General features: G+C 49.8%; 5 protein-coding genes and 1 non-coding gene across 6 annotated transcripts; 4 read left to right on the top strand and 2 right to left on the bottom strand.

Moving 5' to 3' along the window:
- The first annotated feature begins 7171 nt into the window (after window positions 1-7171).
- Window positions 7172-22599, top strand: LOC130474299 (guanylyl cyclase-activating protein 1-like). Its single transcript, XM_056845852.1, has 4 exons — window positions 7172-7369; window positions 17282-17431; window positions 18863-18953; window positions 22469-22599. Exons 1-4 carry the CDS (start codon window positions 7172-7174, stop codon window positions 22597-22599), a joined length of 570 nt encoding a protein of 189 aa, XP_056701830.1.
- Window positions 22600-28749: 6150 nt separating this feature from the next.
- On the top strand, window positions 28750-37556 carry MIOX (myo-inositol oxygenase). Its single transcript, XM_056845851.1, has 10 exons — window positions 28750-28795; window positions 29593-29673; window positions 30771-30851; window positions 31995-32157; window positions 32917-32984; window positions 33729-33838; window positions 34689-34756; window positions 35228-35277; window positions 36009-36121; window positions 37448-37556. Exons 1-10 carry the CDS (start codon window positions 28778-28780, stop codon window positions 37554-37556), a joined length of 861 nt encoding a protein of 286 aa, XP_056701829.1. The 5' UTR covers window positions 28750-28777.
- Window positions 37557-39957: 2401 nt separating this feature from the next.
- LMF2 (lipase maturation factor 2) lies at window positions 39958-66326 on the bottom strand. Its single transcript, XM_056846649.1, has 14 exons — window positions 66231-66326; window positions 60322-60575; window positions 54863-54891; window positions 52609-52805; window positions 50396-50574; window positions 48931-49069; window positions 48093-48227; window positions 47260-47365; window positions 46991-47087; window positions 46081-46263; window positions 43840-44008; window positions 42971-43082; window positions 41759-41867; window positions 39958-40308 (listed from the first exon to the last, which is right to left on the bottom strand). The coding sequence occupies exons 1-14, from the start codon at window positions 66319-66321 to the stop codon at window positions 39958-39960; spliced, it is 2151 nt and encodes a 716-aa protein (XP_056702627.1). The 5' UTR covers window positions 66322-66326.
- A 498-nt stretch (window positions 66327-66824) lies between these two features.
- Window positions 66825-99943, top strand: NCAPH2 (non-SMC condensin II complex subunit H2). The gene is made up of 20 exons (XM_056846648.1): window positions 66825-66945; window positions 70807-70908; window positions 72465-72520; window positions 74771-74852; window positions 77227-77298; window positions 78052-78131; window positions 79066-79220; window positions 81221-81316; window positions 82096-82220; window positions 82329-82400; window positions 84296-84362; window positions 84647-84754; window positions 85445-85495; window positions 86566-86636; window positions 92252-92372; window positions 93699-93770; window positions 94601-94656; window positions 96020-96121; window positions 97412-97561; window positions 99806-99943. The coding sequence occupies exons 1-20, from the start codon at window positions 66838-66840 to the stop codon at window positions 99941-99943; spliced, it is 1884 nt and encodes a 627-aa protein (XP_056702626.1). The 5' UTR covers window positions 66825-66837.
- On the top strand, window positions 80304-80376 carry TRNAK-UUU (transfer RNA lysine (anticodon UUU)). The gene has a single exon. It is a non-coding gene; the product is annotated as a tRNA-Lys (tRNA).
- Window positions 99944-104452: 4509 nt separating the features above from the next.
- Window positions 104453-105436, bottom strand: LOC130474291 (protein SCO2 homolog, mitochondrial-like). The gene has a single exon (XM_056845842.1). It carries the CDS (start codon window positions 105434-105436, stop codon window positions 104453-104455), a length of 984 nt encoding a protein of 327 aa, XP_056701820.1.
- Window positions 105437-126410: the final 20974 nt, after the last annotated feature.

Below are 126410 nucleotides of genomic sequence, written 5' to 3'. Positions count from 1 at the left end.
GCCAAGGAAAACTCAAACAGCTGATAAGCGTTTCCTGTTTGAAGTCCTGGAGGCTGGGTGGGGCAGCCAGGCACAAAGACAACAGCCCTTTGCCTGGGGCTGTTACATAAGAACGGCCATGCTGGATCAGGCTGCAGCAGAATTTTCCCGCCTGTGTTCCATGGCACCTAATAGGCATGCTCCTCTGTTCCTGGAGAGAACAGGGATGCATCATGACTAACATATATTTTGACTAGTAGCGATGAATAGCCCTCTCCTCCATTAACATGTTCACTCCCCTCTTAGAGCCTTCCAAGTTGGCAGCCATCACCACATCCTGGGGCAGGGAGTTCCACAATTTAACTATGCATTGTGTGAAAAAGTACTTTTATCTGTTTTGAATCTCTCACCCTCCAGCTTCAGCAGAGGATCCCTCGTTCTGGTATTATGAGGGAGAAAACTTCTCCCTGTCCACTCTCCACACCATGCATAATTTTTAAGACCTCTATCATGTCTCCCCTTAACCACCTTCTTTCCAAGCTAAACAGCCCTAAGCGTTTTAACCGCTCCTCCTAGGGCAGGCAGTTGCTCTACCCCCCTCATCATTTTGGTTGCTCTTTTCTGCACCTTCTCAAGCTCTGCAGTATCCTTTTTTAGGTGTGGTGACCAGAACTGTACACAGTATTCCAAGTGTGGACTCACCATAGATTTGAACAAGGGCAGTATAATAGCAGCAGTTTTATTCTCTTATTCCTCGTCTAATTTTGGCCAGCATAAAATTTGCCATGTTAATTCTGATCCAAAGAGATTTCCTGGACATGGCAGAAGGTGAAGCATAGCAAGCCAGGAGACAGAGGGACAAACTGAGAAGCTTCCTATTTAAGGGAGGGGCTGTGGCCCAGTGGGAAAAGGCTCTTGCTTGGCATACAGAAGGTGCCGGGTTCAATCCCCGGCATCTCCATTGCAAAAGAGCAGGCAATGTGGAAGATCTCAGACTGAGACCCTGGAGAGCTGCTGCCTACCTGTGCAGACAATACAGTCAGTGACAGACCAATGGTCTGAATCAGCAGAAGGCAGCTTCCTGTGCGTTCAAGTATCCAAATCAAATCTTCAATTAATGCGCTCACTGGCTTTTGGTTCTCCTGCTTGGGTCTGTCTGCCACGTGAGGGGTAATGAGATTGACCCCACTTAGCATTACAACAGGATAGCGCATATGAAGCACTTGAAAATTCTGAAGTCCTGGATAAATAACTTTAAAAATTAATTATATGAAGTATTGATGAAGTCAAACATCACACTGTGACTTTTTTTCTTTTTGCTATCAAGTCGCAGCTGACTTACGGCGACTCCTCAAGAGGTTTTCATGACAAAAAAGCCGACCAGAGGTGGTTTGCAATTGCCTGCCTCTGCATAGGGACCCTGGTATTCTACCAGCTGGAATTAGGGAGATAGGCATAACTAGAAACATTTCAGAGTCTAACTCGCAAGCACCAGGGTTTGTTTTTTTGTTTTTTGAGGGGGGTTGGTGTTTTTTTTAACAACATTAGGTTTTTAGGAGCAAGCCTCACACATACCTGGGTAAAATTTCCAGATCCCAGTATGATGAGGCAGCTAAAAAATTTCCAGTCCTACTGGGGGGCAATATGTCCATCAAAATTACTAGCCCACAATTATTTTCCCTGGCCTGCCTTCCCTTGCAAATTATTTATGTTCTTATGGACAACCTAGAAGAACAAAGGAAGGGGGGAGGGAAATTTCTGTCCTACTTTAGAAAAGATTCCCTGGTTGATCATCTAGAACAGGGGTGGGGAACCATTTTTCTGCCAAGGGCCATTTGGATATTTATAACATCATTTGAGGGCCGTACAAAATTATCAACTTAAAAATTAGCCTACTATATTTGGTCAAACATTTAGCCAAGAGCCATGGCCAGAGACGGCTCCAAGTGTCTGCCACACAGAGCAACTCACTTTTGAGCTCTGCTGTCCCTAGCTGGGCCCAAGAGATTCAGGCAGGGCAGCATCCTTTTGAGATAGAGATCTGCCAGGACTCATGAAGGGCCAGATCAGATGATTTCGCGGGCCGTATACGGCCCCCGGGCCTGACGTTCCCCACCCCTGATCTAGAAGCAATCCTTACCTGCCAACTACAAAACGTTTGGTGGGAGCATGGGCAGAATATACTGCTGAGTCTACCTTGTGACTACAGATCCACTTTTGGATCAACAGAAGTCAGTTTTTGAATCCCAGCCAATCTATGATCTTCCAGTATAGATGTTATTTCAGTGTAGGAAAGCCACACAGTATGTTGTAACACAGAGACCGTTTTGCCTCTCACATTTAACAGCAGGCAGATGGTCTTCCTGAAGAGTGAATTGGCAAAGCTGCCCTACAGTAAGGTAAGCCATTTGGACGGGGCGGGGGGAGAACTATCAAGAATGCTGGGCTGCAAAACCCGAGGGCTGGCTTATGAACACTCAGCTGCAGCAAACTCAGCAAGAGATCTGTTCTTAATTCCCAGGCAATCTGCTGTCACTTCACCAAAATATTTTGGTCACCACCTTCCTGGCTTGCAGCATCAGTGTGGCACAACTGCTAGCCTGCTGAACTGGAGTTAGGAGCCATTTGCCTTATCAAAGGAGGATTACCAGCTAACAAATATTAAAGCACCCAATTAAAGAAATCCCAGTTGATTCTATCTAAAAGTTTCAGCTGATTAACTGATGGTTTAAAGCCGCATAAACGTGCATTCTTCCTTTCTTTCCTTGATGAATCACAAGCGTGCCTGATGAAAAGGAGGGTGGACTGACCACTTCTTGTTTACATACAACATGGACATGCTACAGTTTTCCAAAATAGAGATATGTTAAAACATAGTTCAAGAAGGCACTTTTATAAAAAAAGGACAGGACCGTGAACTATATTGTATGTATTATATTATCCGGCTCCCACTGCATTGTTTTTTACTTATGTAATATCACTTTTTCTGTTAACATTTCACGTTGAATACTTTATGTTTTGTTTCAGGCTACTGTCCTCCGGCAACTGAACCTTCTGCAATGCCAAGTAGATGCGCTGCCCCGACCATGGACTCTCCTCACTGTGACCCGTCTGTCTGTCTTTTTTCCTGCTCCAAGATCTTATCGGACTAAAAATACTTTCAGGAAAAGCCTCTGCGCAGCAAAGATAAGCAAGAGTTTTGTGACACCTTAAACACGAGCAACATTTTATTTCAGCAAAAAGCTTTTGTGGACCAGAACCCACTTTTCATCTGAGGGTCTCTAGCTTTTGCCGAAAGGAAATACTGCTCACCTTTAAGATGACACAGGACTCCAGTTCCCGAAGGGAAGCTGTATTAGCCATGAGCAGTAAAAAAGAACTGGAACTCGGTGGCACCTGAAAAACATCTGATTAAAGAGTCAAGAATCCCATGAAAGCTTCCACTGGAATAACGTTCCATTCATCTGTCTCTGTCTGTGCGTGAATGTTTATCCCCCAAGAAGCCCAGGGAAACGTGCGTGATTCTCCCCTTCGCCATTCAATCCTCACACAACAACCCTGCAAGTAGGACTGCAATCTCCAGGATTCATCTGTATCTGTCTGTGCGTCAATGTTTATCCCTGCAAGAAACCCAGGGAAGCATACATGATTCCCCATGCAATCCTCACACATCAACCCTGCAAGTAGGGCGGCCAACTCAACTCCTCTGGTGATTTGGGGGCAGAGGAGGGTAGAGCTTGGGGAACGAGCTCAGTGGGGATGGAATGCCAGAGCGCCCACCCTCCAGAGCAGCCTTTTTCTGCACAGCAACTGCCCTCTGCATTCTGGAGATCAACTGTAATTCCAGGAAACGTCATTTATTTGCTTTACTTACACCCACCCTTCACCCCAGCGGAGTAAGACCCAAAGGGGCTTACATCTCTCTCCTCTGTTTTACCGTCACAACAACCCTGCGAGGTAGGTTAGGCCAAGAACGGCCCCAGGTCACCCACCCAGCCAGCCTCCAAGGCAGAGTGGGGATTCGAACCTGGTTCGCTACTTTAGCCCCTCCGCCACGCTGGCTGCCCAGGCCCCACCTGGAGGTCGGCAGCCACCCCTGCAAGGTAGGCTGGGCCGAGAGGGGGCGATTGAGCGAGGCCCCACCTGGAGGTTGGCGGCCACCCCTGCAAGGTAGGCTGAGCTTCACCGGTGGTCCTTCCGCCTGCGCCCTGCAGTCCCGCCAGGACTCGCCCGCCTCGCCCGGCCGCACGACTCCGGAACCGGGTTCCGGCCACATCAGCACCGGAAGTCCCCATTCACCTTTTCCGGTGGGCTTCCTTCCAGCTCCCGCCTACTGCACTAACCCCTGGACCAATCACAAAGCGCGCTTCGCCGTGACGGGCAGGCCCTTCCGTCCAACCGCCGTGCGCGGCTTGGGTCGTTGCCGTGGTTACACGCCGGCGGACGTGGCAGCGGCGTGCGGCGTGCTCGCCCGCCAATCGGCGCGTCCCGGCCGAGGAGTGGGACAAAAACAAACCAAGGGGGCCAATTAGAAGAAAGTGGGCGGTCTTTAGCGATCGCAACCAATCCTCCTCTGGGAAGACTGGACGGCGGGCTCATCGGCCAATCAGGGAGGGCGGGGGGGAAGGACGTCACCCTGAGAACCTCCTCCGTGTTAAGATTGACAGGGAGCGAACAGGGAAGAGTTTTGCACGTGGGAATGGGTTCATCTCCCTGCCTCTTCATTCTGTATGCAGAGCGAATCATCAGGAAAGCTGGCTCGGATTTGGATGGAGGTGGAGTGGAAGTTGTGGGGAGGAACATTACAGTACTGGCAGAAAATAGGGAAGATATGAAACGACTACTGGGTGAAAATTAAAGCAGAAAGCTAAACATGAGCAGCCAGTGTGGTGCAGCAGCAGCAAAAAAGGCCAATGCGGACTTGGGCAGCATCAACAGAGGCATCACATGTCACAATTCCACTGTACACTTTTTATTGGCTTTTTGTAACGAATGGTGTGTTATTCAGTCATGTATTTTTCTACAGAATTGTGCACGGAAGGACTAAGAGCTTGAAAAAGTTTCACACGAAATGGAATTATACCAGATTTCCATTGCACCACGTCTTGTTTCCGTTGCCTGATTGTTGCAATTTATATGCATGGACTTGAAACGAACTGAGCATTTTGCCCATACTTACTATTTGGTAACGCTTCTTGCGTCGTTATATTGGGTCTGTTTTAGACCAACTGCAAATTTCCTGTTTGCTCAACTGAGGTGGTGTTTGTGAGATTTTCATTCTCAATATATTTTTCTAAACAGCAATATTGTACTGTAGTAACCTTATTGTGGGTTTACTTTTGCTTGTGCTTTCACTTTGAATTCACAAACCTCCAGGTACCAGCTGGAGATCTCCTGCTATTACAACTGATCTCCAGCAGATAGAGATCAGTTCCCCTGGAGAAAATGGCCGCTTGGGCAATGGGATTCTATGGCATTGAAATCCCTCCCCAAACCCTCCCCTCCTCAGGCTCCGCCCCCAAAACCTCCCACCGAAGGCGAAGAGGGACCTGGCAATCCCATGTACACCGCGTTGGTCAGGCTGCACCTGGAGGCCTCACTTCAAAATGGACATGGACAGAATTGAGCGGGTGCAGAGGAGAGCGACAAGGAGGATCAGGGGCCTGGAGACCAAGAAGCCCTGCGAGGAAAGGCTGAGGGAGTGGAAAATGTTCCGTCTGGATAAGAGGAGGTTGAGGGGGGACATGATTGCTCTCCATAAGAACTTGCAGAGCTCACACTTAGGAGAGCAGGGAGCTGTTCCCATTGGCAGCAGAGGATAAGACTCGCAATAATGCAGTATACAGGGTATACCCTGTTAATCTTGTTGGTTTTTTAGTTGCTACTGGACTTGAATCTTGTTTATGTGCAGAAGTTGTGCCCCATGCTGAGCCTGGCCTATAAGCTGACTTTCTTTGGCTAGCTCAGTGTCATATCCGATAAATGCAGATGTACTTTAATTAATTAAGCAATTAACTAACATCTCATTGAAGTCAGACCTTTCATTGTAAAAAGCCTGGGTTGCAAACTCAAATCTCAGCGGTCACAATAGCTGAGAAAGAATCAGGATGATGCCTTTGCTTGTCTTGATTCTCAGAACATAAGAAAGGCCCTGCTGGATCAGACCCAGGAGGCCCCTCAAGCCCAGCAGTCTGTTCACACAGTGGCCAACCAGGGGCCTCTAGGAAGCCCAGAAACAAGACGACTGCAGCAGCATCCTCCTGCCTGTGTTCCACAGCATTTATAATAGGCCTGCTCCTCTGATACTGGAGAGAATAGGTATGCCTCATGACTTGGGCTACTGGTGTTAAAATATAACTGGAATATAAATGTAGGGTAACTTATCACGTCCGTTTGGCATTCAACATCTTCCATCCTTTGTCTTATAATTAATCTTATCCAACTGAAGGAGGGCTAGGGGAGATTAAAGGATGCATATTTCCCCCTCTTATGGGGAGCCCAGTTTCAGTTAGCAAAGCCACGAGGGGTCAGAGGGTTAGCTCCCCTGTCCCCTCCTGATGTCACACTGATCCAAAGTGTGGCTGCATGTGTGTGCAATCTACTTGCAGATGAGCAGAGATCTAGGACCTTTGTCACATCAGTTTGTGCCAAAGCCCTATTATTCCAGTACTCCTGAGTTTTGCTTTTGCTCCGTGTTTCCTATCCTGAGTGTGCACAGCAGCTTCTAAAGAAACACTAGGTTATTCTGGGATGTGAGTGGAGACACCTACAGACACTGGCCAGAGGCTGTTGCCATCTTTGAAGTTGAGATGGCAGTGATAATCCTGGCAATCATGCTGGATGTCGTGTAAAGAAAAACAACTTCCCTGTGAAGGAGGCCAGGCCATGGGTCAGGGTTTGATTAATCTTCCTGTCCTTTCTGAGCCGGCTCCCAAAATAGCAGCGTTTTCCTGGATTACCCTTTCCCCCTTCTTCCCTGGCGGCTGTTTATAGCGTTGAAGCCTTAAAGCTTCTAAATTGGTCTCCGATCAGATTAGGCTATTGTAATTGGCTTGAGCCAGGTCTGCCCCACCCCCCTCCTCTCTGGGATGCTGATGCCCATCTAGGGAGAGCAGAAGGAAGCCAGACCCCGGTCCTGTAACATCTACCCGCGGGAGACCGTGAGCGCCCAGGGCTCCCGCCACCCCGCAACATGGGCGGCAACAACAACTCTACCCTGGATGACTTGCAGACGGTGGAGATCCACCACTGGTACAAGAAGTTCATGACGGAGTGTCCCTCGGGGCAACTGACAGAACATGAATTCAAGCAGTTCTTTGGGCTCCGGGGCCTAGATCGAGAGGCTAATAGGTACATAGAGCAGATGTTTCGCACCTTTGATATGAACAAGGTAAGGCTGAGGTCTTCTCAGGGAGGGGCTTTGGATCGGGGGTAGAACATCCCTGGGTTCAATCCCCGGTATCTCCAGTTTAAAAGGACCAGGGAGTAAATGACATGAAAGACCCTTTTCCTGAGATCCTGAAGAGCTGTTGCCAGTCAGAACAGGCAATACTGACTTTCATAGATTAATGGCCTGATTCAGCATGAGGCAGCTTCATGTGTGTGGAGGGAACCATGGCTCAGTGGTAGAGCATCTGCTTGGCTTTAAGAGGGGAGTGAACATCTTCATGGAGGAGGAGGCTGTTCACGGCTACTAGAAAAAATGGATACTAGTCATGATGCATACCTATTCTCTCCAGTATCAGATAATGCTGCTGCGGTCGTCTTGTTTGTGGGCTTCCGAGAGGCACCTGGTTGGCTACTGTGTGAACAGACTGCTGGACTTGATGGACCTTGGTCCAGTCCAGCAGGGCTATTCATATGTTCTTGTGTTCATGCCTATTCTCTCCAGGATCAGAGGAGCATGCCTATTATATTAGGTGCTTTGGAACACAGGCAGGATGGTGCTGCTGCAGTTGTCCTGTTTGGGGGCTTCCTAGAGGCACCTGGTTGGCCACTGTGTGAACAAACTGGTGGACTTGATGGGCCTTGGTCTGATCCAGCAGGGCTTTTCTTATGTTCATGCATAATATCCCAGATTCAGTCCCCGGCATCTCCAGTTAAATAGACCAGCCAGTAAGAGATGTGAAAGACCTCTGCATGAGACCTTGGAGAGCCGCTGCCATTCTGAGTAGACAAGAGTGACCATGATGGACTGATGGTCTGACTCAGTATGAGGCAGTTTCATGTGTTCAGCTAAAATCAGTTAAAGAAGCGTCCACACAAGGATGGGTCACCAAAGGATGCATGGAGATGTATGTAATATTTTCAGAGATGCCAAGGGAGCTTGGTGGTGCCTCTACTGCTCTATAAAATGTACATTTTTCTGTCTTGAGAAAAGAGTTGGAATTATGCAGGCTTTGGGGATGGTTCTGCCAGAATGGAGAAAAATTAACTATGGAGGGGGCTTATTGGCTAGCTCAAGTGATGTCATCAACTCTCTACCACTGCCAGAGCAGTTTCAACATATAAAAACTATGACCGTGCATAAGGGCCTGGGGGCTGGATGGGGCCCCTTGAGAGCTCTTATCTGGCTCGCAAGGCAGCGACCCCTAGCATTGCCAACCTCCATGGGAGGGCAGGAGATCTGGTATTGCAACTGATCTCCAGACTACACAAATCACTTATTTGTTTATTTAAGACATTTATTCCAAGTCTCTTGGAGAAAATGGCTGCTGTGGAAGGTGGACTGTGTAGCATTATACCCATCGAAGTCCCTCCCCTCCCTAAACCCCACTCTCCCAGGGTCCACCCTCAAATCTCCTGGTATTTCTGAGCCCGGAGTTAGCAACCCTAGCTATCCCCCCCTCCTGCACCCACAATCTGGGCTGGCAAGCAATAGGGCTGTGCTCTGATTCAGTGAATTACACTTTAAAGTCTCAGTGAGCGGGAAAGACTTGGGTCTCCATTTCAAAGAGGCTCGCACAGAAGATCTTTCTGATGGATTGTGCCCTATCACAGAATCCTAGAGTTGGAAGGGACCACCAGGGTCATCTAGTCCAACCCCTTTGCACAATGCAGGAAATTCACAACTACCACCCCCACACCCTCCCAAGTGACCCATACTCCATGCCCAGAAGATGCCCAAGATGCTCTCCCTCTCATGATCTGCCTAAGGTCATAGAATCAGCATTGGCGATAGCATTGCTATCGGGTTATGTATAGATGGACTGAATGAACAGTAAAACAACAACATCAACAAATCTCATTCATCGTAATGGACAGAAGGCAGGTTTAAGAGAACCCAGTTCTTCCTGGCTCTATTTGCCAATATACATTCTCACCCAAGGCTATAGTCAACTGTAGCACTCAATTGGCATCATTACACTCTTCTCTGAGGGCATGCTACAATGCGCCCCTGTTTAACTATATTGTTCAGTCTATGGTTGGAGAAGAACTGACGAAGTATGACCACCACCACCCCGTGTAGGTGTGTGAAACAGCCGCATTGAGCTAGCTACGCTGTTTTGCTTTCTCCAAGCCATCTCAGAGCTGCTGTCTGCATATCTCTCAGCGCTGATTCCTCAAGTCAGCCAAAAAACAGAAAACTTTCACAAATCAAGCAACAGACTGCTACAGACTACAGCCTGTTATACGTTCCTTTTTCTGTAACTGAAGTGCAACTGCTAATTGAGAGGATATAGCTTTAATAAGCTGTATGAACTCGTTTATTGAATTTCTTATGCATTGCTTATGCAGTGCTTCCATGAGGATGTATATTGGCAAATAGAGCCAAGTTGTTCAATTAGCTGTCACGTTGTTGTTTCCTTATTGCTTTGTTCAACGTGAAGGTATATTGTTTTTTTACTACACCCAGTTCTTCCCTGGGCGATGTGTTTATCATTCATTCTGCAAAAAGCTTTGCAGATTTTATTTTTTTGAGTATTTAAAAAAGGCAGCAGCCAGCGGTTTCGATGGCTGAATAGGAAAGCCTCACCCAATCAAAACGTTACATAAAAAGTTGGCGCATCTCCCAATCGGCTCCCTGCGGAGCAAGCCGTGCATCCCAGAAGCAGAGCATCAGGGCAGATATTAGAAACATAGAGCTGGAAGGGACCCCAAGGGTCATCAAGTCCAACCCTACACACAATGCAGGAAATTCACAGCTACCTCCCCCTGCCACTCCCCCAGTGACCCCAGAGTAAGGCAAAAAATCCTCCAGGATCCCATGTCCAATCTAGCCTGGAGGAAAATTATTGAATATTCGTGAGCTGCTATTCTGCAGTGTAAATCAAGCAAGCAACAAGGAAGGGCAAATGAAAGCAGCAAAGAAAATCAGGGTCTCTCACCAGTGTGACCCAAGGCATGCAAAATCATAATAATAATAATAGTCACTCAAAGCTAGCAAACCTTGAGATAGGTTTGCCAACCTCCAGGTACTAGCTGGAGATCTGCTATTACAACTGACCTCCAGCCAATAGTGATCATTTTACCTGGAGAAAATGGCCACTTTGGAAGGTGGACAGACTCTATGGCATTGAAGTCCCTCCACAAACCCCGCCCTCCTCAGGATCTGCCCCAAAAACCTCCCACCGGTAGGTAGCAAAGACCTGGCAACCCTACCTTGAGATGATGCTAGGGTTGCCAAACTCCAGATGAGGCCAGGAGATCTCCCAAAATTACAACTGACCTCCAGCCTACAGAGAGCAGTTCCCCTGGAGAAAATGGCTGTTTTGGAGGGTGGACTCTGCAGCATTATACCCTGCTGAGGTCGTTCCCCTCCCCAAACTCTGTCCTCCTCAGGCTCTATCCCCATAATGTCCAAGAATTTCCCAACCTAGAGTTGGTAACCTTATCACCAGAACATGGAGTACCAGTTCCCTTGGAGAAAAATGACAGTTTCAGAGGGTGGATTCTATGGCATTATAGCCTGTGAAGGGGCCTCCCCTTCCCAAACCCCACCCTTCCCAAGCTCCACCCACAAATCTCCAGGAATTTCTCAACCCAAAGTTGGCAACCCTAGAACCCCAACTCTGCAGGAATACGGAATGCAGGATCAGATTCCGTGGGTGAGCTAGGGTTGCCAACCTCCAGGTACTAGCTGGAGATCTCCTGCTATTACAACTGACCTCCAGCCGATAGAGATCAGTTCCCCTGGAGAAAATGGCCGCTTTGGCCGTTGGACTCTATGGCATTGAAGTCCCTCCCCTCCCCAAACCCCACCCTCCTCAGGCTCTGCCCTAAAAACCTCCCACAGGTGGCGAAGAGGGACCTGGCAACCCTAGGGTGAGCCCTTGATGTCAGCAGCCACAACTGATGCTCCAGAGCAGAATTAATGGCGAAAGCCATGAAGGGCTGGCTGAGATCCTATCTGAGACTTGAATCCTGGGATAGGCACAAGAGGGCACTTTTGGAAGTCTTAAAATTGTTTTGAGCTTTTGTTGGCTGTCAGCTGTTCTTTACGCTTGTTTATTGTAACGCAAATATTGCATCTTTGTACTGTCCTTGCTTAGTGACTTTGGCTCCTTTGGAGCATTGTTTGAATATATTGCACTTATTTAAGAATTTATTCTTACTGAGTACCCATAAGTACTGAGCCTACTACTGTTCCTTATTTCCAGCCAACCTTACAGTTTTTGTGAGTCTTTCTTACCTACCTACCACCTGGAGGTTGGCAAGCCTTAGTTTTGCCTTGCATGATCATCTGTGGTCCTTGCATTTGTGGTGCTCTGGGGTCTGGATCACATGGACTGCTTTGTGGGGTGTTTGTTCTGCTTTGGAGCAAGGGTTTGGACTAAGGTTGCCAATCTCCAGGTGGTGGCTGGAGATCTCCCTCTATTTCAGTTTATTGCCATGCGACAGATCAGTTCACCTGGAGAAAATGGCCACTTTGGAAGGTATACTCTATAGCATTATACCCCCGTTGAAGCCGTTCCCATTCCCAAATCCCACACTCCTCAGACTCCACCCCCAAAAAAATCTCCAGGTATTTCCTAACCTGGAACTGGCAACCCTAGATTGGACAGAATTTGGAAAGGAAGTTGCATTATGATGGGGCCGACCCAAAGCCCTGAATCTGTCTCATGCCAGCTTGCTGATTCTGTAGGCATCTCTGCACTCCAAGTAGGGTTGCCAGTTGGGTTTCCAGGTCCCTCTTTGCCACCAGTGGTAGGTTTTTGGGGTGGATCCTGAGGAGTGTGGGGTTTGGGGAGGGGAGGGACTTCAATGCCATAGAGTCCAATTCCTAAAGCGGCCATTTTCTCCAGAGGAACTGATCTCTATTGGGTGGAGATCAGTTGTAATAGCAGGAGATCTCCAGCTAGTACCTGGAGGTTGGCAACAAAAAGAGAAACAGCACAGTGGCCAAGGTATGATGAATACAATGCAATTAAAATCCTGCCACAAACATAGTGTACAAAGGATCACAAGGATCCACCAAGTAGATAATAAATGATCTTGTATGGGACATATATGTGGCAAGCAAAGAAACACATGTTATACAAATTGTGTGTGTGTGTGTGTTAAGTGCCGTCAAGTCGCTTCCGACAAGTGGCAACCCTATGAAAGAAAGTCCTCCAAAATGTCCTATCTTTGACAGCCTTGCTCAGATCTTGCAAGTTGATGGCTGTGGCTTCCTTTATTGAGTCAATCCATCTTTTGTTGGGTCTTCCTCTTTTCCTGCTGCCCTCTATACAATTTGTATAGATTGAAAGCCTCAATCTATTCCCCTGAATTAAAGTCCTCCAAAATGTCGTATCTTTGACAGCTTTGCTCAGATCTTGCAAACTGAAGGCTGTGGCTTCCTTTATTGAGTCAATCCTATCTTTGACAGCTTTGCTCAGATCTTGCAAATTGAAGGCTGTGGCTTCCTTTATTGAGTCAATCCATCTCTTGTTGGGTCTTCCTCTTTTCCTGCTGCCCACTATACAAATTGCTTATAGTCAATTACTTTGACATTGCATACATGCAAGGGCATTTCCCATGTACAAAACACTTATAACAACACACTTATGGTGATAAGAATGTCCTAATAACAAATTGCCACTAAAAAGTCCACTTAGTTGCCAGGTCCCTCTTCACCACCGGCAGGAGGTTTTGGGGGTAGAGTCTGAGGAGGGCATGGTTTGGAGCAGAGAGGGACTTCAATACAATAGAATCTAATTGCCAAAGTGGCCATTTTCTCCAGGGGAACGAATCTCTATCAGCTGGAGATCAGTTGTAATAGCGGGAGATCTCCAGCTAGTACCTGGAGGCTGGCAGCCCTAACTCCAAGCCATAGTGAAGGAATTGGCCTGCAGCTGGGATGCTGCAACTCCCAGCACACTGAGTAGATCCCCGTCTCACAGTTATTTGAATCTCTCTGCTCTGTGGAATATTGAGTAATATACCAACCCAGGCAGCAAGGGACATTCATAGGGTTGCCAACCTCCAGGTGGTGGCTGGAAATTTCCTGCTGTTAAAAGGCTTTAAGAGGGGAGTGGACGTGTTCATGGAGGAGAGGGCTGTTCATGGCTATTAGTAAAAATGGATGCCAGTCGTGATGCATCCCTATTCTCTCCAGGATCAGAGGAGCATGCACATTATATGAGGGGCTGTGGAACTCAGGCAGGATAATGCTGCCGCTAGGGTTGCCAACTGCCAGGTAGTAGCAGATCTCTTGCTAATTCAACTGATCTCCAGCCGATAGAGATCAGATCGCCTGGAGAAAAATGGCCGCTTTGGCGATTGAACTCTATGGCATTGAAGCACCTCCCCTCCCCAAACCCCGCCCTCCTCAGGCTGCGCCCCAAAAATCTCCCGCCGGTGGCAAAGAGGGACCTGGCAACCCTAGCTACAGTCGTCTTGCTTGTGGGCTTCCTAGAGGCACCTGGTTGGCCACTGTGTGAGCAGACAGTTGGATTTGATGGGCCTGGGTCTGACACAACATGGCCTTTCTTATGTTCTTAACTGATCTCCAGGTGACAGAGATCTGTTCACCTGGAGAAAATAGCCACTTTGGCAATTGAACTCTATGGCATTATACCCCATTGAAGTCCTTCCCCTCCACAAACCCCGCCCTCTTCAGGCTCCACCCCCAAAATCTCCAGGTTTTTCCCAACCCGGAGCTGGCAACCCCAGGCGTTCACCCTAGACAAAGAGGGAAACGTGCCAACATTTGAACTGTTATTTCAGGCTCCTTTTTGCTTTTGCTGCAACAAAGTAAGGTTGCAAAGGTCCAAGCAGGGCCTGGAGATCTCCTGGGATTACAACTGATCTCCAGATGACAGAGATCAGTTCCACCTGGGGGAAATGGCTACTTTGAAGGGTGGACTCTACGGCATTATAACCCAATGAGGTCTCTCCCCTTCCCACGCTCCACCCTTAAAATCTCCAGGAATTTCCTGACCTGGAGTTGGCAACCCCACAGCCTTATTCTTTGACACTGAACCCATTGCGATGTCAGCATGGAACGTCTGGCAGGATGGGAATGGTCGACACAGCAAGCTGGAGACGCTGCCGTGGCGTTTATTTGTGTGCCTGGTTCTGAACCACAAAGGCACCTTTGCTAACCCTTCTTCCAAAAAATCCAGCAGTAATTGACCACTCAGTAGGGTTGCCAACTCGAGGTGGGGAAATTCCTGGAGATTTGGGTGGGGGGTGTGTGTAAAGCCTGGGAAAGGCAGGCTTTGGGGAGGGGAGGGACATCAGCAGGGTATAATGACATCGAGTCCACCCTCCAAAGCAGGGGAACTGCCATCCAGAGATTGGGCGTAATTGCAGGAGATCTCCAGGCCTTACCTGGACGTTGGCAACCCTACCACTCGCTGTGAACTTCAGCACACAATCCGCTGCTCTTCTGCACGTGAGGAGTCCGACATGGGCGCGAGAGCCAAATTAGATAAACGCCCCTCCTGGGCAGGATTAGCTTTGGAGCGCCGGAAGGCCAGCTCCTCACCCCAGTTTAAGGCGCTCTGAGCTCTGCTCACAGGTCAAGAAAGGGCTTTGACTTCGGCCAGCTTTTCGTTGGGCTGGCCGCCGAGGGAGGGAGGCGGGCAACCCTCTGGCTCCATCCAGGCCAGCCCCCCCACCTGCTCCCCACCCCCCCCGCGGTGCTGCAGAAGGCCAGTCATGCTGAAGCCGAAGGAACTGGTTGTGTTTAACCCGGAGAAAAGAAGATTAACAGGGCAGCTCTAGCGGAGGAGAGGCTGTGGTTCGGAGCAGGGGTGCTCCCGAGTGGCCTGTGCGCCGCATGCGGCTCTTCGATGTGCCGCTGGGGGCCCTTCTGGGCACTGTTCCCCACTGTGGCACCTGCCTAGGCTTCACCTAGAGAGCCAGCGTGGTGTAGGAGAGACAGCGTGGTATAGTGGTTAAGAGTGATGGTTTGGAGCGGTGCAGTCTAATCTGGAGAACCGGGTTTGACTCCCCACTCCTCCACATGAGCTGCAGAGGCTAATCTGGTGAACTGGATCCCCCCCCCACTCCTATGCATGAAGCCAGCTGTGTGACCTTGGGCAAGACACATGCTCTCAGCCCCACCTACCTCAAAGGGTGTCTGTTGTGGGGAGGGGAAGGGAAAGTGATTGGAAGCCAGTTTGAGTCTCCCTTAAGTGGCAGAGAAAGTTGGCATATAAAAACTTCTTCCTTCTTCCTCTTCTTCCTCCTCCTCCCTATTTCTCAAGGGAGTGGGGCTTGTAGTTGGCTGGTGTTTCCTGCCTGAAAACCGTGGCTACCAGAGAAGCAGGGAAGCGTTTATAAAAATGCAGTTCTTTGCCAGGTAACACAAAGGAAGTATGGCAGAATCAGGCAATGTTGTCCTGCTGCTACAGGAGATCAAACCGCCTTGTTAGTCGGGCGACAGAATGCACATTCGCCAGGCCACCATGGATCCCGTGTCGTGTTCAGGCTGTTTGTCTTCCTGGCTGGTCTTCTGCTCTCCGTCACTTCGGGGCTCAGCATTCAGAGAACCAGCCAACCGCGGGTAAAAGCCAGCCAGTGAAGTGGCCTGTTGTTTACAAGACGATCCATCGCATCAGAAAGGCCCCACCCTCAAAATCTCCAGGAATTTCCCAGCCTGGAGTTGCCAACCCACCAGGGTCCGCATGCATCACGATGAGGGAGCATGGCTTTCCATGGCGTTGCCAAGAAGGAGCAGAGCTCTGTTAACAACTTCAGTATGGTCCAACGTCCATGAGAATCTTCTGATGAAGATGTTCAGTTGGAACAGGATAAACTCTACCGGAGACCTGTTAAGGAATATGAAGAGAATATTATGCATGGGCATGTACTTTTGATATGTTAAATAACTGGATACTTACCTGACACCGCATGGAATTGAATTACCTCTGCGGTGACATGCCCTGAGTAGATGCATATGGAAACAATTGTACTGTTGTGTCACATGTGACTTTGTTGTCAAATTTATGTCCTTGGTATTATTATATTATTATTATTATTATTATTATTATTATTATTATATAGTATTATGGTTGTTTAATTCTAATGAAACTCTACACGTGGTTGAATTTGCCTGGGTTGCTTTGTTTTTGATAGTATTGTATATTAAGCAGCTGAACATCCGCTCCCTTGTGTGACTGCCACCCACCAGTAACGGCATATGTGGTTCTCCACGAGCTGTAGAGTGGGTGCCGCTGGTTTGTGGGGAACAGCAAAAGACACCCCTTGGTCTAGGGTTGCCAACCTCCAGGTGGTGGCTCGTGATCTCATAGAATTGGAAGGGGCCATACAGGCCATCTGGTACAACCCCCTGCTCAATGCAGGATTTGCTGGGATTACAACTGATCTCCGGATGGCAGAGATCAATTCACCTGGAAAAAAAATGGCTGTTTTGGAAGGGGGGGGACTCCGTGGCATTATACCCCATTGAAGTCCCTCTCCTCCCCAAACTCCGCCCTTCTCATAGAATCATAGAGTCATAGAGTTGGAAGGGACCACCAGGATCATCTGGTCCAACCCCCTGCACAATGCAGGAAACCCACAACTACCTCCCCCACCACACCCCCAGTGACCCCTACTCCATGCCCAGAAGATGGCCAAGGTGCCCTTCCTCTCATCATCTGCCCAAGAGCATAGAAGCAGCATTGCTGAGAGATGGCCATCTAGCCTCTGCTTAAAAACCTCCAGGGAAGGAGCACTTACCACCTCCCAAGGAAGCCTGTTCCACTGAGGAACCGCTCTGTTAGAAAATTCTCAAGCTCCACCCCAAAATCTCCAGGTTTTTCCTCACCAAGAGTTGGCAACCTTACCCCAGTCCCCACCATCTAGAGTTCTTGGCCCCGACCTCATAACTCTTTGGCTCTCCTTACCCATTCTCCCCCCACCCCAGGACGGCTACATCGATTTCATGGAGTACGTCGCCGCGCTCAGCCTCGTCTTGCGGGGAAAGATGGAGCAGAAGTTACGCTGGTATTTCAAGCTCTACGACCAGGACGGCAACGGCTGCATCGACCGGCAAGAACTGCTCAACATCATTAAGGTGACGGGCAACTCAGTGATGTGGTTCCCCCATAGGATTCCCACAGGGGTGAGGCGGGAGTCTTAAGCGTGTCTGCGTTGCCCACAACATCTGCTGACCTGGCGCCCCTCCCCGACAGCCCAGACAGATGGGGTGGCAATGGAAATGATATGTCTGTATTAGTGTATTCCATTCCATTTATTTACTAGCTCCTTTGACCAAAGGTCTTGAGCTTAACGTATTAGTGTATTAATTCCCAATAATAACACAGTAGGAGGTTGAGAGTTTAAAGCATCTTGTTTATTAGGCCTGATATACATACTGGGTGAGAACTGCCCCAAATGCGCAGGACAATTCACACACCAGAACAAAGGATTGCAACGACGTTTATCACTTCTGGTCAGGGGTGTTACCATTATGTCGATTTACTGCACATTGGTTGCCTACTTCACTCTAATTAGCATAGTGTATTAGATATTGGCCGAAGCTGTCTTTAAGCAAGCACTAGGTCTAGAAACACATTCCTAAGGGTGTAGGTAAGATGCTGTTTTTCTCTACTGGTGAACGGCCGTACCAGGCAAGCAATGTAGTCTTTCAATCTGGCAGCTTATAATGGCATCTGCCCAACTCATACTAACTTAAATGATTACACATTAGGACATCTGTTTCAAGGATCAATACTTTACCCCTTATACCTGGGGCTGCATGTCAATTACATACATGGTCTCTCACATGGTATTGTGCTAGATGCTAACCCTTATATCCTGGGCTTAGCATCTTTATAAGTGCGAGTATGCGGACTGAGCATAAAGCATACATTTCCAATACATTTCCTATAGCATGTAATGATTTCAGGCATTACAGAAACACACTCTGTATGTGCGCAGAGGCACGCAGAGGTTAAAACGTTCCATTGAAAAAGGGGAACCATGCCCCCAGAGGGTAGGGGGTTTACAAGGTTGGTGTGGGGCAGGGAGTGTGGGGCAAGGAGTGTCTGCAAGAGACAGGAGGGTGACAGAAGAGTTTGGGTGAGAAGTAGGATTGCCAGCTCTGAATTGGGGAATACCTGGAGGTTTTGGGGGTGGAGCCTGAGGAGGGCGGGATTTGGGGAGGGGTATTACGCCATGGAGCCCGCCTTCCAAAGCGGCCATTTTCTCCAGGGGAACTGATCTCTGTTGCCTGGAGGTCAGTTGTAATAGCGGGAGATCTCCAGACACCACCTGGAGGCTGGCAACCCTAGACTGGGGAGTGTCTTTTGCTGTTCCCGGCGGGATAGAGTCCGAATACAAAAGCGGCCTCCAGCTGAACTGATCTCTGTCGGCTGGAGATCAGTTGTCATAGTGAGCGATCTCCAGCTAGTACCTGGAGGTTGGCAACCCTAACTGCCGACCAACACAGCCCCCCTCCGGAATTAACCTGAATAAGTGAGTGATAAAAAATATTCCCTTGCAGGCGATCCGCGCCATCAATGGCGGCAGCCACGAGACGAGCGCTCAGGAATTCACCAACCGTGTATTCGATGCGATCGACGTCAATGGGGACGGTGAGACCGCCGGAGCCTCTCCCCTGTGGCCCCTCCCCACCTGGGGGTCTCTACATCCCATCTGCTTCCTCCTTTGCCGTAGCTCGGGGACTGTGGTTCTCACCCTCCTGTTTGCCCCCGCCTGGGTTCCACATTCAAGAGCTGAAAACTTGTTCCATCTCCAAAACGAAAACCATCTTCCCCCATGCATCCCTGAACAGCACCTTGGGCCCTTCTTTGCATTATTTGCGCTGGGTGCAAATGTTGCACAAGTCACCCAGAAAGTGGAGAAGAGCCATTTCTAAAATTATCTACCTGAAGCAGGTTTGAGAATGGAGAAGATCTTCTGGGGAAAGGGCTAAGCGCACTAAGTATAGCTCCCCGCTAGCTGTTCAGTCTGGAAATGCCATGGCCCATTCATACAACTTTAACAGAGAATCCAGATGACGTTGTCTGCCTGTTGAGAGCCAGTGTTTTCCCTGTTGTTCTTCTGTCTTTTTTTTTCCAAACCAGATTCATGGCAGAATTTAAAAAATGAAATAAAATGCAGTTTTATGCCTGCAAAATGAAATGAAGTACAATTCCTACACATTATTAGGATTTGTCCCATGGGGGTTGGCTTTGCTGGATTTTCATGGGGAATATACCCTTATCTAAGTCCTATTTTGGTCACATTATGAGAAGACAGGAGTCACTGGAAATGACAGCCATGCTAGGAAAAGTTGAAGGCAGCAGGAAATGAGGAAGACCCAACAAGAGATGGACGGACTCAATAAAGGAAGCCACAGCCTTCAATTTGCAAAATCTGAATAAGGCTGTCAAAGATAGGACACTTTGGAGGACATTGATTCATAGGGTCGCCATGAGTCAGAAGCGACTTGACGGCACTTAACACACACACAAGTCCTATGTCAAGTCCTGGCCTGGATGGTTCAGGCTAGTCCCATCTCATCAGATCTCGAAAGCTAAGCAGGGTCAGCCCTGGTTAGTACGTGGATGGCAGACCACCAAGAAAGTTCAGGGTCGCTACACAGAGGCAGGCAAATGGCAAAACTCCTTTGTATGTCTCTCGCCTTGAAAACCCCTTGAGGAGTCACCATAAATCAGCTGTGGCTTGTCAGCAAAAACAAAATGTCCTAATTGGAGCCCCAGTCTCAGTTCCTTTTGCAACCAGAGTAGAATAGAGTCATAGAATCATAGAGATGGAAGGGACCACCAGGGTCATCTAGTCCAGCCCCCATGCACAATGTAGGAAATTCACCACTACCTCCCCCCCCCCACACCCCTAGTGACCCCTACTCCATGCCCAGAAGATGGCCATGATGCCCTCCCTCCCTCATGGTCTGCCTAAGGTGGTAGCATCAGCATGGCTGACAGATGGCCATCTTGCCTCTGCTTAAAAACCTCTAGGGAAGGAGAGCTCACCACCTCCCGAGGAAGCCTGTTCCACTGAGGAACCGCTACAACTGTCAGAAAATTCTTCCTAATGTCTAGACGGAAACTCTTTTGATTTAATTTCAACCTGTTGGTTCTGGTCCGACCTTCTGGGGCAACAGAAAACAACTCGGCACCCTCCTCTGTGTGACAGCCCTTCAAGTCCTTGAAGATGGTTATCATATCCCCACTCAGTCTTCTCCTCTGCAGGCTAAACATACCCACCCACAGCTCCTTCAACCTTTCCTCATAGGACCTGGTCTCCAGGAGACCAAGGGCGAAAATGCATGGTCGCTTTAGCCTCCTTTAGTCCCTGTTTCAGCCAGGATCGAATGCACGTTTGGTGAAAACGTATGCGTTCGATCCTGGCTGAAACAGGGAATAAAGGAGGCTGTAAGACAGAGCTATTCCACCAGGCCTATGGTTGAGGCGGCCGCAGGTGAGATTAAGTAAGATCTGTGCTGGCCTCCCTACCCCACACCCTCAGTTTATGACCTATTTGAGGGTGGATAGCCGAACCAATTACATACTATGGTTGGCCTTACCTGCTACAGTATGCACTTATATACTGCGACCATCTTTTAAATTAATTGGGTTGTTCTGTGGTTTTATATATTTTATTGTTATTAGTATATTGGAAATTTTGATGTTGTAACCCGCGGGCTAGAAATACAAAAATAAATAAATTAAATAAATAAAGCGACCCTGCGTTTTCGCCCTCGGCCTCCTGCCGATTGCAGGGGACGTATCCTTCATCCATGCAAAACAATCCTCGTGCAAAGATTTCCCCACAGTTACAGCTGACTGCTTTTCTGTTCTAAATTTTCCCTTCCTGGAATTTCCCCCTCCTTTTTTAAAAAAAGAAAAGGAAACCGATGTGGTGCTTGCAACTGCTGGGCCGTATCTTAATCAGTGACCCACATTTCTAAATAAGCAAAATTCCCCCTTCTCTGGGTTCACTTCTGGTTAAAGTCCAGCTAACGGGGTGGAAGTGGCAGGGGAGGGAGAGTTCAGTCACTATCCGGATGGAGCAGGAGGACAGGAATGAGCAGGAGTGGCCAAGAACGGGCCAGTTTTTCACACTGTCAGGTTTCTGAGTCCTGCAGCTTTGTGAGACTCTCAGGACTCATTTGCACAAGGCAGGAGCTCTTTGTAGACTCTATGGATGCATGGGGGGTGGTTAGGATTGTACCCCTTCCGCGGCTCCTCCGCATGTCGATCTGGTCCGAACAGTCCTGATCTTCCCACACGATGTGCCGGGCGGTGGGGTGGGATGTGTGCTGTAGGGCGTGCTCACATCATCTATGTGTGCGCCTTCAGACCTGCCCCAGGACCTTCTGCCATGCTCCGGGGGTCCACGGAAAAAACTCAGGGGTAGGGTTGCCAATAGGGTTGCCAACCTCCAGGTACTAGCAATTCAAAATAAAAGCACCAGCTAATATTATGCAATTAAGATGACAACAATGCTATTGCTATTAGAAGAATTTATATTCAAAAGTAGTTCTAATCAGCACAACCCAAGTTGAGCAGAACACCACAACAATAATTTCAAATGGTCTGAAAAAGACCCAATGTGAAGACGCAAAAGCGTTACAAATAAGTAAATATCAGGCACAGTTGCTCAGTTTTTTAAGAGTCCATAAAGTGCAAATGCAATAATTTAGGCAGCAAAGACCGGACGTAGTGCGATGGAAATCCGGTATAATTCCATTTCATGCAATACTTTCTCAAGCTTCATAAGTCCTTCAGTGCTGTGAAGAAAAATTAGCACTTGTAGCCGTCTTTGACTACAACCTCCAGGTACTGGCTGGAGATCTCCTGCTATTACAGCTGATCTCCAGTCAATAGAGATTTGTTCACCTGGAGAAAATGGTCGCTTGGGCAATTGGACTCTATGGCATTGAAGTCCCCTCCCCAAACCCTGCTGTCTTCAGACTCCACCCCCAAAACCTCCCACCAGTTGAGAAGAGGGACCTGGCAACCCTAAAAGGAAAGTCACTTGTTCTGGAGTGGGGGCTAGATTGGCATTGGGGCTATCTTCATGCCTTTGACTCTTCTCTCTCTCTCTCCCCCCCCCCCATTTTTTTTTACATCCTCCACAGGTGAACTCTCGCTGGAGGAGTTTGTGGGAGGGGCAAAAAAAGACAAGGAATTCATGGAGGTGATGATGAAGAGCCTGGATCTGACCCACATTGTGACCATGATCAACGCCCGGCGGCGCAGCAGCGTCTAACGCCTGGGGTGGGGTGGGGGGAGGTTTTGCAGAAGAAACGGCGGACGCTGCAGGGAAGGGAGTGTGCGAATAAGTAATCAAGACCCCGAATGAGAGCGAGAGGCAGCCTTGGCAGGGGGCGGGGGGAAACACTTCCACGCTTCTTGTGTATGTCTATGCAGTCCACAGATGCTTTTCTTCAGAGCCCTTTTCTCTTGAACGTAAGAGCATCAGAAGAGCCCTGCTGGACCAGACCGGTGGTCCACCTAGTCCAGCATCCTGTCTCACAGTGGCTGACCGGTTCCTCTGGAGGTCCAACAGCAGGAGGTCCAACATGGCACTGCCTCCACATGATGCACTGTGACCTGGCCAACATAGATAAACTTGAGAGAAGCGGGTGGATAGTTTTGTCCTGTCTCACGGCTGGGGGGTGGACTAGATGACCTCTGGGTACATCCTGATTCTATGAAATCCACTCATAGTGAGATTTACTGTGCATGGAAGTGCAGCTTTTAGATTCTGCTAGCAAGACAGAGGGGCCGGCAGGGATACTTTCCTTGCCCATGCTGTCCCCTTACTTTCGGACTCTTGTGTTTAGATCAGTAGTTACTGGAGCATGTTAAGGTATTGTTTTTTATACCCACAGTGTACCAAGCCCCCTCTAAGGAGGGGGCGGGAAAATGCATCTGCGACTGTGTGCATTTACTTTGTTAAGGACAACCTCTGCACTTCTCCCAGGCAGTGTTCCAGAACGATGCAGGACCTGGTGGCTGCCTTGACCATGAGGGAAGGCAAGACGGGGGCCACAGGAAGCAGACTTTGGGTGCCATTGAGGGTGGCTGAGTGGATTTGTTTCCCCGCTCCTGCACACGAAGCCAGCTGGGTGACCTTGGGCTAGTCACACTCTCTCAACCCCACCTACCTCACAGGGTGTCTGTTGTGGGGAAGGGAAGGCGATTGCAAGCCGGTTTGATTCTTCCTTAAGAGAGCCAGTGTGGTGTAGTGGTTAAGAGTGGTGGTTTGGAATGGCAGACTCTGAACTGGAGAACCGGGTTTGATTCCCCACTCCTCCACATGAGCAGCGGAGGCTAATCTGGTGAACTGGATTTGTTTCCCCAGTCCTGCACATGAAGGCAGCTGGGTGACGTTGGGCTAGTCACAGTTCTCTCAGAGCTCTCTCAGCCCCACCTACCTCACAGGGTGTCTCTTGAGGGGAGGGGAAGGGAAGGCGATTGTAAGTCAGTTTGATTCTTCCTTAAGTGGGAGAGAAAGTCGGCATATAAAAACCAGCTCTTTTTCTCCTTCTCCTCCTCCTCCTCAGACCCAGGGTGGAATTGCTCTTTCTCACAGTACCCCTATCAGAAAGCAGTTCAGTTGGAGACTGGAAGTGCCAAGAAGGGTCACCTTGGGGCTGGGCCCCTTTGGCCTCCACCTCCCCAGAGCATGCTCTCTCTTGCCCCAAAGACAACCATGTCCTCTGCTGATGCCAGCCAGAGCCAGCCGTCAACAGGGTCTTGTTCTTCCCCTTACCTTACATTACATCATTAATGGGCAAAGTCTTGCCACAGACTGGACATGTGCATTAGTGGGATGGAGTTTTCACACACCTGGCACGTCCCAAGAGCAGCGGATTGGGGCTGCGTCCAGTTGTGACACGCAAACAGCAGCCGCTCGAGGGTGTGTTGCTCTTGCAGGGCCAGTCTGGCTTCCTCCCTTCTGCTTTGCAGGATAGATCTACAGGCCACTGGTCCCAGGGTCAATTCTGACCTCAGTCTTCTTGTCCCTTTCTCCAAACTTCACTCCTTCTGTTAAATTTCTTTTCCAAAGCATCGCTTGTATTTAAACGTTCATTTCTTGCCTTTTTTAATAAAAAAAAAAGTAAAATCCATTTTAGAAGTCTTGCAATGTTGCTGTAAGGATTGGAGGGGGGGTACGTTCATGACTACACCAGCGCTAGCCAATGTGGTGTGGCGGTCAGAGTGTCAGACAAGGACCCCGGGAGGCCCAGGATCATGAAGCTCGCTGAATGACTTCAGGTCAGTCTCAGCTGAACCTACCTCGCTGGGTCGTACAGAGGAGAGGAGGGGCATGGGAGCCACCTTGAGCTAAGTGGAGAAACGGCAAGATAGGGTCAGACTAGAAGGCCGGACCAGAACCAACAGGTTGAAATTAAATCCAAAGAGTTGCCAGCTAAACATTAGGAAGAACGTTCTGATAGAGCGGTTCCTCAGTGGAACAGGCTTCCTCAGGAGGTGGTGAGCTCTCCTTCCCTGGAGGTTTTGAAGCAGAGGCTAGATGGCCATCTGTCAGCAATGCTGATTCTATGACCTTAGGCAGATCATGAGAAGGAGGACAGGGAGGGTTGTGTCAGTGTTTGGATCGCATGGCCCTTTCTTACATGCCTAGGGTAATACCGATCACCACTTTAGGGTCAGGAAGCAATTTTCTTTCAGGCCAGATTGGCCAGGGATCCTGGAGGGTTTTTGTTGCCATCTTCTGAGCATGGAGTAGGGGTCACTGATGGTGTGTGGGGGAGGTAGTTGTTAAATTCCTGCATAGTGCAGGTGGTTGGACTAGACGACCCTGGTGTCCCCTTCCAACTCTAGGATTCCATGATAAGAATCAAAGGAATAACCAGCCACTCAGCCCTCTGTGGCTGCAGATGCCCAGATCCAGTTTTCATGGACCTTGATCCTGAAGAGAAACTGGTGTCTTCGGCATGCGGGATCATTGTGGCCCCTGCTGCCAAAGCCAGTGTAGATGGCAGGCAGACTGGGAAAGGGGTGCGTGGTGGGCTGGCATTGTGGTCAAGGGGGGGAATAGGCGATACTTGCATGCACACACACTCACACATCCCAGTTGTCAAGGGCTGCCAGGGCAGGCAGTGGTGTGCTATCATTTATGGGGAAAGTGCCTTATATAGAAAAGACTTTTAGAGGGTAGCCATGTTGGTCACTGAGAGCCAATGTGGTGTGGTGGTTAAGAGCATTGGTTTGGAGCAGTGGTCTCTAATCTGGAGAACCAGGTTTGATTCCCCCACTCCTCCACATGAGTGGCAGACACTAATCTGGTGAATCGGATTGGTTTCTCCACTCCTCCACACGAAGCCAGCTGGGTGACCTTGGGCTAGTCACAGCTCTCTCAGCTCCACCTACCTCACAGGGTGTCTGTTGTGGGGAGGGGGAGGGGATTGTAAACCAGTTTGAATCTTCCTTAAATGGAAGAGATAGTTGGCATATAAAACCAACTCTTCTTCTTCTTCATTGGTCATTTATGCACGGGTATTTTCACTCACATTCGCTACCCCTCCCCCAGTCTGTCTCGGTTGTTCCTTGGAGTTCTGCATGAGTTTTCCATCCATTAGTTCTGCATGAGTTTTCCGTCCATTAGAGATGACCTCGCTGCCAACCCTCACAAATCCCAACATTTCCTGTTACTCTATTAACCCGATTCTTCCATTTCCCATGAGCTCAGCCTGGGTGAAATCCCCGTGCATAAGGCAAAGCGCGGGATACGGAAGCTTGAGGGAAGGACGTTTCTCTCACCGAAAGCACCACAGCCAATTACAAAGCAGTGTGTCAAAGGGCAGGCATTAAAATGCTTCCTGCTTCCTTGGAGTTCTTTCTGAGCAGAAGAAAGGATTTTATAAACAAGGCTTGGGTTCTCCTCCCCCACCCCATTCCTTATATAGAGCTCCATTTTTTTAAATGCGGCAATTAGGTTTCGGGGACGACGACGACACTTTTCTCTCACAGTAGGCACTCCAGCCATTTACAAAGCAGCATGTCAAGGGGTAGGGACTCAAATGCTTCCTGATCTAAGCTTGGAGTCTGCTGTTGCATAGATTCCCAACAGGAAAGTGTGGGTCCAGCGAGCAATGAACCTCAGGTCAAACTCCCATTCATAAATGACCTAGTAGAACCGCTGGATTCAAGTCCAGGAGGGAGCTTTGACTCTCCGAGACTGATACCCTGAAAACTTTGTTGGTCTCTGAGGTGCTACTGGACTCGCGTCTAGTTGTTTTACATAGAAAAGATACCCCTTTCCCAAGGAGTTTACTGTTCAAATCTGGGGGAGGGGGAGGAAAAGGGAGGCTTCACCCACGGCCAAGTTGGACGAAACAGTGACCTGCATTGTGTGCCTGGAGCATCCAGCATTTTAAAAACAGTCCGGTTCATGGGCTGGCATGCAGGACAAAACTCATGTCCTGATCCTGGCCGGCGCTGAACGTCCTCCCCTTTCTCTGAGCGTCACACCGAAACATATGGCATCAGGTCGGTGGGTTTCGTGCCAAATGGAAGGAGGAGGCGACTCCGATGCTCAAGATGCTTCTGCATGCACGGGGAGGGAAGGGGAGCGGAAGACAGTAAAACAGGACCAAGCCAACCTCAGCAGAGAACACCTTGCTCTTTAGGGCAGGAGGTCATCCGTGGAGAAGGGCTGGATTGTGGAATCCCTGAACACACCAAAGAAGGGGGGAGAGATTGAACTGCAAAGAGAGAAAAGTGAACGGGGTCCACAGTCCCTCCCCCTTTGAGGTCTCTGCCTCTGGGCCCAGAGAAGGCGAAATAAAGCCAGAGTGCAGCGGGAACAGCGGCACTTTAAAGATTAACAAAACGTCTTCCAGCAGACGTTTCCATGAGTCAGAGCTCACGGCCTGAGATGCGTGAAGCGAACTTCCTTTAGGCAGATGCTGCAGACAACAACAACTCCCACAAAAAGTGAAGCCGCATTATATTAAATCAGACCCTCGGGCCATCAAAGTCAGTCTTGTCTACTCGGACTGGCAGCTGCTCTCCGGGGTCTCAGGTGGAGAAAGTTCTTTTGCATCACCGACTACCTGGCCTTGGTCGTTTATGCATGGGAGTTTTATCTGGGGTTTGACGCTCGCTCATCCCACACTTTCTGTAAAAAAGCTATGCACCAGCACAATCACCATGCTCAAGTCAGGAAGCGTGAGTCCCCGCCCCTTGAAAACGCTGCTTCGTAACTAGCTGTAGTGCTTGCTGTGAGAAAAACATCCAGTTCCCCTCTTCCCCCCTCCTGCAGAAACCCAAGTGCCATGTTAAAAAGCATTTCACGAAGGAGGTCTTTTAAAGGAACAGACTGGGGGGGGGGAACTCAAGTGTCATTTTAAAACCTATTTTATTGTGACAAATCTACTCAGAAAGAACTCCAGGTGGGAGACAAAAATCAGGAAGCATTTGAGTCCCCGCTCCTTGAAACACTGCTTTGTAATTGGCTGTAGTGCTTACTTTAAGAAAAACGTCCGTCCCCCCCACCCCACACAGCATCCCTGTCCCACACTTTGGCTTATGCATGGAGAGGAGGATGATTTGACCCGGGAGAGATTGACGAATCAGGTTTTAACAGAAACGGGAAGACCTGGGATTTGCAAGGGCTGGGCGCAAGGTCATCTCCGAGAGACAGAAAACTCATGCATAACTCCAAGGAACAACCGAGTCAGTACGGGGGTGAACATGAGTCCAAGTACCCATGAATAAAGGACCCTTTTAACTGGAGATGCTGGAGAATGAACTGGGGACCTTCTGCATGCCAAGCAGATGCTCTGCCACTGAGCCACGGCCCTTCCCCAATCATCCATCTCTGTTGTGGGCTTCAGAGAAAGAAACAGGGCTGTGTGACTCACCCAGAAGGAGACCACCCTCCCCCCGGGTCAGCAGAAAGGTAGGGAGGGAGAAACGGCATGAAAAGAGGCCAGAATGCCAACTGCTCTCCAGACTACAGAGATCAGTTCCCCAGGTGGAAATGTAGGGTTACCGGGTCCCTCTTCACCTCTGCCCCATACTAGCTGCCCGTTTGCCCTGACACACACCACCGCCCTTCGGCACATCATGGTCTCCAAGGCAGCTGACCGAGCAGCATCCACCTCTGTCCTCATCAGGAGACAAGAGGAACTTGTTTGTGCAGAAAAGTGAGAGGGGCAAAATGTTTCCCTGAAGATGCAGGAGTTTCCTCTTCCTTGCGAGAGCCTCCAAGCCCCAAACATTAATGGTTTGCTTAGATGCCCGGTGGAAACAGGAGTTTGGCCCCTGGTAGGTTAACCAGTGACTTCTGGCCCCCGCTTCTGGAGCAGCTTAGCTGAGGCTTGCATAAGATCCAGAGCTATAAATGCCCGGGGAAGGGGCTTCCTCAGAGGCATTTGCTCTCGGTCCCCGGCCTTCCCACAGCTGCAAGGATGAAGGTCGTGAACATGGTGAGTGACTAGCAAGCGAAACCCCTCCAGCGAGGCGAAACCCTCGGCCCAGAACATCAATGGAAGAAATGGACTGGGGTCCAAGGTTGCCAGCTCCGGGTTGGGAAATACCTGGAGATTTTGGGGGTGGAGCCTGAGGAGGGCAGATTTTGGATGGGGGAGGGGCTTCAATGCCATAGAGTCCAATTGCCGAAGCGGCCATTTTCTCCAGGTTAACTAATATCTGTTGCCTGGAGATCAGTAGGGTTGCCAGGTCCCTCTTTGGGCAAAAATGCATGGTCGCTTTAGCCTCCCTTATTCCCTGTTTCAGCCAGGATTCAGCCAGGATTGAACGCTCGGTTGGCAAAACGCATGCATTCGATCCTGGCTGAATCCTGGCTGAAACAGGGAATAAAGGAGGCTAAAGCGACCATGCATTTTCGCCCTTTGCCACTGGTGGGAGGTTTTTGGGGCAAAGCCTGAGGAGGGTGGGAGAGGGGAGGGACTTCAATGCCATAGAGTCCAATGGCCAAAGTAGCCATTTGCTCCAGGGGAACTGTAATAGCAGGAGATCTCCAGCCACCACCTGGAGGTTGGCAACCCTGGGCCCACAGTCGCCAGAAAGACCTAGTGTTGCCAGCCTCCCAGGGGGAGATCTCCTGGAATTACAACTGGTCTCCAAGCTACAGAGGTCAATTTCCCGGGAGGAAATGTCTGCTTTGGAGGATAGATCCTCATCCGTCCCTCTTTCCATCCAGGGGGGCACCCCTTGCTCCGCTATGCCTCCCCCCCCCCAGTCACAGCTCCTCTCTTCTCAGGGATGTGACCCCTCTGAGATCTACCGGCCAGATATCAATTTGCAGAACGGGAAGCTGAAGGTGGAGTTCCGCAATTTCAAGGTGAGAGCCGACAGCACCAGGGCTGCCCTGGCCATGGAGAGGCTTCCGGGGTTTTTTCTCTGGCCTCTGTCGAATGTATACATTGCCTTGGATTCCTCATCGCGGGTGCTGGAAAACGGCGCCCGTGTCCTGCGGAGATGCCGTTCCCCACCCAGGCCTGTATGAGCTTATGAGAGAAGAACAGGTAGGGCCATTTATGCAGGGTCGATCTTGATGCTCACTCAAAGCTCCTTTTTTAAATCCGACCTTTAAAATGCCTATTCAGGGTCCCGATGCAAGAGGAGAAAGTCAAACAAATTCAACCCCCCTGCTCACCTGCTCCTTTGTTCCTTCGTTTGCATAGCCATTACTAATGGTCGTTTGCATAGCTAACCTGCGGCTGTGATTCATCATGCTTCCTTGAGCGGATGCTTCGAGGTGGGGACAGAGCAAATAAAAAAGGTGGCCTTAAAGGGGCTCTTAAGAAATGCGAAGCAGGTATGCACCGGCTTCACAGTGATTTCTGCAATGACAGTTCAGCATGAAGAACAAATATATATATATGCGGAGCGCTTCAGCCTGGAAGACGCTGCTAATTACCAAGCATAAACGGTGTCACGGTTTTTACTTACGATGTAAAACATGTCTCTAGACCTCATGAAGATAGTTTCAGAGGGTAGCCGTGTTGGTCTGCAGTAGAAGAGCTAGGTTCGAGTGCAGTCGCTCCTGAGGGACCAGCAAGATTTTTGGGATATCTGTGCTCCAGCTCCCACCACTCCTTGCAGCTAGGAGAGGGGTCAGCTTGGATTCGGGGTCCTCTGCAGTCAGGACACGTGGAACCCGAAAGCGGGGCAAGCAACCCCCCACACATACACAGCCGTTTCAGCTTGGGAAATTGTGCTGTGGTCCCAAACAGAATTAAGCCCCACAGCGCTTGGGAACGTTAGCTCCCTGAGCACGTATGAGGGGTGTAGATTGCACTGTCTAGTTTGGTCCTAAGCTGCTAGAAAGGTCAAGGATGGCACGTGGCCAGCAAAGGATCTGGCCCACAACACCTGTTTACGTACACAGCAGAGTCCAAGGAAAATCCCTCTGAGGGGGGTGTTCTCTCTTTTCAGGAGGGGCCGCTGATGGAGCGGGTGTTCAACACCTATCTGCTTATGCACACGAACCAGACGGTGGAATTTGTGAAGAAGAAGGTAGGTTAATTGAAAATGAGCTGTCTTTCCCCTACCGAGGGGGTCTTCAGCACCGGGAATAGCCCATCTCATCCTCTCTGGCTTTTTATGCATGGCCGTTTCCCTCGCCGTCACCCCTCCAACTACTACTTCGGGTCTTTGTTGTGATTATGCCTGCCATTTCCAGCCATCAGAGGTCCCCTTGCTGTCCCCCTGCGTTTTGCCGATGTTTTCAGAGACCTGTTTTATCTTGAAGTTGAAAACGCAGGCAAAACGCGGGGGGAAATGCAGGTGGAGAGCGAGGCGGCCGTTGATGGTTGGAAAACGGCAGGCATAATCCAAACAAAGACCCGAAGTAGTTGGAGGGGTGACGGCAGTCAGAAAAATAAATGATCTGATGCAATTGCTAACCACTGGACCTTTGCAATTCTCAGTGTGGTGTAGTGGTCAAAGTGTTGGGACTAGGTCCTGGGAGACTCGGGTTCGAATCCCCACTCTGCCATGGAAGCTTGCAGGGTGACCTTGGGCCAGTCACTCTCTCTCAGCCTGACCTACCTCACAAGGTTGCGGGGAGGACGACATGGAGGACAGGAGAACAATGTAAACTGCTTTTGGTCACCATTTGGGAGAAAGAAGAAGAAGAATTGGTTTTTATAGGCCGACTTTCTCTACCATTTAAGGGAGTCTCAAACTGGCTTATAATCACCTTCCCTTTCTCTCCACACAACAGACACCTTGTGGGGTAGGTAGGGCTGAGAGAGTTCTGAGAGAACTGTGATTAGCCCAAGGTAATCCAGTAGGCAGCATGTGGAGGAGTGGGAAATTAAACTTAGTGCTCCAGACTGGAGTCCACCGCTTATGTGGAGGAGTGGGGAATTGAACCTGGTTCTCCAGATTAGAGTCTGCCACTCTTAACCACTACACCATGCTGAATCCAAAGGCAGGGCATAAATGAAATAAATAAATAATACATTCAGCCCCCTCCCGTTTATACCTGGAAGGATTGCCCCTTAGCTCATTTGCACTTTGACACATCGGGGGCCCTTTCTCTTTGGGTACCCGGCCCAGCCCTAGGGCTGTATTTCGGAACGAGTGACGTCCAGCAGAGTGGAGTTTTGATGCCTCCTGCTCATTCCCAGTGTCCTCACAGTCCCCTCTTTCTAGAATGAGGAGTATGGAGATTGTAGCCTCCGTCAGATGACCATCATGGAGACCCTGGATCTTCTGGACACAGTGGTGGATGAGTCAGACCCAGACGTTGACTTCCCCAACTCCTACCACGCCTACCAGACGGCTGAGGGCATCCGGAAGGCCCACCCGGACAAAGGTGGGGCTGGGGGGGTGATACCCCCTTTCCCCAAAGTGTGAAAGCAGGAAGCCCCTTTGGGATATGGATGCAGGAGGTTACCTCTGAGGAACTGCTCTTAGAGAAGCAAGACGAACGGAACCTGTTCTCCTGCCATCATCACAGGCAATTTCTGAAAGGCAGGAGGTGCAGATGTAGAAGGAGACGCTTGCTACGGAGTCAGACCATTGACCTACAGAGTCGGGCCATAAGGCAAGGGCTGTGGCTCAGTAGCAGAGCATCTGCTTGGCATGCAGAAGGTCCCAGGCTCAATCCCCGGCATCTCCAGTTAAAAGGATCAGGCAGCAGGTGATGGGAAAGACCTCTACATAAAACCCTGGAGAACTGCTGCCCATCTGAGATGAGAATACTGACCTTGATGGACCAAGGTTCTGATTGAGTGTGAGGCAGCTTCATGTGTCCAAGTGTTCATCTGCCTACACCTGCCTTGTTAGTTCTAATGGCCAGTGACTCTCCAAGGTCACAGGTAGAGAAAATTATTTCCTAGCCTGAGAGCTTTTGAATGGAAGACGCTGGGGATTGAACCAGGGACTTTCTGCGTGCAAAGTTCTGTGTCTCTCCTCCCAGTCAGGTGCCCACCAGACTTGCAGAAATACGTCTGCTGCAGAACTGACACCCAGTCGATGCATTACGCTGGGGTGGGATGCAATTTGCCCCAGAATAATCTCTGAACCTAAGATATGTGCTCTCTCTGTCTCCCTCTCTCTGTCCTTGCTGTAGATTGGTTCCACCTGGTCGGACTTCTTCATGACATGGGGAAGATCTTGGCGCTGCTTGGCGAACCACAAGTGAGGAGCTGGTTGATTTGCCCCATCTTTGCCAAGATGGGCAAAGTCACCCTCTGGGGATCCCATACCTCATGCCCAGGCACTGAACTAAGGTTGCTAGCTCCCTCTTCACCACCGGTGGGAGGTTTTTGGGGCAGAGCCTGAGGAGGGTGGGGTTTTGGGGAGGGGCTTCAATGCCATAGAGTCCAATTGCCAAAGCGGCCATTTTCTCCAGGTGAACTGTCTCCAGCTAGTACCTGGAGGTTGGCAACCCTACACTCAACAGATAATGGCCTACCTATAGAATATCTATAGGGGGACCTCACCCCATAAGGTTTTCTTTGAGACTGTTCAGCCACGGTCCTCAAGTCTTCACCTCTCCTGGAGAATGACCACCTGCTCAGGTGTAGCTCCTTTCTACCTGCTAACAGAAACACATGCAGTTTTAAGTAGTGCATACATCAGCAAACAGAAGGAGTTAGGGTTGCCAGCTTCCTGGTGTGGCATGGAGCTCTCCTGGGATAACAACTGATCTGCAGATGACAGAGGTCAATTGCCCTGGAGGGAATGGCTGCTTTGGCGGGTGGACTCTATGGCATTGTAGCCCACTGAGGTCTCTCTCCTCCCCAAAGCTTGCCCTCCCCAGGCTCCACCCCAAATATCTCCAGGAGTTTCCCAACCCGGAGCTGGCAACCTCAGAAGGAGGGTCCCCTGGTTTCCGTCCAGTCAAGTAACTTCTCTATCCTGCCTTCTTCTCCCCTACAGTGGGCCGTAGTGGGGGATACGTTCCCAGTGGGATGCCAAGTGGAGAGCTCTGTCGTCTTAAGGGACTCCACCTTCCATGACAATCCTGACATGAAGAACCCGAAGTACAAGTAAGCATTTGTTTCGTAGGAAGATGGGGGTGTCACCATTTGTGGGGGGGGGGGTGTTCTGTTTTTACTTAGGGAGCAGAAGCCCCCAGCAGCCTGACCCCTACTCTCTCTGAGTCCCAGACCTTAGCTCTAGCTTTGAAGCCGGAAGGTCAACTTCTGAGCAGATGAGGTCAACCTCATCGCTATTCTTTCCAATGAACCCACCAACCTTTCCTCCAAAAGGGCTACTTATTGATTTATCATTTATTTAAAACATTTATTAGCTGCCTTTCTACCTTTCAGAACTCAAAGCGGCTTACAATATAAATGTTTAAAAATGATTACAAAATGCACAAAATACCACCATTCAAAATGTCTAAAAAAAAAACCTGCTAAAAAGTAAAAACTAAATTTGTCAACTGCAGTCCTGAACAAAACTGTCTTCAGCTGCCTCCTGCAGATCGAAAGTGAGGTTCCTGGGTGTACCTTCCCGGGGAGGTTGTTCCCTAATCACGGGGCTGCCACCGAAAAGGCCCTCTCTCATGTGCCCATGAGACAAGCTGGGGCAGTTAGGAGGGCAGGAACACACATGGGAGAAGACAGTCCTTCAGATGGGTAGCGTCACCAGCCATGAAAGACCTGCATCAAAGTTGCACGTCCCACTTCCAGACACCGTTCCTGCTTCCCATGATAATCCACTCGATCTTATTGCCTTCTCCGGGAGAGCAAAGCAAACCAAGGAGCACAGGGGCTTCTCCTACACCTACAGCTCAAAGACCCCAGACCACATGTGAGAAAAGGAGTTAAGGAAAGAACTAGTACTGTACACGCCCTGAAACGTTCTCTCTCTCTTCCTCTGTCGCCTGCTCAGCTCCAGGTATGGGATTTACCAGCCTAACTGTGGCTTGGAGAACGTCCTTATGTCCTGGGGTCATGATGGTAAGAGCTTCTGGGTTTAGAGCTGCCAACCTCCAGGTGAGGCCTGACCCCATCCCAACCCCCAGTTTGGACAATCAGACCCGTTTATGCAACAAGGGTCCAGAAGAAGAAGAAGAAAAGTTGGTTTTTATACCCCGCTTTTCTCTACCTTTAAGGCGTCTCAAAGCGGCTTCCCTTCCCCACAACAGTCACCTGGGGAGGTAGGTGGGGCTGAGTTTGGAGAGAACGGTGACTAGCCCAAGGTCACCCGGCAGGACTGGAGTCCGCCGCTCATGGGGAGGAGTGGGGAATCAAACTCGGTTCTCCAGATTAGAGTCTACCATTCCTAAACACTACACCACACCGGCTCTTAAATGAGTCTTATCAGGGGAGGGGGGAAGAGGCTTAATATCAATGACTAAGACTTAGGAGCTGACCTGACAGCCAGGACCCTCCAGCTCCAGGCTCTCTGTCTCTCCCTCTCCTTTCCAGAATATATGTACAAAGTTATGAAGCGGAACAACTTTGCTCTGCCACAGGAGGTAAGTGAAGAAGGAAGCTGTGGCTGAGGTGTGTACACCCATGCTCCAGAATTCAGAACAGGGGGATACATGTGAGCGCATGCTAAAACGAATAGGGTTGCCAACCTCCAGGTGGTAGCTGGAGATCTCCTGCTATTACAACTGATCTGTAGGCGACAGAGATCAGTTCCCCTGGAGAAAATGGCCACTTTGGAAGGTGGGCGCCATGGCATTATACCCCATTGGCGTCCCTCCCCTTCCCCAAACTCTGAGCTCCTCAGGTTCCTCCTTAAAATCTCCAGGTATTACCCAACCGAGAGCCAGCAACCCTATAAAATAAAGGCTGTGGTTGGCGTGACATCAAAGACGGTAGTGAGGTAGGGTAACTCAACTGGAAAGAAATGGGGAGGGGCTGTGGCTCAGTGGTAGAGCCTCTCTGTTCGGCATGCAGAAAGTCCCAGGTTCAATCTCCGGCATCTCCAGTTAAAAGGACTAGGCAAGTAGGTGATGTGAGAGACCCATGTCTGAGACTGTGGACAGCCCTGGAGAACTGCTGCTGGTCTGAGTAGACAATAATGACTTTGCTGGATCAAGGGTCTGATTCAGTATATGGCAGCTTCATGTATATTCATGTATAAGAAACTGGATCCAGACAGGAGAGCGCTCAGGCTACCCGCCCAGCTGCAATAGCCCATGGAGCGTGCCATGGCTGGCCGGCTGTCTCACGAACACGCCGATCTGTGCCCTGGCAGGCTTTCTACATGATCCGCTTCCACTCCTTCTACCCCTGGCACACGGGAGGGGACTACATGCACCTGTGCAACGAAGGAGACCTGCGCATGCTGCCCTGGGTGAAAGAGTTCAAGTAAGTGCCCCAAGAGTGGGCATCGTGGAGGAAGCAGGGAGGGGTGCTGGGGGGGGGAAAGCAGGAAAGCCCCCTGGGCCAGAGCTAGAGGAGAGATGCAGCCCCCACACATCTTGGCTACTCTCTGAAGAAGGCATTTGAATACAGGGAGATGGCCCGAAGCTAGGGTTGCCAACCTCCAGGTGGTGGCTGGAGATCTCTCACTATTACAACTGATCTCTAGGTGACAGATCTGTTCACCTGGAGAGAATGGCCACTTTGGCAATTGGACTCTATGGCATTGAAGTCCCTCCCCTCCCAAACCCCACCCTCCTCAGGCTCCCCCCCAAAAACTTCCCGCCGGTGGTGAAGAGGGACCTTGGCAACCCTATGCAGACCATGTCTCCAAATGTGGCTGGAATATCCATTTCAGCACTTGGGCACCATCACAGCTGGAATCAAAACAAGGTTCCAGGGTCCACACGATCATCTCCCCTGTATGGCAACACTTACACCACCATCTTGCAATGCACTTTGCTCAGTGGCAAAGCATCTGCTTGGCATGCAGAAGGTCCCCCGTTTCAATCCCTGGCATCTCCAGATAAAAGTTATAAAAGATCAGGCAGTCGGTGATGTGAAAGACCTCTACCTGAGACTCTGGAGAGCCGCTGCCACTCTGAGTAGTCATGGCTGACCTTGATGGACCAAGGGTTTGATTCATGTGTGTGCACACTTACAAAGTTGCCTTATACAGGGTCTCAGGCTGAGGTCTTTCCCATCACCTACTACCTTATCTTTTTAACTTGAGGTGTTGGGGGCTCTTAAGTCCTGGGACCTTCTGCATACTAAGCAGATCCTCTACCTCTGAGCCTTGGCCACTCCCAAACATTGTGTGGGTGCGTAAAGTGCCGTCAAGTCACAGCCAACCTGTGGGTGGTGGGGAGGGCTGTAGCTCAGTGGTAGATGAGCTCAGTGGCTTGGCATGCAGAAGGTCCCAGGTTCAATCCCCGGCATCTCCAGCTAAAGGGACAAGTAGGTGATGTGAAAGACCCTTTTCTGCCTGAGACCCTGGAGAGCCGTGGCCCTTCTGAGTAGACAAGTCTGACTTTGATGGACCAAGGGAGGTCTGGTTCAGTAGAAGGCAGCTCCGTGTGTTCTGGGTTCAATCCCCGGCATCTCCAGTTACAGGGACTAGGCAAGTGGGTGATGTGAAAGACCTGACAGAAGGGAGCCAAAACTACTGTGAAGCCTGGGGGTAAAATGAGGGGTCGGCCTATTGTCCAACGGGTTGCAGCCTGTGAGGATGTCAGAGAGTTAACCCCACCTCTCTCCGTTCCCTCCTCGCAGCAAGTTTGACCTCTACACCAAGAGCGAAGATCTGCCCGACCCTCAGGAACTGAAGACTTACTACCAAAGCCTTGTAGACAAATATTGCCCAGGAACGCTGCAGTGGTGATGCCAACAGTTTCATCCCAATAGCCGGCCTCTCTGCTGCTCCCTTTGGCTGGAACTTAAGTCATGCCTCTCCCAAAGGACAACTGTTCGGGGCAAGGCTGGGGCCTGTGCTGCCTTCTCCCTCCCAGGACCAATGCACTGCGCTCATGCTAAGAGTTGCACGCCAAATCGATTCCTAGGAATTTAACCCTGCCCCATAGGCCTGGGAGCCTAAAATTAAATAAAATCTTACAACTCAAGCGTTGCAAATGTGAATTATATTCTCCATTGCTATGCTGATCTGCAGGAAGGATCCCCCCAAAACAAAACCTCTTCCCCCCCCACTAGAGCGCACAGCAAGAAGAGTTGGTTTTTATATGCTGATTTTCCCTATCTTTTAAGCCTATCTTTTAAGGAGAATCAAACTGGCTTACAATCACCTTTCCCTCCCCACAACAGAAACCCTGTGAGGTAGGTGGGACTGAGAGTTAGGAGAGAGAGGTGACTAGCCCAAGGTCACCCAGCAAGCTTCATGTGGAGGAGTGGGGGGATCAAACCCGGCTCTCCAGATCAGAGTCCGCCACTCCGAACTACTGCTCTTAACCACCACACCACAGTGGCACCACCACACCCACCACAGTGTGTCCACATTCCAGATACCTGCTGCCTCAATATTGTTCTCAATATTAAGAGTCTGCTGCTCATGTGTAGGAGTGGGGAATTGAACCCAATTCTCCAAATTAGAATCCACGTTTGAAGAAGTCAAAGTTGAGGATAGGTATTTTCTCGTCCCCCACCCCCAGGAAATCCACACGGTAGAAATATTCTTCCAGAGCACCCCACTAGGGCTGGCCAGTGGAAACATTGGGACCTCGGTAGGCGTTGCTCCTGCTGACACCCCCCACCCCACGCCCAACCACAGTTGGCATAGAAAGGGTTCTGCTGTTGGGTTACACAGGATTGCCTGGGTCGGAAAGCTCCTGGAGATTTGGGGGATGGACCCTTAGGACAGTGGGGTTTGGGGAGGGAGCTTAGCAGAGTATACTTGTGTGCACTAGGGTTACCAGGTCCCTCTTCACCACCAGCGGGAGGTTTTTGGGGCAGAACCCGAGGAGGGACTTCAATACCATAGAATCCAATTGGCAAAGTGGCCATTTTTCTCCAGGGGAACTGATCTCTATCGGCTGGAGATCAGTTGTAATAGCAGGAGATTACCAGCCTCATCTTGGAGGTTGGCAACCCTAGTGTACACCCTTCCCCAAGGGAGTCTTGTTACGCACTAGAAGAGTTGTTTTCTATATGCCAACTTTCTCTACCACTTAACAGAGAATCAAACCGGCTTACAATCACCTTCCCTCCCCCTCCCCACAACAAAGGTAGGTGGGGCTGAAAGAGCTGTGACTAGCCCAAGGTCACCCACCTGGCTTCTTGTGGAGGAGTGGGGAAACCAACCCGGTTCTCCAGATTAGCGTCCGCCGCTCATGTGGAGGAGTGGGGAATCAAACTCAGTTCTCCAGATCAGAGTCCACAGCTTCAAACCACTGCTCTTAACCACTACACCACGCTGGCTACGGAGACCAGCGACATAATAGCCAGCCCCAGCTGGGTGGGCTCACTGGCACATATACAGACTGTAACCACGCTTGCCCCCTCCCATAGGGCAGTGGGGGGGGGGCAGAACCTGACCAGGATTTCAGAAGACCTTTGCTAACATCTCCACAACACCCCCTCCTCCACTTTCCCACCAGTCAAAAACACACTTGGGACAACTGGAATGTAAAGGCTTTATTTAGAAAACTATATTTTCTGGTCCTGGGTGCGAGGCGTGCAGCTCTGTGAGGCAAATTGGCCCACAAAAGTCAGTGCCTGCCCCCCACCCCATCACTTGCAGCTCAATATGGCAATACCCCCCCCTTTTGCCCAGGCACAAAGATCAGGGAGGGGGGAGGAGGACATTGGTAGCCTAAGGCTGGGGGGGGGGGAAGCAAAGAATCTGCCACTCTCTTGGCAACCACCACTATGGGGCTGGGAAGGCTGCCTCCTATCCACGTGCCTCGTCCAGCACTGCAATACATGGTGAAGAAAGGTGCATGGGGGAGACAAGAAGGACCGGCTTTTCCTCCCGGGTCTCTCGCCGTCCAGGAATTTCCAAGACAGGTTTCCCAGCTGCAGAGAAGTTGGCGGCCTTCCTGGGCAAAGCACCTCTTTCTTGTCCGTGCAGCAGGGGTTCTGCTAAAGGAAAGGAGGGTCTGGGGTTGAAGGACCCCCCCCCCCACACACAGAAGTTATTTCATGTGCCTCTCTGGGGAAGTTGCCACCCACTGAGTCCCAGGACAAAAAGCCAGTCCAGGAAGAAGCTGAAACTGAAACCGCGTCTGGAGGGCAGTCAGTCAATCAGTCAGGGGGATAGAGCTGAGTGGCGGCTATTTTCTCTTTTTGACACTCCGTGGCCCATCCGCAGGGGGCTCCGTTGGGCCCTTGGCTTTCTCCACCGCTTCCTTCTTCAGCTGCCCGTTCTTTTCGCCGCCAACCTGGTCCCCTCCACCGCCAGCCTCCGCCCCCACCTCCGGCTGCTTGCCGCCCTTGTGCTTCCCGCCACTGGGGCCGCCCCCCGGCAGCCAGCCCCGCAAGCCCCGCAGGAGGCAAAGGAGGGCCGCGGTGAGGTAGAGGGACCAGATCAAGGCGGGGCCGGTGTAAGGGTGGACGTACTCTCGCACCAGCCGGAGGGCCGAAGGCAGAAGGGAGTCCGAGGGCCGCTTCAGGGGAGTCTTGTCCTGAGAAGGAAGTATTTTTTCACACAACACATAGTTAAATTGTGGAACTCCCTGCCCCAAAATGTGGTGATGGCTGCCAACTTGGAAGGCTTTAAGAGGGGAGTGAACATGTTCATGGAGGAGAGGGGTATTCATGGCTGCTAGTCAAAATGAATACTAGTCATGATGCATCCCTATTCTCTCCAGGATCAGAGGAGCAGGCCTATTACGTGAGGTGCTGTGGAACACAGGCAGGCTGCTGCTGCTGCAGTCGTCTTGTTTGTGGGCTTCCTAGAGGCACCTGGCTGGCTACTGTGTGAACAGACTACTGGACTTGATGGGCCTTGGTCTGATCCAGCAGGGCTTTTCTTATGTTCTTATGAGAGGTTGTGAGTGGGGACAAAATGCCGGGCTCTCTCCTTAGGGTTAAAGAACCGGGTTTCCATGGTTGAACAGCCATTTTGTGGCTGTGACCGCCCTGCTGTGTCAGAATTCCAAAGTGCTTGCAGGCAGAAAAAGGTTGGGGACCCCTGGCCCAAAACAACCGAGTGCCAAGGACTCAGGGTACACCACTGCAAGGTCGGATAAACCACCTTTGCTGCTCCGCTCACTCAGCTCTCCGTGAGGGATGACGGCGCAGGCCAAGACAGACCGCTGATGAAGGCGGAAAATCATCCCCAGCCTCCTCGCTGGGGAAAGAGGAAGCCCCCTCACTGTCACCCACCCCCTTCTGCTCCTAGATGGTCTTCACAAAATGGCTCCAGAGAGGGGCCGTGGCTCAGTGATAGAGCAAACTGCTTGGCATGCAGAAGGTCCCAGCTTCAATCTCCACCATCTCTAGTTAAAGGGACCAGGCAAGTAGGTGATGTGAAAGACCTCTCTTCATGAGACCCTGGAGAGCCGCTGCCGGTCTGAGTAGACAGTACTGACTTTGATGGACCAAGGGTCTGATCCAGTAGAAGGCAGCTTCGTGTGTGTTTATGTGAGTCCAGAGATTGCTTACTCCTCTTATTTAGGGGAGGGGCTTTGGCTCAGTGGTAGAGCCTCTGCTTGGCATGCAGAAGGTCCCAGGTTCAATCCCCGCCATCTCCAGTTAAAGGGACAACTAGCTTGGTGGATGGAAAGTGCCATCAAGTTGAATCAGGGAGCTTCTGAGTTCCTCCCCCTGAAATTGCAGCCTTGTTGCAGTTTACTTGGAGGAAGCCATGGTTCAGTGGCAGAGCATCTGCTTGGCATGCAGAAGGTTCCAGGTTCAATCCCAGGCACCTCCAGTTAAAGGGACCAGGCAAGTGGGTGATGTGAAAGACCTCCGCCTGAGACCTTGGAGAGCCGCTGCCTGTCTGAGTAGACAATACTGACTTTGATGGACCAAGGGTCTGATTCAATAGATGGCAGCTTCGTGTGTTCCACCCTGCCCCATCTCCCAGGGGGGAGGGGTTCTTAAATTATGGCCCCCGCCCTCTCCTCTCACCTTAAGGCCATACTGGGTCAGGAAGGAGTCCAGCTGCGTGTCCCCCAGGAAGACGATGGGGTAGAACTCCCCCACGTGCTGCCTCTGCCACCATTGCTGAGGAAGGGCCCTGTAGGGAGAGGGAGCTCATGAGGCCAGGGGTCCCTGCGGACAGCAGCCCCCCTTCCCCACTGAGCACTTTGCTCCACCCAGGGAGAGAAGAGAGGGGTCGGGACAGCAGAACAGAATTTCCCCAAGAGGTTCCCCTGGCCTGTTTATGCCACGAGGCACCACTGGATCCGCTTACGGTGTCCCATACAGAAAACACACGCTCGCTGCGCTTACTTTTTAATGTATTTAAAACATTCATTGGCCACCTTTCTTCCCTGCGGGATTCCAGGCAGCTTACAATGTAGACAAAACGATTACTTTAAAAAAAACACCTAAAAAGACCACCATTTAAAAATCTCCAATTAGGACTACCAATCAACAGAAACTAAGTTAGTCAAATGCAGTCCTAAATAAAACTGTCTTCAAATAGCTTCTGAAGACAGAGAGTGAGGGGGGGCCAGGTGCTCCTTTCTGGGGAGGTTGTTTCACAATCGCGGGGCTGCCACCATAAAGGCCCCCTCCCACACACCCACCAGGTGCTTTAGAGCAAAGCTTCTTAAACAGTGGGTCACGACCCCATACGGGGTCACGTAACCGAATGTGGTGGTTGCGAAAAAGTTGGCAATTCTTTCTGTAAAAATAAACAAGCACATCCATTTCATTAGTATGCAAATTTGCTTTCGTCTTTAATGAATGGTAAAATTAGATGCATATCAAAGAACTGTTTTAAAATAAATTTCTTGATAATTTATTAACAGTAAATGTTTGATTTGTATACCTATTTTGTATACCTATATACCCGGGGTCACGTAAAATTTCTCGGGCAAAAAGGGGTCGCGAGTGGAAAAAGTTTAAGAAGCCCTGCTTTAGAGCAGGGGTGTCAAACATATAGACTGGGACCTGATCCGGACCCTTGAGAGCTCTTATCCAGCCCGTGAGCCAGCCACTCCCCACCCCAGTCTTGATCTGGGCTGGCAAGGCATAGCCCGGCCCGACCAAGCGGCCTTTATGTGATATCTGGCCCTTGTAATAAATTAGTTTGACACCTCTACTTTAGAGGCTGCCAGCCAGATCGGGATTTCTTTCGACCCCACCCCACCCTACTCCTGCCGTCTCACTCACCCATCTTCTGTGCCTGTCGTGAACCAGTATTTGTACAGCTGGGCCCGGATGTAAGCGGGAGGCTGAGAGTGGAACGGGTATTTGGACTCGTCGACCTGCACAAGATGGATCACTGCGGGGAGGAGGGGAAGTTGATCAGCCCCCAAGGGCAGTGAGGAGGGTGGAAGGAAAACAGGGATACCCAAGCAACGTGCCAGCAAACCCCCCAAAAAGGAAAAAGATGCAAGGAGACTGGCGACAGCTTGTCATAGAATCATAGTTGGAAGGGGCCACCAGGGTCACCTAATCCAACGCCCTGCCCGATGCAGGAAATTCAGAACCGCCTCCCCTCCACACACCCAGTGACCCCCCACTCCATGCCCAGAAGATGGCCAAGGTACTCTCCCTCTCATGATCTGCCTAAGGTCATAGAATCAGCATGGCTGAAAGATGGCCATCTGGCCTCTGCTTAAAAACCTCCAGGGAAGGAGAGCTTACCACCTCCTGAGGAAGCCTGTTCTACTGAGGAACAGCTCTGTTAGAAAATTCTTCCTAATGTCTAGATGGAAACTCTTTTGGTTTAATTTCAACCTGTTGCTTCTGGTCCGACCTTCTGGGGCAACAGAAAACAATTCGGCACCCTCCTCTCTATGACAGCCCTTCAAGTACTTGAAGATGGTTGTCACATCCCCTCTCAGTCTTCTCCTCTTCATGCTAAACATACCCAGCTCCTTCAACCTTTCCTCATAGGACTTGGTCTCCAGACCCCTCACCATCTTTGTTGCCCTCCTCGGGACACGTTCCAGCTTGTAAAGCCCCTCTGCATTTTGCTTATCAGTGCTGAGAACAAGGCGGACCGGGAGGGGGACCCCTCCCCACCACACACTCACCTTCTTTCTTGCCCTGCAGGAGGCGATAAACGAAACTGGTGAACCAGGGGCTCTGGGTGTGGTGGCCCAAGGCGGCAAACCACATCTGCCAGTCGAGCCGGGGCTGGTGAGGGGCCACCACCGGAGGTGCTGCGCTGACGTTGCCCGGCTTGTACATGAACTCAATCTCCTGTGGAGGGGAAGGAAAGGCCCAATTCCTGCGCATGAGTGGCTTGGAGAAGTTCTTGCACCATGGTAAAGGTTACGCACTAGACGAGACTGTAGGCAACAGGCCTCTCCAAGAAGCAGCTCTACGGCTGCTGCTACGGCACCCCTAGTAGGGTTTGCCAACCACTGGGTGATTTCCTGGAATTATCTCTGATCTCCAGACGGCCGTGATCAGTTCCCCTGGAGAAAAGGGCTCCTCTGGAGGGCTGACTCTGGCATCGTACTCCACTGAGGTCCCTCCCCTCCACAAACCCTCCCTTCCCCAGGCTGCACCCCCCAAATTTCCAGGAATTGCCCCCCAACCCAGACCTGACAATCCTACCCCCCCAAAAAAAAGTCAATTTCAATACCTTTATTGGCATACCATCAAGCAGTCGATCAAATAAAACCTACCCTCTAAACAACATTTAACCTCTGCCTCTTAACAATTTCATCAAAAAACTTAGCCACAGATTCAATAGTCTCAGAATCTCAGGAGGATAACAACAATTTGATCTTACTATCATCAGCTTGATCTACATGATTTGAGAGAAAGGGATCTAAAAGGACCGCACAAATTTCTCAATAAAATGGACAAGAGAATATTGTCAATATTTTCTATCTCTCCAAGGGCACATTTACACACCCTGGCAGAGTATGGAATTTTCTTATATCTCCCATACAGAATAGCAGAAGGGAGAGCATTAAAACGGGCTGACATATATGCCCTCCGGAGATGAGGGACAGTAAGACAGGACAAGTACTCTGGCATGGAATTTGATATTCCCCATCGCAGAAGTGAGCATCTTCCAGAAGCTAGACTTCTAAGTTCTTGCATTTCAACATCAATAATTCTTTGCTTGATCAAAGCATATGCCCCCCCTCACAAGTCTTCTGCTGCAGGCACCTTGACCTTCCCGCCCTCCCCTCCTGCTTCTTCTTTTCAAGTCAGTGCGAGAGCCAGCGCGGTGTGGTGGCTGAGAGTGGTGGACTCTGATCTGGAGAACTGGGTTAGACGCTCCGCTTCTCCACACGAAGCCAGCTGGGTGACCTTGGGCTAGTAACAGTTCTCTCCGAACTCTCTCAGCCCCACCTACCTCACAAGGTGTCTGTTGTGGGGAGGGGAAGGTGGTTTGAGACTCCTTAGGTGGAGAAAAGTGGGGTATAAGAAAAAGAGTTGGGTTTTGTACTCTGCTTTTCCCTACCTTTAAAGAGTCTCAAACCAGCTTACAATCTCCTTCCCTTCCTCTCCCCACAACAGACACCCTGTGAGGTAGGTGGGGCTGAGAGCTCTAAGACAGCTGTGACTGGCCCAAGGTCACCCAGCAGGCTTCATGTGGGGGAGTGGGGAATCGAACCTGGCTCTGCAGATTACAGTCGGCTGCTCTTAACCACACCACCACGCTGGCTCTCTTCTACTCTTCTTCTTCTACTCAAGTCAGCGCATTCCAGTTAAAAACACCCCCTGGCGCATCACTGTGTCACCTTCATCCCTCTCCACACCATCAGGGATGCTCATGAACTCCTTTGCTGCTCTCTTCTCCTGGACCCTTCCCTTGTGTCTTCAGTTTATGGGAGGGGCCGTGGCTCAGCGGTAGAGCCTCTGCTTGGCATGCAGAAGGTCTCGGGTTCAATCATCAGCATCTCCAGTTAAAGGGACTAGGCAGGTAGGTGATGCAAAAGACCTCTGCCTGAGACCCTGGAAAACCACTGCTGGTCTCAGTAGACAATACTGATTTTGATGGACCAAGGGTCTGATTCCGTAGAACACAGCTTCATGTGTTCATGCGTCTGAGTAGACAATGCTGATTGGGAGGGGGTATGGCTCAGGGGCAGACCATCTGCTTGGCATGCAGAAGTAGACAATACTGACTTTGACGGATGGTCTGATTCAGTCGAAGGCAGCTTTATGTGTTCATCCTACACTTTTGCCTTCCAAGACTAACTTTTTGCCACTCTCTGGCTTTTACATTCCAGGCCGCACCTAGCACACGACTCTGCAGTGGTGGCTGCTTGAAGGAGACCCAACCCCCAACGCTCAGAAGGGGCAATTACCGTCCACGTTTCCTTGTCGTGGCTGCCTTCCACCACCACCTCCGGCCGCCCGCCCACCCCCGTCATCCGGCGAAAGAGCCCGTAGGAGTTTGCCAGCTGGTAGCGATCGACAGCTCCGAAGAGCTGGTGGACGCTCGGCCACAGCTTCCCGTTCGACTCGTACTCGATGTAGGTGAAGGGAACCTGGAGGGGAGAGAAGAGGGGGAGAGAGACCCCTTTGGAGGACAGGCCTCTCTGGAATAGCAGCAGCAGCCAGCCCCCACCCCACCCCCCGCCCAAAATTCCTTATGGTATGTACAGACACACCTCCTACTTATTATTATTAATTAATTAAGTTTATATCCTGCCCTTCCCAGCACAACTGGACTCAGGACGGCTTCCAACAAACAGGAACAAAACCATAGGTACAAAAGCAATGCTGATCCTATGACCTTAGGCAGATCGTGAGAGGGAGGGCATCTTGGCCATCTTCTGGGCTTGGAGTAGGGGTCACTGGGTGTGTGTGTGGGGGGGAGGTAGTTGCTAATTTCCTGTATTGTGCAGGGGGCTGGACTAGATGACCCTGGTGGTCCCTTCCAACTCTATGATTCTATGAGAGGGAGGGCATCTTGGCGTGTAGGGGTTACTGGGGGTGTGCAGGAGAGGTAGTTGTGAATTTCCTGCATTGTGCAGGGGGTTGGACTAGATGACTTTGGTGGACCCTTCCAACTCTATGATTCTATATAAATACATATGAATACATCAAAATTAAAACCTACAATTTAGAATTTTAAAATTAGAACCAAATTGCCGTACATGGTGCCCTAACTCAACAAGCTCCTGTAAAATGTGCTCTCTGAGGAACTTTGCTAGAGGTGGAACCAGCAAGGCCAATAACCTCCAGCCCCGCCCCTCGGCCTAAGTCACTTACCAGGCTGATGGTAAACATCCCTAAGGCCGCGGCGGCGAAGACAGCCCATTGGAGAGTCCCCCAGAGTTTCCAGAGAAAGCCTCGGGCGCAGGCGCACCTGGGGGGCAGAGGGAGAGAGGAAGAACAGAAGGGGGCTGTCAGCTGACGTGGACAAGACATTCCCCGAGGGCCAGGAGGATCCAGCACTCCTACAAGAGCAGGATGAGCACAAGTAGCTATCGGGACCACCCGGGACACCCCCTCCGCCCCCCTGTGGGCCAGGTGCTTACCTGTAGCCGGCCTGAAGGATCTCCCAAAGCAGGGAAAGGAGGCCAAACCCCACCAGAGGGAGCGTCACCATCTTCAGCCACTGCATGAATTCGTGGTACGTGAAAGCTGAGAAGACACGTCCGAGAGTCCGCTCAACACGCTTGGGGCGAAAGGGTAGTTTTTGGTAGTCTCTCCCTCTTTCTCTCTCCCACTCATGTATTCATCTGGGATCTAACTGTCTGGAAACAGTTCTACTAATTCTGCATTTTCTTCATTTTTTTCACAGTAGGTTGCATCTTGATTACCAAAAATATCAATAAGACTCAGTTCTGTTTTACTGTATTCATGTACCTCCCTGGGGAGGTTGTTCCATAATCGTGGGGCTGCCACCAAAAAGGCCCTCTCTCGTGTAACCACCAGATGAGTGTCTTCGATTGGTGGGACAGTCAAGGAGGGCCTCTCCCCTTGATCTTAATTCCCAGGCAGGAACACATGGGAGAAAACGGTCCTTTGGATACCCTGGTGCCAAGCCATGTATGGCTTCAAAGGTCAAAACCAACACCCTGAATTGGGCTCCAGAGCGGATCAGTAGCCAGTGTAGTTGCTGTAAAATTGGGTTCACGCGCTCCCAGTAGATGGCCCCGACCAGTAGTCTAGCCGGAGCATTCTGCACTAGAATGCCTCCCCCTTCAACTTTGTACATGACACACAGCAAAGGCCATGCCGGGATTGTGTCTTGCCTCCAACTCTCTGGAAGGCTCTGGGCTGCTCTGCCTCCTTCCCTTTGCCACCACAAAGAGTGTTGCCCCTCCGGATGTCTGCTTCTGCCCCCTCAACCCGCCGCGGCAGTCACCTGTCTTAGACTCAAGGAGCTTCTTCTCCCAGTTGACCTTCAGCCCGAAGTGACAGGCGGTCCAGTAGAACAGTAAGCTGTAGGTGCCCAGCTCGGCCAGCACGGTCAGGACAGTCAGCAGCCGGGGGGGCCAGGCTGCAGAGAAGAAGAAGAGTTGGCTTTTTTTATACCCCGATTTTCTCTACCTTCAGGAGACTCAAAGCAGCTGACAACCTCCTTCCCTTCCTCTCCCCACAACAGACACCTTGTGAGGTAGGTGGGGCTGAGAGAGCTCTAAGGGAGCTGTGACTAGCCCAAGGTCACCCAGCTGGCTTCGTGTGGAGAAGGGGGGAACCAACCTGGTTCTCCAGATTACAGTCCGCCACTCCTAACCACTACACCACACTGGCTCTCAGTGTGGTGAGAAACCTTGAAGGTGAGAAACCTTGAAGGCAAATTCAAGTCAGGAATGGAAACAATTTAAGGCGAGACTATACCCAGCGGATACTTGCAAGGGTCTCGGGGTGTGTGTGTGTCTGTGTGTGCCACAGCAAATGAGCTAGCCCTGCCCATTGGTGATCCAAGGGGGGGGGTCCCATCCAGGTATGCAGCAGCACCTCCCTTGCTGTATCCATTACATTTCTAACTGGCCCAACGTCACCCAGCGAGCCCCATGGCAGAAGGGAGAGCCGAGCTTGGCACTGCTAGATGCTACCCCGACACTCTAACCGCTACACCACACTGCTCCCCAGCGTGCCCATTTTACAGACACAGGACCAAAGGCCTTCGCTAGCCTCCTCCCACTGAAGCTTGGACACATCCCAGGCAGAGCGGAGTCTCGCCGCCTGCAGGCACCCACCTGCCCCCGCCTTCTTCCGGCTGCGGCCCAGCCAGAGCCCGACGTGGTCATCGTCCAGCAGGGAGAAGCAGAGGGCGATGGTCAGCAGGTTGAAGAAATTGTAGTTGCCCGTCAGGATGATCAGGACTTGCAGGAGGACCTGAAAGGCAATTTTCGATGACCGCGGTTATTTGTTTCCCTGGGAACACGAGGAGACGCGATACATCTGCAGGAGCTGAGAAAAGACACGACTTTGCGGGGGGGCGGGGCGGGGACGATGACACATGACACAGGTTTATAAAATTATGCACGGGGTGGAGAGAGTTGACAAAGGCCTCTTATGAACGGCTGTTTCCCTCGCGGTCACTCCTTCAAGTCTTTTTTTAAAAAAATTATTTGATTAACAGAAAAATACAAAAAACAAAGAAAAATACAACAAATCATACATCCATTGTGTTAAGTGCCGTCAAGTAACCTCCGGCTCATGGCGACCCTATGAATTAAAGTCCTCCAAAACGTCCTATCTTTGACAGCTTTGCTCAGGTCTTGCTAATTGAGGGCTGTGGCTTCCTTGATAGAGTCACTCCATCTCTTGCTGGGTCTTCCTTTTTTCTTGCTGCCTTCAACTTTCCCTCGCATGACTGTCTTTTCCATTGTCTTCTCATAATGTGACCAAAGTACGACAGCTTCAGTTTAGTAATTTTAGCTTCTAGGGTCAACCATCCATCCATACACACAGTATGTATATCAAACCTTCTAAAAAGTGCCATCTTACTGCTACTGACAATGACATCTTAATTATTGCAAATTTAAAATTGTGCATAGCCATAATAAAGTTTCCATTTCTTTTGCAACTCCCCTAAAGGTCTTTTGTTCAGCAAGTGAGTCAGCTTCGCAACTTTGGGTCTTTTTTTGTGTTGATTATGCCTGCCGTTTCCGACCTTCAGAGGTTGCCTCGCTCTCCCCTTGGCTTTCCCTGTGCTTTGTCCACATTTTCAAATTCGAGATAAAACAGGTCTCTGGAAACGCGGGCGAACCGTGGGGAAAGCCAGGGGGAGGGTGGGGTAAAAGTGTAATAAAATAAAATAAAAATAAATGTATACCCCACTTTTCTCCCTGACAGGAACCTATGGCAACTTACAACACTGCTTGCCTCTCCTCCTTTTTATCCTCACAACAACCCTGTGAGGTAGGTTAGGCTGAGAGCGTATGACTGGCCCAAGGTCATTTGGCAAATTTCCACAGCAGAGTGGGAACTCGACCCTGAGTCTCCCAGATCCTCGTCAGACACTCAAACCACTAAAGCCTGCTGTCTCTCCGGCACTTAGTGCTCTGTGAGGTAGGGATTCGCTATGGAAGCTGGGTGAGAAGCAGGCAACTGAGTCATGGGGTGTGACTCGGCTAGAGCTCAGCAACATACAAGCCAACTGGTACCATACTGTGCGCACGTGTCCTGGCAAGAACACCTTTGTGGGCCCAGGCATACCTGACAGTAGAAGGCAAACAGCCGGAGGCGGCGGACTGGCACGAAGAAGAGGGGTGGGATGGCTATCTCGATGGCGTAGGTGGCCACCACGCTGAACTTCTGTAACCAGACGGGCAACTGGTGGGCGAACCATGCTGCTGGTGTCGGGATGCACTGCGTCTCATAGTGGTAGGTCAGGGCTGGTGGGAGAGAGAAAGGAAGGAATGAGACACTGGTGGGGGGGGGGAGAGAGGTGACCTTCAGGGACATTCAGGGGACCTTTGGCCGCGACACGCTGGATGGAATCCCAAGACGCTGTCTTTAAGCTGCCCTCCTGTGGATTATGGATGGATTTGGCTGCGCGGACTGAAAAATCTAGGGAGCATTTCATAGAACAGAATCATAGAATCACAGAGTTGGAATGGACCACCAGGGTCATCTAGTCCAACCCCCTGAACAATGCAGGAATTTCACTACCCCCCACCCCCACTGACCCCAACTCCGTGCCCAGAAGATGGCCAAGATGCCCTCCCTTTCATCATCTGCCTAAGGTCATAGAATCAGCATTGCTGATAGATGGCCATCTAGCCTCTGCTTCAAAACTTCCAGGGAAGGAGAGCCCACCACCTCCCGAGGAAGCCTGTTCCACCGAGGAACCGCTCTGTCAGAAAATTTCTTCCTAATGTTTAGACGGAAACTCTTTTAATTTAATCAAATGAAATTAAATCATTTGATGCTATGTGGACCACATGTTCGACCATGAGTGAGGGGCAGACTAGGGGAGGTGTCTCCCCCAGCAGGTTTGCTGTGTCCTATTCTTCGCTGGGTCAGGGCAAATCTGTGCCTTTCACTCCTGAGGAGTATGTGCAACCAAGGAAGCAAAAAATCTGCTCTGGCCAGCAGTTCATCCATTCGCATTTAAAAGTGGCCCCACCTTAGAAGCACGGGAGGGGAGAACAGAGACCCCATTCCCCTGCGCGCCTACAATGGCTCGGCCACCGCTCCAAACCAATATTATTTCAATTGTTTTATTAAAGCATTTTTACCCCACTTCGCCCATTGGTTCAAGGTGGCTTACGATAATAGTCAAAAACAATTGCAGTTATCACCAAGGGTAAAACACCAAGCCCCAAATCCTGCCCCTCCCAAAAGATGCCTGCCGTTCAAACCCCCTCAAAAGCCCGGGCAAACAGGCATCGCCTCCTGAAGATCTCCAAGGAGGGCCCCCCTCTGATCTCTTCAGGTAGCTCCGTCTACAGAGCTGGAGAAGGGGAAGAAGAAGGAGTTGATTTTTATATGCCAACTTTCTCTACCACTTAAGGGAGAATCAAACCGGCTGGCAGTCACCTTCCCTTCCCCTCCACACAACAGACACCCTGGGAGGTAGGTGGGGCTAGAGAGCTCAAAGAGAGCTGTGACTAGCCCAAGGTCACCCAACTAGCTTCATGTGTAGGAGTGGGGAAACAAATCCAGTTCACCAGATTAGCCTCCGCTGCTCATGTGGAGGAATGGGGAATCAAACTCGGTTCTCCAGATCAGAGTCCACCACTCCAAACAACTGCTCTTAACCACTACACCACAACAGAAAAGCCCTTGTGTCTCTTCAAAGCCACACAGGACACCCTGAGTTGTGGGACAGCCAACAGATAGATGACTGCAGCTGGTGCATGGGGCCACATGGAAGGAGACGGTCCTTCACGTATGCGGGACTTCGGTCGTGAAGGCCTTTAAATATGCCTTTTATAAGAACTCATCTGCTGGAGTACACAGATCCGAAGCTCTGCTGCCTCGCCATCACCGGCTGCAACGACCCCTTGCTTAGAACATAAGAAAGGCCCTGCTGGATCAGACCCAGGCCCATCAAGTCCAGCAGTCTGTTCACACTGTGGCCAACCAGGTGCCTTTAGGAAGCCCACAAGCAAGACGACTGCAGCAGCATTGTCCTGCCTGTGTTCCACAGCACCTCAGAGAATAGTCATGCTCCTCTGATCCTGGAGAGAACAGGGATGCATCATAAGAACATGAGAAAAGCCCTGCTGGATCAGACCCAGGCCCAATAAGTCCAGCAGTCTGTTCCCACCGTGGCCAACCAGGCGCCTCTAGGAAGCCCGCAAACAAGGTGGCTGCAGCAGCATTATCACGCCTGCGTGTTCCACGGCACCTATTTCTTCTGCTCACAACTCCAGCCCATGAGCTCAGAGTGCAGCCTCTCCTCTCCCCACCCCTCCACTCACCTGTGAGCCCCCACCAAGTGGGGCAGCGGCTGGTCAGCTTCACCACCCCCGAGGCGAACATAAGGCGGAAGAGCAGCCAGCGCACCAGCCAGAAGGTCACCCCGTCATGCGCCCGCCAGGGCGTCGAGCGCCACTTCAGCAGGTGGAGAGGAGCCACCAGCACCCCCAGGAAGCCTGTCTCTAGCAGGAGGCTGTCCCTGTTTCAGGGGTGGGGGGAGAAAGAAGACAGTAAGAGCCAGCTGGTCCTCCATACATCCTGTCCAAGCTGCAAGTATATGACAATAATATTTCCATTGTCTGGAAGCCCTCTTTCTGTCCACTTGCAGGCAGACTACCCTAGACACGCACACTTGCAAAAACTAATCCCATTTTTAAATGAACCTTGTACTTTCCACAATTCATTCTGCTCCGGTCAGCCACAGGGAAGAGCAGGGAGCCACGGGAAGCACTGAAGCCCCACCAGCCGCTGAGCCCCATTTGCCACTGGGCACCAGCCACAGGCCTTATTCATAGAATCACAGAGTTGGAAGGGGTTCTAGAGGCCATCCAGTCTAACCCCCTGCTTAATGCAGGATCATCCTAGAACATCCCTGACAAGTGCTTGTCCAGCCTCTGCTTAAAGACTGCCAGTGAGGTGGAGTTCTCCACCTCTCTAGGCAGCCTATTCCACCGTTGAACAACTCATACTGTAACAATTTTTTTCCTAATATCCATCTGGTACCTTTCCACCTGCAATTTAAACCCCCTATTGCGGGTTCTATCCTCTGCTGCCAACAGGAACAGCTCCCTGCCCTCCTCTAAGTGACAGCTCTTCAAATACTTCAAGAGAGCCATCATGTCCCCCCCTCAACCTCATCTTCTCCAGAGTAAACATTCCCAACTCCCTCAGCCTTTTCTCGTAGGGCTTGGTCTCCAGGCCCCCGATCCTCCTCATCACTCTCCTCTGCACCCACTCGAATCTGTCCACGTCCTTTTTTAAGCGAGGCCTCCAGAACTGCACATAATACTCCAGGTGCAGCCTGACCAAGGCAGTGTACAGTGGAACTACGACATCTTGCTATCTGGATGTTATTCAGCCCTGAGGACTAGAATCATACTCTTTTTATGAAAAGTGGGTAGCACATGACCAGACACACGTATGCCCCTACGTTTCTGAGATACTGGTGTAATGAGACAATGTGCTCTCAAATCCAATTAGAGAATCTGGACCAATTATTCCTCCAATTGTTCTTTAAAGTATTTGGCCCAGATTTTTCCGGGATCTATCAGGCAAGGTTGTTTGCAAGCCTTAACTGTGATAGTACAAATAAATTAATTGTGAGTTCTGTTCTCTGAGCTTCTACCAGCATCCCAGGCAGAAAACTTTCAGAGAGTTAACTATCTCTTACTGAAAAATAATTCTCTTTACTAGGCAAGACGTTAGAAAATACAAACATGTGAAAATTAACCATATAGCTGCTGCAAAAACAAGTGGTATTAAAATGAAATCTCCTAGTTTTCCAACCATATTTGAATATGTAAAATTTAAGGAAAACCAGACTTCAGAATATTACCTTAAACTTCTTTTAGGAATGTTACTGTAAACCCAAGTCACACTAACATCTTCTGAGAGCTCCATCAAGAGACATCTGATTTGCTTACCACACAAACGTGTTTATACACAAAAATAGCAATTGTATGTTATGTTAGATCTTTCTAACCTAAACATTTATTTATTTATTATTCAATTATTATTTTTAGACGCCTCTCACCAAAAGAGTCTCGCTGCGACTTACAAGATTAGAATAGTATAAATGAGTTTTAAACAACATAAAAGCAGCTAACAAATATAAAATATTAACATTAAAATATTAAACTATGTATAAACTATATATAAAAATATTAACGTTAAAATATTAAACTATTAACAAGTGATCATCATCTAGATAAATGGTTCCTAACTACTAGTGAGATAACCAAACAGCCGCATCGAAAGATTATATCTTACCTTTTTAAGCAAGATTAGAAGGCCAAATCTAACTCTTAATCTAAGTTAAATGGCAATAAATCTAATGTTTCTGTAACTGCTTTAATTAACTGTCAAACATAAAAGAACAACCCCATGCAATCAGATCGGCCAACAGAGGAACAGAGCTGAGCTCACAACTACCAGAGAACATGTATCGTCAGCAAAAAAAACCCAACCACCCTGTGATTTAATCACAGTCCTGCCACCCTGGGGAACCCATGATGGGGTATGAAGCATGCCACTCACCACTGGAAGTAGAGGAACACCTGGCCCACCTGTAATGAGACGGGGTGGGGGAACAAAAGAGCACATTGAAGCAGGTCCTGCAGAAAGCAGCAGGTGGGCAAAGGAAAGCTATTCCCAACCCCCGGTAGTAAACCATACTTGAATTTCATTAGAAAAGAGCAAGAGTCCAGTAGCACCTTAAAGACTAACATAATTTCTGGCAGGGTAGGAGCTTTTGTGAGTCACAGCTCACTTCCTCTGATCCCTGAAGAAGTGAGCTATGACTCATGAAAGCTCCTACCCTGCCAGAAATTTTGTTAGTCCAGTGCTACTGGACTCTTGCTCTTCTCTATTGCATTTCATTAATTTGTCAGCCACATAAGAACATAAGCAAAGACCTGCTGGATCAAGTCCATCAAGTCCAGCAGCCTGTTAACACAGTGGCCAACCAGGTACCCCTTGGAAGCCCACAAGCAAGATGACTGAAGCAGCACTGTCCTGCCTGTGTTCCACAGCACCTAACATAATAGGGATGCTCCTCTGATCCTGGAGAACAGGGATGCATCATGACTAGTATCCATTTTGACTAGTAGCCATGGATAGCCCCTTCCTCCATGAACATGTCCACTCCCCTCTGAGAGAACCAGTTTGTTTCCCCACTTCTCCACGTGAAGCCTACTGGGTGACCTTGGGCTAGTTACAGCTCTTTCAGCTCCAACTGCCTCACAGGGCATCTGTTGTGGGGAGGGGAAGGGAAGGTGATTGTAAGCCGGTTTGATTCTTCCTTAAGTGGTAGAGAAAGTTGGCATATAAAAACCAACTCTTCTTCTTTCTGTGTGAAAGATCAAACACACAAGCTCTTGCCTGTGAATTCTTGAGCAGAGGGCTCTTCTCCGCACCGCACAGGGGCGTACAAAAGGGAGCCAGGAGGAGGAGCAGCTGCAGAACCCTGGGGCTGTCTGATGTCAGCTGCTGTGCACCAGGCGCCAAGCCAGGGAATCCAGCCAGCCACCATTCCAGTGGCCTGCAGACAAGCCAGAGGATCTGGGGCCTTCCTGTCGTGGCAGAAGAATGGCTGGGGAGGAGGAGCTGGGAAGCAGAAACGGGAGCGGGCACGTACTGGGTCTGGCTTTGTTCCCGAGGAAATCCAAGTTTCTTGAGTCAGCTCTGTGCTTGCCAGCACTGCAGGATTTTTTTTTTGGGGGGGGGGGGGGAAGTAAGATGCTGAGCTCTGGGTCAGAAAGATTCCAGTCCAAAGCCTCTGCTCCAACCTGGTTCATCTCAGACTCAGCCTGCCCGCCCCCCCATACACAATAGTTATTCTGTTCCACCTTATAATGTTAGCATCAGGACTGAAAGAATATAGTGCACATTGAATGCTGGGGAGTCTTAAAATGAAGTTATCAAGACTGCGCAGACATTGACCCCCAGTCCCTGAAGCGGCTCTCTGTGTTTGTAAATAAAAAACCCCAACAACATAAAATTAATACACTCTTGAAAAGAGATGAACACATGAAGCTGCCTTCTACTGAACCAGATGCCCCAGGTCCACCAAAGCCAGTATTGTCTGCTCAGACCGGCAGTGGCTCTCCAGGGTTTCAGGCAGAGAGTCTTTCACTTCACCTATTTGCCTGGTCCCTTTAACTGGAGACTGAACCTGAGACCTTCTGCATGCCAAGTAGATGCTCTACAAACTGAGCCACAGCCAATCCCCTATGACAACGAGGAGAAGGGAGTAAAACTGGATGTGCCCAAAGACCAAAAATTATTTATTTATTTATTATTAGTCTTATATCCTGCTTTATGTCCCGACCCTATATATATCATAGAATCATAGAGCCGGAAGGGACCACCAGGGTCATCTAGTTCAACCCCCTGCACAATGAAGGAAATTCACAAATACCTCCCCCCACACACCCCCAGTTACCCCCTACTCCATGCCCAGAAGATGGCCAAGATGCCCTCCTTCTCATCATCTGCCTAAGGTCATAGAATCAGCATTGCTGACAGACGGCCATCTAGCCTCTTCATATATGTGTGTGTGTGTGTGCGCGCGCGCGCGACAGGAGTCCCCAACCTTCTTGAACCTGTGGGAAACTCTTGTGTTGGGCTCAGCCACAGAATGGCTGCCACAAAATGGCTGCGGCAAGAGGTGGAGCCAACCACAAAATGGCTGCCCCAGCTTACCTTCACTCATGCCACGAAGATCCTTGCATTGGAATGGCACAGCCAATCAAATATCCAATGGCCAGTAGTCCCACCCACTTTCTAAAAAACATTTGACGGGTGCCAGGAAAGGTGCTGGCAGGCACCATGGATTCCACGGGCACCACATGGGAGGGACCCCAGTCTAGGAGCACTGTAAAGATTAACTCAATTTTATCTCTGCCTGAACTTCTGTGAACCCAGAGCTCATGTCACCAGATGCAAGGCCACGGCTCCTGCGATTGCAACACAACGCAAGGGACAGGTGAATCTAGAAGAAGAGTTGGTTTTTATATGCCAACTTTCTCTACCACTTAAGGGAGAATCAAACCGGCTTACAATCACCTTCCCTTCCCCTCCCCACAACAAATACCCTGTGAGGTAGGTGGGGCTGAGAGAGCTCGAAGAGAGCTGTGACTAGCCTGAGGTCACCCTGCAGGCTTCATGTGTAGGAGTGGGGAAACCAACCCGGTTCACCAGATTAGCCTCCGCCACTCATGTGGAGGAGTGGGGAATCAAACCCTGTTCTCCAGATCAGAGTCCACCGCTCCAAACCACCACTCTTAACCACTATACCACGCTGGCTCCCTACACAGGCGTCCAACAGAGCCAGGTTGACTCTAAGCAACAGTCTCTGTCGGGGATGGAGAGGCCGCCCCAGGAAAGGCCAACTCCCCCTGCCTGCTGCCATCTCTCCCTTCTGAGTACTCTTCTCCCACCAAGATGTAGAAGATGCTCGGGGGGAGGGGGAATCCACGGGGCCACAGTAGTGGGAGCTTTTTGCCTTGAGGAAGCCAAGACAAGCAGCCAGCCCCCACCAGCAGAGGGGATTCTGAAGGAGAGGAGGGGCTCCCTCCCAACATACAGATCTAGGCCAGAGATTTGTCTAGGAGCTGAGGCCTAGCTCCTTCTCGGCTTCGTCGCGGCCTTAAAAGGCAAGAAGGCGCTGGGAACGCAGCCAAGCAGCCGTGTCCCAGAGCCTGCCTGGGTGGCAGATGCAACATTCCCAGGCGTGTAGAAGGCCAGGGAAACTCCCTTTTCCAGGCTGAGCTAAAGAAAGACTACAGGGCAATTGAAGAAAGCTGATAGGACATTGAAGAAAGCAGATAGGAAGAAAGTAGATTCCTTTGAAATGTGGTGTTGGAGGAGAGATTTACGGACACCGTGGACTGCCAAAAAACACACACAAATCAGTGGGTTTTGGATCAAATCAAGCCTGAACTAACCCCAGAAGCTAAAATGACTAAACTGAGGCTGTCGTACTTTGGTCACTTTATGAGAAGACAAGAGTCACTGGAAAAGACAGTCATGCTGGGGAAAGTTGAGGGCAGCAGGAAAAGAGGAAGGCCCAACAAGAGATGGATTGACTCAATAAAGCAAGCCACGGCCCTCAATTTACAAGATCTGAGCAAGGCTGTCAAAGATAGGACATCTTGGAGGACTTTCATTCATAGAGTCGCCATGAGTTGGAAGCGACTTGATGGCACTTAACACACACACACACACACATACACACAGGGCAATTGAAAGTAAAATGATTGCAACTTAATTACAGGTAGAGGATGCTACCCAGAAGTCCAGTGATTTGGGTCCCTTGAAGCATCCCTCTCCCCCTTAAAATCTCTTCTTCTGCTTCCGCGGTTCCCTTTCTTTCTCACTGACCAATTCCCACCTCCCCTCCTCTTCCTCCCCTTCGAGAATCAGAGTGCCGCCGACTTCCTTCCTCTCAGTTTCTGGACTCTGTAATCACACTAAAAGAGCCCCCCCCCCTTGAATCCAAATGGTACAGATCCTCTGTGTAGTCCTTTTAAAAAAAGAAGAAGTAAGAAGAAGAGTTGTTTTTTATATGCCGACTTTCTCTACCACTTAAAGAAGAATCAAACAGGCTTAAAATCACCTTCCCTTCCCCTCCCCACAACAGACACCCTGTGAGGTAGGTGGGGCTGAGAGAGTTCTAACAGAGCTGTGACTAGCCCTAGGTCACCCAGCTGGCTTCATGTGTAGGAGTGGGGAAACCAACCCAGTTCACCAGATTAGCCTCCGCGGCTCATGTGGAGGAGCGGGGGATCAAACCCGGTTCTCCAGATCAGAGTTCACCACTCCAAACCACCACTCTTAACCACTACACCATGCTGTCACTATTCTATAAAATTCAGAACAATGTAAGTAAATTAGTAGTTTAACTAGACTTGACGGCGCTGCCATACAGGTTAGTAGGGATTCTCACTCTCTGGGCTCAGAACGTTGCCATATCTCTATATTTTTCCATTTATTTCATTTTTATTCTGTCTAAAGGGTCCAGAATGAAGCCTATGACAATAGGATTTTTCATACAACCCAATGTTCAACCTTTGAACATAATTCAGCCATTTACTTGCTAAAAAAAGTTTCCAAAAGATACATAACAGCTGCAAAAAGAGTAGAAATTTCCTCTTCCGGGCCCTAACAAGGTGGTCTTCAAATGCCTTCTGAAGGGGAGAGGGGAGCTCATTCCATGGGCCTCACAACAGGAACCATTTGCCTACATGGTGCCACTACCGGAAAGGCCCTGCTCTTTTCCACCACCAACTGGCAAAGTCAACCAAAAGAACTTCATGCTAAGGGAAGACTTGCTCTCTCAAGCTACTTTGGGCTTTAAAAATCGGCACCAGCATCACACAGTCCGGGAGTGTTGTTTGCATTTGGACCCATTTTGTCTTTTCCAATTGATGGTTCAATAATTCTGTTATTTTGTGGCTCAGATTTTGATAGCAGGATCCCACTGGAGACAGTGATCTGCTTTGAGCCTCTGGGACAGAGCAGGATGCAACACATGAACACATGAAGCTGCCTTCTACTGAATCAGACCGTCGGTCCATCAAAGTCAGTATTGTCTATTCAGACCGGCAGCGGCTCTACAGGGTCTCAGGCAGGGGTCTTTCACATCACCTACATGCCTAGTGCCTTTAACTGGAGATGCCGGGGATTGAACCTGGGAGCTTCTGCATGCCAAGCAGATGCTCTACTACTGAGCCACAGCCCCTCCCCAAATCAGTACTGTCTACTCAGACAAGGAGCGGCTCTCCAGGGTCTCAGGCAGGGGTCTTTCACATCACCTACATGCCTAGTGCCTTTAACTGGAGATGCTGGGGATTGAACCTGGGACCTTCTGCATGCCAAGCAGATTCTCTACCACTGAGCCACAGCCCCACCCATCTGCCACACAGTCCTAAGTGGCCCCCGGCCCCTCCGCTAACAGCAATCCCCCCCAGCACAATCTGCCCCCAGCGCCATACCTGATAAAGAGAGAGGTAGAGGACCCAGAGACCGAGGAAGAGGAGACTGTCGCGCAGGGGCTCCAGGATCAAGGCCCCAAAGGAGAGCAGCACCCCCAGGAGGCAGAGCGCCTCCACGCCCTGCTCCGTGTCAAGCCCCAGCCGAGGCCCCAACCACAGCAGGGTGGGCGAATCCCAAAGCTGCTCCCAGAATCCTTTACCAGTGACGCGGAGCATCTTGCGGGCTGGCAGGATGCCATCTTTCCCATAAAGGCCTGTAAAAGAGAGGAAAATGGCATTAGGGAAAGGCGACAATGCCTGTAGGTGAGATATCTCCCCTCTCCGGCCCCAGGGGGTGGGGAATCCTGCCTTCCTCTCTACTCAGACCCTGGCCGGTCCTTCTCACCCAACCACCCCGTCCTTTCCTAGCAAACCCAGGGAGCAGCCCACAGAAGAAATTGTCAGCTTCGGGCCTGTTTAAGCCCCGATTCCACCACACATTACTCATACTGGGGCCTCAAGAGCATACACGCACCATGACCCACTTCACAAGGATACTGCTAGAAGAAGAAAAGCTGCTTTTTATATGCCAATTTTCTCTACCTTTTTAAGGAGAATCAAATCGGCATACAATCAATCACCTTCCCCTCCCCTCCCCTGAACAGACAACTCGTGAGGAAGGTGGGGCTGAGAGAGCTCTAAGAGAGCTGTGACTAGGCTGGCTTCATGTAGAGAAGTGGGGAAACCAACCCAGTTCACCAGATTAGCCTCCACTGCTCATGTGGAAGAGTGGGGAATCGAACACCGGTTCTCCAGATTCGAGTCCACTGCTCCAAACCACCATTTCAAACCACCACTGTTAGAAAATGCTTCCTAATGTCTAGACCAGTGGTTCCCAACCTTTTTTTGACCAGGGACCACTAGGACTTTTTTGTTCGGTGCAGGGACCCCAAGGTTCAAAATAAAAATTCTGAGAATTTGAAAATAAACTTTAATCATAACTGTTAGTTAAACATTAAACTTAGAATAATATTTGAATATATATATTTTATAATAGAGAACTTTTAATTGAAAATATTAATTTATTATGGGTTTATAACTTTGTTTTGCGGACCTTAATTTAGTTCTCGCAGACCCCTGGGGGTCCATGGACCCCTGGTTGGGAACCAGTGGTCTAGACAGAGACTCTTCTGATTTAATTTCAACCCGCTGGTTCTGGTCTGACCTTCTGGGGCAACAGAAAACAACTCGGCACCCTACATGACAGCCCTTCATATCCCCTCTCAGTCTTCTCCTCTGCAGGTTAAACATACCCAGCTCCTTCAACCTTCTCTCATAGGACCGGGATGCTGTCTACAGTATGAGATCTGGTTGGTGGGGGCCTGGCCAGAAGAGGACAAGGGAGATGTCACCTTTTCTCCTACAGAGATTCTTTCTGCTAATAACAACCCTCTAAAACTGGGTGGAAAAAGAGTTGGTGGGGGCATACTCCTCTGGGCAGGGACCCATGTTTTTGCTTATGTACACGTTCTGGGATGTCAGCAGCAGTGCCATGGTTTGCTCGGCAGAAAGGGGCTGCAGAGCGCTGTGATGGCCCCAAGCAAAATTCCCAGACCAGAGCCACGAAATCCCATTCAAGAAGGCCGACCAAGCCTGCAAAACCGGGCCTCATTCCAACAAGCTAGTAATGTACATGCAGTACTTACTTTCCTATCAACCCTAAGTTTTTTACTCACTTAACATAAAATGCTTCATTTATAACTTTACCAGCATATAAAATTGAACTATTTGGATGTTTATGGAATATAAAAGTATAAGTATCATTCCCCGCAAGAAAAATTAAACTCAGTATTTAAATACTTCAATACAAATGAGATCACAGCACATGAATCTTTAATTTTTGCGATCTGAGAGGAAGGAAAACTAAAAACTGAAGGTAGAGAACAAATTGTGTGGCGAGCAAAAGAAACTATTGTTGGGATGGAAACTTTCTTACAGAGTTACAACAGGTAGGGCCGCCAATGTGTTTGTATATTAAACTAAACTTTGTAACACTGAAAACACTGAACGAACTCTTAACAATGTATTATCCTTAAACACAAACAACAGTTGCAGGAAATGGCTTCTAAAAAATAAAGGATGGAGTATTCTGTACACGGAGAACAGCAAAAACGGGGAAATAATCCCCACCTCTAAGTGCTGCTTCTGTAAAGGAAGACTGGGGGGGGGGGAGACGCATAAGCTCCACCCCCCCTCACAGGCAGCATACCTAGCTCTTTTGGTACCCACGGACAGCCCTATCCTCATAAGAACGTAAGAAAAGCCCTGCTGGATCAGACCCAGGCCCATCAAGTCCAGCAGTCTGTTCACACAGTGGCCAACCAGGTGCCTCTAGGAAGCCCACAAAGAAGACTGCAGCAGCATTGTCCTGCCTGTCTTATGCTGCACCTAATATAAGAGGCATGCTCCTCTGATCCTGGAGAGAACAGGTATGCATCATGGCTAGTATCCATTTTTGACTAGTAGCCATGAATACCCCTCTCCTCCATGAACATGTCCCCTCTTAAAGCCTTCCAAGTTGGTATGTTTTTTCTGGCCAAGGATGGCTAATTTGAATCAACAGGGAAGCTGCTCATACCAATTCCACAACTCAGTCCTCCAGACAGGCAGCACAGTGTTATCGGGTTCAAGTGCCTGACTAGGATCTGGAAGCCCTGGGTTTGAATCCCCACTTGGAAGCTTGCTGCATGACCTCTGACGAATCACATGCTCTCAACCTAACGTACCCCACAGGGCTGTTGTGAGGAGAGAAGAATAAAGTGAGCTACTTTGGGTCCTCATTGGGGAAAAATGCCAAGTGTGGGTTGGGACTGGGGTATCTGAAGGATTGTCCTCTCCCGTGTTTCTGCCCGGGAATTATGATCACAGGAAAGGCACAAGTGGTTTTTATATTTTTTTAAATTAACAATTGGTTTATATATATATATATTATCACAGGAAAGGCACAAGTGGTTTTTATATTTTTTTAAATTAACAATTGGTATGTATATATATATATATATATATATATATATATATATATATATATATATATATATATATATATATATATATAATTATTAACAAGTAGTTTTTATCAGTAGAAAAGAGCAAGAGTCCAGTAGCACCTTAAAGACTAACAAAATTTCTGGCAGGGTAGGAGCTTTCGTGAGCCACAGCTCACTTCTTCAGAAATGGTTTTTATGTATTGTATTATTATTTACATTGTAAGCTGCCTTGAGTTCCTATAGGGCAGAAAAAATGGCTAACAAGTGTTTGTAAACTAAATAAATCTGCACAAATGGAACCCACAGCCCACACCCTGATCAGAAAGAAAGTTCTCCAGGGAAGAGCAAAGAGAACGGATTGAAAAGAGAATCTTTACCAGGAAAACCCCACCCGTATGCGCCACGGCACAAACCCAGGCCAAGAAGGCCTGCCTGCTTTTCAGGATAGCCATGAGCGCAAGAGACCATACTAGATAGCGGGAGAGGCTCTGGACAGACGCCAGAGGAAGCAGCTTGCAGGAAACAGAAACAAGAAGGGAAACCAGAGGAGACAAATCTCTTCTGCCAGCCACCCAACAGTCGTCCTAAGAGGCAGGAACTGGACACCTGGAGCACAAATACATGGGGGGGGGGCACTGATCTCTAACCTGACAGCCAGGGTGGTGCAGTGGTTAGAATTAATTAGATATTAAAATTTAGATTTACATATATTACCAGTGTAGAGATTTATGTAGAAGAAATGATTATAAAGTGATTTTATTTGATTGAGTGCATAAAAGATTTTTTTCTTTTGTACAATGTATAATTTACCTGAAATTTTATAATTTGAACTGAATTTGGATATTAAATATCAATTATTAATCTGCTTCTCTTTCCCCAATCTCCCTTTTTATCTTTGAACCACAAAACCCATTAATAAAAACGTTTTTTAAAAAATGTCAAACTAGGGTCTGGGAGATCCAAATCAAACCCCCACTGGCAGGCTGACACACTCCCAGCCTAGCCTACTTCACAGGGTCATTGTGAGGATAAACTCAAGGCGGAGAGAATGAATTCTGGGTCCCTACTTGGGAGAAAAGTATGATATAAATGAATGTAAATAAATGAAGTAAAAAAGTTTAAAAAACACACACACACAACCTGGATTCACCAGTGCACATAACCTGCCCTGTGGCTTCCAGTGCCAGGTGTATGCACACAAGTGGGCATGGAAAAGTAACCTGCATGAACAAGTCATGTTAGGATTGATGTACTGTCTGCCTTCCTCTCAGAGACTCAGGGCAGGCTGCAGGATTTATGGCGCAGTGGGAAAGTATCATCCCTCTGCAGGCCTCTCCAAAAACCACAGCAGGGCTGGGCTGGTCGCAGGTAGTGGTTCCCAGGGAGACAGCCCGTATGACATGTCCGTTACAAAACTAGGAGGCAGACCGCAGTGACAATCGCAGCTCCCCCCCCCCCCCCGCTGCTTGCAGATCCTCCAAGTCCCGTCACCCCATGGAAAAGCCCATGAGAGAATCTCCCTCTTGGCTCCAGAGCTGAGATCCAAACTCAAACCCCTTGGGTGTGTGTGTGTGTGATATCTAACCCAATGGCCAGGGCCTTGTTCTGCAGCACGTGATGCCCCCCTTGCTGGAAAAACAACAACAACCCTCGACCCAAACTAGGCTTGCCAATTCCAGGCTGGGAAACTCCTGGGGATTTGGGAATGGAGCCCCGGGTGGGGAGGACAGGGTCCTCCATGCCACAAAGCCCACCCTGCAAAGCAGCCATTTGCTCCAGGGGAAACTGATGAGCCGTGATGAGGGTTGCCAACCTCCAGGGGGTCAAAAACAAACCGCTTCTGGCAATGTCATACATACAACATGACACACATGCACAAGGTCCACTTGTAAAATCAATGGGTATATTTAAACTAGTATAACGCAACTCCAACGCAGTTCTCCAGGGGGTGGCTGGGGGGTCGCCAACCCTCGCCCCCAGCCCCCCACCCACCCACCGCACGTGCAGCGGCCTCCAGCCCAGTCGGGCGGGCAGCGGCTCTCCCCAACCCACGCTGCTGCGCTTGCATCCCAAGCGATGACCGAAGAGGGTCCCGTCTTCTGAGCCCCCACCCCCGCTCTGCACGCCCCCCAGCCTCGAGGGGCGGCCAGCAGGGGCGCTTCCCGGCTCCCAGCCCGGGGCGCTCATTCGGCCTCCCCAGGAGCGCCACCCTCCACCGGTCAAGACCCTCCGGGGAAGCGCCCCCCCACGGGCGTTTGAGAATTATATATACTATCTATGGCCCTCCTAAATTTAGGGCCAAAATTCATTTGTTGCAGCCCTTCTTTCATAAAACTCCAGTGGACATTATCAAAAGCTTTTTCAGCATCCAGAAAAAACAACGCTAATTGCAAATCTGGTTTTTGGCCCGCTAATTCTATTAAATTCAACACTAGTCGTAACATTGTCTTCCAGGTAAGACTAATTTGTCTTCCAGTTAAGAAACCAGCCTGGTCCTCATGAATTATCTCATTAAGTACAGTCTTCAGTCTGTCTGCTAAAATATCAGCAGTTTATAATCGTTATTCAGCAATGAGATAGGCCAGGCCCTCCCCGCACCAGCCCCTGCAGGACGGGGCCAGGCCCCCCCCCCCCCCGTCCCAGGGCAAGGCCGCTGCTCTCCGTTGCCCCGGGCCTGAGGACGGGGGTGTGCAGGGCAGGGGGTCGCCGGCCGGGGCCAGAAGCCCCTCGGGGTTGGGGGGCTGGCAAAGCAGGGGGGCAGAGGGAGGGGCCCCCTCCTCGGAAGGAGCCCCGCTTTGCGAGCCTCCCAAGCTCGGCCCTGGTCGCAGGCACGAGCCCCTGCAGGGCGGGGGGGGCCTGCCGCGCAGGGCTGGCGGCGCCTACCGGGGCTCTGGACGTAGAGCGAGGCGAAGGCGGCGGCGTAGGCGGCGGCCAGGCCGAGCAGGAAGAGCCGCCGGGCCCACTCGGCAGCCATGGCCCGGACCGGGAGGGGAGGGGGGGAGGGGGCGGCCGCGGCGCAGCCAGGCTGGCGGGGAGGGGGCGGGGCGAAGGGGGGGGAGACCCGGGCGGCGCCCATTGGCCCGCGGCGCCCGGGGGGCGGCGCCGAGCGGCGGAGCCCCGCCCCTCCAAGGGCGCGACTCGATGGCGTCATGGGGAAAGGAAGATCGAAAAGCGGGGCCAGGCCGAGCGTTGGAGCCCCGCCCCTCCAAGGGAGCGACGGGCGGCGCGACTCGATGGCGTCACGGGGAAAGGAAGGTCGACAAGCGGGGCGGCGCCGAGCGTTGGAGCCACGCCCCTCCAAGGGAGCGACGGGCGGCGCGACTCGATGGCGTCATGGGGAAAAGAAGGTCGACAAGCGGGGCGAGGCCGAGCGTCGGAGCTCCGCCCCTTCAAGGGAGCGACGGGCGGCGCGGCTCGATGGCGTCACCGGGCGGGAAAAACGAACGGCGCGTCGGGGCCTCGGCCGGGCAGGGCGGCGGCTGTGGCGGCGATGGAGGAGGGGGAGTCGCGCTTCCTGCCCTTCCTGCAGCCCATCCGCGACCTCACCAAGAACTGGGAGGTGGACGTGGCGGCCCAGCTGGGCGAGTACCTGGAGGAGGTGAGCGGGGGCCCGGGGGTGCCAACCTCCCGGCGGGGCCTGGAGGTCTCCCGGAACTCCCGCTGGTCTTCAGGCGACAGGGATCCCCCCTCCTCCCAGGTCCCTCTTCGCCACCTGCGGGAGGTTTTTGGGGTGGAGACAGAGGAGGGCGGGGTTTGGGGGGGGAGGGACTTCAACGCCATAGAGTCCAATGGCCAAAGCGGCCGTTTCCTCCAGGGGAACTGGTCTCTATCGGCTGGAGATCAGTGGTAATAGTGGGAGATCTCCAGCTAGTACCTGGAGGTTGGCAACCCTACTGGGAGGGGGAGATGGGAGCAGAGTTGGGGGTGCGGGGTGCTAACAAAAGGTTCTAAGAAAAGAAACACCACCTATGACCAGATATAAGTAAATAATGATAACTTAAATAAATCAGCACTATATATGGGATGTGCATAAATATAACCAGATCCAGGAATCGGCACAGTTGTGCTCTACAATTTAATATCAACCGTGTAGCCTCGTAAATGCTGAATCCTCCAATAACCACTATCACATTTTATACCATATATTGTCAAACTATCCAAAAATATGTTTAAATATAAAGGCCCCCTGCGCAAGCACCGGGTCATTCCTGACCCATGGGGTGACGATCACATCCCGACGTTTCCAAGGCAGACTGTGTTTGCAGGGTGGTTTGCCATTGCCTTCCCCAGTCATCTACACTTTACCCCCAGAAAGCTGGGTACTCATTTTACTGACCTCGGAAGTATGGAAGGCTGAGTCGACCTCCAACCGGCTACCTGAAACTGACTTCCGCAGAGCTTGGACTGCAGTGTGCAGCTTACCACTCTGCGCCACAGGGCTCTTAAATAATAATAAAAAAGTTGACAAACAGCTGAAAATGTGGTCCACACTATTAGCTGGTATTTTTTTGGTGACAAAATGGGCTTACTTTATTGGCCAAAGGAAGGTTGCTAGTCAGCATCTCCGCTGAACTGATTTGCATGCCGTGCTTTGGTTTGATGTCAGTTGCCCTGGAAAAACAGCACAAACGCACTGAAGGTCGGCTACCAGTGTCAGTTTCAATTCAACTGAAGGAAGGCTAAGTGAAATGGAACCCCTCGTCTCGTCTTTTGCTTCAGTCTCGCTTCATGGTGTGCGACATAGACTTTATACTTACCTGTAACTCTTCAGCTTGTCATTAGCAAGCAGCACTTGTCACCAAAAAATTCCAGCTAATAGCATGGACGAGGAGCCCTGTGGCGCAGCAGGGTAAGCTGCAGTACTGCAGTCCAAACTCTGCTCACGACCTGAGTTTGATACCGACGGAAGTTGGTTTCAGGTAGCCGGCTCAAGGTTGACTCAGCCTTCCATCCTTCCGAGGTCGGTAAAATGAGTGCCCAGCTTGCTGAGGATAAAATGTAGATGACTGGGGAAGGCACTGGCAAACCACCCTGCAACAAAGTCTGCCTAGTAAACGTCGGAATGTGATGTCACCCCATGGGTCAGGAATGACTCGGTGCTTGCACAGGGGACCTTTACCTTTTTAAAGCGTGGACTACATTTTCAGCTGTTTGTCAACTCCTTATTTTTTGATAGTTTGACAATGTATGGTATAAAATGTGATAGTGGTTATTGGAGGATTCAGTGTTTACGAGGTTACATGGTTGATATTAAATTGTAAATTGTAGAGAACAACTGTGGCGATTCCTGGATCTGGTTATATTTACATGCATCCCATATATAGTGTTGATTTAATTAATCGTTATTTACTTACATTTGGTCATAGGTGCTGTTTCTTTTGTTAGATATACCACCTGGAGGTTGGTAACCCTAAACAACAGTCCCCAAACCATGCCTTCCCTAGGATACGCCCCCCCTCCTCAAATCTCCAGGAATTTCCCAACCTGGAGCCAGTAACCCTCGGCCCTCCCCTCCCTGGCTGCTTCCTGTCAGTCCACACCTGTGTCCAGTTCTGGGTACCACATTTTTTAGGAGGATGCAGAAAGATGGGGGCGGGGGTGGTCTGTGAAACAAATTCTAAAAGGAAAGGTTGAAGTAACAGCGTATGTGTGTCCTGGAGAAGAGAAGACTGAAGGAGAGTCTTGATTGCTCTCTTCAAACACCCAAGGGGCTGTCGCTGGAACTGGGGGAAAAAATGTTATCTGCTCCTTTGGAGGACAAGAATCGGTTGAATGGTCTGAAGTTACAAGAGGGTAGATTTTTTAGATGAATGTGGGCAGAAAGTTCCAAATGGTAAGAGCAGTTTGACAATGGAACCCTGAGGGACACAGGTCACCAGTCCGAAGCTGGGTATCCAGCTGTCAGTTGTAGTCTAGTTTGGATTTCCTGAGATCAGCACAAGGCTGGACGAGATGGCCTGTAAGTTCCTTTCCACTTTTAGAAGAAGAAGAAGAGTTGTTTTTTATACCCTGGTTTTCTCTACCTTTAAGGAGTCTCAAACTGGCTTACAATTGCCTTCTCTTCCTATCCCTACAACAGACACCTTGTAAGGTAGATTTAATGGGTTTAAATTGCAGTCGAAGAGGTACTGGATGGATATTAGGAATTTTTTTTTTACAGTAGTTCAGCAGTGGAATCAGCTGCCTGGGGAGGTGGTGAGCTCCTCCTCACTGGCAGTCTTTAAGCAGAGGCTGGACAAACACTTGTCAGGGATGCTCTAGGCCAGGGATGGCGAACCTTTTAGAGACCGAGTGCCCAAACTGCAACCCAAAACCCACTTATTTATTGCAAAGTGCCAACACAGCTAGACGTCCACATGGGGCTAGAGGTTGCCAGGTCCCTCTTTGCCATCTGCGGGAGGTTTTTGGGTGGAGCCTGAGGATGGTGGGGTTTGGGGAGGGACTTCAATGCCATAGAGTCCAATTGCCAAAGTGGCCATTTTCTCCAGGTGAACTGAAATAGCAGATCTCCTGCTACTACCTGGAGGTTGGCAACCCTGCATTGCGGCCGAGCAGGGGAAGGAAAGCAGCTTTAGCATAGCCCCCACCCCTTCAGTTTGGTTCTTTTTCCAACTGTTATCTTCATACGAATTTTACAAGACTGTTATGCGGGGGGGCTGATGGTGGGAACAGCCCTCTGCACATGCTCAGAGGCATCTTTGGTTGCATGAACGAGCAGAGTGGAAACCTGAGCTAAGCAAAGGGCTCGGCTCCAGCACAAACGCCAGGCGGGCCCCTGTTCGGCCCTCACCGCCAATCCCCCGTGCTGCAGTCACCGAGCAGCCTGCCGCAGACGGCTGCCAGGCGTCCCACTCCCGGTCCAGCCCCATCCCAGCTCCACCTCTTCCAGTCCTCAGCAGAAGGCTCGTCGTTGTCTTCACTTCCGGAGCGCGCAGCCGGCGACTGCGGAGAAGGCGCTGGAAAGGAGCCCAGTGCTTCCCGGAGGAGCCGGGAAGGCACCGCTGGTCCCCAGCCTCCTCAGCCGGGGGAACAAACTCAGGTGAACTCTGTGCTGGGGCGACAGTGTGCGTGCCCACAGAGAGGGCTCTGAGTGCCACCTTTGGCACCCGTGCCATAGATTCACCACCACTGCTGTAGGCTGATCCTGCACTGGGCAGGGGGTTGGCCTAGATGGCCTGTATGGCCCCTTGCAACTCTATGATTCTAGGTGGAGCTGAGAGAGTTCTGAGAGAACTGTGACTAGCCCAAGGTCACCCAGGTGCCTTCATGTGTAGGAGCAGGCAAACTAACCCAGATAACCAGGTTAAGAGTCTGCTCTTCATGTGGAGGAGCAGGGAATCGAATCTGGTTCTCCAGATTAGACTCTGACGCTCTTAACCACTGCGCCACGCAGGCTCTCTAGGAATCTATGACTTTACCTTCCGTCCCTCATTGCTCCGCCCTGTTGCTCTGACTGCAGCTCGAGCAGATCTGCATTTCATTCGATGGCGGCAAAACCACCATGAACTTCATCGAGGCGGCGCTGCTGATCCAAGGCTCAGCCTGCATCTACAGTAAGAAGGTGAGAAGACTGGTGGGGCCAACCTGGGGCTGGGCAGGGCAGAAGAAAGAGCTGTGCCACCAAGGAAGGGATGGGGAGGGGCCGTGTCTCAGTGTGTAGAGCATCTGCTTGGCATGCAAAAGGTCCCAGGTTCAATCCCCGCCATCTCCAGTTAAAGGCACTAGGCAAGTAGGTGAAGTGAAAGACCCTTGCCTGAGACCCTGGAGAGCTACTGCCAGTCTGAGTAGACAATGCTGAGTTTGATGGACCGAAGGTCTGATTCAGTTGAAGGCAGCTTCATGTGTTCATCAAGCCAGACAGGTGCTGGCTCTGGGGCTTCCTTGTGCTGTAACTTTGGCGCTCTGTGATTTATTTCTTGTTCAGTACGAGAAGCAGAAGCCACGTAATGAGGGAGAAAGAACGTGGACTTTCCCAAGCAGGATTGGTCCTTAGGATCTTATTCAATTGAGGACCCTCCACACACACCACACCTAAAAAAAAATATTACAGATATTGAGAAGGTGCAGAAAAGAGCAACCAAAATGATTAGGGGACTAGAGCAAGTGCCCTATGAGGAGCAGTTAAAACGCTTAGGGCTGTTTAGCTTGGAAAGAAGGCGCTTGAGGGGAGACATGATAGAGGTCTGTAAAATTATGCATGGTTTGGAGAGAGTGGACAGTTTTTCTCCCTCTCCCATAATACTAGAACGCAGGGTCATCTGCTGAAGCTGGAGGCTGAGAGATTCAAAACAGATAAAAGGAAATATTTCTTCACACAATGCATAGTTAAATAGTGGAACTCTCTTCCCCAAAATGTGGTGATGGCTGCCAACTTGGAAGGCTTTAAGAGGAGAGTGGACCTGTTTTTGGAGGAAAGGGGTATTCATGGCTACTAGTTAAAATGGATACTAGTCGTGATGCATACCTATTCTCTCCAGGATCAGAGGAGTATGCCAAACATATTAGGTGCTGTGGAACACAGGCAGGATGGTGCTGCTGCGGTCGTCTTGTTTGGGGGCTTCCTAGAGGCACCTGGTTGGCCACTGTGAACAGACTGCTGGACTTGATGGGCCTTGGTCTGATCCAGCAGGGCTTTTCTTATGTTCTTATGTTCACACCCCGAGGGTGTGTGACTGCTTACTTTCTAGGACTCTGAAGATGTAGCCCAGACATATTCCAAATAGGAAGAACTAGAGGATATCTTTGAGATGGTCTTGTGATTGTTTAGCGTGTCTGTTCCAACAGGGGAAAACCCCAGGGGATTTACTTTTGCGTTATAACTGTTTGTTCCCGGAAGGCACGTGTCACGGGGCTCCACCGCTCATGTTGTCGGTGTGGATGCACCACAAGGTACACTTTAGTTCAGTGCTTGAACGGCTGGAGGGGTGAAGGCCTGGAACAATTTAGGGTTTGTTTTCCAAAGGGAAGAGGGTGTCGGAAATGTGTCTCCCCTTGAAATAAATAAATTGGGGTTTCACTTTAGTGGGCTTTGTGGAAGGGTATATGTTTTTGTGGATTGCGTCCTTCGGGATCGTGGCCCTTCCTAGCTCCTGATCCCCTAGTTTTTTTTTTCCTCAGGTGGAGTATCTCTACTCTTTGGTTTACCAGGCGCTCGACTTAATCTCCAACAAGAAGTGAGTGAAGCCTTTTCTTCATGAGGGGGTGGGGTTGACAGGCTGCCACTTTCTGAGCCTCGTCTGAACCTCTTGGATTTGGTTAATTCAGTTCTTCCTCCTACCGCTTAGGGGGGAAAATGCTCTTAATTTGTTATGTGCTTTAGTTGTGCAAAGCCTTTTACTCCTGCCTGTCCATCTCTGTTAAACCCTTTTTTACAAACCAGACTCCATCCTCTTCGGAGGTTTTTAAGCAGAGGCTAGATGACAAAGTCCTCCACCAAAGACTGCTAAGCAGACTTCATAGTCATGGGATAAGAGGACATCCTCTTATGGATTGAGAGCTGGCTGAAAAATAGGAAGCAGAGAGTAGGAATCAATGGTCAGTTCTCCCAATGGCGGGATGTGAGCAGTGGGGTGCCTCAGGGATCTGTGTTGGGACCGGTGCTTTTCAACCTGTTCATCAATGACCTGGAGTTGGGGTTAAACAGTGAAGTAGCCAAGTTTGCAGATGACACCAAATTATTTAGGGTGGTTAAAACAAAATCGGACTGTGAAGAGCTCCAGAAGGATCTCTGCATACTGGAAGAATGGGCATTAAAATGGCAAATGAGATTCAATGTGAGTAAGTGTAAAGTGATGCATATTGGGGCAAAAAATCCCAACTTCACATATACACTGATGGGATCTGTGCTGGCAGCGATTGACCAAGAAAGGGATCTTGGGGTGGTAGTGGATAGCTCAATGAAGATGTCAACCCAGTGTGCGGCTGCTGTCAAAAAGGCAAATTCCATGCTGGCCATAATTAGACGAGGAATAAAGAATAAAACTGCTGTCATACTGCCCTTGTACAAATCTATGGTGAGACCACACTTGGAATACTGTGTACAGTTCTGGTCACCACACCTAAAAAAAGGATATTACAGAGCTTGAGAAGGTGCAGAAAAGAGCAACCAAAATGATCCGGGGACTAGAGCAACTGTCCTATGGGGAGTGGTTAAGACGCTTAGGGCTGTTTAACTTGGAAAGAAGGCGGCTGAGGGGAGACATGATAGAGGTCTATAAAATTATGCATAGTTTGGAAAGAGTGGACAGGGAGACGTTTTTCTCCCTCTCTCATAATACTAGAACATGGGGTCATCTGCTAAAGCTGGAGGGTGAGAGATTCAAAACAGATAAAAGGAAGTATTTTTTCACACCACGCATAGTTAAATTGTGGAACTCCCTTCCCCAGGATGTGGTGATGGCTGCCAGCTTGGAGGGCTTTAAGAGGGGAGTGGACATATTCATGGAGGAGAGGGGTATTCATGGCTATTAGTTAGAATGGATACTAGTCATGCTGCATACCTATTCTCTCTAGCATCAGAGGAGCATGCCTATTATTTTGGCTGCGGTGGAACACAGGCAGGATGGTGCCTCGGTCGTCTTGTTTGGGGGCTTCCTAGAGGCACCTGGTTGGCCACTGTGTGAACAGACTGCTGGACTTGATGGGCCTTGGTCTGATCCAGCAGGGCCTTTCTTATGTTCTTATGATGGCCATCTGTCAGCATTGCCAATTCTTTGCACTTATGCAGCTCATGAGAGGGAGGGCAGGAAGGGTTGTGTCAGTGTTTGGCTCTCGTGGCCCTTTCTTGCATGCCCAGGGTAGCGCCAATTGCCACTTTGGGGTCAGGAAGCAATTTTCCTCCTGGCCAGATTGGCCAGAGATCCTGGAGGATTTTTTTTGCCATTTTCTGGGCATGGAGTAGGGGGTCACTGTGTGTGAGGGGGGAGGTTGTTGTGGGTTTCTTGCATTGTGCAAGGGGTTGGACTAGATCAGGGCTTCTTAAACTTTTCCCACTTGTAACCCCTTTTTGCCTGAGAAATTTTTACGCATCCCCTGGTATATAGGTATATAAAATAGGTATCCAAATCAAACATTTACTTGTAATAAATCATAAAGAAGTGTATTTTAAAACCATTCTTTGGTATACCTATAATTTTACCATTTACTGTTGCCAAATATTTTGCGCCCCTCCCCCCCAAATTCAGTTACACGACCCGATATGGGGTCGTAACCCACAGTTTAAGAAGCTTTGGACTGGATGACCCTGGTGGCCCCTTCCAACTCTGATTCTGTATGCCTTTTCTAAGGCTGGACGTTCCCGTTTGAGTAATTGGTTGCCCAGTTTTATTGGTGATTTTATTGATTAACTCGTTCTCCGAACTTGTTCCCTTTGGAGGCCAAAGAGTGTTGTTTCTCTTCCCATTCTGCCCCCTCCTTTCCCTTAGGCGGGAGAAGCAGCCATCATCTAAGGGAGAAAATGGGGCGGATCCAGATGTCAGCGCTGGACCAGAATCGGAAGAGGAAAGGGTAAGGCTCGGAGGAGGAGCGGGGTTTCCTTTCTGGCCCTTTAGTGCAGCCAAACTTGTTTTCTCATTTATTACGTATTTACAAGATGTGTATCCCGCCTTTCTGCCTAAGGGCCACCAAGGTGGCGAACAATTTAAAACATATATGTTAAAATCACACAGAATCATTAACACCCTCCCAACATAAATCATTAAAACAATTGAAACAGATTCGGTTCTTGTAAGTTATCCGGGTTGTGTGACAGTGGTCTTGGTATTTTCTTTCCTGACGTTTCGCCCACAGCTGTGTAAGGCATCTTCAGAGGAGTAACACTGAAGGACAGCTGTAAGCGAAACGTCAGGAAAGAAAATACCAAGACCATGGTCACACAACCCGGATAACCTACAAGAACCGATGAACTTTGACCATGAAAGCCTTCGACAATTAAAACAGAAATTTAAACCTTGGTTAGGAAAGAGGGTTCGCTGAGGGAATGCCAAACGAAACAGGATTATACTTTGGGAGCGATTGTGGTCTAAGGCAATAAAATTTACAGCTAGCCAGAGCCTGAAAGAGAACTGGTATAAGATGTTCTTCTATTGACATCTGACACCAAAAGACATTAGCAAGATCAGTAAGAGTATGGATGGATGGTGTTGGAAATTCGAAGTTGTAGATGAGACATTCTTTCACTGCTGGTGGTCATGCTGCAAAATTTAAAAAAAATTGGGTGATGGTGCATCAAGAAATTCAAAAAATACAGAGAATTAATCGTCCTCTAGACCCCCAAACTCTGCTTTTAGGAATTCTACCAGCATCTATTGGCAAAGATAAAACAGAACTGTTAAGATATATGTTAACAGCAGCAAGAGTAACAATTTAAAACATACGTGGTAAAATCACACGAAACCATTAACACCCCCCCCCCAACACAACTCATTAGAACAGAAATTTAAACCTTGGATAGGAAGGAGGGATCACTGAGGAAATGCCAAACGAAACAGGAAAATCGGTTCTTGTAGGTTATCCAGGTTGTGTGACCGTGGTCTTGGTATTTTCTTTCCTGACGTTTCACCCACAGCTGTGGCAGGCATCTTCAGAGGAGTAACACTGAAGGACAGTGTCTCTCAGTGTCAAGTGTGTAGGAAGAGCAATATATAGTCTGAAGGGGGTTGGGTTTGAGCTGAGTCATTGTCCTGCAAAGTATTGAAGGTAATGTGCTAATCATTGTCCAGTAAGTATCAAGAAAATGTGCTAATGAGGGTGTGGTATGTTAATGTGGAACCATTGTATCCTGAAGTGACTGTTAACATGTGGAATCCAAAGCTAATCCGCATGGCTATTGTGGACTGTAGTCTTTGTTAGTCTGGAGGTTTTCAGGACAGGAAGCCAAGCCTTATTCATTCTTAAACTCTCTTCTTTTCTGTTAAAGTTGTGCTGATGTTTATGAATTTCAATGGCTTCTCTGTGCAGTCTGACAAAATAGTTGGTAGAATTGTCCAGTCTTTCAGTGTCTTGGAATAAGACCCTGTGTCCTGTTTGTGAAAGTCCATGTTCAGCCACTGCTGATTTCTCAGGTCACTTCAGGATACACATTCAGGATACAAACAGGATACACTTCAGGATACACACAGGATACACATGGTTCCACATTAACATACCACACCCTTATTAGCACATTATCTTGATACTTACAGGACAATGATTAGCACATTGCCTTCAATACTTTGCAGGACAATGACTCAGCTCAAACCCAACCCCCTTCGGACTATATATTACTCTTCCTACACACTTGACACTGAGAGACACTCCTTCAGTGTCACTCCTCTGAAGATGCCTGCCACAGCTGTGGGCGAAACGCCAGGAAAGAAAATACCAAGACCACGGTCACACAACCCGGATAACCTACAAGAACCGATGAACTCTGACCGTGAAAGCCTTCGCAAATATTTTGAAACAGGAAAAGTCTTCCCCTGCTGGCAGAAGACAGCCACAGAAGGGGGACAGATGAGGCTCCCTGGGGAGAGAGTTGCCACGCTTTGGTGCCATGACTGAGAAGGCCCTCTTCCGATTTTCCACCCTCCTCATTTCACCTGAAGCAGGGCTGGTTCATAGAGAGTAGGCGGTTCTCGCCCACGATGGGAGCGGATTTCACACAGGCTCTGAACAGCACAACACCACTCAAACTGGGAAGAGAAATCTTAGATCCAGTATTAATCTGTAACAAGTTGATATTATTTCAGTGAGAGATTAGGAAACTAGGGACTGGGGTGGGTGGGCAGAAAACAAAAAAGAATTCCAAGGGTAGGGTTTTCCTTTCCTAACTGCTTCCTATGTAATTTTGCAACTGCTCTACCTGCCTTTCCTTGTCAGAATCTCTTTTTTCTTTCTGCAGTTCCTGTCTTTGGATGACATTCAAGACAGCAGCAGAGCGAACTCAGACCTGAGGGATAACCATCGGCGCAGTGTGAGTGGCTTCCGTTCCCACCAGCCTCCCTTGCAGCTTTCAGATTTCTGAATGTTAGATGAAGGGTCAGGAATTATGGAGAGGGGCTTACTGACTCCCAGGTCCAGGCATTAAGACGCAGGTGGGACAGGCTTTTGGGTTGGGGGGAATGTAAGGTTTGTAAAGGCTGACATTTCCTCTGGATTTTCCGGTGTTTATTGATGCAAAACATTTTTATGCCGCCTTCAAACATTTATGATTATAAAGCAATTCAATAAAAACACATAAACCCCACCAGAACCAGGAAGGAGTGCTAGGAACCATTTTTGGGTGCTTGCCAAAGGAAACAACAAAGTCTTCACCTGTGTGAGAAAGACATTGATAGAGGGAGACAGACTCCCTCTTCCGTGGACTTCTCTCCAGCTTTTACCCTTGCAGTCTGCTGACCCCTTTCCTGACGGCAGCAACAGCCCACAAGAGAACTAGGAGGGGCTGTGGCTCAGTGGTAGAGCATCTGCTTGGCATGGAGAAGGTCCCAGGTTCAATCCTAGGCATCTCCAGTTCAAGGGACTAGGCAAGTAAGTGATGTGAAAGACCCCTGCCTGAGACCCTGGAGAGCCACTGCCGGTCTGAGTAGACAATACTGACTTTGATGGACTGAGGGTCTGGTTCAGTACAAGGCAGCTTCATGTTGCTCATCCCACCACCCCCGCCCCCCACAGCCCTGAGCAGCCAAGCACCTCTCCTCAGCCAGGCTGACATTTTTCTTCCCAGGCTGTCACTGTCGTCCCCTTGACTCCGATGGCCCTGGTGCCCCCAGAGGAGGCGGAAAAGAAGGACAACCCCCTGTTCAGGTAAGCTCCTCTCCCTGGGCTGGCAGGACCTTGTATACCCCTCCCCCCACAAACACTCCATTTTGTCAAGGGGGGGTTCTCATCACTTCAAGTCCTTCCCTCTTCACTTGCTGAGCTTCTGTTTGTTAAACTGGCTGAGTTGGAGATTGAGTTCATTATCTCATGTTCCCCTCTCCCCATTTTATGATTCCTCAGGAGCAAAATGTCTTGCCCAATTATGTGCCTCGAAATATTGAACCCCCCAAGCTATCTTATGTTCTTATACCACTGCTTTTTTTCTATTAGGAGAACATTCAGGTATATCCCACCAGGTCTCTCTATTTGTATTCCCAGCTAAGAAAATCCGTGCTGGTTGTTAGGGAAAACAAAGATCCTGTTTTGTTTTCTTTTAAAGATAACATGCTAGTGTGTGCATATGTTCATATAAAGTTTATATAAAGTTCATATATAAGTTTATATTTGTTGGTCATTTTATCTGAGGATGCGTGCATGCTGAACGTGAATGGGTGAGTTAGGTTCTTGCATTTTGCAGGAAGAAAAAAAGAGGGAGCCACACCAAAACGAAGACGAAGAAACAAGTGGTGCAAGGGAATTGATATTTTAATAAATTTCGTAACCCCAACATGTTTTGCGTGTGCTTCAAATGACAGATTTGCTTTATTGCTTGCATAGGAATTTATTGCTTGAAATAGGAAAAGATACCCCTTGAAGAACCTTACTCCTAACATGTTGGGGTTCAGAACTTATTAAAATATTATTTCCCTTGCACCAATTGTTTCTTCATCGTCATCTTGCATTTTACAGGCATCATTTTCTTCTGTTTGCATTCGGCTTCAGCAATAACGTTTTCTGAGTGTTTCTTACTGCTTCTACAAGGCTGAGGTAAGGAGCTTGCTGCGTTTCCCTGGCTTAGCTTCAATCTGTTCCCTTGCAGCCGTAAAGGGGAGATCTTGGCGAGCCGGAAGGACTTCACCATGAACTCGTGCACTCCCCACGCCAATGGGGCCTTCATGGTGGAGCTGGCAGGACTTTCGCCCACTCAGTGCCTACCTGGGAGGAACATCGAATGGGACGGTGGCAACTCCGTGGGTATGGATGGCACATAGCCCGCACAGCTGTTAAATGCAGCCTCAGCCGGCGCTGAAGGCCTGCTCGAGGAGGGTGAGGCTGAGTTTAGAGTAGAACTTAAGAGGAGACCCATTGGAAGGCGTCAGAAAGGGTCCACCCAGCCTCCTGTTTCTGACTGTGGGCAGCCAGATGCCTCTGGGAAGCCTCTTGCTGGGCAGAGAAGGGGCAGCTGCATCTTGAAAAGCAGTCTGGAACGTGACCTGAAAATGGGTTGGTGCAGAGGCCAAGCGGAGGACCATAAAAGCTGCTTGCCCAAGTAAAACATGCAGTTGACATCACATGTCCATACTACCGAACCTGAAGTGGGTAGAAAAGAGCTCCTCAAGAGGAGCATGCTTTAGCTGATCTGTGTACAGCGCTCCCTCAACATACCAGGCTGTTCCCAAAATGTGTGCCTTGCAGTCCTTAGCTCCAGGCAGGAATGCAGACAGACTCTAGACACTTGACAAAGCCAGGGAAGATGGGGAGGGGCCAAGGCTCAGTGGTAGAGCCTCTGCTTGGCGTGCAGAAGGTTCCAGGTTCAATCCCTAGCATCTCCATTTAAAGGGACTAGGCAAGTAGGTGATGTGAAAGACTTCTAGCCTGAGACCCTGGAGAGCCATGGAGAGGGGCGATGGCTCAGAGAGCCTCTGCCTTGCATGCAGAAGGGTCCCAGGTTCAATCCCCAGCATCTCCAGTTAAAGGGACTTGACAAGCAGGTGATGTGAAAGACTTCTCTGCCTGAGACCCTGGAGAGCCGCTGCCTGTCTGAGTAGACAATACTGACTTCAATGGACCAAGGGTCTTGAGTCAGAATCAGGCAACTTCATGTGTTCATGTGTCCATACTCCCCAACCTGGAGCGGGTAGAAAAGGACTCCTCAAGAGGGTCATGCTTCAGCTGACCTCTGCACAGCGTTCCCTCAACATGCCAGGCTGTTCCCAAAGTCCGCACCTCACAGTCCTTAGCTCCAGGCAGGAAGGCAGGCAGACTCTGGACACTTGGCAAAGCCTGGGGAGTTGGCATGCTCACCATGCTTTTGCTGTCTGGCAGTGAAATAGTAGAGTCCAGGCAGCTCAGTCGGTAGACCATCAGACCTTTAATCTGATGGCCCAGGGTTCAAGCCCCTGTCTGGGTGGCAATGAGAGATTCAAAACAGATAAAAGGAAGTCTTTCTTCACACAACACATAGTTAAATTGTGGAACTCCCTGCCCCAGGAAGTAGTGATAGCTGCCAACTTGGAAGGATTTAAGAGAGCAGTGGACATGTTCCTGGAGGAGAGGGCTATCCATGGCTACTCGTCAAAATGGATACTGGTCATGATGCATACCTATTCTCTCCAGGATCACAGGAGCATGCCTATTATATGAGGTACAGTGGAATGCAGGCAGGACAATGTTGCTGCAGTCGTCTTGCTTGGGGGTTTCCTGGAGGCACCTGGTTGGCCACTGTGTGAACAGACTGCTGGACTTGATGGGCCTGGGTCTGATCCAGCAGGGCTTTCCTTATGTTCTTATGATGTTTTTTTGTCCTGACCTTGATGGCCCAAACTAGCCAGATCTCATCAGATCTTGGAAGCTAAGCGAGGACAGCCGTGGTTAGTCCTTGGATGGGAGGCCACCAAGGAAGTCCTGGGTTGCTCAGCCCCTCTGTATGTCTCTTGAAAACCCTATGAGAGGTCACCACAAGTCGGCTGTGACTTGATGGCACTTCCCACCGATGAAATGGTGGTTCATCCATCCATGGTGACTGGCAATCTCCTTGCGGCGTGCGGCGTTTCTTCTGATTGCTGGGCCCGCAGAACCGACCCCTTTGCCTACAAGGGCCTTCTGTTCCACCTCCCTGCTCACGTTGATGAGTCAGGCCTAAGAGCTCAGGGGGAGCTCCAGACTTGCTGCATGGATCAGCGGTAACACAGCCGTGGGAATGTGTGTGTGTGTATCTTGCATGCCTCTCACTCCCCTCTTGTTCTCTGCTGCAGGAGCCCAGCGCCTTGCCCCTGCACCTGGTGGGGTCCCTATGGAGGCCAGCGTGTGTGAGATGCCTGTTCTTGCCCTGAACTTCTCTGGGGAAGGAGGTGAGTTGTGGCTGCAATGTGGGGAGCGGGCCACACAGAGATGTAAAATTTCCAGAGGTTTTGAAGTGGGGGGGAATAGAAATGATTGAAATCTATGCAATAGTTACCTATAAATGCAATTGTTGGAAATTACATCAATATATGTACATAGAATCATAGAGTTGTCCAGCCTCTGCTTAAAGACTGCCAGTGAGGGGGAGCTCACCACCACCCTAGGTAGCTGACTCCACTGTCTATAAAATTATGCATGGTGTGGAGAGCGTGGACAGGGAGAAGCTTTTCTCCCTCTTTCATAATACCAGAATGCGGGGTCATCTGCTGAAGCTGGAGGGTGAGAGATTCAAAACAAAGAAAAGGAACTATTTCTTCACACAATGCCTAGTTCAGTTGTGGAACTCCCTGCCCCAGGATGTGATGGCTGCCAACTTGGAAGGCTTTAAGAGGGGAGTGGACATGTTCATGGATACTAGTCAAAATGGATACTAGTCATGATGCATACCTATTCTCTCCAGGATCACAGGAGCATGCCTGTTATAGTAGGTGCTGTGGGACCCAGGCAGGCTAATGCTGCTGCAGTCGCCTTGTTTGTGGGCTTCCTGGAGGCACCTGGTTGGCCGCTGTGTGAACAGTCTGCTAGACTCGATGGGCCTGGGTCTGATTCAGCAGGGCCTTTCTGATGTTCTTAAGTGTGCACGAGTTAACCACCTGCCCGCCCCTCCGCAAGTTGGTGGCTGCAAGGCTGGACAGTATTTTTGCTCTCTGCCCCCCCCCCCCAAAAGCAGAAGCAGTGGGATCCGCATGTGGTGACGACGACGGCGGAGGTGGTGGCGACTTCTTGCTGGACATCTCAGATGGAGGCCCAGAGGCTCCTGCGACGGCTGCCCTGCACAATCTGCATCAAGCGGTATTTGGGGCAAGGATGCAAGATGCAACTTAAGTTCTTTGTTCCCGGTGGAGATTCTGACGCTCTCCTGTGCAGGAAATCTGACAGCCCTGCTCTCCTCTCTTGCAGGGTATCCCCCAGCAGAAAGGATACACGTTGCGGGAGAGACCTCCTGTCCCAGAGAACAATGCTCAAATAAAGGTAAGGGGGGGTGCACTCCCCACACCAGAGAAGCATCAGACCTTTTGACAAGTTTCAGAGGGTGTCTGAGGAAGGGAGGTTTGACTCTTGAAAACTTATACCCCCAAAATCTTGTGGTCTCTAAGGTGCTACTGGACTCGACTCAAGCTATTCTTTTGACAAGGAATGCCTGCGTTCGTTCTGTCTCTGTCTCTCTCTCTCTGTCCCCTTCCCCCCCTCTTTCTCCCCCCCTCCCCATGGCTCATGGAGTCTGTTGAGCTTTGGCTAGAATATGATCCTCCTTGTCACACACTGGCCTGAACAGTGTGGTCCCCTGATTCGAAATGGGGGCTTCTGCTCTTAGTCAGGGCAAACCTAGCCGCTGCTTCTCAGTTTCTGAGAAGAGATGAAGGAATTAAAAGACTGAATGTTCTTTTCTAGAGAAGCAGAAAAGAGCCAGAGTCCAGCAGCACTTTAAAGACTAACAAACTTTCTGGCAGGGTGTGAGCTTTCGTGAGCCACAGCTCACTTCTTCAAATGCATCTAGAATGTGAGTCCATCTGTCCTTAAGTAGAGAAGAGTGAATTAGACACTTTGCTAGAGAGTCAGAGATGCTGTGTTCGCTCAGCATCTGAGGATCCTCTGCCCTGCTCTTGTTTTGGTCCCATCCTACCTTCCACAGTAGTGGGAACTGAATAACAAAAGAAAAGCCCTGCTGTGTCAGAACTGGGGTCCATCTTCTCCAGCACTAGGTTTGGGATATACAAAGGATGTCTTCTCACACTGGGCAGTTACATTGATGGCCGCCAGCCCAGATGATATTGAGAAGGAGCTGGATATATTTTTCTGGAGGGAAAAACAACTAGCATCTATTAGCCGTGTTAGTAGAACCTTCCTGTTCAGGGGCAGTCTATATCTTTCCACATTTGTTTTTTGCCATCAAGTCACGGCTGACTTATTGCGTCCCTGTAGGGTTTTCAAGGAAAGAGAGGTTCAGAGGTGATTTGCCATTGCCTGCCTCTGCGTCATGCCCCTAGTAATCCTTGGAGGTCTCCCATCCAAATACTTGCCAGGGTCGAGGATGAGAGTGTGTGACCGGCCCAAGGTCACCCAGCAGGTTTCCATGGCAGAGTGGGGATTTGAACCTGTGTTTCCCACATCCTAGTCCGACACCTTCACCACTACACCACGCTGGCTCTCATCTATCTTTCCACATACTGAGGACAAATTGAGAAGGGCTACTCTGCCTGCCAGCTTCTGTTGGCCACTATTGGCCTTTGGCTTAATTCAGCATAGGCCATCCTTTCATATACGTGCCAAGGCCCACTTTGTTTATGTTCCTTGCGCTTCAGCATTTGAAAACTGTTCTCTCTGCTGCTCTATGTGCTGGCCTTACTGTGGTGCATGGAGAGAAACTGGCAGAGAGAAAAGGTATATTTTCACCTTTTCTATTTTGATAAGAAGGCATGGTGCGGAGTGGTAAGCTGCAGTAGTGCAGTCAAAAGCTCTGCTCACGACCTGAGTTCAATCCCAATGGAAGTCGGTTTCAGGTAGCCGGCTCAAGGTTGACTCAGCCTTCCATCCTTCTGAGGTCGGTAAAATGAGTACCTAGCTTGCTAGGTAGGCGACTGGGGAAGGCAATGTAGATGACTGGGGAAGGCAATGGCAAACCACCCCATAAACACAGTCTACCTAGCAAACGTTGTGATGTGACGTCACCCCATGGTTCAGTAATGATCCAGTGCTTGCACAGGAGACTACCTTTACTTTTAAGTAGGTTTGGGCATCGTGATTTGACTTTTCATTTTGTTGTTCTGGCTGCTCAGTCTTGTCTTGGGCGTGGCAAAGGTGTCTCTGCTCCTTGCCAGTCCAGACCTTACATCAGAGCCCTGATGGTGCCTCTCTTCCTTTTCCAGGAGATGCTGGACCCCTGGCGCAGCCTGGACCCATTCAGTTCCTCATGTGACAAGCCCCTGAAGAAAGGTATTTCGAGGGAGGCATAGAATCATAGAGTTGGAAGGGACCACTGGGGTCATCTAGTCCAACCGCCTGCACAAGGCAGGAAATTTGCAACTACCTGTCTGAAGTATTGGCAGTCCATGATACTTCATCAGAGCAAGGAACCAAGGATCACCTGTGCGTTGCAGGAATCCTTCCTGAGTCCCCAGAGGGTGATGAAAGAAAAAAGAATTGTCAAGCCTATTGAAAGGGTGGCGAGGGCGGACACGAGGATGAGTGTTGTGAACTGGCCACCTCCCTCTCTCCAGGCAAGCCGCTCACAGTGCCCCGAAGCCTGAACGACCTGCCAGGCTCCAAGCGGAAGAGGAGGACGTCCAGCAAGCGGCAGGAATTCACCAAGTGGTTCTTGGCCACAGGTGAGTGCCGTGGCTCCTGGCCCTCCTCCCAAAGCACCAGTCACAGAGCCGGGGAAGGGGGCGGATGGCTGGGTGAGATCCAGCCTTGCCAGCGCAGGAATCGGCTCGGCTATTCCAGCGGTCTTGGGGTGAAAGGGCTTGAGGGGGCTTCTCACTAGGGTCCCCAGGAAGACTTTCAAGAACCCGTCTTGTCAAGCAGCATCGGCTGCTCCTGGAAAGGAAGCTCCTTCAATCCTCATGGATCCTTGGGTCTTAGAAGGAGACAGCAAGATGTCTGGGGATGGGGGGGGGGGGGGTAAGGTGGGGACTCTAAGCCAAGAAGGCCTCTGCTGTGGGTATCCCCTCAATCTTGAGATCCAGTGTGGTGTAGTGGTTAAGAGCGGTGGTTTGGAGCGGTGGACTCTGGAGAACCGGGTTTGATGCTCTGCTCCTCCACATGAGCGGCGGAGGCTAATCTGGTGAACTGGATTTTTTCCCCACTCCTGCACATGAAGCCAGCTGGGTGACCTTGGGCTAGTCACAGGTCTCTATGAGCTCTCTCAACCCCACCTATCTCACAGGATGTCTGTTGTGGGGAGGGGAAGCGACGGCAATTGTAAGCCGGTTTGATTCTTCCTTAAGTGGTAGAGAAAGTCGGCATATAAAAGCCAACTCTTCTCCTCCTCCTCTTCTCCTCCTCTTCCGCCACAGAGCACGACAGAGCTGGCAGCCAGAAGAGCAAGAAAGGCCCAACGTTTTCGGGTAAGTGAATGAGGCTGATGGGGGCAGGGGCATGGGCACTCATGCCCTTGGGGTGGGCGACATTGGCTGGCTGCCTCTCTTCTAGTCTGACTTTTGACTGCTTAGAAGCAGAGTTGGAAGGGACCACCAGGCTCATCTAGTCCAACCCCCAGCACAACGCAGGGAATTCACAACTACCTGCCCTGGCTGGGCCAGGCTAGCCTGATCTTGTCAGATCTTGGAAGCTAAGCAGGGTCGGCCCTGGTTAGTACTTGGATGGGAGACCACGGAGTCATGGGGACGGTACACAGAGGCAGGCAGTAGCAAACCACCTCTGTTCATTTCTTGCCTTGAAAACACCGTATGGGGTCACTGCAGGTCAGTTGCAACGTGATGGCACTTTCCACCACCACCCCCATTTCAACCTACGAGGAAAGGTTGAAGGAGCCCTGTATGTTTCTCCTGAAGAGGAGAAGACTGAGAGGGGACATGATAACCGTCTTCAAGTACTTGAAGGGCTGTCATAGAGAGGAGGGTGCCAAGTTGTTTTCTGTTGCCCCAGAAGATTGGACCAAAACCAACGGGTTGAAATTAGATCAAAAGAGTTTCTGTCTAGACAGGAAGAAATTTCTAACCGTCTGAGCGGTTCCTCAGTGGCACAGCCTTCCTCGGGAGGTGGTAAGCTCTCCTTCCCTGGAGGTTTTTAAGAAGGGGCTAGATGGCTATCTTTCAGCAATGCTGATTCTATGACCTTAGGCAGATCATGAGAAGGAGGGCATCTTGGCCATCTTCTGGGCATGGAGTAGGGGTCACTGGGTGTGTGTGTGGGGGAGGTGGTTGTGAATTTTCTGCATCGTTCAGGGGGTTGGACTAGATTATCCAACTCTATGATTCTATGAACCTGTTCATGCTCAGCTGGAGTGGCCTGTGCCCAGAGATTCTGGCCCATGAAGAATGCTGCTCCTGTGTTTAACATCAACAAAAGGTCAGCCACCGCACGGAGAGATGTTGGGTACAACAAAAGAGCCGTGGAGATCGGGAGGAGTCAGAATGCAGCCTTTTATTTTATTTATTTTTCTGTTTCTGAGCAGATCTGGAAATCCTCTACTGGAAACATGTGAAAGAACGCCTGGCTGCCCAAAGGAAGTTGCAGAAGCGAATGGTAAAGGTGGTGGGGAGGGGAGGTTGTGTAGCTCAGGTGAGAAATGGTGGTGCGCTTGGGAGAAGGGGGCTAACGGAGCCAAGGCCTGGGCACAGCTTCTGGGCATCCTCTTTATCTTGAGGGTCACTGAAGGCCAAGCTGGAGGGTAGTTTTAGTGGGGAGCCATGTCGGCCTACAGTAGAAGAGCTGGATTCGAGTCCAGTCACACTTTAGAGAGTCAAAGCTCCCTTCGTCAGACACCAGGTTGAATGAGATGGTGAGATGCTGGTAGTTGTTAATATTGAAAATCACAGATAAAGGAGCCGGGCTGTCCTGGGTGAGGCTAATAATTAAATCCTGGCTGTCCTGGATGAGGCTAATATCAAGAAAGGCATAGTGTCTAATAAGTTGGCCATAAAAAGGGCAGACTCGTCCACAGAATCTTTATGGGTGACAATTCCGGGCCCCAAAGGAGATTTAGTACTGGGAATGTTCTATCGGCCCCCTGACCAAATGGCTCAAGGTGATCTTGAGATGGAGAATGAAATTAGGGAAGCATGTAAAGGTAATGAAGTAGTAATAATGGGAGACTTCAACTTCCCTCATATTGATTGGATAAATGTATGCTCCAGTCAAGCCAAAGATATAAAAATTTTAGACATCCTAAATGACTGTGCCCTTGAACAGTTGGTCATAGACCCAACCAGAGACAATCCTGGATTTAATACTCTGTGGTGCTGCCAGTGACTTAGTGCGGGATGTGGATGTAGTCGAGCCAGTTGGTAATAGTGATCACAGTGGCATCAAATTTAATTTATATGCAAGTGGGAAAGTGACTGGGAAATCTCACACAATTACCTTTGACTTTAAAAGAGGGAACTTCTCTAAAATGAGAAAACTGGTAAAGAGAAAGTTGAAGGAACAGTTAGGAGGGTTAAATCTCTGGAAATGGCTTGAGGGTTACTCAAGTCCACATTACTAGAGGCTCAGCTAGCTTGTATACTGCAGGTCAGGAAAGCTAGTAATGTCCAAGAGGTCACCACCATGGCTAACAAGTAAGGTGAAGGAAGCAATTAGAGAAAAAAAGTCTTCCTTCAGAGGCTGGAAGGTTTGCCCAAACGAGGCGAACAGAAGCAAACACAAACTTGCACAAAGGAAATGCAAGCAGATAATTAGAGATGGAAAAAAAAGATTTTGAGGGGCATATTGCTAAACACATCAAAACAAACAATAAGAAATTCTTTAAGTATATTAGGAGTAGGAAACCAGCTAGGGAAGCGGTTGGACCATTGGATGACAATGGGAGTATAAGAACTCTAAGGGAGGATAAAGCGATTGCTGAAAAACTAAATGGATTCTTCTCATCTGTCTTCACTGTTGAAGATACAGGGCAGATTCCTTCTCCTGAACAGAGATTTTGGAGAGGGGAAAATGAGGAACTGAGGCAAATAGTGGTAACAAGGCAAGAAGTCCTAGAACGTCTAGACAAACTGCAAACTAACAAGTCACAGGGACCACACGGTATTCATCCTAGAGTTCTTCAAGAACTCAAATGGAGATTGCTGAACTTCTAACAAAGATATGTGATATGTCCCTTCGATCAGCCTCTGTACTAGAGGCCAGTGTAACACCCATTTATACAAAAGGTTCCACGGGGGACCCAGGAAATTACAGGCCAGTTAGCTTAACGTCTGTTCCGGGTAAATTAGTGGAAAGCATTATTAAAGATAGAATTGTCAAGCATATAGAAGGGCAAGGTCTGCTGGGCAAAACCCAACATGGCTTCTGTAAGGGTAGGTCCTGTCTCACTAACCTATTAGAGTTTTTTGAAAGCCTCAGTAAGCATGTGGACAGGAATGAGCCTGTGGATATTGTGTATTTGGATTTCCAAAAAGCTTTTGACAAAGTCCCCCACCAAAGACTGCTAAGCAAACTTCATAGTCACGGGATAAGAGGACAAGTCCTCTTATGGATTGAGAGCTGGCTGAAAAATAGGAAGCAGAGAGTAGGAATCAATGGTCAGTTCTCACAATGGTGGGATGTGAGCAGTGGGGTGCCTCAGGGATCTGTGTTGGGACCGGTGCTTTTCAACCTGTTCATCAATGACCTGGAGTTGGGGTTAAACAGTGAAGTAGCCAAGTTTGCAGATGACACCAAATTATTTAGGGTGGTTAAAACAAAATCGGACTGTGAAGAGCTCCAGAAGGATCTCTGCATACTGGAAGAATGGGCATTAAAATGGCAAATGAGATTCAATGTGAGTAAGTGTAAAGTGATGCATATTGGGGCAAAACATCCCAACTTCACATATACACTGATGGGATCTGTGCTGGCAGCAACAGACCAAGAAAGGGATCTTGGGGTGGTAGTGGATAGCTCAATGAAGATGTCAACCCAGTGTGCGGCTGCTGTCAAAAAGGCAAATTCCATGCTGGCTATAATTAGACAAGGAATAGAGAATAAAACTGCTGATATCATACTGCCCTTGTACAAATCTATGGTGAGACCACATTTGGAATACTGCGTACCGTTCTGGTCACCACACCTAAAAAAGGATATTATAGAGCCTGAGAAGGGGCAGAAAAGAGCAACCAAAATGATTAGGGGACTAGAGCAGAGGTCGGCAAACTCATTAGTCAAAAGAGCCAAATATCACAGTACAATGATTGAGATTTCTTTAGAGAGCCAAATTTCTTAAACTATATAGGTAGGTACACTGTTTATTAACTTAATAAACTTTAATTAAAGTTTTAAGTCTTAATTAAACTATAGGTACACTGAATAAAACTTGATATCATACTTAATAGTGATCTTAATTATTGATAAAAATTAAATTGTAAGTGTCTGCCATTTCCCCCTCCCTGTCTGGAGGCCTGGTCTACCGCCATGAAAGCCTACTGGTAGAGCTGGCCTCCGGCTGAGTCCCATTGGGAGGCCAGGTCTACCCATGGGATTTCTTGGCAATAGACCTGGCCTCCGGAGGCCCATAGAAGCCAATTGGTAGACCTGGCCTCTGAAGGGGACTTTTTCCCCTCCTCGGAGTCCAGGTCTACCTCCAAGAAAGCCAGTGGGTAGACATGGAGTCCCAATGGGACTCAGCCGGAGGCCAGGTCTACCAAAGGAAGCCCGCCCCGCCCAACAGCTGATGGGCGGGGGGGGGGCAGGAACCGCCGAGTCGCCCGCCCAGCAATCGAGCGGCTAGAGGGGAGGGGAGGCTTTAGCCTCCCAACCATTGAGGGCAAGGGAAAGGGGGACCTGGCCATTCTCCATGGCAGGGGGGGGAGAGATAGCGCTCCCACTCGCCTGCTCTCTCTCGCTCTCTCTCAGGCGTGCCGGCTCCGCAGCCTGGCTACCGGCGTGAGCGGGCGCGAGAGCAGGGGCTCCGAACCAAGTTCGGAGAGCCACACTCAACGGGCCAAAGAGCCGCATGCGGCTTGGGAGCCGCAGTTTGCAGACCCCTGGACTAGAGCAACTGTCCTATGGGGAGCGGTTAAGACGCTTAGGGCTGTTTAGCTTGGAAAGAAGGCGGCTGAGGGGAGACATGATAGAGGTCTGTAAAATTATGCATGGTTTGGAGAGAGTGGACAGGGAGACGTTTTTCTCCCTCTCTCATAATACTAGAACATGGGGTCATCTGCTAAAGCTGGAGGGTGAGAGATTCAAAACAGATAAAAGGAAGTATTTTTTCACACAACGCATAGTTAAATTGTGGAACTCCCTGCCCCAGGATGTGGTGATGGCTGCCAGCTTGGAGGGCTTTAAGAGGGGAGTGGACATATTCATGGAGGAAAAGGGTATTCATGGCTATTAGTTAGAATGGATACTAGTCATGCTGCATACCTATTCTCTCCAGGATCAGAGGAGCAGTCCTATTATTTTGGGTGTGGTGGAACACAGGCAGGATGGTGCTGCTGCACTCATCTTGTTAGCGGGTTTCCTAGAGGCACCTGGTTGGTGTCAGGTCTTAGCAACCTGTTGCGTTCCTGGTAATAAAGACTTTCCTCCAGACGGTGCAGCGAGTTAAAAGTTTTATTTCAGCAAGACAGCGAGTTCAGCAGATCATAGAAACATAAGGCTAGAATACAGACATGGGGAAATATTGGTACATATATAGGGTAAATACAATGGGGCTGATTAGGTTAGGGAAACAAAGAAACAATACAGAAGTTAACTCCCGGTAAAGACTTAAGACAACACATACAGGAAATAAACGCGTGCGATAACTGGCTGATCTTTCCAGGCTCCCGGCATTGTCTTGCGGGACCCGGTATCATTGAGATGCAATTCTTGGGCAGGGGACCAGGTGCAAACGGGGGGGGGGGGAAGGAGTGCAAAAAAACTCCATTTTGTCCGTGAGGGGAACCATCTTGTTTCATATCCGGGGCCGGCAGAGAGCCTATCTGACAGTTGGCCACTGTGTGAACAGACTGCTGGACTTGATGGACCTTGGTCTGATCTAGCAGGGCCTTTCTTATGTTCTTATGCTGCTCTCCACCCGAAGGAGCAGCTTCATGGCTAGGGTTGCCAACCTCCAGGTAGTGGCTGGAGATCTCCCACTATTCGACTGATCTCCAGGCGACAGAAATTAGTTCACCTGGAGAAATGGCCACTTTGGAATGTGGACTCTATGACATTGAAGCCACCATGGTGTAGTGGTTAAGAGCAGTGGTTGGGAGCGGTGGAGTCTGATCTGGTGAACTGGGTTTGATTCCCCACTTTTCTACATGACCAGCAGAGGCTAATCTGGTGAACTGGGTTTGATTCCCCGCTCCTCCACATGAATCCTGCTGGGTGACCTTGAGCCAGTCTCAGTTCTCTCCAAACTCAGCCTCACCTACCTCACAGTCTGTTGTAGGGAGAGGAAGGGAAGGTGATTGTAAGCTGGTTTGATTCTCCCTTAAGTGGTAGAGAAAGTCAGCATATAAAAAACCAACTCTTCTTCTTCCGCTCTCCAACCCCACCCCCTCAGGCTCTACCCCCAAAATCTCCAGGTATTTCCCAACCCGGAGCTGGCAACCCTATTCATGGCCTAGGTGTCATGTGAGCTCTGGACTGTTGCAGTGTTGCTTTATGTGGGGCTGACTCCGAAAGTGTTCAGAAGCTCTGCTTTGTGAGGTAGCCAGCGTGGTGTCGTGGTGAGGAGCAGCGGACTCTAATCTAGAGAACTGGGTTCAATTCCCCGCTCCTCCCCATGAAGTCTGCTGGGTGACCTTGAGCCAGTCTCTGTTCTCCAAACTCTCTCAGCCCCACCTACCTCAGAAGGTGTCTGTTGTGGGGAGGGGAAGTGAAGGCGATTGTTAGCCATGTTGAGACTCCTTAAAGGTAGAGCAGGGTATAAAAACCAACTCTTCTTCTTGGGCTGAGAGTGTGCCAGTGGCCCAGGGTGACCTAGCAAACTTCCATACCAGACTGGGGATTTGAACCCGGGTCTCCAAGATCCTACTCTGACAGCGCTCTAAGTACTACACGCTGGCTGTGGCCACTAGAGTGCTTTCGCAGCAGCGTTTTAGTAAAGTGCATAACGTGTCGTAGGCCGCATGGACAGCATGTTAGAAATCTCGTCTGTGTACAGAAAGCGGGAGGCTTTCATCCAGGGTGATGGCAGAGGGGGCCTGACTGTTTCCCTCCCCCTCCAGCAAGGGTCGCTGCCTGCCCCGGTGCACCAGGAGCTGCCCCTTGAGGAGGAGGAGCCGGACCCTCCTGAGGAGGAGCGAGAGGAGGGCGTCCTGGACAACGTCGTCGATGATGGAGGAGAAGGTACTTCCTCCGCGTTGGCCGGATCCTTAGCCAAGGCCCAGAGCAATTTTATTTATTTGTTTTATTTATTCATTCCTCATATTTATAGCTCGCCCTCATTCCCAGCAAGCCGGGCTACAACAATGCATAATAAAAATATCAATTAAAACATACCCTTAAAACCTCATAAAAATTCTGTACTCCATATAATTAATAAGCAAGGGGCATTCAATACTAATGAATAGCGAACACTAGAAAAACCTGGCCAGGCAGTGAGCCCCCATAAGCCAGTTGGGGGCTAAACGTATGGCTGCCCTCAGTTGTAAGCCTAGACGTTTATCTATATCGCCAGCGTGGTGTAGTGGTTAAGAGTGGTGGTTTGCAGTGGTGGAATCTGATCTGGAGAACCGGATTTGATTCCCCACTCCTCCACATAAGCGACGGAGGCTAATCTGGAGAACTGGATTTGTTTCCCCGCTCCTATACACGAAGCCACCCTGACCTGGATGGCCCAGGCTAGCCTGATCTCATCAGATCTCAGAAGCTAAGTAGGGTCAGCCCTGGTTAGTATTTGGATGGGAGACCACCAAGGAATACCAGGGTTGCTGTGCAGAGGAAGGCACTGGCAAACCACCTCTGTTAGTCTCTTGCCATGAAAACCCCAAAAGGGGTCGCCATAAGTCGGCTGCGACTTGAAGGCACTTTACACACACACACACACACGAAGCCAGCTGGGTGAACTTGGGCTAGTCACATCTCTCTCAGCCCCACCTACCTCACAGGGTGTCTGTTGTAGGGAAGGGAGCGGAAGGTGATTGTAAGCTGGTTTGAGTCTCCCTTAAGTGGTAGAGTAAGTTGGCATATAAAAGCCAACTCTTATCGATCTACCTACCTACCTACCTATCTACCTACCTGGCATAAATAACCTATAACTTACTATGAAATATTAATTACCTAGATGTACAAGGAAACAACAAACCCAGTCCCACTATGAGGTATAGAACTAAATGAAGAGTCAAATAGGATACACCTATCTGACCCACCAGGATTCTTCTGGTGTTCAAATAAGGCAAAGAAAGAAGAACCACTGGGGCAGAACTGACTGGTACCTCCCTTGGCAGATGAGTCTGTAGCTCTTCTCAGGTGGGCAAGGTATAGACTGCGTTTGAAGAAAGCATGGGTATGCGAGAGGGACTTTCATGGGGGGGTGGGGATCTCAGTTTTGTATTTCCCTGGCAATCTTGGAGCGGTAGCTTTAATTTACATACAGTCCGTGTATTCAAACATATCCTCAGAGGGTTCCTTCTGTGGCCTCTGCCTTGACCAACCTCTTTTCTCTGTCTGCAGATGATTTTGTGGAACACAATGACATTCCCCTGCCAGGAGCTGCAGAGGAGCAGGCACCAGAGGGTGTGATAGGTACTGGGCACCTGCTGGAGAACAAGGGCTCCTTGTGGCAGGCCGGGAGGCAGCATGCCAGCCTCCACCAAATGCCCAGGGTGGAAGTGGGGCAGCTTCCCTGCATGCTGAGCAGCTGGCCATGTTGGGGGTCAGGAGCGGTGGCCTGGGGGGGTTTCAGCTTCTAGGCACCAGCAAGAAAAACACCAAAACAGGCCGGCAAAATATGTGGCCCACAGTGCTGGGCGAACACACATGAAGCAGCCTTCAGCTGAATCAGACACCCCCCCCCCCCCGGGCCCATCCAAGTCGGTATGGTCTACTCAGACTGGCAGCCGCTCTCCAGGGTCTCAGGAAGAATTCTTTCACATCCCCTACTTGCCTAGTCCCTTTAACTGGAGATGCCACTGGGGATTGAACCTGGGACTTTCTGCATGCCCAGCAGATGCTCTGCCACTAAGCCACACCCCCTCCCCATAAGGGTTCATAAGGGAGTAGGCAGTCCTTCAGGTATGTTGGTCCCAAACAACATAAGGTTTAAAAGTCATTGCCAGCACCTTGAATTTTCTCTGGAAGCATATTGGGAGCTGGTGTACTAGAGTACTGTGGTCTCTGTGACCCCCTCTGGTCCAAAACGGCATGTGCCAGCACAGAGACTGAGCAGCATCCCATGTAGGCACGTCGGCTCCTGCTGCCAGGGAGTTATTTGAGAGCCAGTGTGGTCCAGTGGATGGGATGCAGGATGGGAATCCTCTGTGTCTCTGCAGCTTTGGGCAAATCGCCATCTGTCTTCACGGCTCTACCCGTGTCGCTGTCCCAAGATGCCTTTCGCTTTCTGCATTTGCTTACAGGTCTCAACGAAGCCCCCGACTGCCTTAGCTATGAAGAGCTGGTACGGAAGAATGTGGTATGTATCCCACCCCTGGTAATGTGCTCCTTTTCCCATATGGCAAGCTGGCATACACAAACAGCCGCCAAAGTCATAACACATGAAGCTGCCTTATCCCTAATCAGACCCTCAGTCCATCAGAGCCCGTATTGTCTGCTCAGACCATTAGCGGCTCTCCAGGGTCTCAGGCAGGGGGTCTTTCATATCACCTACTGTCCTAGTCCCTTTAACTGGAGATGCCGGGGATTGAACCTGGGGCCTTCTGCATGCCAAACAGATGCTCTACCACTGAGCCATGACCCCTCCCCAAGTTGTGTGCCACAGGTCACCCCACATAATAACTTTAAGAACTACCCCAGTCTGGGGCAGGTTGCTCTGAAAGTCAACAACACAATGGTCTATCTACAGCAGGGGTGTCGAACTCAATTGTTACGAGGGCAGGATATGACATGAATGTCACTTGGTCGGGCCGGGCCATACCTCGATAGCCCAGATTGAGAGTGGGGGTGACTGCCTCTGCTGGCTTGCAGGCTGGATAAGATCTGTCAAGGGGCCAGATCGGACCTTATGTTTGACACCCCTGATCTACAGCTATTCACCATGATTGATGAAATCAACCCTCCTTATGTACCTCTGCACATCAGATGATAGGGGAAAACAGGTTTGTAGAAAGCAGCATCTGGAATCAGACCTTGCTGGCTGGATGTTCGCCGTTGCCCCTCTTTTGCTTCATAAATTGAATCTTAGTCCCCACCTCACGATCGCCATCCAGCCTTTATTTTAATGGCGGGAGTTAAGTGAAAAATTGGAGTGCGCAGATGGGCAGGAGCGTTGCTCTGGGCTGTCGACTCGCCTTGGATCTTCGAAGTCATAGAATCATAGAGTTCGAAGGGACCACCAGGGTCATCTAGTCTAACCCCCTGCACAATGCAGGAATTTCATAACTACTGCCCCCCACACACACCCAGTGACCCCTACTCCATGCCCAGAAGATGGCCAAGATGGCCTCCCTCTCATGAACTACCTCTCATGAACTGCCTAAGGTCGTAAAATCAGCATTGCTGACAGATGGCTATCTAGCCTCTGCTTAAAAACCTCCAGGGAAGGAGTACTTGCCACATCCCGAGGATGCCTGTTCCACTGAGGAACCGCTCTAACTGTTAGACAGTTCTTCCTAATGTCTAGATGGAAACTCTTTTGATTTAATTTCAACCCGTTGGTTCTGGTCCGACCTTCTGGGGCAACAGAAAACAACTCGGTACCATCCTCTCTATGACAGCCCTTCCAGTACTTTTGGGGTGGCGAGAGAGTGTTTGGGGGGATCTGACTTCTTTGCTCCCCGAAAACCTAAGGGGTCCCCTTTCTCTGCGCCTTCCCCCAGGAGCTCTTCATCGCCCACTCCCAAAAGTACGCTCGAGAGACGATGCTGTCGCAGCGCATCCGGGACTGGGAGGAGAAGATGGGGCCGCAGCTGGAGGAGCAGGTGAGGAGGGGCGGGACCGAAGTTGTGGGATCGGAGGGAGGGAGGGGTGTTGGACACAAGGGGGCACCCCTCCTAGCACAGACCTCAAAACGAGGAGGCAAGGACTGCAGTTTTCTCTCATGTATGGGGTATATTTGTAATTTTGCTTGGACAAAGCAAAGGCATTTATGATTTTTAAATTCCATAAATATGTCCAGTATTGCAATTTTACATGATAAGTAAACTATAAATGATGCATTTTATGTTGATAAACAGTAAGATTAGTTTGGGTTTGATAGGACAGTAAGTAGTGCGTGTGTGTGTGTTATGTGCCGTCAAGTCGCTTCCGACTCATGGCGACCCTATGAATGAAAGTGCTCCAAAACGTCCTATCTTTGACAGCCTTGCTCAGGTCTTGTAAACTGAGGGCCGTAGCTTCCTTTATTGAGTCAATCCATCTCTTGGGTCTTCCTCTTTTCCTGCTGCCCTCAGCTTTTCCTAGCATGACTGTCTTTTCCAGTGACTCTTGCCTTCTTAGAATGTGACCAAAATACGACAGCCTCATTTTAGCTTCTAGGGTCAGTTCAGGCTTGATTTGATCTAGAACCCACTGATGTGTTCTTGTAGATTATTCTGGTTGTGTGACCGTGGTCTTGGTATTTTCTTTCCTGATGTTTCGCCCACAGCTGTGGCAGGCATCTTCAGAGGAGTAAAACTGAAGGAGGAACACAGAGGAGTGGTCCTTCAGTGTTACTCCTCTGAAGATGCCTGCCACAGCTGTGGGCGAAACGTCAGGAAAGAAAATACCAAGACCACGGGCACACAACCCGGATAACCTACAAGAACCGATGAACTCTGACCGTGAAAGCCTTCGACCACTGATGTGTGTTTTTTTCCGGCAGTCCATGGTATCCATAACACTCTCCTCCAACACCACATTTCAAAGGAATCTACTTCCTATTAGCTTTTTTCATTGTCCAGTTCTCACAACCATGCGTAGTGATAGGGAATATGATGGCATGAATTAAACTAATCTTGGTGGCCAGCGAAAATTCTTACCCTTAAGAATCTTTTCTAGCTCCTTCATGGCTGCCCTTCCCAATCTCAACCTCGTTCTGATTTCTTGGCTGCCGTCTCCCTTTTGGTTGATGATGGAGCCAAGGAATAATAGTGCATCTATTTCCATTTTCCCAAAAAAAACAAATTCTGAAAAAAATTGTGTGTGTGTGTGGAGGGGGGGGAACTTGTTTTTTCTGTGGCTTCAAAATTTCTGGGAAACGTGCCTCCCTCCTTGCTTCCCTCTCTCTGCAGGAAGCCCAGGGCGCTTTTGACATCCACAGCTACGGGGACCGTTTGGTGTCCCGCTTGGGCCGGGTGGGCGAGTGGCGGTCCTTTGCCAGCCTGGTGGCGGGGGAGCCTGCCTTCGAGGTGTGTCGATGCTTGCTGGCCTCCCTGCAGCTGGTGAGTATAACCACAGCGAAGGGCTAGGGGAAGGCCGGGCTGCCCAGCTGGGGAGCGGGTGCGTCCCCTCAGAGTATTGCATTGACTGCAGCTAGATGTCCACACTCTGGGCAGCAGTGTGTATGTGAACAGGATCTTGGGGTGCGGGTAGACCGTACGTTCAATATGAGCAGCCAGTGTGACGCAGCGACAAAAAAAGCTAATGCGATATTGGGGTGCATCAACAGGCATCACATCCAAATCGCAAGATGTCATAGTCCCCCTGTGCACAGCATTGGTCAGGCCACACCAGGAATATTGTGTGCTGTTCTGGAGGCCCCACTTCAAAAAGGATGTGGACAGAATCGAGTGGGTGCAGAGGAGAGCGACGAGGAGGATCAGGGGCCTGGAGACCGAGCCCTATGAGGAAAGGCGGAGGGAGTTGGGAATGTTTAGTCTGGAGACGAGGAGGTTGAGGGGGGCCATGATTGCTCTCTTGAAGTACTCGAAGGGCTTGTCACTTAGAGGAGGGCAGGGAGCTGTTCCTGTTGGCAGCAGAGGACTCGCAATAATGGGTTTAAATTGCTGGCGGAAAGGTACCAGCTGGATATTAGGAACAATTTTTTTACAGTAATAGTTGATCAACAGAGGAATCAGCTGCCTAGGGAGGTGGTGTGCTCTCCCTCACTGGCAGTCTTTAAGTAGAAAGGAAAGAACAACACGATGGCTCATTTAACAACTTGGCTCTATTTGCCAATACACAAATAGACCAACCAAGCACGGCATTAGCCTGTCACACATTCTTTTTTCTGTATTTGAAGTGCTAATTGAGAGTTTATAGCTTTAACAAGTTACATACATGAACCTTTATTGGTAGCTTTAACAAGTTGTATGAGCTCCACTCCTTTGTTGTTTCTTGAATTGCTAATGTGGTGCTTGGTTGAGAATGAGTATTGGCAAATAGAGCCAAGTTGTTAAATGAGCCATCCCGCTGTTGTTTCCTTGTTACTTTGTTCAACGAAGGTATATTGTTTTATTTCTACCCCCAGTCTTTAAGCAGAGGCTGCACAAGCGCTTGCCAGAGATGCTCGAGGATGATCATGCATTAAGCAGGAGTGGGAGTGGGGGGTTGGACTAGATGGCTGGATGGTTGAAGAAAAGCCTACTGAAATTAAATCCACCAAAGACGAAGGTCCTTTGGCTCTGCCGGGGCGGCCTTGGGGCGGGGTGCCGGCTCCCAACTCTTGACAGCATGCAATTAACATCTGCACCTGCCGTCAAGCGTGTGGTTGTGATCCTTGATGCCTCCTTATCTGTGGAGGCTCAGGTCACAGCCGTGGTCAAGGCGGCCTTTTTCCATCTCCGCTGGGCCCAGCAGTTGGCACCTCTCCCGCCCCGACCTAGCCACAGAGATCCATGCGACGGTCACCTCTAGACTGGATTACTGTAACTTGCTCTATGTAGGGCTGCCCTTGAGACTGACCCGACGGCTCCAGCTGGCGCAAAACGCTGCGGCGAGGCTCCTCATGGGGTCTTTGCCACGGGATCATATAACACCAGTGTTAAAACAACTGCACTGGCTCCAGCTGGAGTATCGGATCAGGTTCAAGATGCTGGTTTTGACCTTTACAGCCTTACACGGTTTGGGACCATTGTACCTGCGGGACCGCCTCTCCTGGTATGCCCCCCAGAGAGCTTTACGATCTATGAATAGTAATTTACTGGTGGTCCCTGGCCCAAAGAATGTGCGGCTGTCCTCAACAAGGGCCAGGGGTTTTTTGGCCCTGGCCCCGGCCTGGTGGAATAGTCTTCCTGGTAACATCAGGGCCCTGCAGGATCTTAAGGAGTTCCGCAGGGCCTGTAAAACGGAGCTATTCCACCAGGCGTATAACTGAGGACAACCGCAAGAAGAAGAAGATCCATCTTTACCGGCCTCCCCATCCCGCCCCCACTCTTGAAATCTGTGGGGGGGCTGATCTGCTGACACTTATCTGCTGTGGCACCTAGGTATAGTTATGGCCATCTGATTAGGATTTTAATGGTTTTAATGTTTACGATATTAAGGAGGTATATTATTTATGTTCCTAAGTGTTGCCCGCCCTGAGCCCGGTTCGCTGGGGATGAGGGTGGGTTATAAATTTGAAAAATAAAGACAATAAATAAATGGCCTCTAGGGCCCCTTCCAGCTCTGTGATTCTATGACAGCCCTCCCCAACGAGCGCTGGGGACTTGGCCAGCCTTGAGTGGTTTCCTCCCTTCCTTCAGGCCAACGACTACAGCGTGGAAGTCTCCCAGCGGCCCGGCCTGGAGGAGGCGGTGGACAGCATGGCCGTGCGCCTGCTGACCCAGGAGAGGGCCCACGAGCGCTTCCAGACCTACACGGCCCCCTCCCTCGCCCAGTAGTGATGGCTTCCCACCCCCACCCCCATGTAATTATATCAATTCTCTTTGTACAGCCCACCCCACCCCACCCCTGCTTCCACCCTGCTACCTCCTCTCCACTGCTCTGAGGAGTATGGCTCCTTGTCGCCTTGCGCTCGCTTGGCTGCAATAAACTGTATTTTTGGTGCATCGCTGACTTGCCCTTTGGCGTTCTGGGCCCACACAGAGGTGCCAAGCCTTCTCCTGGGGGGGATGGGACGTCCAGTTCAACATTCGGCCTCCCTCCCGCCCCCCGCGTCTAGCCTTTATGCAGGCCCTGGAGGCGTAAGGGACTCCAGCTGTGCACCCTCTGGCCAGAAGGGCTGCAGGGCGAGCATCGCATCCCTTGGTGGCACCAGACATCCAGCTGGAGTGCCGCAGGGCCGGTTCCGCAACGAGGACGGGAAAGGAAGGCTGAGGAAGAGCAGACACCCCAAACACTGGCCTTTGCATGCAGTTGGTTTCCTTCTTTTAGCACCGTGGTTTGTTTACACTGATAGATTGGGCCAGGCTCCAAAGTTTCCAGTAGAGGAACGGGACTTTCCTGCCTCCCTCCTCCCTGTGAAATGCTGTCCTGGAAGATTAGGGGCCCTGGGGAATGACATGACCAGGGGGAGATGCTGCAATAGAAAGGGAAGAAATTGCCAAGTCAGTCTGGATCCGTGTGTCCTGTTAACGTCTCCACTGAGCCCCACGATGGTGTCCACGGAGGAATTTGGCTCCTGCAGCTGCAGCCCTTTGCTTCCTTTTTATATCAGCAGTGCCTTTCCATTCATTCCCTTTGCTGATGCTGCAGATCCACAGGCGTATCAGGAGAAGGCTGCCTCTTCTCCCAGTCACGAATCAGTTGGTGTTTAGCCGAAGGAGGAGCATGTGTCTCCGGTGTTTTTGTATTCTATCTCAGCGACTATTGGGGAGGAGAACGTGATTGCTGGCAAACCTGGCTGCATGGCAACTGAATAACATGCATCCATCCCAAGTCGTCGTCCCCCCCGCCCGAGACACGTGCACATTCCGTAAAAGGTCACAGCTAGAGACATGAGTCTTGGAAAGAAACAACCATTTCCCCCCCCCCAAGCACTTTTCAATCACTCCAATGGGAAATTTTGGTATTACTGAACAATACAACCATATAAAATATTTTCTAATTTACAATGAGTAAAAAGGCAAGGTTTTACACACTCAAAATATGCAGCCTGACAATGTCTGAGGAGTCCTGTCCCCCCGTTTTCCCCAATGCAAAAAGTAGTAAATTTTGGGAACCACTGGGGGGAAATCGGTTTTTTCCCGCCCTTTGGAACGAGTGAAGTAAAGTACACGGTTTTGTAAGACAATTTACAGCAGGGGTCCCCAACCCTTTTGAGCCTGCAGGCACATTTGGAATTCTGACGCAGCATGGTGGGCTCAGCAAAAAAATGGCTGCCGCAGGAGGTGGAGCCAGCCACAAAATGGCTGCCACAGCTTAACTCCAGTAACACAGTGTAGACCCTTGTGCTGTGGTGGCAGCCTGCTGCCAAAGGAACATCTTAAAAAATCTGCACAGCTAATCCAATCTTCCAATAGTTAACCAGAAGCCCTGGTGGCCCTACCTGTCCCCACCCACTTCCTAAAAACACTTGGCGGGCTCAAGAAAAGGGGTTAGCGGGTCCCATGGCGCCCACAGGCAGCACGTTGGGCACCCCGATCTATAAATCTAATGGCCACAAGCGAGCCGATCTGCAGAGATCTAAATCCGCGGATCGAGCCTACACTGACAGAAAGGAGATTCTTCTCTAAACTGGGGGGACTCCCCCACCCCCACCCCAAGTCTGCAGAAAATCTGACCAGTTACAAAAATTATATTAAAGGGTTTAACTCCCCCCACCGCCAAATGTTATCTGCGCATGCGCCTTTCCTCAGCAGCTCCCAGGGGCCCTGCTGCCCATGCGCTGAATGAAAGGAGTTATGACTAGGGATGTGAGACCTGGGGAGGTGTGTCTTTCCCAAGGACATTTTTCAGTTTTTCCAGATGGAAAGGCTGAGAAATTTTGGGGGAGAACTGGCGGGTTGAGAAACCCTTATGTTTTCTCTTGTGTGTGTGTGTGTGTTATGTGCCGTCAAGTCACTTCCGACTCATGGCAACCCTATGAATGAAAGTTCTCCAAAATGTCCTATCTTTGACAGCCTTGCTCAGGTCTTGCAAACTGAGGGCTGTGGCTTCCTTTATTGAGTCAATCCATCTCTTGTTGGGTCTTCCTCTTTTCCTGCTGCCCTCAACTTTTCCTAGCATGACTGTCTTTTCCAGTGACTCTTGTCGTCTCATGATGTGACCAAAGAATGACAGCCTCAGTTGAGTCATTTTAGCTTCTATGGTCAGTTCAGGCTTGATTTGATCTATAACCCACTGATTTGTCTTTTTGGAAGTCCACGGTATCCGTCACACTCTCCTCCAACACCACATTTCAAAGGAATCTATTTTCTTCCTATCAGCTTTCACTGGCCAGCTTTCACACCCATACATAGTAATTTCTCTTTTAGGATGAGTGAAATGTTCCCTCGGGCAAGGCTTTTTCACACTCAAAGACATATAGCTTGAAAAACAACAACAGCTTTTTGATTTTTCCAGTAGAAAAAGTGGAAAATTTTGGGAACCGCGGAACAGGAAAAAAAACCTCCCCCCCCCTTTTGGAATGAGTGAAATGAAAGATGCTTTACTCAAAAAGTAACATTTGTATGTAAGACAATCTACTACATCATTAGATAATTCCTATGTGTACCCAAGACATATACAAAACCTTCAAGACGTTTTTGTTTAAATGTAATTAATTTTGACTATAATGTTTAATAATACATTATTAAAAGAGGCCAGTGTTTTCAGAGTTGCAGTTTCACTGAATATCCAAAATATGCTGGTGAGCCTGTCTCTTGTGACTGTATGGGTGTTTTGGTCCAAACAAAATAATTTCTTTTGTTTACAATTTGTTTTCAACCTTCCAACTTTTATTTTGTGATGCCTCTCAGATGGCAAGCGAATTCCACATTTTAATCACTTGCTGCCTAAGGAAGTATTTTCTTTTGTCCGTCCTGAATCTGCCGCCCATCAGCTTCATTGGATGCCCTCAAGATCTAGTATATTGAGCGAAAGAGAGCCAAGTTATCTTTTGTCAACTCCACCCCATGCATCATTTTATAAACCTCTATCATGTCCCGCCTGAGTTGTCTCTGTTCTTCCAGACCCTCTCCCCACAGGTCCACAAGGTTGGCTGGCTTAGAATCATAGAGTTGAAAGGGACCACCAGGGTCATCTAGTCCAACCCCTGCGCAGTGCAGGAAATTCACAACTACACCCCCAGTGACCCCTACTCCATGCCCAGAAGATGGCCAAGTTGCCCTCCCTCTCATGGACTGCCTAAGGTCCTAGAATCAGCATTGCTGACAGATGGCTTTTACCCATCACAAGCATTTCAGCTCTGAGGCCGCCGAAGTCACTAGCCCTGAAATTATAATCGGCAGTCAGGACCGACTGCTGGCTACAGCCCAGAACACGGGCCACTTATTGGCAGACAAAGCTCTGACCTGCCCTCTGCATCCCGGGGCTGCCATCTGAGCCAAAAACAAGGCACCTTCCTCTCTGTGCAACCGCTGCAGCCTTTCTCTGGGATGTCCTGGAAACAACTGGCTTAAAGGCTCTCATACAGAGAAACCTCTGTACCCAGGGCCCCAAATGTGCTCTGTAGGGGACCGGCATCCCATTTTCACCCTTCCCTGCCATCCTGGAGTAAAAGGAGACCTGCTTCCCGCCCCCTCCCTTCTGCACCCCCAGCCATGGGGAAAAGCCATGCCACACACTCCATCTTTGGAAGGGCTGAGCGTTGTCTGTCTGTCTTGGTCCTATGATTGTAAGTAGGTCAAGGGAAGCCACAGGGTTTCAAGGAAAGCTGCACCTCAGGATCAGCTGCTGCCCCCCCCTCCATTCTATGGCTGAGGGATGGGGGGGTCCCTCTTATTTCTGGGGTGTTCAGAGCAGGTGAAGGCAGTCCAGGATCACATGCACACATGACGCTGCCCTACACTGAATCAGACCCCTGGTCCATCACGGTCAGGGCTGTCTACTCAAATTGGCAGCGGCTCTCCAGGGTCTCAGGCAGAGAAAGAGCCTTTCACCTACCACCTGATCCTCTTAGCGAGAGACGTTGGGGATTGAACCCGGGACCTTCCGCATGCAAAACAGGCTCTACCACTCAGCCACAGACCCTCCCCTATTAGGATCAAAGTACCAAAGAAAGCCAGATTTTCCAATTCACCCCCATGACAGGCATAACATTTATTTGCAAACCACACTTCCCGAATGCTTGCTGGATTTAGTACCTACCCACGTCCCAGTGGCTGTGGTTGCTGCTAAAAGGCACACTCAGTGTAAGATAGGGCACTGATTCCGGGGTAGGAAGCAAGGCGGAGGCTCTCCGTGTGGGCTACGGGCTGCATCAGCTGGGAGAGCTCACATGGCCCGGCTTAGCTCAGGAGGCTCTGGTAGGTCTCCATGTGGCCCTTGATGCTTTGCGCAATCTGGGCGTCAGTCTTGCTGCGGCCGTAATAGTCCACAAAGAGCCCATCGGGGGCCAGCAGGTAGAGGATCACCGTGTGGTCCACGATGTAGTCGTCGTCTTCGTCTTTGGGCCCGGCGCTGTAGTAGACCCGGTAGGCCCGCCCGGCCTCGCGCACCTGCTCGGGGGTGCCCGTCAGCCCCAGGAGGCGCGGGTGGAACTCCCGCACGTACTTGGCCACGGCCTCCACGTCGTCCCGCTCGGGGTCCACCGTGACGAAAACAGGCTGGAGCCGGGGGAGCCGCACCTCCCGGTCCAGCAGCTCCACCACCTGGCTCATCTTCTCCAGCTCCTCCGGGCAGATGTCCGGGCAGTGGGTGAAGCCAAAGTAGAGGAGCACCCAGCTGCCCCGGAAGTCGGCCTTGGAGCGGGGCCGCCCTGTGTGGTCCACCAGCCGGAAGTCCCCTTGCCCCACAGCCACTTTCCTCAGCTCCTCAATGCGCCTCAGCTTCTCCTGCTGTTCCTTCTCCCTCCGCACGTACAGCCAGGCCGCCAGGATCCCACCCCCAAAGAGGAGGGTGACGAGCAACCGAGTCCGCAGCGGGATGTGGGGGCCGGAGCCGGGGTTCTGCGGGGGACCCTGGGAGAAAGGCCTCAAGCCGACTCTGCCCCACCCTGGCCTGATACGGTATGAGGCCCCTCTTCCTCCGGGGAGGATGTCCTGGGCTGTTCCACAAGCTCGGGTGGAAACACTGGCATGGCTGACTTCCTTGGCCTTTGAGGCCAGCACCTGCCACCCTGTGCTGGGTGCAAATTGGCTGCGGCAGGAGGGGGGAGCCGGATACCTCCTAGGTTGTTCACAGAGAGCCCAGGGTCCCCCCGAGAGGCAGCTGCGGAGCGCCACACCAGGAGGGACCTGCCAAAGGTGCGGGCTGGCAAAGGATCGGAGCATCCCTGAAAAGAGAAAACCAAAGAGTCACAGTTGCACGGGATGGGCTGGGGGGGGGGGGGAAGGCAGTCCCAATGAAAGCTGAGGAGCCCCATCCCTCAATCCCCCAGGTGCAGCAAAATTCACCGGGACAGTTAAACGATGGCTGCAGAGTTCCTTATTCAGACAAACACCTGAAGCAGCCTCTGTCCTGAATCCAGACCGCTGGTCCATGAAAGTCAGTACTGTCTACTCTGATCGGCAGCTGTTCTCCAAGGTCTCAGGCAGAGGTCTTTCACATCACCTACTGCCTGGTCCTTTTTGTAGATGGGGATGGTACGGGTTGAACTGAGAACCTTCTGCATGCCAAGCAGAGGCTCTGCCACTGAGCCACTCTCCCTCCTCCAAGATGGCTGGACGTCTTTCAGCCAAATGCTCATCTTTATACCATTTTCTTCCTCCGAAATGCTGACAGCAGAGTCCGTGGCTCTCTCCTCCCTCATATTATCCAGACCACAACTCTCCCAACTATGTTAGTGTTAAAGCAGTAAAATAATTTGATAAGAAAGGAACTATTGAAGATATTTTCACATACACCCCCAAAACCCCTTATTCCCCCCCCCCTGGGCTTCAAAATTTCCAGAAGTTTTATCTCTCTCCTCTGACTCCTCCCTACCACCCCCTGGCAACCTTGGGACAGCTTCCCCACCCCACCAGTCAGGGGCTTGCCTGTCATTAATAGTGGGGCTGGAACAGAGGAAGAGCTGAACAGCCACCCATTCAAGATCCCAGAGATGCCGCCTTCCTCTGTCAAAGAACTACAGATGGGGGGGGGGGGAGGAAGGGGAAGAGATAAAGATGCAGAAATCCTAGAGAGTCCTGGGTTCAAGTGCTGCCTTTGCTGCACACTCATTTGGCCAAACTGCCCTGACCTCCACGGCAAGGTCCTGCCAGGGCACAGATCGATCAGCAGCAGCTCCCTCCACAGGGCTGCCACCTCTGGGTTGGGAATGTTGGAATATCTATCATGGGGATATTCAGGTATTTAGCAGAGTGCCTTAAGCTTAGCAGCAGCAGAAGCTACACGTGTGTGCGTGAAAATAAAAGGAGCATCAGTCGTGTGCTCTAATCAAACTAAAGTACATTTATTGTTGAAATACACACTGGATAGGAAAGGACAAACAAGCGTCCCCTATCCTGATCTACCTTGCTAATTCTTGAGGTATAAAAGGGTATTTAGGAGCCCCGTGGTGCAGAGTGTTAAGCTGCAGTACTGCAGTCAAAAGCTCTGCTCACGGCCTGAGTTCGATCCCGACGGAAGTCGGTTTCAGGTAGCCGGCTCGAGGTTGACTCAGCCTTCCGTCCTTCCAAGGTCGGTAAAATGAGCACCCAGCTTGCTGGGGGTAAAGGGAAGATGACTGGGGAAGGCACTGGCAAACCACCCCATAAACACAGTCTGCCTAGAAAACGTCGGGATGTGACGTCTCCCCATGGGTCAGGAATGACCCGGTGCTTGCCCAGGGGACCTTTACCTTTACCTTTTTAAAAGGGTATTTGCCTTCCACTCCATCTTTGGGGTGGGAAGGCCTGGACGCGGGGAGCGCCCGGCTCTAATCTTGCTTGGATGATGGGCAAAGGGAAAGAGAGAGAGGGGGGAAGAGCTCATCGTCTGTATCCTGGCTCACCCGGTTATGATTCCTTGATCAATAAAGCAAGCAGTAAGCTCAAAACGCCCTGACCTGGATGGCCCAGGCTAGCCTGATCTCGTCAGATCTCAGAAGCTAAGCAGGGTCGGCCCTGGTTAGTATTTGGATGGGGGACCACCAAGAAAGTCCAGGGTTGCTGTTCAAAGGAAGGCACTGGCAAACCACCTCTGTTAGTCTCTTGCCATGAAAACCCCCCAAAAAGGGGTCGCCATAAGTCGGCTGCGACTTGACGGCACTTGACACACACACACAAGCTCAAAACCCAGCCTCCTGCCCTCATTGATCCATTGGACTGTATGTTAATGGAGGGGGGGACTTCACTACTACCGCAACTGATCTCCAGCCAATAGAGATCAGTTCCCCTGGAGAAAATGGCCGCTTTGGCAATTGGACTCTATGGCATTGAAGTCCCTCCCCTCCACAGACCCCGCTCTCCTCAGGCTCCGCCCCAAAAACCTCCAGGTATTTCCCAACCTGGAGCTGGCAACCTTACATTATGCCATAGAGTCCACCCTCCCAACCAGCCAGGGAGGCCTGGTCTCTGTAGTTCAGTTGTAATTCCGGGAGATCTCCAGACCCCACCTGGAAGTTGGCAAGCCTACCCCCTAGACTCCATGGACCCGTGCGTGGGGGGGGCAGGTCGCAGGGCGGAGTGCCATGAGCCCGGGGGGGGGGCTGCAGAGCAAACAAGCCCCTCCCCATAGGGCTGCCCCCCACCCTTTGAATTAATTGCCTAAAATTTGCAGGATTAGGGATGGGAGGACCCGAGAAACCCCCCCCCCCGCTGCCCTCCATTCTCACCCACGTGCTTCCCGGCGCGCCTCACTTCCGGGTTCCTCCGCCTGCCCTGGCGGAGGATTCTTCCGCTGGGCTTCACCGGAGTCCTCGGCGCATGCGTGAAGATCGCTACCCGCCTCCGGGGTTGTGCGCTTGCGCGCGGGAGAGCACAGGCGACAGAGCGGTGTAATTCCCGGGAGTGGCCAGAAGAGGGAGCCCCGCCCTGGAGCAGCACCCTTTGCGTGCTGGAGCCGAAAGAGTCGCTAGGCGGAGGAGACCCCATAAGACCATAAGCAAAGCCCTTGCTGGATCAGACCCAGGAGGCCCATCGAGTCCAGCAGTCTGTTCACACCGGGGCCGACCAGGGGCCTCCAGGAAGCCCCCAAACTCGCTAAGACAAGCAGCTCCTCCCATGCACCGTCAAAATGGGGCTGGGGGGCTGCTTTTGCTCCTTCCAGTGGCTGGAAGTTCCAGGGTCTCAATGCGATGTGCAAAAAATCTCGAGACAGATGTGTGGTTTCCTGCAAGGGGGCTGGGGCTGCGTGGACGGTCTGGCTCCCTCCCCCCCCCACTCCTTTGAGTCTGATGCCTGACTCTGAATCCTCTGGGACTGGTTTTTCCTCAAAGACAGGAGACCAGGATGAAGGGATCCTGGAGGGAGACCCGCTCACAGTGAGACCTTCGTGAAGTGTGCAGGAAGACACCAACCAAAGAGAGGCAGGAAGGCGGCTCCTGGCAGGGGGCTCTTGAAGAAAGGAAGGGAGGAATACCCAGCTTTAGAAAAGCACATGCGCAGACAGGGAGCTGTCCCTTGAAGAGCTGACCCACCTCACGAACGCATGAAGCTGCCTTGTACTCAATCTGACCTTTGCTCCATCACAGACAGTATTGTCTACTCAGACTGGCAGTGGCTCTCCAGGGTCTCAGGCAGGGGTCTTTCACGTCACCTACCTGCCTAGCCCCTTTAACTGGAGGTGCCGGGGATTGAACCTGGGACCTTTTGCATGCCAAGCAGACACTCTACCACTGAGCCACAGCCCCTCTATTAATGTTGAATCTTATAAGACTGAACACATGTGAACACATGGAGCTGCCTTATACCGTTGGCCCATCATGATTAGTAGATCAGTTTTGTCTACTGGCAGCAGCTCTCCAGGGTCTCAAGCAGGGGTCTTTCACATCGCCTACTTGCCTAGTCCCTTTAACTGGAGATGCTGGGGACTGAACCTGGGACCTTTTGCATGCCAAGCAGACGCTCTACCACTGAGCCACAGCCCCCTCCAAGTAAACTGCTACAAGGCTGTGTTTTCAGGGGGAGGAACTCAGAAGCTCCCTGATTCAACCCGACGCCACTTTCCAGCCACCAAGCTAGTTTTCCCTACAACATCTTGCAGACGAGGTAACAGGAAACCATGCAACACGGACCCCTCATGCGTTCTGCTTCCTGGTAGCTGGGTCACTGCTCGCCTTTGGTAGTCTTCACATGATGTGCTTTTGGGGTGTGTGTGTGTGTGTTCATTGTTCTGAACAGGGACAGGGTAAAAGCCGGAACGGCCCGGATTGGGCATTAAACAAATCACAGTTAAGCAAAGAACAGTGGCATGCCTTGCAGATGCTCCAGAACAATCTTTCAGAAATCAAAACATGGAGAGAGAGTGCATTTGAGTCCACTACCAGCGGGGAGACCAACACGATTTTCGGGGTATGAGCTTTTGAGAGGCCAAGCTCCCTTCATCAGATACTAGCTGTAATGGAGATTTCTGAATCCTTACATCCCAGCGAGAAGATGGTAGGAGTGTTGCAACGAAGGACCTCTGGATGCAGAGTTATGGCGCACGGTCTAATCAGCTTGATCTGAGCAGAGGGGAGATGCTTGGGGGCAGGAAATTAGCAACTGTAGTGAGATAAGCTAGATTCAATCATCTTGACGACCAATATTTTCAAGGTATAAACCTCCTCAGATACAAGTCTGTAGTGAGATTGTCACGGTCTCTGACATAATTATGGTATTTTGTGTACATGTGAAGAATTAATTCCATGTAGAGCTTGAACACAACATACAAACTGAACCACAAACTGCAGAGGTTTGTGTAATGAAAAGCCTGGCAACAGCTTGCAAAATGCAAATGTCCTTAGAACAGGCTGACTGAATTCTCTCAAGGTCTGAATTCTTTCAAGAGCTAACTAACTTACCCTGGTCTTGTCCTTGAAGGGAGAAGAACAGAGTCATTCTTCACTATTTGCCAGAAAGGTGTATCTGAAATTACCCTTCCTGATTCAGCTGTCAGCTGTCAGCTGCTCATATCTCAAGAGCAGAAAAGTCCTGCTATCCTCAAACCTTGAGAAGGTCTACTCAAAGACCTCAAGGCTATAAGTGCAGTAAGCTTCTTGCTTTCTATAACCTTGCTGAAGGCTATGTTTCCTACTGACCAGATGGTTACATGTTACAATGTGAGCAATAATTGTGTTTTATGATTTATATAGTTATATATTGTATTGTAGATTTCTAAATAGTCTCATTTAATGCGTATTGTACTGAAGATGAGAATGGTATGAAAATTGAGTATATGGAGTGATCATGGAGCTCAGAAATGATTGTTTATACTTTAAGCAAAATAGACTTCAATTAGGAAATTGAAATTGTTCAAGACTTTCTATTCCTTGGCTCCACCATCAACCAAAAGGGAGACTGCAGCCAAGAAATTAGAAGGAGATTGGAGATTGAGACTGGGAAGGGCAGCCATGAAGGAGCTAGAAAAGATTTTGAAGTGTAAGGATGTGACTCTGGCCACCAAGACTAGAATAATTCATGCCATCATATTCCATATTACTATGTATGGGTGTGAAAGCTGGACAATGAAGAAAGCTGATAGGAAGAAAATAGATTCCTTTGAAATGTGGTGTTGGAGGAGAGTGTTACAGATTCCGTGGACTGCCAAAAAAACAAATCAGTGGGTTATAGATCAAATCAAGCCTGAACTGACCCTAGAAGCTAAAATGACTAAACTGAGGCTGTCGTATTTTGGTCACGTCATGAGACGACAAGAGTCACTGGAAAAGACCGTCATGATAGGAAAAGTTGAGGGCAGCAGGAAAAGAGGAAGACCCAACAAGAGATGGATTGACTCAATAAAGGAAGCCACAGCCTTCAATTTGCAAGATCTGAGCAAGGCTGTCAAAGATAGGACATTTTGGAGGACTTTCATTCATAGGGTCGCCATGAGTCGGAAGCGACTTGACGGCACTTAACACACACACACAAAATAGACGGAAAGGAAAGGAAGCCCATATTTGGTCATGGGGAGAAGCTAATAACCTGAACAGCTGCAACTAAGACATTATTGCACTGCTCATGTTATCTGAAGGTAGGGAGGAAGATATCCCTCCTGATGGCAAAATCAACACTCTTAATGAGTCTGAAACAGTATAAATATAGCCACAGTAAGCCCAGAAAATAAGAACCTTCCAAAGGCTCTCAAGAAAAGGCTGACTGGTATGTATGGCTTAAATACATTACTCTAGACTTTATGAATTAGATACTTTGAACTGAATCAGAAAAATTTGACTGTTATATTTTAGAAGTTGGATTTTGAAACTGAATAGTATGTAAGACTTGCTTGCTTTTACTTCATATATTGTAAATACATACATTGTACTTTGACAAGAGTTTTTATAGAAGTGTTAAAGACTTGATAATCTGCATTTACACATATTTTACTAGAAGTATATCAATAAAAAGACTTGCTTTTTAAAAGTAGGTAAAGATGTTGAGTCCTGCTTACTCGATGACTGGCTGAATAAGATCACTTCTCTGTAAGTGATACATTCTAAGAGCCTGTCATCTGAACAGGACGACCCGCTTCAAGATAAGAACCCTATGTCCCTATTCCGGTGTGTGTGTGGGTGCTCGTTGTTCTGAACGAGGACAGGGAAATAGCTGGAACGGCCCAGAAGGAGCACTAAAGAAATTATAGTTACACAAAAAAACAGTGGCATGCCTTGCAGATACTCGAGAACAATATTTCAGAAATAAAAATGTAGAGAGAACACGCATTAATTAGCATCTCGCCGATGAGGAAACAGGAAACTATGCAACACGGACCCCTCATGCGTTCTGCTTCCTGGTAGCTGGGTCACTGCTCACCTGCGGTAGTCTTCACATGATGTGCTTTCAGGTCGAGTGATAATGCTTGGTCTTGATCCATATCACTCCCTCCCAGTTAGCACATAAGTGCTCCAGGAGGGCGAGAGCGGTGCCCAGGAGGATCAGAAGCGACCCTCAGTTACAACGAGCCAGACTGGTGAGTGACCTTCACAGGTGGGCTCTTTGAGAGCCAGCGTGGTGTAGTGGTTAGGAGCGGTGGTTGGGAGCAGTGGACTCCGGTTTGATTCCCCAGGTTTGATTCCCCACTCCTCCACGTGAGTGGTGGAGGCTAATCTGGTGAATTGAATTTGAACCTGGGACCTTCTACATGCCAAGCAGTTGCTCATGGAGGAGAGGGGTATTCATGGCTACTAGTTAAAATGGTCATGATGCATACCTATTCTCTCCAGGATCAGAGGAGCATGCCTGTTATCTTAGGTGCTGTGGAACACAGGCAGGACAATGCTGCTGCAGTAGCCTTTCTTGTGGGCTTCCTGGAGGCACTTGGTTGGCCACTGTGTGAACACTGTGTGCTGGACTTGATGGGCCTCCTGGATCTGATCCAGCAAGGGCTTTTCTTGTTCTTATGTTCTACCACTGAGCCACGTCAAAATTATGCACAAATCGTTGGGATGACCTGACTTACTATTTATGTACATAGTAGCGTCCTCTTAGGATTTTATGTATTTTATCCTTTTTATACTTGTATTTATGTATTTTATCCTTTTATATTTGGAATTTCTGGTTTTAATATTGATGGGATTTTAGGCAACTGTGGATTATTCTCTTCCTCTGTATGTGACTGGCTATGTGCTATATTAATAAATGACTGACTGTAAAAGGCAGCTTCATGTGTTCATGTTCATGTGAGGTTCCTAGTAAGAAGTTGCAGAGAAACAAAATCATTCACTCACATGTAGTGTTTCTCTGCAGCTTCTTATTCATTGGTTTTCATTAGTGTTGCCATCCAAATGAGGCAGAGTCACCCCTGAAGGAGCTGAGGAGGACCACCCCCCGGCCACCCACCACCAACGCTTGGGTGGGGTTGAGGAAGGTTCTACCTCATTCTTTCCTTCCCCAAAGAAGAAGAGCTCCCAAAGGGTCTCTACTAACTGGAAGAATGGGCACTAAAATGGCAAATGAGATTCAGTGTGAGCAAGTGCAAAGTAGGGCTGTCGATTCGGCCCGAACCGAAAACAGCCGAATTTCCCCTGATTCTGCAGTTTTTAGTTCGGGAGGAACCGAACTAAAAAATGGCGGGAAAACGGGGGAGCCGAATTCAGCGAGTTCGGGAGTTCACGGCAAATTCGGGGCGTCAGTAAGCAGCATAACCGTCAGCAGCATTCTCCTCCCCCAGCCAATCGGTGGCCAAACTGGGTCTTCTTCTGGCCAATCAGTCAGGATTGAGTACTGGAGGAATCAGTTGCTGTGTGGCCCGGCCGAGGAGAGAGAGAGAGAGTGAGAGAAATAGTCATGGGGGGGGGGTGCTTGTGCACATTTGCTCCTTTCCGTGGCTGCAGGGGCACATTTTTGGGGGTAGAGACCCCAAATTTTCAGCGGAGTTTCAGACGAGCCTTCTTAAGAGACCCCCCAAGTTTTGTAAACATTGGGTCAGGGGGTCCCAAGATATGGGCTCCACCCCTTTTCCCTCCCCCCTTTTCCATTTCCGTGGCTGCAGGGGGCGCTTTTTTGGGAGTGCAGCCCCCAAACTTTCAGCATAGCTTCAGACGAGCCTTCTTAAGAGACCCCCCAAGTTTTGTAAAGATTGGTTCAGTGGGGGCAGAAATATGGGCTCCCCCCTTTTCTCTTTCCGTGGCTGCAGGGGGTGCATTTTTGGGGGTGCAGCCCCCAAACATTCAGCATAGCTTCAGACGAGCCTTCTTAAGAGACCCTCAAGTTTTGTAAACATTGGGTCAGGGGGTCCCGAGATATGAGCTTTCCCCTTTTCCCTATTGGGATGATTGGATCATCCGATCCTGTATGCATCTCCAGAGCAGCAAATCCAAGGCAAACATCCCGTTCCTAAATGGAAACGTCTTGGATTACCCAGTCCTCCTCCCAGCCCCTCCTGATTGAACAGAGGACAGCCACAGTAAGACCCCTTTGGGGGCTTTAATCTATAATTTTTCTCCTGTGTGTGTGTGTGGGGAGGGAGCAGTTTCTGTGGGTGGGTGGGGGGAAGCCAAAGGGGGCTTTCGCCCGTTCTGCCTGGGGTGTGTGTGCCCCCTCGAGTCTCTCTCTCCCTGGTTTGAGGGGGGAGCCTTCAGTTGTGTGTCCTCAGGTTTTCCCTCATTCATAAGATCGGGTAGGTCTATTTTGATGCTTGCTCAAAACTGGTTTTCAAATGGTGACTTAAAGAATGCATTTGCCCAGTCCCCAGTCAGATGCAAAAGGGGAAATTCCACCCCCTCCTGCTCATTATGCATAGCTAGCTGCCTCTGTCCCTTTCCATGGTTTGCAAACCCCCAGGTGTCAGGTGTTGCTTTGCATGGTTGCAAAGGTGTTGCTTTGCAGTTGTGTTGCTTTGCAGTTGTGTTGCTTTGCAAACTTCTTAGCACCTGCCCCGTCCTTGCTCTCAGCTGTTTTTCGGGGCTGGGAGCTTTGTGCGTGGGCGGCAAGCTCTGCTCATAGATGCACATTAAGGGTGGGGAGACCCCTTTTGGTGCCCATATCTCAGCCCCCCCTGACCCAATCTTTACAAAACTTGGGGGGTCTTGCAAGAAGGGTACTTTGAAGCTCCGCTGAAAGTTTGGGACCTCTACCCACAAAAATGCCCCCCCTGGAGCCACGGAAAGGCGCGGTTGTGTTTTTAATGGCTTTATTCGGCTGAATTTTTTCCCCGAACTTTGAATTCCCGCCGAATTGCACGCACCCAAAGCGGGGGAGTTCGGACTTCGGCATATCCCGAATCCGGACGGGCCGAATTCGGCCAAATCCGAACTATACCGAATTTTTTTTCTTAACAGCCCTAGTGCAAAGTGATGCTTATTGGGGCAAAGAATCCCAACTTCACCTATACACTGACGGGATCTGTGCTGGCTGCGACAGACCAAGAAAGGGATCTTGGGGTGGTAGTGGATAGCTCAATGAAGATGTCAACCCTGTGTGTGGCTGCTGTGAAAAAGGCAAATTCAATGCTGGCCATAATTAGACGAGGAATAGAGAATAAAACTGCTGATATCATACTGCCCTTGTACAAATCTATGGTGAGACCACACTTGGAGAACTGTGTACAGTTCTGGTCACCACACCTCAAAAAGGATATTATAGAGCTGAGAAGGTGCAGAAAAGAGCAACCAAAATGATCAGGGGACTAGAGCAACTGTCCTACGGGGAGCGGTTTAAACGCTTAGGGGTGTTTAGCTTGGAAAGAAGGCATTTAAGGGGAGACATGATAGAGGTCTATAAAATTATGCATTGTTATGGAGAGAGTGGACAGGGAGAAGCTTCTCTCCCTCTCATAACACTAGAACACAAGGTCATCTGTTGAAGCTGGAGGTTGAGAGATTCAAAACATAAAAGGAAGTATTTTTCATACAATGCAGAGATCCACAGCACCTAATATATTGGGCATGCTCCTCTGATCCAGGAGAGAATAGGTATGCATCATGACTAGTAGCCAGTTTAACTAGCAGCCATGAATACCCCTCTCCTCCATGAACATGTCCACTCCCCTCTTCCAAGTTGGCAGCCATCACCACATCCTGGAGCAGGGAGTTCCACAATTTAATGGTGCACTATGTGAAGAAGTACTTCCTTTTATCTGTTTTGAATCTCTCACCCTTCAGCTTCAGCAGGTGATCCCGTGTGCTAGTATTATGAGAGAGGGAGAAAAGACAGAGTTGTCTGGAGCCATGGCTCAGCAGCAAAGCATCTGCTTTGCAGGCCAAAGGTCCCAGGTTCAATCCCAGGCATCTCCAGTTGGAAGGACCAGGCAGTTGGTACTGTGAAAGGCCTGAGACCCTGGAGAGCCCCTTGCCAATCTGCATAGGCAGTAGTGTCTGGACTGACCTTGACGGTCTGATGGTCTGATAAAGCAGTTTCAAGTGCTCATGTGTAATAATTGGGTTGCATGGAGAAGTGTGGCAGCTGCAGCTTCTCCAGCTGTTATAAGACCATCACAGGAGACCTGTTTGTCATGCTGTCTTCCATGCCATGATGAATGGCTCCAGCCAGGTTTTTCGATCTTGGATTGACAGGCCATGTCAACGGGTCTTCACCTGCATCTCTCTCCACCTCCTCCTCCTCTCTTTTCATCACTTGCTCTTGCTCTCCACAGGACTGGAAGAAAGAAAGACGATGGTTCTTCTCAGCTGTTTCGCTCTGGCCTTCCTTGGCTTCCTGATCGCTGGTCCGTTCCCAAGAGTTGAGTCTCTGCAGAATCCCCCAGCCTTAACCAGGCCAACTTCACGTAGTCTTGACCTGTTTGCACGTAATATTTTGTAATGATTCCCAGAGACCTGAAAATGTGTCTCTCTGTGAGAATCCTTCCTTCCTTCCTTTTCAGGGACTGTCCCGTAAGCAGGTTTCCGCCATCTCACCCTCACAGGAGGGTTCCAGAAAACGCATCTCGTACCGGGTTCCTTTCCCATGTATGAACATGTAAAAAGGATCATCTTCAAAAGGAGACCTCTAAACCAGAAGTCCCCAAACCTTTTGAGCATTTGGGCACCTTTGAAGTGCTGAAATAGGGTGGTGGGCACAGCCACAGAAAGGCTGCCCCAGGAGGTGAAGCCAAAAACCCAGAGAAAGCTCAAGTGCTGGGGAGCAGAGGGGTAATTTAAAAAATACACTGGGAAAGAAGAGTGGGAGAGAATCAAACCAGCCCTCTGGTGGCAGCTGCCATTGAGAAAACACGGTTTGAATCAGCACAGCCGGTTGGTTCTTCGGCAGCCAATTAGAAGCCCTCCTGGGCAAGATCCCTACCTGGCTGCACCCACCTTCTAAAACACTGAGGAAATGCCACAAAAAGTTTTGGTAGGAAGAGAAACGGATTGACTACTCTGAAAAAGGGGATTCTTTGCCAACTAAAGTTCCCATCTCCTCCTGCCTCTCCTCGCATCCGACCCTTTTCTCCAGATTCACAGTTGTTTCACACATTTTCCCCTCCTTCTTTTCCCCCTGTCCGTCCACCTTTTTCCTTGAGCAGGTCAGGGAGCTGGGCCCTGCAATGAAGGATGGTTGTTCTACGAAGGCAGCTGCTATGGACTTTTGAACCACACAAAGAGCTGGTTTGAGACAAGGGTAAGTGGCGGTGCTTGGCCACTCTCTACACATCCTGCTGAGGAACAGAAGTCAGCATCTGGATTGAGACAGATGTTAGCCGGATTCCTCTGGGGGTTTGATGAACAGCCCATGGAGGCATTCCTTCTCTATCTGACTACCAGCATTCAGAGATACACTGCTTCTAAGCATGGAGGTTCTACATAGTGACCAGGGCTAAGCGCTTGATAGACGTATCATATCAGATTGTTTTCTGAATACCCTTTTAAATTCATCCACGGCAGTGGCCACGGTTGACTCTTGCGTAAGTGAATTCCATACATTCATTGTGCATTATGTGTGACTTTGGTGTGTCCTGAATTTTCTGCCAGTCAGTCCCATTGGGTTCTATTTTGGAGTTATTATTACTCTGTTATTATGGGAGAAAGAGAAACAGTCCTATATGTCTACTTTCTCCACACCATGCCTCCCTGTGTCATTAAAAAAAAATGAAATTCCCCAAATCGTTTAGTTTTTCCTCTTGAATATATGAACACATGAAGCTGCCCTGTACTGAACCAAACCAGCAGCTCTCCAGGGTCTCAGGCTGAAGTCTTTCACATCACCTCCTGCCCAATCCCTTTAACTGGAGATGTCGGGGATTGAACCTGGGACCTTCTGCACACCAACCAGCTTCTCTACCACTGAACCATGGCCCCTCCGTGCTCTCCCCAATCTCTCTCTTAGAGAAGGTGCTCCAACCCTTTGCTCATTTTCTGTAGCTTTTCCAGTTCAATTGGGTTGGGGTGATCTGAGCTTGGAAAGGCGGAAATTGACAGGGATCCCAAGGCTACATTGTCAGTGGCAAGATTTATTTCAGTCCTTATATCCCTCAAACATTAGATTTACGCTGCTCAAGATCAATGGATCGAGAGATAAAAGAAAGGAAAGGCGGAAATCAGACTTTATCTGAATGTACATCAGTTCCAGATAGTGATGTATAAATCAAGGGGGTGAAAGACCTGGTCACGTGCAGGCCGGGAGAGTGCAAGTGAAAAGCCAAATTATTTGTATGAATATGGTTGCCAACCTCCAGGTACTAGCTGGAGATCTCCCTTTATTACAGCTGATCTCCAGCCAATAGAGATCAGTTCACTTTGGCCATTGGTCTCTATGGCATTGAAGTCCCTCCCCTCCCCAAACCCTGCCCCCCTTAGGCTCCGCCCCAAAAATCTCCTGCCAGTGGCAAAGAGGGATCTGGCAACCCTTTGTATGAAGGCAGAAAGTTCCACGTTGGGGAACCCTGGTATAAATGTTGGGTGTGTTTGTTAGTTGTAACAAGGGATCATTTATTGGCAAAATTCCACTAACACACAGAAACAGTCAGCTGTCTGGTCATTTCAGTGTTCGGCGTGAGAAATATTCACTCCCTGCACCACTTAGTTTTCAAGAAATTGTGGTTTCTGGCAGCAATGTAGGGTTGCCAGGTCCCTCTTTGCCACCAGCAGGAGGTTTTGGGGGTGGAGCCTGAAGAGGGCGGGGTTTGGGGAGGGGAGGGACTTCAATGCCATAGAGTCCAATTGTCAAAGCGGCCATTTTCTCCAGGTAAACTGATCTCTATCGGCTGGAGATCAGTTGTCACAGCAGGAGAGCCAATCCTTCAGCAATGTCATGCTGTACAATTCCTCAGGCTCTATTTTTTTTGCCATCAAGTCACAGCTGAATTATGGCAACCCCATGGGGTTTTCAAGGCAAAAGATGGTGGATTGCTGTTGCCTCCCTCGGTGTAGCGATCCTGCACTTCCTTAGGGTTCTCCCATCTCCCATCCAAGTACTAACCAGGGCCGACCCTGGTTAGCTCCCATCATCTGACCAGTTTGGGCTTGCCTGGGCCATCCAGATCGGGGCTCAGGGTCTTGACTAGGGGTTGCCAGGTCTGCCTCCCTCTCTTCCGGTGGGAGGTTTTTGGGGCGGAGGTGAGGCAAAGATCGTGGGTGGGCGGCCACACCGACACGATTGCGGCACTTCTGGTTTAGACCCATGAGTGCCGCATCGCAAGGGGCCTTTTACCCCTCAAACTGGGAGCTTCTGGGTGTAATCTAGAAGGGATGTGGCGCAGAGGGCAGGCGCGCATGCACGTGTTGGTGGCCAACCCTCGGCTGGTTGGCGGGCAGACAGCCGAGGGTTGGCGGGGGTTTGCCCACCACCACCTAGCACTTGGCAACCCTAGTCTTGACCCCCAAGAGAGTGAGGACTTTTCTTCACCAGACAGTATCTCTGTCCTTCCATAACAAAGCTGACAGAATCTGAGGGGAGCCCATCTGGAACCAAGGATGACTAACGAAAGGCGGAGTAGGCACATCCAGTAGGAGCATGAATCCAGTGGCACCTTCAAGCATCACCACATATATTCCAGCATGTTTTCATGAGTGAGAAGTCACCTCTTCAGATGTTGTGAAGAAGAAATTATAGTCTACCCCTACATAGGGAAAATTACCAAAGGGGAGGGAAGAAGGAAAGATGTGGGGACAGAGCTAGGCTTGGTAGGCACCCCATAATAAATCTTTCAGGTGTGAAACCAGATTAGGCCGTTAACACATAATGGATGATGAGAGAGATCAGAAGATCCAGCCTCTCTTTCATGGGATGTGAAGAAGACTGTAGTAATAGTAGGTTCTGCACAGGTATTAGAAATGATGGTGGATAAGGAAACCCATGTCTCTGTTTGAGCCAGAGAGAGAGGCAGTGTTTAGTTCCTTGATGAATTCTAATTCAGCACTTTCACATTGTGTATTGCCTTTAAAGTTTGATTTGTGTGGTGTGTAAAACAATGATTTTCAGATCTGCAATAGTATGTCCAGGAAGATTAAAAAATACTCTTCCATTTATTTTTCAGTGCGGCAGTTTCTTTAGCCAGAGTTTTGTCATTCTTTGGCAATACAATAACCATAACAACAATAATAATTTGATGTTGTAGCCCTTGATGGCCATGAAATGGTTCCTCGTGCACTTGGAGAGAAGTGACTAGTGGAGTTCCTCAGGGATCTGTGCTGGGCCCTGTGTTGTTCAAGTAATGATTTGGATGAAGGAGTAGAAGGGATGCTTATTAAATTTGTAGATGATACTAAATTGGGAGGGGTAGCAAATACAGTAGAAGACAGAGCCAAGATGCAGGATGATCTTGACAGGCTGGAGAAGTGGGCTAGAACTAATAAAATGCACTTCAACAAAGACAAATGTAAAGTTCTGCATTTAGGTAGTAAAAATCAAATGCATAATTATAGGATGGGGGAGACTTGTCTGAGCAGTAATGTGCGTGAAAAGGATCTTGGGGTCTTAGTAGACCAAACACTGAACATGAGTCAGCAGTGTGATGCTGTAACTAAAAAGGTAAATGGAGTCTTGGGCTGTATCAACAGAAGTATAGTGTCCAGATCACGCGAAGCAATGGTATCACTTTACTCTGCTCTGGTTAGACCTCATCTAGAGTACTGTGTTCAGTTTTGGGCACCACAATTTAAGGAAGATGTAGACAAGCTGGAACATGTTCAGAGAAGGGCAACAAAGATGGTGAGGGGTCTGGAGACCAAGTCCTATGAGGAAAGAGTCTCCTTAAAGGGGCTGGGTATGTTTAGCCTGCAGAGGAGAAGACTGAGAGGGGATATGATCACCATTTTCAAGTACTTGAAGGGCTGTCACATAGAGGAGGGTGCCGAGTTGTTTTCTGTTGCTCAAGAAGGTCGGACCAGAACCGACGGGTTGAAATTAAATTAAAAGAGTTTCCGTCTAGGCATTAGGAAGAATTTTCTAACAGTTAGAGCGGTTCCTCAGTGGAACAGGCTTCCTCGGGAGGTGGTAAGCTCTCCTTCCCTGGAGGTTTTTAAGAAGAGGTTAGATGGCCACCTGTCAGCAATGCTGATTCTGTGACCTTAGGCAGATGATGAGAGGGAGGGCATCTTGGCCACCTTCTGGTCTCTAGGGGTGTGTGTGTGGGGCGGGGAGGTAGTTGTGGATTTCCTGCATTGTGCAGGGGGTTGGACTTGATGGCCCTGGTGGTCCCTTCCAACTCTGTGATTCTATAAATGTCCCTCCCACACCTGATCCTGCCCTCTTGGGTAAAACGGACTTTTATGTCTTCCTCCCTCAGCCCCTGTGCGAGCAGAATGGCTTCCTCGGCAGCTTTGCTTCTATTCATAGCCGAGCCGAGGGAACCACGTTGGCCAGATACATTAGGAAGGAACAGCAAGACTGTGTCCCTGTCTGGATTGGACTGTTTGCATTCTCATTTTCGGTAATTTTATTTGTTTGTTTGTTTGGACATGTATCCCGCCTTCAATCCCCAGCCAGACCCGGGCTCAGGACAGGTAACAAATCAATACAAAACAACAAGAAGACCATAAAATGTCATCCTGCGTGCCGGTGGCGGTGCTGGCCGTGCTGTCCTATCGGTCCCTGGCTGTCCGTGTCCACCTGTTTCCTATTAAAACTAGTCTTTCCTTAGGTATTGCTTACATATGCCTGTTTTGGGATGTCAGTTCAGCACTTTACGATCGGAAACGTGTTCCGCATTGTTGACATTCATTTTTGCATCGACTTTGCAAACAAGTGTCCGAAGGCTTGAGTCTCCTTAAAGGTAGAGAAAAGTGGGGTATAAAATAGGGTTGTCGATTCGGTTGATCCCGAACTGGAAATCAGCCGAATCCAGTTTGATCTGGGTCTTCCAAGTTTGGGATGAACCGAAGGCAAAAACCGCGGGAGATTCCTGAAGCCAAACTAAACAGCTTCGGGGAAACGCTGATTAAATTCAGCGAGTTCGGGGGAACCCCCCATGCCTTCCTGCTTTCTCTGTTTCAATTTGAAACAAAGAAAGCTTCCCTGCAGGGCAATTTACGGTTTGAACTTCTGTCCTGACCAGAAGAAAGAACTTATCTGCCTGATGTCCATTTGTGTTCCTTCCATTTTGCTGTCGCCGCGATTCTAAACTGACCAGCTTGCTGGACTGGAATCGGATCTATCCAACTGGATTATAATTGTCGAAGGCTTTCACGGTCAGAGTTCATTGGTTCTTGTAGGTTATCCGGGCTGTGTGACCGTGGTCTTGGTATTTTCTTTCCTGACGTCAGGAAAGAAAATACCAAGACCATGGTCACACAGCCCGGATAACCTACAAGAACCAATGGATTATAATTATAATTCTCTGACTGCCTGATTCCTGTGGAAGGGAAGACACCCACAGTTTGACCCTATTATTTATTTCAGTTTATTTGAGGCTTTTCTTTATAACTTTATTCCTGGGGGCTGGGGGGGGGGGAGCAGATTCTGCTGTACAGATTTGGGGCAAGCCGCCGCAGGCTTCTACCTGCCTGGCCTGGGTCTCTTTATTTTAAAGTTGGTGTTTGGGTTGGTGTTCTGTGATTGAGTGTTTCATTTGCTAGTGGTTAACTTTGGGGGGGGGGAACCTCCAGCTACCTGGCGTCGTGTGGCTGGACATGGGTTTTGCGGGGCTTGTGCTGTCAGAGCGTGCCTGGGTGCTGTGTCCAGCCTCCACTCAGTGCACAGTGTAGGTTTGGTAGGGGAGGGCAAAAGACCCCCCACTTTTGGTTTTGATGGGGTTTATTGTGTTTAGGGGTTTTTGTTGGCAGTCTCAGCTCCGTAGACTTCTCAGTGTGGTTGTGCTTGTTGGTTGTTCTGCTTCTAGGTAGCTGCCTTGTTTGTGATGTTGTCTGGTTTTTAACTTTGTGTAAGACTGCATTAGTTATTAGATAGGGTAAAAGAAAATGGGCTAGGGAAGTTTGAGGCTATGTTTTTTTTTTCACAGGTCCGGGGGGGGGCTTTTTGCAGGTAGTGCCCCCAAATTTTCAAGGTAGCTTGAAGGGACTTTCCTTGCAAGAACCCCCAGGTTTGGTGAGGATTGGGTCAGGGATTCTAGAGTTATGGGGTCTGGAAGGGGGAGACCCCATTCCCCCATTAGAAAGCATTGGAACGGGCCCCCATGCTTTTTAATGAGGGAAAGCCCCCCCTTCCAGCTCCTATTCATTCTTATGAGCAGATGACCCCATAACTGCAGACCCCCTGACCCAATCTTCACCAAACGTGGGGGTTCTTGCAAGGAGTCCCTTCAAGCTACCCTGAAAATTTGGGACTTCTACCTCAAAAAATGCCCCCCCCCGAGCCACAGAAAGCTGTGAATGTGTTTAAACGGCTTTAAATGGCCGAATTATTTGGGAATCCTGAATTTAAACCCCAATTCCTACCTATACCGATATAGGGGAATTCTGGATTTGGGATTTCCCAAATTTAAAAAGGCCATTTAAACCCAAATCCGAATTATACCGAATTTCCCCCCCAAAAGCCCTAGTATAAAAACCAATTCTTCTTCTTCAATCTGTTCCCCCCCTTCCTCCTAAACTTAGTATGCTCTATATGGAGTTGCCTTTGAAAACAGTCCAGAACCTGCCATTTGTCCGAACAACCGGGGCCAGGCGGCAAGCAGAGACAGGGCATTTTCAGGGGTGGCTCCTCACCTTTGGAATGCAATCCCCCTGGAGGCATACAAGGAGCCGAGCTGGCTGGTCTTTACGCACCATGCCAGTGCATTCTTATAGGGTTGCCAATGCAACTGGGAGGGGGAGAAGAAGAAAGAGGAGGAGGAAGAGAGGAAGAGTTGGCTTTTATACCCTGCTTTTCTCTACTTTTAAGGGTTCTCTACTTTTAAGGCAACTGGCAAGAAGTCCCTGAACACATGAACCTGCCTTCTACTGACTCAGACCCTGGGTGCATTAAAGTCAGTCTTGTCTACTCAGACCAGAAGCGGCTCTCCAAGGTCTCAGGCAGAAAAAGGTCTTTCACATCATCTACTTGCCCAGTCCCTTTAACTGGAGATGCCACTGGGGATTGAACCTGGGACCTTCTGCATGCCAAGCAGTGGCTCTACCACTGAGCTATGGCCTCTCCCCATATAGGAAGTGACAAGGGGCAGAATTCACAGGAATTCTGGTGATTTCTAGAGGCACCCGTTGTCACTTCCTGAATGAAATTCCAGCAGGTACACAAGACATCTCTTTTTCTTCTTAAGTTTCTTAGTTTTTCTCCTGCCGCTGCATGGAGACACAGTGGACCTGGGGGCAGGGTCCCCACTCTGCAGGGGTCTTGGCAGTCATACTTTTTACCCAGGCCTTCATCTAGGGTTGCCAACCTCCAGGTGTTGGCTGGAGATCTCCGGCTACTACAACTGATCTCCAGCCGATAGAGATCAGTTCCCCTGGAGAAAACGGCATCTTTGGCAATGGGGCTCTATGGCATTGAAGTCTCTCCCCTCCCCAAACCCCACCCTCCTCAATCTCTGCCCCCCAAAGTCACCAAGTATTTCCCATCCCGCTCAATGTCATGCCGTTTTTATGCCCTAGTTTATGGTCATTCTCTTGGTTTTAAGACTCCAAGGTGAACGAGTCTCTGGAAAGGCAGCAGGTACATTTCCTAAATAAATGTCCCTTTCACTGCCTGGTCTTCCCCCCACACCCCAAAAAACCTTCTTTCTTGTCAATGCAGTTCCATGGCTGGAGATGGTTTGATAACTCTACAGTCGATTACACCGCTTGGCATAAAAATGGAACTACAAATTTTACAAGAGGCGACTACTGCGCAGAGCTTTCATGTGACTCAGGTGAGCCCTCTCCTCATGAGGTGAGAGATGCTGGGTCTCTGGGGCGGAACATCTCAAAGCCATGGGTCTCCCAGAGATGGAGACATGCTCACAGAAGGAAGGGCAAGACAGAATTGCTTTGGAAAGGGACTGTGGCTCGGCGGAAGAGCCTCTGCTTTTCTCGCAGAAGGTCCCAGGTTTAATCCCCAGCATCTCCAGTTGGAAGGACCAGGCAGCAGGTGATGGGAAAGACCTCCGCCTGAGACCCTGGAGAGCTGCTGCCAGTCTCAGTCGGCAGTTCTGACCTTGAGGGTCTAATTCAGCAGAAAGTGGCTTCGTGTGTGAACACATGAAGCTGCCTTCTACTGAATCAGACCCTTGGTCCATCAAAGTCAGTATTGTCTACTCAGACCTGTAGTGGCTCTCCAGGGTCTCAGGCAGAGGTTTTTTGCCATCACCTACTTGCCTCATCCCTTTAATTGGAGATGCTGGGGATTGAACCTGGGACCTTTTGCATGCCAAGCAGAGGCTCTGCCACTGAGCCACGGCCCCTCTCCCACACGGCCCCTGTGTGTGGTTGTACGTGTGTGTGCTGTGGTTGCAGAAGTACAATAAGATTAATGATGTGACACATACCAGGCAATCCAAATTCCATTTCTAGGTTTGTCAGCCCTTTTAAAATTTTGTGCAGGTTTAGCAAAACTGCTGGAATGCCACTGGCATTTATTTCTCATCTAGGGAAAAGCAAATCAGTGGGTTTTAGATCAAATCTAGCCTGAACTGACCCTAGAAGCTAAAATGACTCAACTGAGGCTGTTGTACTTTGGACACATCATGAGAAGACAAGAGTCACTGGAAAAGACAATCATGCTAGGAAAATCCAACAAGAGAGGAAATGACTACCTAAAGCAGGGGTCGGCAAACTCATTAGTGAAAAGAGCCAAATATCAACAGTACAACGATTGAGATTTCTTTTGAGAGCCAAATTTCTTAAACTTAAACTATATAGGTAGGTACACTGTTTATTAACTTAATAAACTTTAATTAAAGTTTTAAGTCTTAATTAAACTATAGGTACACTGAATAAAACTTGATATCATACTTAATAATGATCTTATTTATTGATAAAAATTAAATTGTAAGTATCCATAAAATTAAATCCTGACAATGACTGACAAACACTTAATGTGAACAATGGCATTGCATCTCCCCGACCCCCACTGACCTCTCAGCGGCCGCCCTGGCGCATCCCAGCTGCCTCGGCCTCCCGCTCTCGCCTCGGTCTCCTCCTCCTCGCCACCGCCTGGGCTCTTTCCTTCCTTCCCTCCCCGGCCGTCCTGCCGTCCACCAGTCCACCTGCCCGTCTGCCCCTCCTCAGCGCCTCGACCTCCGAAGTGGAGGAGGAGGAGGAAGAAGAGGAGGAGGAAGGCGGAGGGGTGTACTTCCCCACTCCCCTCTCGCTGGCGTTCTCCAGTGGCGGAAGGGAAGGGCAGGCCACGAGGGCGACGCGCTGGAGCTTGCAGGTGA

The sequence above is a fragment of the Euleptes europaea genome, chromosome 3 (assembly GCF_029931775.1).
Source record: "Euleptes europaea isolate rEulEur1 chromosome 3, rEulEur1.hap1, whole genome shotgun sequence".
Classification (NCBI taxonomy): Eukaryota; Metazoa; Chordata; class Lepidosauria; order Squamata; family Sphaerodactylidae; genus Euleptes; species Euleptes europaea.
Note: the sequence above shows the minus strand (reverse complement) of the source record. Positions and strands in the feature narration are given on the sequence as shown.

Coding starts and splice junctions, on each gene's coding strand:
- LOC130474299 (XM_056845852.1), top strand. CDS start 7,172: ATGGGCGGCAACAACAACTCTACCCTGGATGACTTGCAGACGGTGGAG. Junction 7,370..17,281: donor GCACCTTTGATATGAACAAG/GTAAGGCTGAGG, acceptor CCCCCACCCCAG/GACGGCTACATCGATTTCAT. Junction 18,954..22,468: donor GATCGACGTCAATGGGGACG/GTGAGACCGCCG, acceptor CATCCTCCACAG/GTGAACTCTCGCTGGAGGAG.
- MIOX (XM_056845851.1), top strand. Junction 33,839..34,688: donor ATGAAGAACCCGAAGTACAA/GTAAGCATTTGT, acceptor TCGCCTGCTCAG/CTCCAGGTATGGGATTTACC. Junction 34,757..35,227: donor TATGTCCTGGGGTCATGATG/GTAAGAGCTTCT, acceptor TCTCCTTTCCAG/AATATATGTACAAAGTTATG.
- LMF2 (XM_056846649.1), bottom strand. CDS start 66,321: ATGGCTGCCGAGTGGGCCCGGCGGCTCTTCCTGCTCGGCCTGGCCGCC. Junction 49,070..50,395: donor TGTTTGCCTTCTACTGTCAG/GTATGCCTGGGC, acceptor ATTGCCTTTCAG/GTCCTCCTGCAAGTCCTGAT. Junction 48,228..48,930: donor CCGGAAGAAGGCGGGGGCAG/GTGGGTGCCTGC, acceptor TCTTCTCTGCAG/CCTGGCCCCCCCGGCTGCTG.
- NCAPH2 (XM_056846648.1), top strand. CDS start 66,838: ATGGAGGAGGGGGAGTCGCGCTTCCTGCCCTTCCTGCAGCCCATCCGC. Junction 79,221..81,220: donor GGACGGTGGCAACTCCGTGG/GTATGGATGGCA, acceptor TCTCTGCTGCAG/GAGCCCAGCGCCTTGCCCCT. Junction 94,657..96,019: donor AGCTGGTACGGAAGAATGTG/GTATGTATCCCA, acceptor GCCTTCCCCCAG/GAGCTCTTCATCGCCCACTC.
- LOC130474291 (XM_056845842.1), bottom strand. CDS start 105,436: ATGCTCCGATCCTTTGCCAGCCCGCACCTTTGGCAGGTCCCTCCTGGT.